Below are 144179 nucleotides of genomic sequence, written 5' to 3'. Positions count from 1 at the left end.
AAATCTCATACTTTTACATGTATATTAATTTGATCTGGCGGTTGCATGTTAGCCAAATTGTCATTCATCTATGTATTTTACCCATATACATCAGAAAATGCCAAAATAATAGAAATTCAAAGGTAGTACCTTTCTGACCTTTTTGAATTCCACATTGAACGTTGCACTAGTGACCTAAGTCAATCTACCTCTGACACTCCTGTAGCTCTTTCACCACAGAACATGCTTATTGATTCATATTGACATGTCATTTGTTTCTATGGAGATGACGTGACCATGGAGTCTTACTTTGGTGGTTGTGTAACACTTGTATAATGGCCTCTAACTGTATGTGTTTACAAAAATGAATGTATGTGGTTGTCATTTTATCCAATGTTATATTTTTTTGTTTTTATAGAAATGTAGTCATTGCAATGTTATACAATGTACAAAAAACACAATTCTGAATAAAAAAGGTTATGCTCTTAATTTGTGGAATAAGGGCTAAACCGATGGTCTTTAATCAGAAGCTTCCCTAATCCTGTGTTCTATATTTCTCTACTTTGGTTACGTGCTTGTCCGTTGAAAGAAGTATCAATGTAGCTCTTTAGAAATGTCTAGAAAGCTTGGACATAACAAATATCTTATGAAGCGGTGCATTGAGTTTACATAACACTGTGAATGTAGGTCACGGTTAGAAGGATAGATATGCTATTCTGCTCCCCCTGTCCCACTACCCCACATTCTGCAGCCCTGCCTTTTTTTTGGAGGAGATGACCTGACCCATACCAAACCGAATCACACCACAGCACCTCCATGACTGGGAGGGATGATGGACTCAGAGGAAGGGGGGGACAAGTAGTACCAACGTAATTTGCAGGCTGTCTGTCTGGTGGGAGTGAGGGAGAAGCCAATGAGGATATTTTTAATAGGGCTTACATAACGGGGGCAGAGTCAGACGTTATGTAAACTTTGAAATCGGGTTAGCATCTGCAGAGTATCCGTGTATCTTGTTCTCCTGCCTTTGAGAGATGGCATGTTTCAGCAGTAGGTCCCGGAATATCGCCAAATATCGCTTACTTAAAAATGTTTTTACATAAGGTGTCCTGCTCTGTTTATTCAGGACCGAAAAATGCAGAAACAAACATCAGAGTGTCAAAGTGGGGTCTCAAAGGCGTGAAGAAAGGTATTATCAATTAAACTACAGAGAGTCCCACTGGAAATAGATTTTTCAGCATCGGCCTCAAATCAGATCCTTCATCAGTGTGCCCTGGCCAGAGACTGGCCACATAATACTAGTCTTGTGTTACACGCCAAGTAAGGTTATAACTGAAAGGTTAAGGTCACGAGATGCAGGGGTTGCTATGGGAACATGGCATATACACCTAACCCCCGATTTTACAAAACATGTAACACACTGACAGAAGTAGGGCAAAGCAGTGCATTGTGGGAAAACTGGTTACCTAACTCACCCAGAAAAGACATCTAGGAGGTTAAGTTCCCTGTCTGTGTGCCGATGTGATGACAGAACACCTGCTCAGGGCTAGTTATCCCATTGTAAACAGTGTGGGAAACTGCGTGAGAGGGCTGTGTGTCAGAGGGCTTGAGTGTGCCCATGTGAGAAGTACATGACTGTGTGTGCCTCAAGCTCGTATGATACAGTGTGAGCTGTAAGGAGGACTCTGTGCATTGATGTTCCTACTCGCATGATCAATGGAAAGCCTCACATGACGGGTTTGGGAGTGGAACTGCGCAGTACAGTGGCTGATGCCCTGTTGCTGCCTGTGGATGGATGGAACAGGGGCTGGGCTCTGGCTGCAGTACTGCCTCCTATCGCCTCACTTCTTCAAACACTTCCATACTGTCAGACTAACTGTGCTGTGCTTGTGTAATGTGCAGACAGCCTGCCCTCATGTCTCATCCTCAAGCTGCTGGCGAGGCTGAGGCGTCATTGCGAATGAATGCATAATAATTGTAATATGTTTGAAGTGTTGTATAATGGTTAGACATCACATTGCAGCAGATATTGTAGGGTTTGTCTTTGTATTCTTCAATGGAAAAGAAAAGCACAGATCCTTTAGACCTGCAGCTTGCTCCTCTAAAAATCGTTACACAATCATTAGGCAGTGTCTCCACGGCTGTGTAAACTTGTTCAGTGTACACTGAGTGTGTACAGGCCGGGCCCCTGTGGTGGTCATTATACAGTCATTATACACCTACTGTGTAAGGACCACCACAGGGGCATGGCCTGTACACACTCAGTTTGTACAATTGATGTACAACACATTTGACACAACACTTGTGATACAACAGAGAGTTTGTCTGCAAAAAAAGGAGACGCAGACCAATGCTTTGTGGAAACTCTGTTTCACAAACATTTTGTATCACAGGATTGTGTCAAATGCATTTTACATCAGTCGTACAAGTTGGGCAGAGTGTGCATGGGGCAATAGTCTATCTTGTATTCCACTTGTCTACCCTAATTCAATAAAAATAAAGATGTACTCTTTTTAACACCAGGGGAGGGGGCCATTAAAACTGCAAAGACGATTAAACAGTAAGATTTGAAAAGGCTATCAACATGAGCTAAAGCACAGGAAATATCTCTGACACTGAAACATTCCTGAAACATGCAACTGAATGTGTGATCTGTGCTTCCAACAAAACAGCTCACATGAGAGCTTAACCCATGGCCTGAAATGGAAGGTTGTGGAACTAAAAAGAGATTTCACGAGTTAGTGCCTCGGCTAACTCCCCTCTCCGATCCACTATTGTCATCTGAAAGTACATGGTATTATATGCATGATGTAACAAATACCTCCTCTCCGGTCAGGTCACTCACAGTCAGTGGGATACAGTAGTGGACTCAATGGACATTGGGCATACTGTAGAACAACACTTTTTTAGTGATGTATAGCTCAATTAAATATATGTCAAAATGAAATAATACATATAATTTATGATGATTTTGGTGTGTAACCCTTTAACATTGTGACCATGGCATAGGGCTGGGCAATACATAGAATTCATTTCATTAATTCAAATTTATGCTTTTGCGGGATATTCCAAATTCATGTATCGCAATAATCTAGGTTTTGTTATTTTATTTTTTTATGAGCGTTTATGTCCGCTTGTTCTCATGTTCTATTTTTGGTTACGTCTCTTTCGCTCCTCTGTGCTGTGTCAACCCAGTCTCTCATTAACTCTTTTGGGATAGGGGGCAGCATTTTCACTTTTGGATGAATAGTGTGCCCAGAGTGAACTGCTTCCTGCTCTGTCCCAGATGCTAATATATGCATATTATTGTTAGTATTGGATAGAAAACACTCTGAAGTTTCTAAAACTGTTTGAATGATGTCTGTGAGTATAACAGAACTCATATGGCAGGCGAAAACCTGAGAAAAATCCAACCAGGAAGTGGGACATCTGAGGTTTGTAGTTTTTCAACGCCTGGCCTACCGAATACACAGTGGGATATGTATAAAGTTGCACTTCCTACAGCTTCCACTAGATGTCAACCGTCTTTAGAAACTTGAATGAGGATTCTACTATAAAGGAGGGGCTCATGAGACCTGTTTGAGTCAGTGGTCTGGCAGAGTGCCTCAGATATTGACACGCGCTCCCGACAGTTACCTCTTGTTCCAGTGCTTTTCTTCAGACATAGGAATTCTCCGGTTGGAACATTATTGATATTTAATGTGAAAAACATCCTAAATATTGATTCCATACATCGTTTGACTTGTTTATACGACCTGTAATGGAACTTTTCGAGTTTTTGTCTGGACGAAGTGCTTGCGCTTCATGAAGATGGATTACTGGGCTGAACACGCTAACAAGTGGCTATTTGGACATACATTTATGGAACTTTATGAAACAAATCAGTCAGTTATTGTCGAACTGGGATTCCTGGGAGTGCCTTCTGATGAAGATCATCAAAGGTAAGTGAATATTTATGGTGTTATTTCTAACTTCTGTTGACTCCAAAATGGCGGATATTTCTCTGGCTGGATTGGGCTCTGAGCGCCGTTCTCAGATTATGCTTCTTCCGTAAAAATAAATTGAAATCTGACACAGCGGTTGCATTTAGGAGAAGTCTATCTTTAATTCTGTGAATAACAATTGTATTTTTTATCAATGTTTATTATGAATATTTCTGCAAAATCACCGGATGTTTTGGAATCAAAACAGTACTGAACGTAACGCGCCAATGTAAACTGAGACTTTTGGATATAAATATACACATTATCGAGCAAAACATACATGTATTGTGTAACATGATGTCCTATGAGTGTCATCTGATGAAGATCATCAAAGGTTAGTGATTAATGTTATCTATATTTTTGTTTTTTGTGACTTATATTATTCAAAATGTATTCATTTTTGTTCATTATGGCATTATAGCTCAAATGGGGAGGCCACAATCAGCCTGGTGCTGGCAACACAACTGGAGAGGAAGTCGAGCAGTTGAATAGTTTTATATCCAGAGCTGCTATCACGACAAAGTACACATGATAACATCAGCCATGTTGAAGAAGGTTTGTGATTGCAACATAATTCCCTTACTAATGTGTAACTATTAATTGTTGCATATATTTCAGTTCCAGCACACTTCAATTAGTAAGATAAACCTAACTGCCCCTCTCCTGGACTGTCACTTTGCCGCGGTGGAAAGGCTTGAGTACTATAATGACCCTGAGAGCTAAGGCTGAGGGTGTATATACTCTGTGCAGGTGCAACCATGCCAGGCCAGGTCAAAGGGTAGGAGGCAGACAAAGCAATCCATAGTCCTCCATGTTGGGGGTTGGTCGGGGGTCTAATTATCCCACCCTAGAAAATAATGGACATTGACGAATGGAAACCAAAGAAATTACCCCAAAGAAGGACATTTTCTTGGACACATGTTATTTCTGAAGGGAGAAGCTGACAGTGAAGGACATTTACTAAAACATCAAGATGACTGTATACATTAAAGACACTTTTTTTGTGGGATTCACTTGACAAATTAGAACCTTCACATATGTTATTCCTTAAATTAAATGTATTTTTTTCAGAATGTCAAAAGACTGAAAGAGGAGACTAGCCTCTTTGAAGAAAAGCAGACAGGGCTGGACATCAACGACACTGTGCTTCAGGGGTGAGTTGCTGAGCTGCAGCCGTGGCCTGAAGGTGTGTTAGGTTATGAAAAATAGAGCAAAAACTAAAACGGACAACCAGAAAAAACTCAAACCAAGTTTATTCAACCCACAAACATTCCATTGCACCTGGCATGCCTTATCAGGAACTGAAACTAGCATATACCTTCTGACTAGGTGGAGTATGTCTTGTATGTCTAAGATAAACAATACGTCTCTGTTAGGCAGAAATACAGTATGTTCCTCTCACTGGTATTATCATGACCTGCCTAAGTCTAGGACCCTCATGGGTATGGTATGGGATATAACTGTACAGTCGGAGCCAAAAGTTTTGAGAATGACACAAATATTAATTTTCACAGTCTGCTGCCTCAGTTTGTATGATGGCAATTTGCATATACTCCAGAATGTTATGATGAGTGATCAGATGAATTACAATTAATTGCAAAGTCACTTTTTGCCATGCAAATAAACTGAATCCCCCAAAACATTTCCACTGCATTTCAACCCTGCCACAAAAGGACCCGCTGGCATCATGTCAGTGCTTCTCTCGTTAACACAGGTGTGAGTGTTGACGAGGACAAGGTTGGAGATCACTCTGTCATGTTGATTGAGTTCGAATAACAGACTGGAAGCTTCAAAAGGAGGGTGGTGCTTGGAATCGTTGTTGTTCCTCTGTCAACCATGGTTACCTGCAAGGAAACACATCCCGTCATCATTGCTTTGCACAAAAAGGGCTTCACAGGCAAGGATATTGCTGTCAGTAAGATTGCACCTAAATCAACTCAATTTATCGGATCATCAAGAACTTCAAGGAGAGCGGTTCAATTGTTGTGAAGAAGGCTTCAGGGCACCCAAGTAAGTCCAGCAAGCACCAGGACCGTCTCCTAAATTCAATTCAGTTGCGGGATCGGGGCACCACCAGTACAGAGCTTGCTCAAGCATCCTGAGACCATTCATGTGTGGGGTTACTTCTCAGCCAAGGGAGTGGGCTCACTCACAATTTTGCCTAAGAACACAGCCATGAATAAAGAATGGTACCAACACATCCTTCGAGAGCAACTTCTCCCAACCATCCAGGAACAGTTTGGTGACAAACAATGTCTTTTCCAGCATGATGGAGCACCTTGCCATGAGGCAAAAGTGATAACTAAGTGGCTTGGGGAACAAAACATCGATATTTTGGGTCCATGGCCAGGAAACTCCCCAGATCTTTTTTTTAATTTTTCCGTTAAACTACCCAGATCTTAATCCCATTGAGAACTTGTGGTCAATCCTCAAGAGGCAGGTGGACAAACAAAAAACCACAAATTCTGACTAACTCCAAGCAGTGATTATGCAAGAATGGGTTGCCATCAGTCAGGATGTGGCCCAGAAGTTAATTGACAGCATGCCAGGGCGGATTGCAGAGGTCTTATACATTGACTCTTTGCAACAACTTCATGTAATTGTCAATAAAAGCCATTGGCACTTATGAAATGCTTGTAATTATACTTCAGTATTCCATAGTAACCTTTGACAAAAATATCTAAAGACACTGAAGCAGCAAACTTTATGGAAATTAATATTTGTGCCATTCTCAAAACTTTTGACCACTACTGTAGTTAGGTGGTCTTTAGGGTGGGCCTCAATGGGACCCTTTCCAGCACTGTCTTCTCTCTTCACCTGTTGACCTTATCCCGAGTTGAGTTCCACATCCCTTTTTGTCCTAGTTCCATTGCACCTGGCATGCCTTATCAGGAACTGAAACTAGACTGCTACTCTTTGCCTCCTTCCTTAGAAATATAAATATTAAGTAATAACATGTTTGAAAATAATATTAACTTTCTCTGCACCATTGTCTCACTCAGCAACTTTCCATGCAGAAAGTTCCTATTCACTGTTCATTGACCCCTAACATGTACATTTCTTATACAGTACATGTCAAGTAATCAATACGTTCTAATATGATGAGGGGAATAAGTATATTTCAAGCCATAATCCAACAGGTAGAAAAGTGAATGTTTCTCTGTCTCTCAACTTCATAATTGCATTGATGTCAGTGGAGACATGTTTGTAACATGCCCTATGTCTGACAGCCACACTTCAATAAAGTCAGACAGGGCAGATGGGTGATCTCCAGAAGAAGATTGAAGGTCTTTACCTCAGTGTGAAACAGAGGAAACACTACTTCTACCGTTTGACAGGTAAGCCCCAACAACAATATGACCTCAAACGCATTATTAATCAAGCAGTAAAACTGATTTGCAAAAGAATATGCATTAGTCATACATATCCGACCACATTTATGATCAAATGTAGGCATGACCTACATTATTAATTGATCTCATGTAAATAATTTCATTAAACTGAGAAATTACGTGACCATAAACAGCAGAGTACCTTATGAGCCACAACTCAGCATGCCTTGTATAATGTTATAACTGCATGACAACACATGCCTTAGAAATGAGTTGATTTCTTTGTGCTCTCTTTGTTTGTGTCTCTATAGTAGCTCTATAACTTATAGTCATGTAATATATCTGAAACTACAGTCCATTTAATCACCCCTTTTTATTCAGACGGCAACAAGAGAAGGCATCAGAGAAATTTGGGTGATTCTGAGAAAAATTGTTGAGGACAAGGCAGCCTTGACAGCTGCCATAGTTCAACTTCACGAGCATCAGGCAGAGTTTAGGCTCCCCACAGTGGATGAGCTGCTCAATACTGACAACTTTGTGTAGCCATGGGAGGCCCTTGGCACCAGTAAGTATATGATTGCAGAAGGTATCTATTGTGATTTTTTACCTTCATTGTAGTCTGCGGTCATTGCTGTTGTTCTGTTATATACCTCTGTGAGTTTACATCTCACAAGCAACAGCCATCTTGCCATCAAAAAGGCAATCTTTGACAGACTGATGTTGGTGAACAGGAGGAAGAGTGAATCCTGGTGCAGGAGATGAAGAGGCACCGGGGAACCTACAAAGTTGAGATTTATACTGTTTTTTGGACTGAGCTTTTTGTCTTGCTTTACAAATATCTTCCACACTATTTTGTGTAGTGAAATTATAATAATTTACTGCTTATATGACTTTTATATGACTTTTAGGCAATGCAGTGGAGTTGTCAGAGAGAGGGAGGAATGGCCATCTCTGCCTCCAGAAGAGAAGATTGAGTGAACTATTTTTTTGATGACTCTCATGTAGATGAACATTCAGATGAAGATAGAAGTTCTATTGCTGAGAGCTCAGATGATGACTGCTATGCTTTTTGAAATCATACACCACCCCTGCCTCTTTCTCTCAGTCTCGCTCTCACCCTCAGGAGAGAGAGAAGGCTGCCATCACCTCCCTTGGGAGCAGCCTGGTCTTTCGACATTGACCCCTCACCTTCTAAACACATAAAGTACATTTTTATTTGTATGATGATGTACTAGTGGATAAGAAATGTCTAATTTCAGCGCATTTGTTGCCATTTCCTCTCCTCACCTCCACTCCTCCATTTCTTCCGGTCCTAGACAATGGTGACATCATCAGCAACTCAGAATGTTGGTTGAGGACCTCTTTACTGAGGAATGTGGTTGTTCTTCATAATTCATCATTTCTTGGAGTATTTTCTAGGCTGCCATGATTGTGATTTGTTGTGTAATTGTGAGTTGCAAAAGAGTCCTTGGTGTCAATGGGACTGCTAAAATAAATAAATAAAGTAAAGGTCTTAATAAATAAATAAATAAATGCACATCTACAGGATTGGTGGGTCTCCCGCGGGTCGGTTGAGCTAACGTAGGCTAATGTGATTAGCATGAGGTTGTAAGTAACAAGAACATTTCCCAGGACATAGACATATCTGATATTGGCAGAAAGCTTAAATTATTGCTAATCTGTCCAATTTAAAGTAGTTATTACAGTGAAAGAATACCATGCTATTGTTTGAGGAGAATGCACAGTTATGAACTTGAAAATGTATTAATAAACCAATTAGGCACATTTGGGGCGTCTTGATACAACATTTTGAACAGAAATGCAATGGTTCATTGGATCAGTCTAAAACTTTGCACTTACACTGCTGTCATCTAGTGGTCAACATCTAAATTGTGCCTGGGCTGGCATTAAACATTATGGCCTTTCTCTTGCATTTCAAAGATGATGGTACAAAAGAAATACAAAATGATGGTACAACATTTTTTATCTTTTACCAGATAAATTGTGTTATGTATTCCACATTAATTTAACATTTCCACAAACTTCAAAGTGTTTCCTTTCAAATGGAATATGCATATCCATGCTTCAGGTCCTGAGCTACAGGCAGTTAGATTTGGACATGTCATTTTAGGCGAAATTGAAAAAAAGGGGCGAATTCTTAAGTTATTTTAAACACTAACAGCTCTGTGTGTGTGTTTCAAACGATTACATACTGTAGTATGAATGGATTATTTTTTAAAAGTGCTGGTGCAGCATGAAGTAAGCAATTGCTGCCCCTTGCAACATTATAAGTACCACATCACCTTACTAAAAAGTTACTTGCCAAATCTAACAGTAGCCTATCATTCATTTTTATGTTTGACTTTAAATCAGTAAACGTGTATCAATGAACATTTGATACTGAGTGGAATCCCTTGTTGCCCAAACCCTATTTTTCAGCAGTGCATTGTACCCTACACCATTATTTCAAATGGCAGTACATTGGGTCTCTTTCCATGTGTACTGTTGAAGCTTACTGGCTGATGAAGTACAATAACGTAGTATGCCTATTTACAGCAGCATATGTTTGTCATTCACCCAATGTTTGTGGGTGTGATGGACACACAACATTATTGGGTTTTTAGAACAATACAGCCATAACAAGTTACGTAAAAATACTTAATACTTAATATTTACAGGTTGACTTATATCAATTACAAGCAATATAGACCGCACACATGGTTAATATTCAAATCAAATCCAATTTTATTGGTGACATACACATGGTTAGCAGATGTCAATGCAAGCGTAGCGAAATGCTTGTGCTTCTAGTTCCGACAGTGCAGTAATATCTAACAAGTATTCGAACAATTCCAAAACAACTACCTTATACGCACAAATGTAAAGGGATGAAATAAGAATCCGCACACATACAGTGGGGCAAAAAAGTATTTAGTCAGCCACCAAATCTGTAAGTTCTCCCACTTAAAAAGATGAGAGAGGCCTATAATTTTTTATCATAGGTACACTTCAACGATGACAGGCAAAATTAGAAAAGAAATCCAGAAAATCACATTGTAGGACTTTTAATGAATTTATTTGCAAATTATGGTGGAAAATAAGTATTTGGTCACCTACAAACAAGCAAGATTTCTGGCTCTCACAGACCTGTAACTTCTTCTTTTAGAGGCTTCTCTGTCCTCCACTCATTACCTGTATTAATGGCACCTGTTTGAACTTGTTATCTGTATAAAAGACACCTGTCCACAACCTTCAAACAGTCACACTACAAACTCCACTATGGCCAAGACCAAAGAGCTGTCAAAGGACACCAGAAGCAAAATTGTAGACCTGCACCAGGCTGGGAAGACTGAATCTGCAATAGGTAAGCAGCTTGGTTTGAAGAAATCAACTGTGGGAGCAATTATTAGGAAATGGAAGACATATAAAACCGCTGATAATCTCCCTCGATCTGGGGCTCCACGCAAGATCTCACCCCGTGGGGTCAAAATGATCACAAGAACGGTGAGCAAAAATCCCAGAACCACACGGGGGGACCTAGTGAATGACCTGCAGAGAGCTGGGACCAAAGTAACAAAGCCTACCATCAGTAACACACTACGCCGCCAGGGACTCAAATCCTGCAGTGCCAGACGTGTCCCCCTGCTTAAACCAGTACATGTCCAGGCCCGTCTGAAGTTTTCTAGAGAGCATTTGGATGATCCAGAAGAAGATTGGGAGAATGTCATATGGTCAGATGAAACCAAAATATAACTTTTTGGTAAAAACTCAACTCGTCGTGTTTGGAGGAAAAAGAATGCGAGTTGCATCCAAAGAACACCATACCTACTGTGAAGCATGGAGGTGGAAACATCATGCTTTGGGGCTGTTTTTCTGCAAAGGGACCAGGACGACTGATCCGTGTAAAGGAAAGAATGAATGGGGCCATGTATCGTGAGATTTTGAGTGAAAACCTCCTTCCATCAGCAAGGGCATTGAAGATGAAACGTGGCTGGGTCTTTCAGCACGTAGGCAGAAGCCTCTATAGAAAATGTGTGAGCAGAACTGAAAAAGTGTGTGCGAGCAAGGAGGCCTACAAACCTGACTCAATTACACCTGCTCTGTCAGGAGGAATGGGCCAACACCCACCCAACTTATTGTGGAAAGCTTGTGGAAGGCTACCCAAAAGGTTTGACCCAAGTTAAACAATTTAAAGGCGATGCTACCAAATACTAATTGAGTGTATGTAAACTTCTGACACACTGGACATGTGATGAAAGATATAAAAGCTGAAATAAATAATTCTCTCTACTATTATTCTGACATTTCACATTCTTAAAATAAAGTGGTGATCCTAACTGACCTAAAACAGGGAATTTGTACTTGGATAAAATGTCAGGAATTGTGAAAAAAGGAGTTTAAATGTATTTGGCTAAGGTGTATGTAAACTTCCGACTTCAACGCCCCCCAAAGACGCAATTTCTCCTATCTTTAATGATTTGTAAGTCAAGAACAGATTAAAATATCTGAACATTGTTTGACATGCAGGTTTACTAAGGCACCCTAATTAAATTATGAGGCTCACACATTTCAAGCTTAAATATGAAGGACTGAAAAACCCAGGGTCTCGAGCTTGATGACGAGTTTGGAGGGTACTATGGTGTTAAATGACGAGTTTGGAGGGTACTATGGTGTTAAATGCTGAGCTGTAGTCGATGAACAGCATTCTCACATAGGTATTCCTCTTCTCCAACTCAATCATCAAGTTTGCGGACGACACAACAGTGGTAGGCTTGATTACCAACAACGACGAGACGGCCTACAGGGAGGAGGTGAGGGCCCTCGGAGTGTGGTGTCAGGAAAAAAACCTCACACTCAACGTCAACAAAACTAAGGAGATGATTGTGGACTTCAGGAAACAGCAGAGGGAACACCCCCCTATCCACATCGATGGAACAGTAGTGGAGAGGGTAGCAAGTTTTAAGTTCCTCGGCATACACATCACAGACAAACTGAATTGGTCCACTCACACAGACAGCATTGCGAAGAAGGCGCAGCAGCGCCTCTTCAACCTCAGGAGGCTGAAGAAATTTGGCTTGTCACCAAAAGCACTCACAAACTTCTACAGATGCACAATCGAGAGCATCCTGGCGGGCTGTATCACCGCCTGGTACGGCAACTGCTCCGCCCTCAACCGTAAGGCTCTCCAGAGGGTAGCGAGGTCTGCACAACGCATCACCGGGGGCAAACTACCTGCCCTCCAGGACACCTACACCACCCGATGTTACAGGAAGGCCATAAAGATCATCAAGGACATCAACCACCCGAGCCACTGCCTGTTCACCCCGCTATCATCCAGAAGGCGAGGTCAGTACAGGTGCATCAAAGCTGGGACCGAGAGACTGAAAAACAGCTTATATCTCAAGGCCATCAGACTGTTAAACAGCCACCACTAACATTGAGTGGCTGCTGCCAACACACTGACACTGACTCAACTCCAGCCACTTTAATAATGGGAATTGATGGGAAATGATGTAAATATATCACTAGCCACTTTAAACAATGCTACCTTATATAATGTTACTTACCCTACATTATTCATCTCATATGCATACGTATATACTGTACTCTATATCATCGATTGTATCCTTATGTAATACATGTACCACTAGCCACTTTAACTATGCCACTTTGTTTACATACTCATCTCATATGTATATACTATACTCGATACCATCTACTGTATCTTGCCTATGCTGCTCTGTACCATCACTCATTCATATATCCTTATGTACATATTCTTTATCCCCTTACACTGTGTACAAGACAGTAGTTTTGGAATTGTTAGTTAGATTACTTGTTGGTTATTACTGCATTGTCGGAACTAGAAGCACAAGCATTTCGCTACACTCGCATTAACATCTGCTAACCATGTGTATGTGACAAATAAAATTCGATTTTATTTGAGAAGACCGCTTCGTTTCCCTCTTTTACGCCGTATTTATTTTGGGTCGCAGGCTGGGATCCAATCCGTTGTCCTGGGTGAAAGGCAGAACACAGGATCCACTTTGGGAAAGTCATATTCCTGGTCGTACTGATGGTGAGTTGACGTTGCTCTTATATTCAGTAGTTCTTCCCGACTGTATGTAATGAAACATAAGATTACCTGGGGTACCAATGTAAGAAATAACACATACATCACCCATGTCACACCCTGACCTAACCAAAATATATAAAGAAAACAAAGAATGCTCAGGTCAGGGCGTGACACAATGTCTTCATAATGTCTTCATAAAGCACAGACCATACAAAATAAATTGAAGAGGATTTATTATATGGAAATAGTGTGAGGGGAGGGGTAGATAGAGAATGAGAGAGCTCCTTCACATGTATAAGAACAGGATTGGGCATTAGGAGATGGTAGATAGGTGGACCTAGGTGCTCCTCCATTTTCTGCCACTGCAATGAAACCAAACAACAACACATTTTTTTATTTAACCTTTATTTAACCAGGTAGGCCAGTTCTCACACACAACTACAACCTGGCCAATATAAAGCAAAGCAGTGCAACAAACAGCACAGAGTTACACATGGGATAGAAAATTGTACAGTCAGTCAATAACACAATAGAAACATGTGTATAGCGTGTGCAAATTAAATAAGGAGGTAAGGCAATAAATTGGCCAATAGTGGCGAAGTAACTACAATTTAGCAATTAACACTGGAGTGATATATGTGCAGATGAGGATGTGCAAGTAGAAATACTGGTGTGCAGAAGAGCAGAAAAACAAAAACAAATATGGGGATGAGGTACAGTGCCTTGCGAAAGTATTCGGCCCCCTTGAACTTTGCGACCTTTTGCCACATTTCAGGCTTCAAACATAAAGATATAAAACTGTATTTTTTTGTGAAGAATCAACAACAAGTGGGACACAATCATGAAGGATGAGGGTACGACTAAAGGCTATAAGAACTGGTTATCTAGTGCGTTGGGAACAGAGAATAAAAGGAGAGGATTTCTAGGCGTGGTAGGATAGATTCAGGGCATAGTGTACAGAAAGGGGTAAGATACTAGTGGGGGTAAACATAGGCGTTGAGTGACGATGAGAGAGATTGCATCTCTGGAGGAGCCAGTTAAGCTGGGTGCGGTATCTGCACGTGTGGGGGGTGAGACCTTGATGAAAACCTTCTCCACAGCGCTCAGGACCTCAGACTGAGGCAAAGGTTCACCTTCCAACAGGACAATGTCCCTAAGCACACAGCCAAGACAACGCAGGAGTGGCTTTGGGACAAGTCTCTGAATGTCCTTGAGTGGCCCAGCCAGAGTCCGGACTTGAACCAGATCGAACATATCTGGAGAGACCTGAAAATAGGTGTGCAGCGACGCTCACCATCCAACATGACAGAGCTTGAGAGGATCTGCTTGTATAGTCAGTCATACCCAAGAAAACTCAATGCTGTAGTCGCTGCCAAAGGTACTTCAACAAAGTACTGAGTAAAGGGTCTGAATACTTAAGTAAATGTGATATTTCAGGGTTTAAAATATAAATAATTTGGTAACATTTCTAAAAAAAACATTTTTGCAGTTTTTGCTTTTGCCGTTGTTACGATAAAAAAAATGGAAACAGAATACATGTCACATATCAGTTTGCAAAAAATTGTGATGGATTTTATACTTGTGCTTTTCTAATAACTCATTTCTGTTTTCTATTGATGTGCTGTTCTAATAAACTATTTCTGTGTTCATGCAAGTGAGTGAATTTGGCAGTACACCCAGACCTTGTCTGAAAACAAAAGATGTCTCAGCTTAGAGAGAAGAAGCCTCATGAGATATTGGTCGGTCACATGAATGAAGCAAACGTTAATTACTTAGGAATGATGAATAAGCTAAATCATGCAAATATGACTTGTCTACAGTATACAAGGGAAATAACGGGACTGCCCCATTAGAGCTCCTGATTGACATGTGTACTATGTTGCATTGAGTTGGTTGGAATCTCTCCAGCACGCTGATAAACAATTATTAAATTAAGCTTGATTTCGAGTGACCATGTGTAAGCGTTTTCACAACAATTTGCCGTTAACAAACAGGATGATTGATTCTACCTGCGGAGCTTTCCAGTGGGGGTCTGCAAGGAAACCTGGTGGCGCATTTTATGAAGCATTAGGGAAATTCCCATCTGACCAAAAGACAACAAGACATGCACCGAACATACCCTTACTGTGAACTGCCCAGGAGGAAACACATCGTCCACAAACATTTGAGGGACAACAACTGATTTCAGTAAGTCAATTTAAATGAACCTGTATAAATACATATATATAAATTACAAATAATATGAAGGCGAGTAATGCATATAAAGGTACCCATAGAGATTGCTATTCACTAGTTTATGAGAAGACTAGAGCGAGTTCATAACGGTACCATGGAAAGCCCCGCTGACAGCTGTCTGTAGGCATTGATAAGAAATGTCTATGTGGTGTGCAGCCACTACAAATAACACAAGATATTTTTGAATACCTGGTGTTATTAAACATGTACAGGAGATACATATGGTGCATAGCAAGTAACAACAAGAGAATCGTTGAAGATGCACATGGGTAATAAGGGAAATTACGGAGTGGGTTTTAGAATTATACTAAGTGAATGTGGATGTGAAAGTTGTGTGATATGGCATATTAAACTGATTGACATTTGGCTGATTGAAATTTGGATTAACATTTTTTATTGAAATTATTACTATTAAGATTGGAAATGTATTAATAATATGGAAATTTAGATAACAAGACATAGATCGAAGTTCAGCTATAACGTACTGAGTGAATGAGAGCTGTCAGGGGACTAGTGTGAATATGGAGTGAATATGAGCTGATTTTCCAGTTCTGTGTGAGCTGAGTTTTCCAGTTCTGTATGAGCTGATCTATTACGTTATCTACATTATCTACAGGTAGAGTATAACATGTCACAGAAATCTCATTTGCGATAACATGTCTCAGAGCATGCCTCAATTAGTTAATGAGGATAACATGTTTATATTACATGCCTCGTTAGTAACGAGGATAACATATCTCTGAAGGAAACACAAACAATGTCTTGTGATTACATGAGGATAACATGTCACATCAGTGAAGTTTGATGTATAACGTTGTTATGTATGTGAGATGAAAGGAGAGAGAACTATTTCCGAATATGCTGTTAAATAGAACAACTAGTGTAAATATCTAAACCCCTGTATGAATAGAACACTGATGTAACACAAATGTATGATGGGTTACTAGAGATAAAGTAACATTATACTGAGTATAATGGGTTATTATGATGATCTGATGAATTAAGAATTGAACAATAATAATCATATACAACTTCCACACCAACACATAGATGCGTAAGTTGTGTAAAAAGTATTCTGAGAAATATTCAGAGTGGTTCCTTCATGGTTCATTTGAGGTATGGTAAGGTTAAAGAATTGTACAGGACTTGATTTACCCCTAACCAATAAAACTATACACGCTTATGATATGTTCTCCACCCTGGTAATACATTTTGAAATAAGCCCATACCCTGTTAAATAGAACCAATGATTTTCTGTATTCAACTACTCAACCGTTTAACGTTCTAGGTAGAGACTTATTATGGACAGAGCTTGCCATCTACAGGGGACTGAAAGACAGTGCAACCCAGTTACTACATATTAATCCCTCCAAAGCATTACATATGAATCTTAAAATATTAAACATGTAATAAATATTGAAGCAGAAAGTGAAAATCCAACAGAAATTGTAAATAAATATAGAATAACTTTTTAATTTGTATTTATTATGGATCCCCATTAGCTGCTGCCAAGACAGCATTCACTCTTCCTGGGGTCCAGCAAAATTAAAGCAGTTTATACAATTTGATAAACATTTACAATACATTCAGACTGTGTGCCCTCAGACCCCTACTCCACCACTACCACATATATACAGTACACAATCCATGTGTACATGTGTGTATAGTGCGTATGCGCCTATGTTTGTGTTGCTTCACACAGTCCCCGCTTTTCCATAAGGTATTTTTTAAATCTGTTTTTTTAAACTAATTTTACTGCTTGCATGAGTTCCTCGATGTGGAATAGAGTTCCATGTAGTCATGGCTCTATTTAGTACTCTGCGCCCTCCATAGTCTGTTCTGGACTTGGGGACTGTGAAGAGACCTCTTGTGAAGGTATACTAAGATGAAAACAATGCCTTCCAGTACGGAGAAAGTTATCATGTTTGTTTTGTTTTAAACCTTGCAATAGGGGTAAAGGCAGAACAGTGTTTGATAGTAATTGAGAATGTTGTTTTTCTGCTGGAAAGAGTACAAGGGTTTTAAATTGAAGGAAACAGATTATGGAGATTATTGAAAGTAACAAACTGAATGATAACTGGCTTTCAGATAGAAATCCTTTAATGCAATATTTTAGTCATTTGAATAAGTAAAACAGAGGGATGGAATATTGCGACTTAAGTTAGAGGCTGCTCACTCTTCAAGGCCTGGTCCTCTGCTCATGTGCTTAAGTCATCTGTTATTTGTGATTTAAATAAGCTTCCTGTGGAAAAATAGATAGCCGCCGGTACACACTGAACTCAAACAGGCTGTAAGAGACACAGTGGAAACATTTGGGACAGAGGTGAATAATTTAATATGACACGTTTTTTTACAATTTATTTCTCAATTCTATAGTTTTTTTTAGACATGTTTATCAATGATTCTGTCAATGATTGTGTTTATCATGTTTATCAATAATCAATGATTCTGTCCTGAGGCAGGTGCCTTCAGCCCTTTGAAAGGCTTCCTGAGGCAGGTGCACTAGGAGAGCAGTTAAAAGTACCCGGATCCAGCTGCTAAGGTACGTTCCAAATTAAGCAAGGCCTGGCAATTTTGTTTGTGTTTACCCTACATTTTTGTCACACACACGCCAGCACCCACACACAATCCACCTGTTAGGAATATTTGTTAGTGGTGTTAATACTAATTTATTGTGTGGGGTCTTTTTATTTGGTTTTAGAAAGGATGCTGAAAAGTTTCTATTGTCAGAGTTTTGGCTGCACACATGTAAATTCTCTTGAATTTGTTGTCCTTAAGCCATTTTGCTACAACTTTGGAAGCTTGGGGTCGTTGTCCATTTGGAAGACCCATTTGCGACCAAGCTTTAACTTCCTGACTGATGTCTTGAGATGTTTCTTCAATATATCCAGATAATTTTCCTCCTCATGATGCCATCTATTATGTGAAGTGCACCAGTCCCTCCTGCAGCAAAGCACCCCCACAACATGATGTTGCCACCACCGTGCGTCATGGTTGGGATGGTGTTCTTTGGCTTGCAAGGCTTTCCCTTTTTCCTCCAAACATAACGATGGTCATTATGGCCAAACAGTTCTATTTTTGTTTCATTAGACCAGAGGACATTTCTCCAGAAAGTACGAACTTGTCCCCATGTGTAGTTGCAAACCATAGTCTGGCTTTTCTTATGGCGGTTTTGAAGCAGTGGCTTCTTCCTTGCTGAGCGGGCTTTCAGGTTATGTCAACATAGGACTCGTTTTACTGTGGATAATATAGAGAGCGTCTCCTTCCTGAGCGGTATGACGGCTGCGTGGTCCCATGGTGTTTATATTTGCGTACTATTATTTATACAGATAAGCGTGGTACCTTCAGCCGTTTGGAAATTGCTCCCAATGATGAACCAGACTTGTGGTCGTCTACAATAGTTTTTTGAGATCTTGGCTAATTTCTTTTGATTTTCCCATGATGTCAAGCATAGAGGCACTGAGTTTGAAGGTAGGCATTGAAATACATCAACAGGTACACCTCCAATTGACTCAAATGATGTCAATTAGCCTACCAGAAGCTTATAAAGCCATGACATCATTTTCTGGAATTTTCCAAGCTGTTTTAAGGCACAGTCAATTTAGTGTATGTAAACTTCTGACCCACTGTAATTGTGATACATTGAATTATAAGTTAAATAATCTGTCTGTAAACAATTGTTGGAAAAATTTACTTGTGTCATGCACAAAGCAGATGTCCTAACCGACTTGCCAAACTAAAGTTTGTTAACAAGAAATTTGGGGAGTGGTTGAAAAACTAGTTTTAATGACTCCAACCTAAGCGTATGTTATCTACCGACTTCAACTGTATACATCTTTCATAATATTCCCTTAATGTTATTAGCCTACCCCCTCTTTCTCTCTCTATTGTTGCTTCATTCCTTCCTCACGTTCAACAGTTAAATTAAATAAGTTTTGTTGTCCTTATCTTCATCATTCTAATGACATCCTTGAATAATAATGGACTAGAATAAGTTGCAGAAGGCTTTCACTTTTCTTCACAAAGATTGAATGGTTATGGGTCTGAATAATTATCTGCTATAGCCTACCGTCATCACGTGTTCCCTCTTCTATCACGCTGTCCTTGAGTTCTTTTGGCTGCTATATTAACATTCAGTCAGTCTATTGGCATCATTAATTAGCAAAATATAAGGCTAATACTGAATTTAATTTATTAGCTGAAAGCGGTAGGCTAGGCCATAAACCAACCTTGAACAGGATGATCTATTTTGGATGCAATTTGAATGGAGTTGGAGACAATATTCGTGTGAAAGGCTGTTTTAAAACTGCAGATGCAATTAAAAAATATATATATCTTTATAATTAAAAACAAGGTGACCAGGAAAGCCAGATGGAGATGGATAAATTAGACGTTCATTCAGTCTTTATATGACTGTAGCACAGACTATGCTGCAGCAAATGCAGCCCTGCCTACAGTACCTGTCACAAGAAAAAAGTTATCATGATGAGATAGGTCTAAATGCATTGTGAACTGCGCTCCATACTGAGATGGGCTGTCTGTCCCCACCCTGACCATTGATGATCCATCATCCAGAGGCCATAGAGAAGTCAGATATAGACATCTCGTATAATTTAACAGTTCCCTTTCCACCATGCTGTTCATATAAATAATAAGCTCAGTAACTGGGTTCCCGCCATTCAACCCTAGTACAAAACGTTATGTTTGGGGCAAATTCATCAAATCACTGGGTACCACTCTTCATATTTTCAAGTATGGTGGTGGCTGCATCATGTTATGGGTATGCTTGTCATCGGCAAGGACTGGGGAGTTGTTTAGGATTTTTTTTTAAACAGAATAGAAATAAGCACAGAAAAAATCCTAGAGGAAAACATGGTTCAGTCTGCTTTCCAACAGACACTGGGAGACAAATTCACCTTTTAGCAGGACAATAACCTAAAACACATAGCCAAATAAACACTGGAGTTGCTTACCAAGACAACATTGAATGTTCCTGAGGGGCCTAGTTACAATTTTGACTTAAATTGACTTGAAAATCTAGAGCAAGACTTGGAAATGGCTGACTAGCAATGTTCAACAACCAACTTGAAAGAGCTTGAAGAATAAAAGAAAAAGAATAATGGCCAAATATTGTACAATCCAGGTGTAGGAGCCATTTTGGCGTGTTTATGAGTTGTGTATATGTTGTCTGTCAAGGGTTATTTTTTACTTGGGCACGATATGTTGGGTTCATGGGTCACTGGTCTTGTGTGCATATAGGTAGCACAGGTGACCAGGAAGGGTTTGCACAGGTGAGAGGAGAGGACATACAGTTCTTACCGTATCACATATATAGCTTATAGAATATGCATCTCTCTGCACCTTTTGTGTAGAAATGTGTGTTTTGGAGCTATTGATATACGCAATAAATCGGAACTTCACCCCAAAACCAAAAGAATAATGTTTGGAAAGCTGATTTTTGCGGAGGGGTAATGGATAGCTCTCTCCTGTTCCGGTGGCAGTTCATAAGGAATCGCCACTACAAAAGTAAGAACTAACTCTCGTTGGTAATTGGAGTAATGGATCATTGCATGCAGATGTAGGATTATTGGAATCATTCCTACTATGACAACGAACAAGGATTGTGGAAAACATTTCCCAGATAAATTTAGCCACTACATTTAGTCAAAATACTCTGTTGGAAAATACTTTGTTGGAATTGGAAAACTGGATTACCTGGAAAGACGCGTAACCAAGGAACAAAGGACTCGGCATTGAAAAGACGTGCTTGGGTATGTAAAGTAGCCTAACAAGCGCACAATCTTTTGGATTGATTAATGGGTGCATTTGAGTGTATTGCTATACTTATTTGCACAAAGGGATGAATGCATAGAATCCGATTTCCAATCTCCGCTGCCTAATTCATTGAAGTGTGACGATTAATGATATAGTGACACTGTTAATGGAGCACAGTTTATCGGAGCAATTATTGATCTATGTTCATGGTTGCATGTCGAAATATATATTATTGTGATAGCCTATTGAAGGTGTGGCGAAATCTGCACGGAGCCTTCACCGTGCACTGCCACTTTAAGAGAGCATGAGCAGTAAGGAAGGAGGAAATAAAGAGGGCTCATTCAGCTCTTTGGGGAGGGGCTCTTTGGTGGCGCGACAGTTTGATTGTGTGGGCTGTGCTGCAGAAGTTTTGTTTGTTTTCAGCGTGTGTAGTTTATAGAGTGTTTAACTCAATCATCGGTGTAATCGCTCTAGGTCGTGGTTGTTTTCGTTTGGGACCGCGCCCGTTATGGATCACATGGATTAGTAGCAACATTGTTGCGAAGCTTTAACATACAAACCAAAAATCCATCGGACAGTCAGACAGTACACCTGCATGCTGGAAGACCACAGCTAAGATCTCTCTTTTTCTCTCTCTTTCTCTTCCCTCTCGTTCCAGTGCTTTACCCTGCAACAGACTCTCTATTTTTCAAAGGCACTTTCCATAGAAATTCATTAGAGCTGGACTATTATTGCCATGCCAGAAGTATTTTGATGGACATTTTAGTTAAAAGGGAGGTGGCTTGCAAGTTGTGTATTGTTATGTGAACTGTATTGAGGTGTACTAATGACATGTGGCCGAGAAGACTGTGGACATTTTTAAGGCCTTTATTGTGTCGATGAACACCCCCCACATTCATACCCTCTGCACTCATCCACTAGAAAATAATACAGATTATTGCAAATCCTATGTTGATGACTGGGTTCGTTCTTGTATGAAGTTGCTGTTGAATTGCTCTGCCATTATTAGTATTAGTATTATTGTATGAGGTATTCTTGTTTGGGTTACCCCTGTGCTGTGATGTGGGTTTTATATGGTGTGTATGGTAGTGGTACTCTCTCTATTCTACTCTTTTCCTTTCGGCATGGTTAATACCTGCCTGGCGCCCGAACAAAATCATTCTTTACCCCTCTCTAATAAATACCGCTACAAAGGAATATGGCTGAAAATGATTTTACAACTGCAGATAGCTTTGTGAATGGGGGCGATATGGCGCTAGTGGAGGATATTTTATCAGAAAAGGCCTTCCCAAAAGTGCAAATCCAGAATGGGTAAACTGGGAAAGCTGACTTGCAAAATGAACATTATTACTGATCTAATATGACTAAAAATAAGAATATTGAAGTTGTAAAACATTTTTTTTTTAAACATGCTCCAGTTCAATGAAATGTTGAATGGATTTAAATAATTTATTGATTCCTATCGTCACATGATACCTGAGGATGAAAGAAAAAATTATATGTTAAATTGGTATGAACCCAAATGGCAGCATATTAAGGCTTTTCTTCTTTTGTGTCCAATGCAGCCCCAGCACCAGAGAAAGATGATGTTAAACCTAATGACAGAGTGTCCCAAACCTCCAGCCGCAGGTCTAACGGGATTTCACGCTCAGGTGTATCCTCCACATCCTCAGCCTGCATTCATTCGAGCAGAGGCTGAAAGAGCAGCATTAATTACAAAGGCTGCTGCTCTCAAGTTCAAACACCAGGATAAGGAGGAGGAATTAAACAAAAAAAAAATTTGAACTGAGGAAAAGAATGGAGACGCTAGAGCTGCAAACTGAAATAGCAGCTGCCTCAGAAAAACTCACGGTTTTGGCATCTACAGGGGAGGAAATAAAGGTGAACTCAACAACAATAGATGGCATGAATGACTATTTTGAGCAAATGGCATGGAGATACAGGATCTCAGACCTTGAATTCCACACAGGGCAGGGGGCACTTCAGTCAGACATCCACCAAGTGTGCGTCCTAAAGAAGGATCCCAATTCATTGAGCATATTGACATTCAATCAGCCCAGGCTCACAGTGTTTCAGCTCAATCACAACAGTCAGGACACAGTGTGATTCAGACAGCAGCTCACGGAGAGCATACTGCCGCACAAGACTCTAACCCAAGTCTGCAGGCCAATACAGGACAAGGCCCATCTGTGTTGACCAACTCACATAGAGGGCCACGGGGAGAACAGGCAAGACTTCCAAATTCACAGGACGGTGCTCAGGACATTTCACAGGAAAACCCTCTCATCACCATTCTTCAAAGACAGAATGAAGTTACTGCTATGTTAGTTTAACAGAAACATCATTCCTTTCTGCCACCCAGAGACATTACTGTTTTTGATGGTGACATTTTACAGTACAGGTCCTTCCTTCAGTCATTTGAACAAGGTATAGAGAATAGAGCCCAAACTAGCCAAGACAAACTGCACTTCCTCAAACAATACACCAGAGGGCAGGCTTGAGAGCTAGTTAAGAGCTGCCAAAATATGGCTCCATATAGGGGCTATCAGAAAGCCAAGAGCTTATTAAAGGAGAACTACAGTAATGAATACAATATTGCCAATGCATACATGGAGAAGGCCTTTAGCTGTCCTAGCATCAAATCCGAAGACCCCAAGGCATTACAGGCTTATGCGTTATACCTTAGAGGTTGTTGTAATGCAATGGAAGACATGGATGAGATGGATCTGGCCTCCAGCTTAAAGAACATAATCCTGAAACTACTCTCAAAAACTCAGGTAGAGGCAGAGGTCGGTTGCGTTTGAGTTACAGGAGCAGTGCCATGGCAGATGTGCTAGACTCCTTGATCTCAAGTGAGAATAGCCACACATTCGGTGTTCGGTGACATTCAAGATCCTACAGAATCCAGAAGCAAGACTCAAAGGCCACAGTCAAGGCTCCTTCACACGTCTATTTACAAATCCACAGTGGGTAGCTTTGCCATTAGCATGTCATCACCACAGCAAACACCCCAAACCCAATATATCAGAGGTCTGTTCTGTAATGGCAGTCACAAATTGGAGCTGTGTCCACAACTTAGGAAAATGAGTCACAAGAAGAAGATTGGTTTCCTAAATGAAAAGGGAATTTGTTTTGGTTGCTTGTCAAGTGGGCACATGTCAAGAGGTTGCAACAGACCTCTCAAATGCAGTGTATATAACCAAACTCACCCAAGTGTGCTTCATATTGATCAGAAGAACAGCAGAGCAGTCATCAGAAGCGCCAGTGAGCAGTGCATACTGGGTAACCAAGAATGTGTACTTGCTATTGTACCAGTAAAGGACAAGCACAGTAAAGGCAACAGGGTTATCCAGACATATGCCTTCCTAGATTAAGGAAGCACAGCCACATTCTGCACAGAGAGACTGATGACACAGCTTGGCATCACAGGAAGAGGAGCTAACAAGGTATTGAAGACCGTACATCAGGTAAAAGGAAAGTCGATATACACTCATGTTATCAGAGGATTGGACATTTCTGAATTGAAGAAAAACAACGTAATCAAATTACCTGAAGTCTAAACTCAGAACAACAGTGAGTACAGAAAACATCCCCACAGAGAAAGACCTGTCCAAGTGGCCTTACCTGAGTAATGTAAAGAGTTTTGAAAATAATGCAGAAGTAGTGATGTTGATAGGAACCAATGCTCCCAAGCTCATGGAACCATGGGAGGTGGTTAACACAATGGGAGGTAGTTAACAGCTGTGAAAATTGACCATATGCTGTGAGGACCCTACCGGGGTGGGTTGTCGATAGTCCCCTTAGAAGCCATAATAGTAATAGTAATAGTAATAATAGACAAGGGTCACTGTCCTACTGTTACAGCTAACAGAATCTCAGTTTCAAATCTGGAAGAGATGTTGATAAGTCAATACAACACAGATTTCAACAATAAGTCCTACAAGGAGAAAAAAGAATTGTCAGTGGAAGACAAAAGGTTTATGAAGATAATGAATGATTCTGTCAAGTTACAGGAGGGCCATTACAGCCTGAGGTTACCTTTCAGGAAGGATGATGTCACCTTACCCGACAACCGCCATGTGGCTGAACAGTGCCTCGCAAACTTGAAATGCAAGTTCAAGAGAAACAAACATTTTCATAAGGAATATAAAGGTTTCCTCTCTGATGTCATTGATAAGGGGTACGCTGAGAGTGCCAGAAGAGCAACTAGAGCGTACAGATGGTCACGTGTGGTATATTCCACACCATGGGGTAGATCACCCAAAGAAGGGGACAATCAGAGTCGTTTTTGACTGTGCTGCTACATACAAGAGCATATCACTGAACTCAGAGCTTCTTCAAGGCCCAGATCTGACTAACAGTCTTGTAGGTGGGCTCACACGATTCCGCCAGGAGCCTGTAGCAATGTCTGACATACAAGCAATGTTTCACCAGGTAAAGGTATCACACAGTGATGTTGACCTCCTGAGGTTCCTGTGGTGGCCTGGAGGTGACACTAACCTCTCACCTGTTGAGTATTGCAGGACTGTACATCTGTTTGGAGCTGCCTCATCACCGAGCTGTGCGAGCTACGCATGAAAGAAGACTGCAAAGGAATGTTGTCATCCGGAGGTGGTTGACACAATGATAAAGCATTTTGATGTTGGTGACTGCCTGAAATCACTGTCCACTGAAGAGGAGGCAGTACAACTTGCCAAGGATATCACGGCTACTTGTCATGAAGGAGGATCCCATCTCTCCAAGTGGGTGAGCAATAGTCGAACTGTACTAGCCTCCATCTCAGAAGTTGACAGAGCTAAAGAGGTGAAACAGTTGAATTTGGACAGAGACACACTTCCTGTTGAAAGAGCATTGGGAGTACAATGGTGTGTGGAGGGTGATACATTTACCTTGTTACCATAAATGTTACCATAAAAGACCAACCCCACACACGTAGAGGAATTCTATCAATGGTGAGTTCTATCTATGATCCGCTGGGCTTCCTTGCTCCCTTCACCCTGCCTGACAAACTGCTGTTACAGGAGCTATATAGAAGAAGCTGTGGCTGGGATAAGAATATCCCCACGTGTTTCTCTGAAAAGTGATTAGAGATCTTTAAAAAAAGAAGCAATTTTAAGATTGAAAGATGTATTAAGCCAACTAACTTGGATCCACTCTCAGATGCCAGTGAGCTGGGTTATGGAACAGTAAGCTATGTGAGACTGATGAATCAAAGGGGTGATGTTCATGTGTCTCTTGTCATGGGGAAGGCCAGAATTGCACCTTTGAAGCAGATAACCATCACTCGCATCACTCGCGGCTGCTGCAGTACTGAGTGTAAAGGTGGACAAGATGCTGCGTACAGAGCTACAGCTGAAGCTGGATGACTCTGTGTTCTGGACAGATAGTCCGTCAGTGCTCGAGTACATACCCAATGAGAATACAAGGTTTCAAACATTTGTGGCCAATAGGATCTCTGTTATCAGCGAGAATACATCCGTATCACAGTGGAGCTATGTGGATACTAGGCAACATCCTGCTGATGATGGCTCAAGAGGACTGAGTGGAAATAAGTTTCTGGAGTGCAAAAGGTGGATCCATGGCCCAATGTTTTTATGGAAACCAGAAGTGCAGTGGCCGCTGGAACACATTAATTCAGTTTCCCTCACATTTGATGACCCTGAGATTAAAAATACTGTTGTTGTGTGCAGTGCTACTGTCATTCAGACTGAAAATCCCACCAACAAGCTGTTATCTTATTTCTCAACTTGGATGAAGATGAAGACTGCAGTGGCTTGGTTCTTGAAAGTGAAAAAAGTGTTACAGTCACTTGTACAGGAAAGAAAATAAATCCAGTTAAATCTCAATCTCACCAGCAAACACACGCTCACAGAACCAGATGGTGAAAGAAGAGTTTCAAGCCTACAAGACAACATGCGGTGGTCAAGCTGTAAGTCTGGAAGAACTGTTGAATGAAGAGGAGGCGATCATTTGGTTCACCCAAAGATAAAAGATTTCCAGAGGAGATCTTGACTTTGACGTCATCTACAGTCAAGAAAGGAAGTAGCATTTATAAGTTGGATCCAGTGTTGATGGATGGAGTTCTTAGAGTCGGAGGACGGCTATGTGAGGTAGCTTCGCCTGAAGTCAAGCACCCTGTCATTCTCTCCAAAGACCTTCACATATCTACACTTATCCTCTGCCACCTACATCAACAAACAGGACATGGTGGAAGGAATCACATGCTCTCACTTCTTCGTCAAAGGTATTGGCTCACCAATGCAAACTCCGCAGCAAGGAAGATCACCTCAGTGTGTTGTGTGCAGAAGGCAAAGAGGCAAGACTGGTGAGTAGAAGATGGCAGATTTGACACTTGAAAGGATCATACCAGACATCCCATTATTTACCAATGTAGGTGTGACTTATTTTGGTCCTACAGAAATAAAAACAAGGAAGAGGAAATGTTAAAAGATATGGATTGATCTATACAATTATGTCCAGTAGAGCAGTACACATTGAAATTGCTTACTCTGGTGACATAGATGTGTGTATCAACACCATAAGAAGATTTATGTGTTGAAGAGGACAAGTACAACACGTAAGATCTGATAATGGGACTTACTTCGTTGGTTCTGAGAGAGAACCCAGAGAAGCTCTACTTGCTTTTAACCAAGGCAAGATCAAAGATGCTCTACTTCAGGAAGGAATACAGTGGAGTTTCAATCTCCCTGAGGAGTCCCACCATGGAGGAGTCTGGGAAAGGCTCGTTCAGATGATTCACCAGGTGCTCCATTCTGTCCTGTTTACAACAGACCCTAGATGAGGAGGGATTGCACACCGTGCTGTGTGAAGTGGAGGCTATTCTAAACAGCTGCCCAATCACCACGTTAACCTAGATCTAGAAGCTCTCACCCCAATCACATTTTACTGTTAAAGTCAAAGCCTGTCCTAACCCCTGGAATCTTAAAAAAAATACATTTAAAAAACCTGTACATCAGACGGCGTTGGAAGCAAGTCCAGTACATGGCCGACTTATTTAGGAAGAGATGGACACAGGAATACCTGTCACTCTTACAGAAAAGACAGACATAGAAAGGTTCAGCACTTTTGTGAAGCATCACAGCACAGTTGAAAGATAAATGGCAAATAGAAATCCAAAATGAATGGTATTAAGAGATAGATGGGAGAGGTTGAATGGAGCTGAAGGGTGGGACTAATAACAAGATAACCAATATAAAACATACGGGGGTCTGTAAAATGTATATAGGTTCAGAAATGTTGCGAAATAGCACAGTTACAAATAGCAATCAAACTGTATGGACATCAGAAATAGAGGAAGGACTAAAAACAAACAAAATATAACTATTGAAAAATAGATTGTCTATAAGATGTATGAACTGAAGGTAGAAGCCTAAGTGTTATTGTTTATTAGTTTACTCCAATTGGGGGAAGAGTGGTAGGGTTTGCGGAAAATAATAAAGGTATACTCTAAAAAAAAGTATGTATATCTATATAGGTATATGTATGGATATGGATATATACATATTTACCAAAAAAAGACATGGGGGATTGGAAATGATGCAGACTATTACATTGATGGAAGCAACAATCTTTCTGCAAAATTAAGCTGATCCACCCTTAAATAAAAAAATACATTAAAAAAGACATAAGTGGGGTAAAATGAAATGCAGCTTAGTGAAGGAGACCCCACGGCACCACGTAGTGCAAGGATACTTGGAAAGGTTCTTGAGACCAAGCCTGATTCCAATGAGTTAGTACATGTAGTATGCCTGAAGACAAGAACCAACATGCAAGAAAGACCAATTTCCAAGAAAAATACTCCAAGAAGGTGCAGTATAAGAAGGGTCCTTCAAGGTAAGCTTTCACACCAAGTCATATTGGGGCCGGCGTGGAGTTGCTAATTGGCAGCGATGCTCCACAGGCCGTCAACCCTGTTGATTACTAGTGTTGGAGATGGACCCCACACCGCTGTAACCCAATTGGTAAGGGTCTCTTGACAGTCCCATAGGAGAAGGTGGTGACAACCCAGGACAGATTGGCTGCCCTGCTGTTACTACCCACCCCATCTACAGTGCCTTGCGAAAGTATTCGGCCCCCTTGAACTTTGCGACCTTTTGCCACATTTCAGGCTTCAAACATAAAGATATAAAACTGTATTTTTTTGTGAAGAATCAACAACAAGTGGGACACAATCATGAAGTGGAACGACATTTATTGGATATTTCAAACTTTTTTAACAAATCAAAAACTGAAAAATTGGGCGTGCAAAATTATTCAGCCCCCTTAAGTTAATACTTTGTAGCGCCACCTTTTGCTGCGATTACAGCTGTAAGTCTCTTGGGGTATGTCTCTATCAGTTTTGCACATCGAGAGACTGAAATTTTTTCCCATTCCTCCTTGCAAAACAGCTCGAGCTCAGTGAGGTTGGATGGAGAGCATTTGTGAACAGCAGTTTTCAGTTCTTTCCACAGATTCTCGATTGGATTCAGGTCTGGACTTTGACTTGGCCATTCTAACACCTGGATATGTTTATTTTTGAACCATTCCATTGTAGATTTTGCTTTATGTTTTGGATCATTGTCTTGTTGGAAGACAAATCTCCGTCCCAGTCTCAGGTCTTTTGCAGACTCCATCAGGTTCTTCCAGAATGGTCCTGTATTTGGCTCCATCCATCAATTTTAACCATCTTCCCTGTCCCTGCTGAAGAAAAGCAGGCCCAAACCATGATGCTGCCACCACCATGTTTGACAGTGGGGATGGTGTGTTCAGCTGTGTTGCTTTTACGCCAAACATAACGTTTTGCATTGTTGCCAAAAAGTTCAATTTTGGTTTCATCTGACCAGAGCACCTTCTTCCACATGTTTGGTGTGTCTCCCAGGTGGCTTGTGGCAAACTTTAAACAACACTTTTTATGGATATCTTTAAGAAATGGCTTTCTTCTTGCCACTCTTCCATAAAGGCCAGATTTGTGCAATATACGACTGATTGTTGTCCTATGAACAGAGTCTCCCACCTCAGCTGTAGATATCTGCAGTTCATCCAGAGTGATCATGGGCCTCTTGGCTGCATCTCTGATCAGTCTTCTCCTTGTATGAGCTGAAAGTTTAGAGGGACGGCCAGGTCTTGGTAGATTTGCAGTGGTCTGATACTCCTTCCATTTCAATATTATCGCTTGCACAGTGCTCCTTGGGATGTTTAAAGATTAGGAAATATTTTGTATCCAAATCCGGCTTTAAACTTCTTCACAACAGTATCTCGGACCTGCCTGGTGTGTTCCTTGTTCTTCATGATGCTCTCTGCGCTTTTAACGGACCTCTGAGACTATCACAGTGCAGGTGCATTTATACGGAGACTTGATTACACACAGGTGGATTGTATTTATCATCATTAGTCATTTAGGTCAACATTGGATCATTCAGAGATCCTCACTGAACTTCTGGAGAGAGTTTGCTGCACTGAAAGTAAAGGGGCTGAATAATTTTGCACGGCCAATTTTTCAGTTTTTGATTTGTTAAAAAAGTTTGAAATATCCAATAAATGTCGTTCCACTTCATGATTGTGTCCCACTTGTTGTTGATTCTTCACAAAAAAATACAGTTTTATATCTTTATGTTTGAAGCCTGAAATGTGGCAAAAGGTCGCAAAGTTCAAGGGGGCCGAATACTTTTGCAAGGCACTGTACATATGAGACACGCAGGAATGACAAACTGGGTGCTACAGGATGCTGCCTTAGACGACCCGTCAATCTACAACTGAGCTTACCATATTATAGGCTGAGCTGTTGCTAAGTGCTAGCAACCTCTGGCCCTGAAAATCATCCCTCCATGAAGACACGTGCACACATACATTGTTGGCTCCTTTTTTTTTGCATTTGTATAATTGTTTCTTTCTAAGTCAGAGAATAATTTGGGGTCGGTGTGTAGGAGCCATTTTGGCCTGTTTATGAGTTGTGTATATGTTGTCTGTCACTGGTTATTTTTACTTGTTTTGTACAAGTTGGGGTCATGGGTCACTGGTCTCATGTGCAAAAAGGTAGCACAGGTGACCAGGAAGGGTTAGCACAGGTGAGAGGAGAGGGCATACAGTTCTTACCGTATCACATATATAGCTTATGGAATGCATCTCTCTGCACCTTTTGCATAGGAATGTGTGTTTTGGAGCTATTTATATATGCAATAAAAGGGAACTTCACTCCAAAAGAGTAATGACTGGAAAGCTGACTTTTGTGGACGGGTAATGGACCGCGCTCTCCTGTGGCAGTGGCAGTTCATAGGGAATCGCCACGACACACGGTGTGCAAAGCTCTTAGAGAGAGACTCACCCAGAAAGACTCACAGCTGTCATTGTTGTCAAAGGTGACTCTAACATGTATTCACTTAGGGGTGTGAATACTTTATAATTTTCAATACGTTTGTCAAAATAAAACAAAAACGTGTTTTCACTTTGTCGTTATGGGATATTGTGTGTACACGGGTGAGAAGAAAATCAATTGAATCTGTTTTGAATTCAGGCTGTAACGCAACATGTGGAAAAAGTCGAGGGGTATGAATACTTTCAAAAGGCACTGTATTTACTGTTAAGCAGGCGGACAGGCATCGAGGCATTCAGTTACTGTTCTATTGAAAGTTATAACGGGGAAAACGAGTGACCTAAGAGAGTTTGAGTGTGGTATGATCGTCGGTGCCAGGCGTGCTGGATCCAGTTTCTCAGAAACGGCAACCCTCCCTGGGTTTACTGAGAATGGTGTGACAAAGAAAAAACATCCAGTCAGCAGCAGTCCTGTGGGTGAAAACAGCTCGTTGATTAGAGAGGTCGAAGGAAAATGCCAAGAATCATGCAAGCTAACAGGCAGGCCACAAACAGACAAATAACGGTGCAGTACGGCATCTCGGGTAACACAACTCAAGGATGGGCTATTGCAGGAGACGACAATATTGTGTTCCACTCCTTTAAGCTAAAAACAAGAAGTGGCTCCAGCGGCACACAATCAACACTGGCCAATGAGAAGAGGAAAAACATTGCCTGGTCCTACGAATCCCAGTTCCTGTTGTGTCACGCTGATGCCCGAGTCAGGATTTGGCGTAAGCAGCATGAGATCATGGACCCATCTTGTCTGGTATCAATGGTACAAGCAGGTGGTAGTGGTGTGGGGAATCCTTTCCCGAAACATGTTAGGTCCCTTGATACCAATTGAGCCATGAACATTTCCGACACCTTGTGTGATCCATTCCCGGGAAGAATTCAGGCTGTTCTGGTGGCAAAAGGGTGTCCAGCCCAGTACTAGATGGGTGTACCTAACAAACTAGCCACTGTGTATAATCTCTAGGAACTCTACTTTTCAGGCGTAAAGTGAAATGTGTCCCTCATTGTGGGGTATTGTTTGTAGATTGATAAGGGAATAAACAATTAAAACCATTTTAGAATAAGGCTGTAACGTAACACAATGTGGAAAAAGGTCAAGGGGTCTGAATACTTTCCAAATGCACTGAATATACAACCACTATCCCCAACACACCCCACCACCCCTTCCCGCTACTTAGGTCCCAACAGAACTTACTCCAGGCAGTTGGCCTGGAAGGCAGGAACACCTTCTCAAACCCCCCTGTAGTTGTTCTACACTAAAATTTGGCCAGCCAAACACTTGACGCAAAAAAAAAAAAAAAAAAATCCACAGAATTTATGAACTAGGCCTTTATTACTCTGAGAAAAATACTCCTTGGTAAGGGTTTGACTGCTGCAGGAATCTTTGCATGGGGGTTTCCTGCCATCTCTCACTGGCTAGCCGCAGGGCTGTCCCTGGCCAAAAAGCAACAAGCTGTCGCTGCTAGGTTCCCCCCCCCCCCCAAAAAAAACTACTAGCTAACTATTAGCAACCTGCAGATAATTGGTTCAAAAGTTGTTTCAAGTATGCTAACATTACCATTATTCAGCTGGTTTTCAGAGAACCCCAGATTACCTACAGAGTAAGGTTAGCTAATGTTTAACAGTTGTCCCCACTAGGGAAATACACATTTAATTAACTGTTCAATTAAAGATTTAATTGTTTGAAAAGTGAGCAAATAAAAAAAAATTAACCCCTTGTTAAAATATTACATGTACTGTTCACATTCCACAAATGCTTATTTAGATTCCCATGATTTGATTCACTGGGATTGAACTGAATCCCATCTACTAAAATAAAAGTGAATCGTTCACATGAATCAGATACAAAATATTTTTGGGGGTAGAAATGTGAAGCGGGGCATCCGTTTAACAGAAAAATATATATATTATACTGCCTAAGTATGCCTATACCTTTCATATTAAATTGATGGCTATGACCATCTTTGATGCACTATTGGCAGTAGGTACAAAGAAGAGTAACAGTTTTTATGTTAATGTTCTTGAAGAGAGCTGAAAGAAAAAGAAAATGGACTCCCATTTGTTATTTACTACACATTTAATGTACACATGTTCAAAAGGCAATACAAAAATAAAACAATGCATGAAAGATATTTAATAAATACAAAGAACTCTCTCCAGCCATGCTTATTCATCCTCCAAATCAAAGCTCAAGGCTAGGTTCAAAGTTGACACACTGGACCCTCACTCATACAAGGAATACTGTCAATAGCAGTTAAGAAATTAAAACAAAATATCATTCAATAATTGGTTGGTTGTACATAGATATATCATGTCAACTGAATTCAATCTTAGGCCATAACTTTGACTAATTTGACCTAATTCCCAACTGACTTTCACCGCAGCACGTGACTGGAAGGTTTCAGCATCTGTCCAATAAGAAACCCGAAGGTATTAGAAGTCAAAAGATATACTCTGGTTGTGCAAGTGCATTCTGATCCATCAGTGGACGGATGATTCGGTTTGAGACGGCCCGTCTTTACTGAACTATCTGGGGCATCTCGCTCCAGGCTTTGGCCTTCTTTTTGGCCAGGGCCATCCATGGGGGCTCATCCTGGACTAGGGCTGTAGGTGCGGGGTGAGCTGGGGCTCTCTTCCCCTCCTTCTCAACCACGGCAGGCTTAGAAATCTCAAGAGAACACAACACTATGGACAACGAGCAGAGAACAACATCTTTAGTGACACAATCACTCTGCATTGTCCTAAAGACACTGTAGGTGTGATAAAAGTCCTACAACCAACAATCTTACGTCATAGAAGATTAGGCATTCTCAGATACAGAACATTTTCAACAGGAACATTTTATTCGCATGTTTCTTCCACATGGGGGCAGCAGTGTATCAATCACACTCAGTATTTTGAGAGAACAATGAAAACACTTTATAAGAAAGTGATGTGTGTGGTAGCAGAGTGGGATACTGAGGAGTCAAACCTTTTACAGGAGGTCCCGGAGGCTTGGCTTGGTCTTTGTTGACAGGACTCGTCAATGTAGGAATGGAACCTTTTCTGTTCGTCTCCCCCTGGAAATAGATGGAATTAACTGCTTATTCATTCCAACATGTATAACAAAGTAAATGGCACTTACACAACTTCAGTCTCATATAAACTCTAGATATTGCATCAAAAGGTAGACCCTGTCGTGATAGCAGAATAAAAGCTAACAAGAGCTAAGGACTGGATGGATGGGTTGATTGACAAGTCAACGGTTTCTCTCTGAAACAGTGGGCTTCTCGTTAAACAAAAGAACACAAAACAATGTGCACCATCCCTACCTTCTCGGCAGGGACCTTCTCAGTAGTTTCTTCCAATGAGTTCTCTTTGAAGATTCTTTGCTTTTGTCTGGCCACTGAGATCCAGCTTGGTGATTCAGATCCCCCGCTAGATCCAACACTAGGCACTCGACCCACAGAGAGATCTGAAACAGAAGAACACAGGAGAATGTTTTCAAATGGTGCGAAATATGGTATGATTGGCCTGGTAATTTCATTTGGCATAATCTTTTTGTTTAGAGTGGAAATGTAAGAGAGGTACGAACCAAAGACAAATGCCGAAAACCATTAGCATTCAAATACAGCCAATTTGTTGATAGAAATAGTCAGTGAAGAGGCACAACAAAACCTATTCCCCCTCAGGAGCCTAAAAAGATTTGGCATGGGTCCTCAGATCCTCAAAATCGAGAGCATCCTGACTGGTTGCATCACTGCCTGATATGGCAACTGCTCAGCCTCTGACCGAAAGGCACTACAAAGTGTAGTGCGTACAGCCCAGTACCACAATGGGGCCAAGCTTCCTGCCATCCAGGACCTCTATACCAAGCGGTGTCAGAGGGAGGCCTTAACAATTGTCAACGTCTCCAGCCACCCTAGTCAGACTGTTCTCTCGGCTACCGAACGGCAAGCGGTAACGGCGCGCCAAATCTAGGTTCAAGAGGCTTCTCAACATCTTCTACCCCCAAGCCATAAGACTCCTGAACACCTAATCAAATGGCTACCCAGACTATTTGCGCACCCCCCTCTCTTTTACACCACTGCTACTCTCCGTTATCATCTATGCATAGTCACTTTCATAACTCGACCTACATGTACATATTACCTCAACTGACCGGTACCCCCCCCCCCGTATATAGTCTTGCTATTGTTATTTTACTGCTGCTCTTTAATTACTTGCTACTTTTATTTCTTATCCATATTTTTTTTAACTGCATTGTTGGCCAGGGGCTCATAAGTAAGCATGTCAATGTAAGGACTACACCGGTTGTATTCGGCGCATGTGACTAATAACATATCATTTAGAGGAATCTCTCCTTGGTGTTTATAGGTCTCTTTTTAGATATCTCAATAAGTCTGCTCTCAACAGTACTCATGGACCCGTTTCAGTGTGAATTGTTAGTCCAGCAGGAGTCCAAATCCCTAAAACATACATAGACTAAATGTTTTGTCATTTGAAGATTAGTGAGCTCAACATTGTGAAATATATATAAACAAGAGGTGGCATTGTGAGTGAAGGATAGGCCATATATATCACACGTCTGTAAACACTGACTGGTGTGATGGTGACTGAGACGGTTTTAGTACCTGGTGTTCTCTTGGGCTTGACGATACCGTCCAGCTCGGAGGGCTTTCTGAGCAGGGCAGATTTGCTTTGTGGCTGTGGTTCAGTGAGCGAGGACCTCTGTGGTTCTATGGGAAGTGAGTGTGCTGGGGATGAGGGGGGAGTTTCACTCTCTGATCCTAAGCGCAACATACCCACAGAGGTCTTCCTCAGCCTAACACCAAACGGATTCTCAGGGGTCCCTTCCTCCTGGGCTGCAGGAACGGCAGGTGGAGTGTCTTTGGAGGAATGTGTGGGTGCCGTGGTGCTCTGTGTTCTGCTGGGACAAGCAGGGACTTCAGCCACCACAGGGCTAAGTGGCTCCACTCTACTTGGGGGATCTGTTTTTGCTGTAACCCCTGCTTCCACAGCCCCAGGCACAGTGACAGAGGGGGAGGTAGCAGGGGAGGGAGATGTAGAAGGGGAGGTTGGCTCGTTGGTGTCCAACCTTTGCCAGGTGGGGGAAATTGTGAACCTTGGTCTACTCTGTTCAGAGTCACAAGATGGCTTCCCATGATCCTCTGTGGCAGTTGGTCCACTACAGGGCTCCTGGGGGCTCTGCTCTGGGCCAGAAGCTGCACTGGGACTGGTTATACTGTACTGGTCAGTCGTTACACTGGGCTCTTCCTGGTCCTGTGTGGTATGTGTGGTGGACTCAGGCTGGTCTGGGGAATCTGGAGGAGGTGTACTGCTATTTGGCAGCTGGGAGACACAGACTGGTTCCCTAACTGTTTGGTCAGGCAGCTCAGTGGGGCACTCAGGGCTCTCACAAGCTCTCTCAGTGTCTGTGTCATTGTCTGGAACCTGCTGTGCATCATCCTCCACAGAGGTTGGCGTTATATCCTCTGGCTCCAATAAGGCTGTTTGCACTGGCACCTCTGAGATTGGCTCCGTTTTTTCCTCCTCCCTCCACACATCTTTCTTTCTTTCCTCTGCCTCGTCTTGGACAACCTCCTCTGCTTCCTCTATTACCGCTTTTTCCTCTAACCCTGCTGCCTCCTCCCCATCTTCTTGTTCCTCTTTTTCCATATAAACTGAAGGAATGTCCTGATCTTCTTTTGTTAAGTATTCAGGGTTGATTTCAACTTGATCCTCCGCTCCCTCCTTTGGTTTGAAATGTTCTACCACATACTCCTCCTCAGATGCATAAGGCTCACCCTCCTCCTCTTGGGACTCTGCTGGGCAGTCAGGTCCATCACTGGGGAGACAGGCTTCTTCCTGTTGGGTTGGATCTGAAGGAAGGGACGGAGGCGCAGGCTCATCAGCCAGCTCATCCATCCAGCTCTCAGGGTCTAAACCCTTCACATTCACCTCATCGAGGGGCACAGCCTCCAGCCCCAGGACAGACGCCAGGGGACACTTGAGGGAGCGCAGCACCTCCTGGAGTAGAGAGCCACCCTCCTCAGCCACCTCACACCCATTAGGGGCTAGGAGGAAGTCATCGTAGTCTCTAGTAGGGGGCTCCAGAGAGTCCAGGGAGCCAGGCAGGGGTGCAGTCTGGGTCAGAGCTTTAGCCTGGCCTGAGAGACAGTCCTCAGAATCAGACTCATTCTGTATGGAAGGGGATGAGGAAGAGACATCCTGAGACAATTCTGGTTGGTCCCCCTGCTCATCCACCTCCTTATCTGGGGCTGATCGCTCGGCCTGCTGGGATACCACGGCCCCATCGGTCTGCTCCTTCTCGGCAGCAACAGCCTGCTCACATTTCACATCTGGAACACACAACTACGTCTGAGCAGAGCCACTATAAGCAAGTCACTACAGCATTATTATGACAACCATACTTACTCAATACCATGAAACATAATCTTGCCGATATTGCATCAATATTTTGTGTAATGCTACTGTAATAAGGATAATTTATATTACCTTCCTCCTGGTCCTCCTCCACAGATTCTGGAATCACAACACTCCGTCTTTCCTCTTGGAATGACTCTCCCTCAGCCCTGCCATCAACCCTCTGAGCAACAGAAATATGGCAGAGATGAGTCATAATGTAATCTTAATTTATCTTTAAATGAACTGTACTATTATCTGTCAAGCTTCAGTCATATCGGACACATGTTTTACAAAGATCTGGTAGACTCATGAGCCATGCAAGTTGACGGCAGGCTGGCGCGTTGTGGTTGGGCTAGATGGGCTGGACACTTGGCTCATGGGATGGATTTTTATGGGGTTCTGCTCTGGTGATCAAAGGGGACTTGTGCTGGGTATGGAATAGAAGGGGATGGGTATGTACGGTTGATGTCGGAAGTTTACATACACTTTAGGTTGGAGTCATTAAAACACATTTTTCAACCTCTCCACAAATCTCTTGTTAACAAACTATAGTTTTGGCAAGTAGGTTAGGGAATCTACTTTGTGCATGCCAAGGCCGCAGGAAAAAAAAAGTAGACTTCCACAAGTCTGGTTCATCCTTAGGAGCAATTTCCAAAACGCCTGAAGGTACCACGTTCATCTGTACAAACAATAGTACGCAAGTATAAACACCATGGGACCACGTCTTACCGCTCAGGAAGGAGACACATTGTGTAAAAGTATCTATGTCCACAGTAAAACAAGTCCTATATCGACAATCTGAAGGGCCACTCAGCAAGGAAGACACCACTGCTTCAAAACCACCATAATAAAAAGCCAGACTACGGTTTGCAAATGCACATGGGGACAAAGATCGTAGTTTTTGGAGAAATGTCCTCTGGTCTGATGAAACAAAAATAGAACCGTTTGGCCATAATGACCATCGTTATGTTTGGAGGAAAAGTCGGGAGGCTTGCAAGCCGAAGAACACCATCCTAACAATGAAGCACGGGGGTGGCAGCATCATGTTGTGGGGGTGCTTTGCTGCAGGAGGGCCTTGTGCACTTCACAAAAATAGATGGCATCATGAGGACAACATCTTAAGACATCAGTCAGGAAGTTAAAGCTTAGTCGAAAATGGGTCTTCCAAATGGACAATGGCCCCAAGCATACTTCCAAAGTTGTGGCAAAATGGCTTAAGGACAACAAAGTCAAGGTATTGGAGTGGCCATCACAAAGTCCTGACCTCAATCCTATAGAAAATGTGTGGGCAGAACTGAAAAAGTGTGTGAGAGCAAGGAGGCCTACAAACCTGACTCAGTTACACCAGCTCTGCCAGGAGGAAAGGGCCAAAATTCACCCAACTTATTGTGGGAAGCTTGTGGAAGGCTACCCAAAACATTTGACCCAAGTTTAAAGGCAATGTTACCAAATACTAATTGAATGTATGTAAACTTCTGAACCACTGGGAATGTGATGAAATAAATAAAAGCTCAAATAAATAATTCTCTAGTATTATTCTGACATTTCCCATTCTTTAAATAAAGTGGTGATCCTAACTGACCTAAAACAGATAATTTTTACTAAGATTAAATGTCAGGAATTGTGAAAAACGGAGTTTAAATGTATTTGGCTAAGTTGCATGTAAACTTCCGCCTTCAACTGTACATCTTACAGTGGTGGGTTTCCTCATCTTGGAGCAGGCCTTGTGTCGGACGGCCAGGCGGTGGCGAGCGGCGGTGTTGTCCAGGCAGCCCATTGGACTGGCAGGCTGGCTGAAGTCTACAGGCAGGGGGATCAGGGGACTGACCGATCTTGAGCCCGCCTCACAGGACATCTACACATGAGGGGAGAGAGAGAGGCCATTTTAACACAGTAAATAATATAATGATTACAACCTCAATGTCTTCAGACATCTGTCCACATGTCACATTACTCTCTGCTGAAGCCAGGTACCAGCTAAACAGATTCAAGAATGCTGAATCAAATATAGTTTATCTCCTGACACAGATTAACCATATCCTAAGATATGGGGGTGAGTTTTCTAATCAAGACAAAAGGAAAAGCTATAAGAAATGGAGAAGAGAGAGGACTGACTGTCTGTTCAGCTGGATAAACAATGTCAGGGACGCCATTATAAAGACCTCCTAGCAGCGTCGAGCGTCAGTAAAAATGTCCCAGGCAGACCAATGTCCTGGCATTTTTCTGCCTGGCTCCCACTGACATTAGCTGAACAAATACAGGCCTCCACTCTCAGTGCTCTGGAATGTAGGTAGGTTTCCTCTACTGTTTCTGACAGCAATTCCACCTCAAATGGTCCACCTCAGACTTAACAGCTTGCTTTCATACTATAAATGGATTCTTATGATAAATAGCTATTTGTCATATACAATACAGATTTTACACAAACATTTAAGCAAATAGGATTGCTGCTATTATGGGTATCAACATGTATTTGCCCTGTGTAACCAGAGACAGAGGTAGTTTCACTTATGACAACCTGTTTGTATTGTATCCAGCAGAGTGGACACACACACACACACACACACACACACACACACACACTGAATATATACAGTAAATTAATGTATTGCGTTTGTTCTATAGCCAGAGCTAGTCTTGGCAGGGCCTCCTGACTCTGAGTGGTGTAATATCCCCATTTGCAGAAGACAGCCTGACTGCCAGAGAACACCAATGGAATGCATTCAGACCACACGGCAGGACCCCACCTTCCTCTGAGTCAAACAATGCATCCTGCAGAAACAGACCAGCAGAATGAAATGCAGCTTTATTACTGTCAGGTCATCATCTTCAGCTGAAGATTTGTGGTGGGATTCTCAGTGCTGCTTGCAGCTGGGAGACAAAGCAAGTGTACTGCCATCCCTTCCCATTTCAAAAGAGGTCAAACCAAAAGCACGCTGCCATTTATGGTTCGAAAAACAATCTCTAGCTTGTTACAGCTCCGGGTCCAGCTGAAGGCATGACAAGCGAGGCAAAACACAAGCGCGTGACAACTATTTGTAATTCCGAGAATAAACAAGTGCATCTGTGTGTGTGTGCCTGCGTTATGTTTGTCATTCAGGACGAACAGTCAGAAACGACTGAAAAATCACACATGGTAAGATGGTACACCAGTTCCTATAGGACCCCCCCTCCCCCCCCCCCATATCTTCCTGTCATCCCACAAGGCAGCAGTTGGAATGCTGAGTGGAGTGATTTACTCTCTGCAGGTTTTCCATTTTATTCTGACCCTTTTTTAAACTCCTGGCTAAGTGGAAAAGATAGCTCAAGAGAAAGAAAAAAAAAAACAGTATACTATAATATATACAAAAACAATAGAAGCTACTATTGAACGTGCTATCAGAGGGCTGTGTAAGCCTTTTTAAGTCAATCAAATGCCAATTGTGGTTTTCCTTTTTTAGGACATTCCTTTCACAACTTCAGACGATTATTTGGAGTCCCTTGGCAGATTCCTTTCAATCAAATTCAATTGAGAAAAGCTTAAAAGATTCAATCAGCATTCATAGAAACTAGCCAAGTGTCTATTCATTCCAATGGTCCCATTATGTCGAGTGTGAGCGTGCCAGCTGCGATAATAACACCAACATACGTGCTGAGGCAGATACACTTCACACAGCATTATTCCACTGACTGTCTTGTTTACGTTAACTCATGAATAAGTTACAGTAATTACAATTGATCATGAGACTTTTGCCAAATCATTCAGACATAGAGGCAGAAAAGAGAAGTATCCTAAATTCTGATGTGTATAACAAACCACTGTGTACATGTATGGTGTAAATATGGCCAACAACGCATGTAGCTGCTCTGAGCCTCAGTCGCACATGGTATACATATCATTGACGTATGAAGCTCAACAATGCCTCCATCCTGACTCACTCCTATTGCTTAACACTGCATCTGACACAGAAGCTTTCATTTCTTGAAGAGTACAAGCTTCATCGGAAGACACACAGCTTTATACATCATCAAGGCAGATGTACTCCAAGACGTCAACACGTGTAATACATCTGGGGAACATTTAACCTTAAAATCAAATGACAATACAACCCAGTCATCTTGATCCATTTCTTCCACATCATACGATAGAGCCTCCTCTCTGCCTCTTTGGGCTAATGGCGCATTCTGATTGGTCATGATGGTCAAATGACAAGGAGGATCATTCAACGTGTCCACTGAATAGGAAGCACATGACTATATTAACAAAATAGCATGGAAAGCGGGATATTACCTGGTCTTCATCGCTGTCTGTTCCCTCCAGACTCAGGGAGCTGTTCCTCTGTACCAGTTTGGGAGGAGAGAGACAGGATGAGTGACAGCGCAGTTATAAAAGGGCAATAGACAGCAATAGATCTGTAGACATAAGCACGAGTCATCCTCACAGTAGCTTTCATGAAACATGAATGTGTGGTATGTGCAGGTATTGGATGTGACAGGTATCATGTGACTGCAGTCACATAGTACATGCCACACAATTATAATAGGTACTGAAGACCAGAACTAGCTACGTAGCTAATCTGGTCCAATGATTGCAAACATGAAGTTGACCCCATGAACACGATGCCAGTCCTCACTGCATAATGATGCATACCCTGTGGGACACCCCAGCCAGGACGGCGTGCAGGGTGGAGTACTCTGGTGGGCTGCAGGGAAGGCCGTCATCCTCAGACAGAGTCCCTGCGTCATCCCCCTTCACACACAGAGATGGAGGAGAGCCTAGCCGGATGGCCTGTTTCAGCTGGAGCTGCAGGACAACATACTTAGCAACCTTGATTTTGCAATGTATTAATGTAAAACTTCTACAAATATGACTTGTGTGCAGCAAGAGTACTAAAGATTGGTTTTTCGCTTTTATATCACATGTTCTGAGAGCATGCTACCCTACCTAGTGGTTACGAACTCGTCAAAGTAGAATGATAAGTGAGAGTTAAGCAACAATCGGTCCATTCTAGCTGAAAAACAGACTTTGTGTGGTGAAAGAAAGCAGTATCACAGATAGTGTCCATTCAGTGTGTGTGTGTGTGTGTGTGTGTATCTGAATGAGCTCAGCTGCTCTCAAGGAGTCTCAAGTCTGTCTCCTTCCAACAAAAGGTATTATAATCCCTATCCTTCTCCAAATGGACTTATTATAGACTGAACACCACCAGCCAAACATCTGTTATCTCCTCCATTTTAGCATGTTGTTGTGCCTAGTCAACGCTGTTGTGCATCAGACCGCTGTATGTATTAGCCTGCGCGTACACGCCGGCCCGTTGTGGCAGTCTGCCCAGAACACTCCAGGTAGTAAGACCTAAGGATGAGCCTTAGCTAGCTAGCGCCCAGTCTACCCGGCTTATGACCAGGCTGGCTAATTTTATACCCAGGTTCTACGGACAGAGTGCCAAAGCTAATACCGATTTAAGAGAGCTGAATATCAGATACTAACACAAGCCACGGAGACACATTGTTTTCACTTGTTGTGGGTGTACGATATTGGACTATAGGTACAAAATCCAGAATTACAGCCAGTCCAAGTATGGAACACAGGCTTAACTACCCACCTGTAGAGACTTGACTTTTCCATGGATGTTGTCCTGAAAGGCTCCCAGATCCTCGTTTACCTCTGACAGGGGCAAATCGGAGACAAAGACACTGTCATGTGACAGAGCCTTATTTCCCATGTAGATTTTTGACCTTGCAAAAAAAAGGAAATAGAACAATTGAGTGTGAGATTTCATGTTAAAATGACAACTCAGATAATTTGGGGCCTCATTTACAAACACTACCACAAAATGTGCAGCACCTGTTCACACAAAAGTTGGCATATATTAAAGAAATGTACTTGATGTGAGAACATGCTTAAACTCCCCACACTCCTTAGACCATATATGCACACAATTTCTGACGGTTGAAGCACTGCCTTGCCAGCAGGCAAGAAGTATTTTGTGCAAATGGGGGAAATGACATGCTTATTCATAAAATCCAAAAGACATGATGCAGTTATTGAGAAGAGCAAAAAAAGCTATTTGATCTTTGCAATAAAAATTTTTTTTTCCTGATTATCTTTTTCCATGATCAATGCAGAATAAGTTCCTCACATTTCTGACTGAAATGGTTTCATACTCCCGAAGTAGCTAATACAACAAATGAAGATCCAATTTAAATGAGAGATGGGATGAATTGTAACTACTTCACAGTAGTAAATAGATAAGCTATTTCGGATATGTTGGCTACAATAGAACGTAAAATAAAAAAATAAAAGTTGCCTACAGTAGAACAGACAGTTCACCATACAATTTCAAATGCCTCGAGTAGGCCTAGACAATGTTTCAGAATTTGCGGGCAGTGCCGCAAGTTAGGTTGGGGGAAACAGTCAATGCAAAACATTGTTAAATAAAATGTTCAGCAAACAAATTTGCCATCCATTTTTTTCCCCCTTCAGAAATAGTCACAGACCTTTGCTGAATACTACAGCGATAGTATTCTGGCAACACACCTTAACTGCTATGGCCTATTTCCAAAAGTTTCAACTTTTCAATAAGGCCGTAATTGTCACCATAAAAAAAGATCACATGAGCGTTTTCCAGGTGGCACTATAATGCTTGTTCACAATGCACAATGTTTACGACAGGTCTGATTTATAACAGGAAACACATGGATGTATGGCGTGATCAATATTTTTTGACTTACGCAGTCTTTTCAGAAATGGCACACAGACATTTAGTGTGAAACTTAGAGGTTATAAATGAGGCCCCAGGGCTCTCCCCTACGTAGCAGTCAGGCAGTGGCTGGGTCATCCATCCAATCATGTAGGAATAAATCTAATAACATTTGTAGAAAAACCTAAAGGAGCAGTAATGACAAGTCACTAGCTCTGGTAATGTCCCAAATGGAACCCTACTACCTATATGGTGCACTACTTTTGAAACGGAACACCATGGATCCTGATCAAAAGTAGTGCACTGAATGGGGAGCCATTTAGGACTCGATCCATGTCTCTGGGGAAGTTGTCTGCAGCAGGTAGCCTATGAGGCTGCATGTTTAATGAAGTAAAATTCGCTAAACTCTAAAATTAGCGGACAAGACTTGATTTATTATTCAGGTGACTAAGTGGTAGGCAGAACGTTAATTCCCAGAGGTCCACTCTATTAGAACAAATATGTGCCTTTAATGTTGTAAACATACAGAGGAGAAATTCAGTGACACATGTTTTTTGTTAAGGATGAAATTGCTTGTATTTTCTCATTTAACTGTAAGATGTAAATATTGTGTTTATTGTTCCTGAAGGCTGTTGCCATAGTGATGATCAAAAGATACATGTGAGAAAAATATAAATCTTACCCAGAGCCCTCGTCTTTCTCAGACCGGATGAGGAATGCTGGTTCAGGGGCATTGACATTGTCACTGGACTGGCTAGACTTCAACCCATTGTCCCCGGCAGGAGTTGCAGCCTCTTTTCTCTTCTTCTTAGCAAAAAAGTTCTTGAAGGTCTGGAACTTGGACTTCTTCTTGCCTACAATGAAGATAGATATCATGGTTAAACATCTCCAGTTTACAATGGGAGCTATTCCCTAACCATTTGTCTTTTCACTAGCAAACAAATAAGACTACCTAATGAAAGCTTCTAAACGAACATCTACTCCCACATGTGAGCGCAAGTAAAGTGAGAGTAATTTACTGTGTTGGTCAAAAACCCATGTACCTTTGCATTACCAAGTGAGAGGGGTAGTAAAACACTTCAACAGTCCCATTTAAAATGTAGCACCCGTTTAAAATCTCAACACCTCTAACTAAAAACTGTCCCTAACCCCAAATCTTGAGAATAATACAAGGCAGAGATCTTAACTGTTTGTTGAGGTGCAAAATCATAATACAGCACACTATTTTAGATACAATATGACATTACGCCAAAATAGCAGAAGAAGGTGAAACGGTGCAGCAGAAAGGCCAATTATCAAAGAGAAGGTCAAGTTAGTTGGATCCATACAAATGTTGCCAATATTTGAGAGGGGATGACTACAACATGAACAATCCTAGGATGGAGACCTTTAGCAGCTAGGAATACAATTGTCTGATTAAAGAGTGAAGGTTGGTAGTAGTGACTATATTTATATATAAAGCCACACAATCCTGTGGCTCACATGCTCTGGAAAACACTTGAGATCCAATTACAGACAAGGCCTTGAGCTGGCATTATCACACACTTTGAATTGGGCCATTCAGTATGGCTGAAGTCAACAAATCAAGGGAAACTCAAGTCCAGTAGGAGAGAGACTACTACAGATTTATGAATGTATATACTGTAGTAGCTGAACATGTAAGCGGAGACCAAGATATTTTGTGCAGAGTTTGATTTTTGAACAGGCCAAATTTGGGCTTAGATGGGAAGATGGTACACAAACAGTCAGACACAAGAAACTCTCCCACTAAATATTCTCATTGATCTAGTGAGCACTGCCGTACCTAACAACTAATTACTCTCCTTCAGTTGATGTTAATTCTATTACAAACTGTAACCCTTTGGAAGAGGCATGGCCAAGACCCTTCTAATTCCACGGACATATTACACACGGGGCTTCTATCTTGACTGCAGCTTAACCCCCTCCCCCTGACTATCAGGGTACGCCACATTATCCCCTGGCACGCCGCCTGGCCGGCACACCTCCAGCCATTGACAAATTATTTACTTTAATGGACTTCGCCCTCCGCTTTAGAAGTTCAATCCAATAGAGGAGATTGTCAGTGTGACCTATTCCTGAAGGGAAGGGCTAAGCCACATCCCGGCTAGCCCTCCAGAGACGGGGCCGAGCCTGACCTTGCAGTCCCTGACCTCCTCGTTCCAAGAGCACATCACAGTAGGGTTGAAGGGTTGGCGGATGGATATTTTTACAAATGTTCTTTAGGGGTGGTGAGATGTATTAGATTTTACTTAATTTCCTGCCAATAAAACTGTAATAATATCGCTTTCTTAAGCTTGGCCTGATCCTCCCTGAAGGCCAATGCTTTCTGAGAGAGCTAACAGCACACAGGTCTAGAAGAAACACGAATACCTTTGCATGGATCATGTGGAGGGATTCTCACAATGATAATTGTATCACTTCAACTTACAATGATCCCCAAGGGTTCTCAGACATGGATATATGCCTCTGAGGATATATGTAAACTGTGTGGACAAGGAGTCATTTTGCCATTCCCTCCCTACAGACTAGATACTGTAAATCTGATCAGATAGGGAACTCTGTCTGTGGTAGTGCTATTTACCAATGACAAGATAATTAGCCAGTTAGTGTGGGTTTACCTGTGCACTCTGTGGGGTCTGCAGGATCCTGGTTGGTCATCACATCTGATGGTCCAGAGGCCATGATGCTGCAGTCACTGCTGTGAGGGAGAGACAGGCATTTACTATATTACAGAGGGAAGCCTTCCAGGGATTTGGGATACTAATAAATAAGACCATTGTCTATATGGACTGACTACAATAACAGATTCAAATCAGGCACTGCATTTTATTCATCCCCATTTACTGTAACTCAGCTGTGTGAATCTCCTGCGATGGTAACAACCATTTTCATAACCCTGCTCTCTATTTGAGAAGAGATCAGGGAGGGGCTACCAGTCTCTCACTACCACAACGCCCTACACGCCACCGCCCTGCCGTGGCACAGGAAGAGGCTGAGATAAGCAGCCTGTGCCTGGCTGGGGCAGATTACTGGAGGGGCCTGTCTGGAGGCTGGAGATCGCTCTAGTCTGGAGCACCCAGCAGGATAGCCTCAGACGCACCACAAGGAAGTCAGAGGGTCAGTGACAGCCAGTCCCAGCCCCTGGCCCCACAGAATGACTAAACAGGATGTTGAGGCAATTTGGAATTCGACCACGCGTGCAAAACTAGTTACTCTATTAATAAAAGATGATTCAAATGCAATTACCTCCTCGGCATGTATGATTTCCTGCCAATTTTATTAAGGGCATGATGAGGGGTTAGAGCTTATGAGAATGGCTATGCTTTGTGCAAGTCAATATCCCTGGTTCGGGGGCAGTCTTAATAAAGGTCTTCAAATGCAATTACTTAGGAGTAACTTGTTAATTTCCACATTAACTTAAGTCTGGATGCGATGATTATAAAAACAAGGAATATCAACAGAGAGTGAACGAAAGGGAGAGAAGTTACAATACTAACACTTTCAATCACACTCAGCCGCATAGTACAAATACCCGAGGAGGTCTGAGAATAAATGGGTGGTTGACGTGCCACTGCTTTTTTTCATTTCAATGTGTCAAAAACATAACTTACTTTCATTTGTGAAAACTCAATTTTAAATGGTTGTGAAGACACTGCATTGTTTGGATCATCTAGACTCATACCATTAATAACATTTTTACAATGTTCTTCAACTAAATGTGACACGTTTTTGTGTGTGATAAAATTCTAATATAAATGTAAAGAAAAATAAGCAAAACCCTTCTCTCCAATATGTAGCATGTTAACACAGATGTCTATTCGTGAGAATATTTCCCAAGTCCATCCATACTCAATTTTCTCTGAACAAATATAGTTGGTTTTATAAAAACGTTTATTTATTTATGTCCACCGGTGTGGCGCAATATTGTGATATTAAAACAAGTTATTATCTGGAAGCCATTGCGGTTGAAGGATCCTTGCCCAAACAGGAAGTGCAGAAGACATGACTGGAGCACATGGCATGATCTGAGGGTGAGTTTTTGATTATGAATGTATCAATATATAGGACTTTTTTTGATCCTCCCACATTAGTGTCCGTTTTATTTTCATTTGGTGCAACACCTTTTACATGAAAATGCTTGAAATCATTCATCTGTATGACATGATGTGAACATATTTTAGTGGGTACAGTAGTGGAATGCTAGCTAAACTCCAAGGCCCCAGATTGCCCAAACTGCATGAAACATCCTTTGGTGTGATGTTATGTCCACTGGTGTGACATAAAAATGACACGGTCAAAAAATATGAACCCAGTATGGAACAATTTCAAAGATTTTACTGAGTTACATAAGGAAATCAGACAATTGAAATAAATTAATTAGGCCCTAATCTATGGATTTCACATGACTGGGAATACAGATATGCATCTGTTGGTCACAGATACCTTAAAAAAAAAGGTAGGGGAATGGATCAGAAAACCAGTCAGTATCTGGCATGACCACCATTTGCCTCACACAGTTAAAAGAAAAAAAATCTCACTAAACCTCAACATATTCTTGTAATAAATAATGTGGAAATTGAGATGACTAAACTGCCTGGAGTAACCCTAGATTGTAAACTGTCATGGTCAAAACATGTTGATACAACAGTATTATTATTTTTAAACATAATTAAAAAAGGTTAACTAGTCAAGTCGGTTTAGAACAAATTCGTATTTACAATGGCCTACCCCGGCCAAACACAGACAACACTGGGCCAATTGTGTGCCACCCAATCATGGCCGGATGTGATACAGCCTGGACCTCTTGCACTGAGATGCAGTGCCTTAGACCGCTGTGCCACTCGGGAGCCCAGTAGCTAAGATGGGGAGCAGTACATCCATAATAAAACACCATCAACACCTTGACTACTGTCGCACCTTAACTACTGTTCAGTGTGTGGTCAGGTGCCACAAAAAAAGGACTTAGGAAAATTGCAATTGGCTCAGAACAGGGCAGCACAGCCGGCCCTTTGATGTAAACAGAGAGCTATTATTAATAATATGCATGTCAATCCATCCTGGCTCAAAGTGGAGGAGAGTTGAACTTCATCACTACTTGTATTTATGAGAGGTATTGACATGAATGCACCAAGCTGTCTGCTTGAACTACTGGCACACAGATTGAACACCCATGCATACCCTACAAGACATGTCACAAGAGGTCTCTTCACAGTCCAAGTCCAGAACAGACTATGGGAGGCACACAGTACTACATAGAGCCATAACTACATGGAACTCTATTTCACACCAGGCAACTGATGCAAGCAGTAAACTTAGATTTAAAAAAACAGTGAAGCACTGAAGCAACAAACATAGGCACATCCACACATCTACAGTACTACATCTGTGTGTGTTTGCTAGTGGTGGAGTAGGGGCCTAAAGGGCACAGTGTGTTGTGACATCTGAATTTATTGTAAATGTAAAAAAATAAAGTTGTATAAACTGCCTTAATTTTGCTGGACCCGAAGAAAAGTAATGGGGATCCATAATAAAATACATCTCCTTCTCAGAGTTGAGCAGGCTGCCGATTGTGACCAATGGAATGTTCTCCCACTTCTCTTCAATGGCGGTGTGAAGTTGCTGGATATTGGCGGGAACTGGAACACGCTGCTGTACCCGTAGAGCCAGAGCATCCCAAACATGCTCAACGGGTGACATGTCTGGTGAGTATGCAGCCCATGGAAGAACTGGGACATTTTCAGTTTCCAAGAATTGTGTACAGATCCTTGCGTGAATTATCATGCTGAAATGTGAGGTGATGGCAGGAGATGAAATGGCACAACAATGGGCCTCAGGATTGTCACGGTATCTCTGTGCATTCAAATTGCCATCGTTAGGTTCCCCAGTTTGTGTTGTGGGGTTGTATGTATATGTGTTTCAGGAAATGGCTTCCTGGATTCCAAAGCAGCTGATTGGTCAGCCCATCACCAATTGGAGCTCTGACCCCACCCTCTTGTCAGGGGATACAGCTGTCCTCAATTACCAACTCCTTCTGCAGCTTGAAAAGGCAGTGTTTATTAGGGGTGCCAGGTGGTGCTAAGAAAAGTAACCAGTGGGTAAGCAGGTAAGGTAGGAGAGGGGGAACTTTCTTTGCTTCTGTCCAGCGCCTTTTCCTTCACAAGGTGGAAGAATAAATTCCCTGTAAATGGTACATATTCTCTGCCTCGGTCATCCTTACCCGCACACCTTTTTTCACTCCACAGAGAGTTGTAGCAGGGAGTTGCATTCCCTCCAAGAGGCGTACGTAACAGCCATCAATAAAATGCATGTTTGTTGTCTGTAGCCTATGCCTACATAACCCTGCCACCATGGCTGTGAGGCCAGTGGGAGGTACTGCCAAATTCTCTAAAACTACGCTGAAGGTGACTTATGGAAGAGAAATTACCATTCCTTTCTCTGGCAACAGCTCTGGTGGACATTCCTGCAGTCAGCTTGCCAATTGCACACTCAACTTGAGACATCTGTTGCAAAAAAAATAGCATATTTTAGGGCGGCCTTTCGCCCCCAGCACAAGGTGCACCTGTGTAATTGCCATGCTGTTTAAATCAGCTTTTTAATATGCCACACCTGTCAGGTGGGCAGATTATCTTGGCAAAGGAGAAACACTCACTAACGGGGATGCAAACAAATTTGTGCATAAAATTGGAGAGAAGCTTTGTACATATGGAGAGTTTCTGGGATCATTAATTTCAGTTCATGCAACATGGGCCCAACATTCTACATGTTGCGTTAATATTTTTGTTCAGTACAAATCAAGATCCTGGGTACATTGTTAGATAACAGGCAAAAAGAAAACAAGTCTGTCTGCTTAAGACGAGATGTGGAGTACAGAAAAAACATGAAGATACAGGGAGAGAAATTATGAGAAAAGAGGATGTCCAGAGACGCAAAAGTAAACAGAAAATATGAAAAAAAGCTTGATATTAACATAGTCCTAATCAGCGGTGAAAGTCAGGAACGGTCCGGTAGGAACGCGATCATTCCCGCATGTCAGTCAGATGAAAAATGACCGAACAAACTCGTGTGTGGTTCAATGATAAAACAAATTGCCATTGCAGAGATGAGTGGCCGAGGCCGAGAAACGCGCACGGACAGCAGTATATGCATCAATTCAGGTTACAAGACTTGGGTAGGCCTAATGAATGATGACAAAACAACAAATGTCATTCATAACACTTTTTGGTGTTTTGTAAGTAATGTCTTTTTGCATTTATCAAATGGCACTGTATGGATGCCGTAATTATTTTAGAATGGAGTAGCCTAACAGTTGGAATAGTAACTGAAGTCTGGACACTTACATGTAGGCTATTATGCTATTAACCGCTGCAGAATTAAGTGTTCCTCACAGTACAATTATAGACCAAATGTTAGTCTCGTAAACAGGTGTGGATAAATATTATTTCTTTCAGCATCTTGAGAGATTGCGAATGTGCGCATAAGGACCTTTTGTGTAGAATAAACATGTAATTTCATTCAGCGACAAAAGCTGACCATTTAATTTTCAACCACAAAAAAAAAATACACACACACACACACACACACACACACACACACACACACACACACAAACTGAAATACTATCAGAAACATGTTGGATCTATTTCCACAGCTTTTAATTTCCTTTAAACTGGTCAAACTCATTTGGAAATCTCCCTGGTCACCAAATGTCCTTGCTCTGTGAAAGAAGCAGAAATAAAGACAACTTTATCGATGTCCATTAGATTGTTGATGATGCATTGATCAATCTATCGATTTCTGACATTCTGGTGAGCAAGGCTTTATTTAGTATTCTAGACAAGCATCAAGTAATGACAGAAGAGAACATATAATTATAGCCATGTTGATTAATAGCCTACTATATGACAATAATGATCAGAAAAATATCTAGTGCATTCAGAAAGTAGTCAGACGCCTTCACTTTTTCCACATTGTTACAGCCATATTCTAAAATGGATTAAACTGTTTTTCCCCCGTCAAATCTACACACAATACCCTATAATGACAATGGGCTAATTAGGGTTATCACATTTACATAAGTATTCAGATCCTTTACTCAGTACTTTGTTGAAGTGCCATTGGCAGCGATTACAGCCTCGAGTCTTCTTGGGTATTACACTACAAGCTTGGCACACCTGTATTTGGAGAGTTTCTCCCATTCTTCTCAGCAGATACTCTCAAACTGTCAGGTGGAATGGGGAGCATCGCTGCACAGCCATTTTCAGGTCACTCCAGAGATATTAGATCAGGTTCAAGTCCAGGCTCTGGCTAGGCCACGCAAGAACATTCAGATTTGTTCCGAAGCTCCCCCTGCAATGTCTTGACTGTGTGCGTAAGGTTATTGTCCTGTTGCAAGGTGAACCTTCAACCCAGTCTGAGGTCCTAACCTGCTCCAGAACGCTTTGCGTCAGGGATCTCCCTGTACTCCGCTCCATTCATCTCTCGATCCTGACTAGTCTCACAGTCCCTGCCGCTGAAAAACATTCCCACAGCATGACGCTACCCCCACCATAGGGATGGTATTGGCCAGGTGATGAGCGGTGCCTGGTTTCCTCCAGATGTGACGCTTGGCTTTCAGGCCAAAGAGTTCAATGTTGGTTTCATCAGACCAGAGACTCTTGTTTCTGATGGTCTACGAGTACTTTAGGTACCTTTTGGCAATCCACAATCCTGTCTCAGAGCTCTATGGACAATTCCTTCAACCTCATGACTTGGTTTTTGATCTGACATGCACTGTCAACCGTGGGACCTTAGACTGGTGTGTGCGCACGCGCGCCTTTCCAAATCATGTCCAATCAATTGAATTTACCACAGGTTAACTCCAATGACGTTGTAGAAACAGCAAGGATAATCAATGGAAACAGGATGCACTGGAGCGCAATTTCGTGGTCTCATAACTAAGGGTCTGAATACTTATTTACATAAGGTTTGTGTTTTATATTTTTAAAACATTTGAAAACAAATCTAAACCAGTTATCCCTTATGGGATAGTGTGTGTAGATTGAGGGATTTTTTTTATTGAATCCATTTTAGAATAAGGCTGTAACGTAATAAAATGTAATACTTTCCGAATGCACTGTAAATTGGGCTTAAAACCATTTTATTTCTGCAACGGCCGACTTGGCGCCGTCCCTGAGTAATGTGCACAGGTAGCCTACAGTACAGCCTTTTGAAGTAATTGTTTGACGATCAGGTAACATGACTGGTTGTGTTAATGCAACTTTATGCCAGTACATTTTAAAAGTTAAGAAATCTTACTATTAGGCCCATAGACAGCCTATTACATCATTAGGGATTATTTGTGTAATTCTATGATTATGCCCATAAAATAAAAAAAATTGTGCGCACACATAGGAGGTCCCCATAATGGGAATAAATTAAATCTTTTCACCCCTGATCCTAATTGAGTATTTGGCCTACTTTTGAGAATGTAATTTTATTTTTTCTTATAGATATCTAAAAGCAGAAATCCAGGGGGGAAATTGAAAGATTTAGAATGATGCCTTTGCAACCATCACAAAGAGAAAAGCTTTGGGAGAAATGGAGAAAGGTATAGAGAAAAGAGAAGTTTAGAACTATTTAACTCACTTCAGTAAAATGTTATTTTAAGATAAATTCAAGAATAACATTTTAAAAAGCATTAGCATGATTTACATGTTCACTTAAGCATTGTTAACAGGTGATTGTTTGAACACCAGAAAATTGTTTCACTTCATACCCATTTTTATTTAACTAGGCAAGTCAGTTAAGAACACATTCTTGTTTACCATAACGGCCTACCCCGGCTGACGCTGTGCACCGCCCTATGGGGCTCTCAATCATGGCTGGATGTGATGCAGCATGGATTCGAACCAGGCACTGCAGTGATGCCTCTTAGCATAGATGCAGTGCCTTAGACCGCTGGCCACTCGGGAGCCCAAGTGAGTGTTAACATTTTACAGCACAAAGTTGCTTAATGTTCTTGTTTTTTTTGTGTGTGTTTTATTTGAAGTATTTAATGTTCTGCAACAGTTTGTATTTCACAAAATATTTTTTTTTTTAAACAAAAATCTGAATGTCCTTTGGTGTGACATTAGAAATGGTATAATTATATATTTTCCCTGCATGCATCTGGTTTCCATTGATCATCCTTGAGCGGTTTCTACAACTTGGTTGGAGTCCACCTGTGATTGGACATGATTTGGAAAGGCAATGCATGTCAGAGCAAAAACCAAGCCATGAGGTTGAAGGAATAGTGGTCTCCATCATTCTTAAATAGAAGAAATTTGGAACCACCAAGACTCTTCCTAGGGCTGGCCAAACTGAGCAAATCGGGGGAGAGGGGCCTTGGTCAGGGAGGTGACCAAGAACCTGATGGTCACTCAGGAAAAACTATGCCGCTTTGTCAGTGAAGATGGGAGAACCTTCCAGAAGGACATCCATCTCTGCAGCACTCCACCAATCAGGCCTTTATGGTAGAGCGGCCAGACGGAAGCCACTCCTCAGTAAGAAGGCACATGACAGCCCGCATGGAGTTCGCCAAAAGGCACCTAAAGACTCAGAGCATGAGAAAGATTCTCTGGTCTGATGAAAACAAGATTGAACTGGCCTGAATGCAAAGCGTCACATCTGGAGGAAACCTGGCACCATCACTTTGGTGAAGCATGGTGGTGGCAGCATCATGCTGTGGGGATGTTTTTCAGTGGCAGGGACTGGGAGACTAGTCAGGATCGAGGCAAAGATGAACGGAGCAAAGTACAAAGACATCCTTGATGATAACCTGCCCCAGAGCACTCAGGACCTCAGACTAGGGGCGAAGGTTCATTCTTCCAACAGCACAAAGCCAGTACAACGCAGGAGTGGCTTCGGGACAAGTTTCCAAATGTCCTTGAGTGGCCCAGCCAGAATATCTCTGGAGAGACCTGAAAATAGCTGTGCAGCAACACTCCTCATCCAACCTGACAGAGCTTGCGGGGATCTGCAGAGAAGAATGGGAGAAACTCACCAAATACAGGTGTGCCAAGCTTGTAAGTGTTATACCCAAGACTTGAGGCTGTAATCGCTGGCAAAGGTGCTTCAAACTACTGAGTAAAAGGTTTCAATACTTATGTAAATGTGATATTTTTAATAGTTGCAAAAATGTCTAAACCTGTTTTTGCTTCTTCATTCTCTGGTATTGTGTACAGTAGATTGATGAGGGAAAAAAACAATTGAATCCATTTTAGAATAAGGCTGTAACAACAAAAAACGTGGAAAAAGTCAAGTGGTCTGAATACTTTCCAAATGCACTGTACATGTCAGTACATACACACAAGAAGTAGGTCACATTGATGCGCTACATGAGATGGGAGTTCCAGTCAATCATGGCTCTGTATAATACTGTAGGTTTCTTTGGATTCGTTCTGAACCCGGGACTGCGAAAAGACCCTTGGTGGCATGTCTGGTGGGGTAAGTGTGTCAGTGCTGTGTGTAAATTGACTACGCAAACAATTTGGAATTTCCAAAATGTCTTATAATAAACAAGTGATGCTAAGAGTTGTGGAACGACTGACATGCATATTATTGATATTAGCCCTCTGATTACAATAAAGAATAAAACGTGCCACTCGGTTCTAGGCCAGCTGCAGCGTAACTAGGTTCATCTTTACAGCACTTGACCATATGACTGGATAAAAATTAAGATACAAACTAGAGCCTGCAGGACTTGCTTTGTGGAGTCAAAAAAGCATAACATCTCTATCACGGACAGACCTCTCCCCATCTTTACAACCATTGAATCAATACGTTTTGACCATGACAGTTTACAATCTAAGGTAACGTTAAGTAATTTAGTCTCCTCAACTTGCTCAACGGTCACACCTTTTATTACCAGATTCAGCTGGGGTCTGGAACTTAGGGAATGATTTGTACCAAATACAATGCTCTTAGTTTTAGTGATGTTCAGGACCAGTTTATAACTGGCCACCCATTCTAAAACTGACTGCAGCGTTTTGTTTAGGGTTGCAGTGAATTCACTAGCTGTGGTTGATGACTCGTATAGTGTTGAATAATCAGCTGTTAGAACCAGTAAAGGCCACTTTACCATTCTTGGGAAGTGGAATGACTTTGGCTTCCCCCCCAGGCCGGAGGACAAACACTATAGGAGTGGCTATAAAGTCAGCTACCATCCTTAGTAGCTTTCCATCTAAGTTGTCAATGCCAGGAGGTTTCTCATTATTGATCGATAACAATAATTTGTCCACCTATCCCATACAAAATGCTACCTTTAAATTGCATTTCTTTCATTATTTGTTTTATGCACAAATATGTACTCCAAGGTTTACCCCATCATTCTTCCTATCATTGATCTTGGCTACAGTTTATTCTTCTTTGTCGAGTTTACTCACAATTTCTCAATTTGACCAACAAATATATTTAAGTCACAACAAAATATTTTGTATGATCTCTTATACGCTATTTTAGGCCCAGCTTTTGGAAACCTGGCTTTCCTGGATAATAATGTTGAATTTAAACAATTATCAGAATCTACACATATTGCATATTTGAGAAAGCACTATAAGGAGTATATTGACACAAAGATGTCTGTATCATGTACGTTGGTTCATAGATCATAGGGCCTTACGGGAGACATGTATAGGTCTAAAAAGGGCCTAAAATGACTTCATTCGTCATGATTGGTGATAGAAATGTAAAAAGCATGTCAAACATCCTTCCTCCCAATGAAGTTTATATGTAAGAATTGCCTAAACAATCGGAGATACCAAAAATATTTTGCGCTCCCGCGGGTGTGGAATCGGCCAGTTGAAAAATTCCACAGCGTTCGTCAGGCGACAAAAGCAGCACAGTCGTTGACTTTAACACATGAGAGCAGAGAGAGGCAGAGAGAAATCTGATCTAATGAGCCTGACTTCTGGACAACAGCCATCTTTACCAGTACTCTCCCATCTGATACTGCCTATTCATTTCCTCTGTCATACTCTGAGGAAATGTTCCAATCGCTGCTTCACAGATGAATAAAGCTTCAAAAGATAGGTAATAATGCCTCTAGGTGGACAATGTGACTGACAAAAACCACCAACACAAAGAGACGTACATTTACAACACAAACACCACCCACAGTTGATTTAGACTACATGATAAATTAGATTGGTCTAGTCTATACAGGTCCACACAGTCCAAAGGGAATCATAATAGTTGTACTTATGAACAACTGCATTCTGGGCGGAATATGCCACCTGGGGTTGTCACAGTTAGCCTATGGACCATAACCTCCCAGGGTTTGACCACGTGACCAACCCGTCACAAACTACTCAATGGGGCAGCATGGTTCAGAGGTAGCAGGTTTCAACTGGGCTAACGGACTGACCTTGGACTGCCTCCAATACCGGCCAGCAGCGATGACGTCCGCAGTTTCATGTTTTAACTTTTCAGGGGGAGTTGAAAGGGAGAGAGAGAGAGAGATGGTGGAAAGGAGCAGCATTAAATGATAAAAACAAGACTGTTAGGTAAACAAGCCATTACTTAGAAGATGAAAAAGCATTTGAACACAGGCAGTTATGGGGAATTTAAACAGAGGAGTCTGCCAATTCCATATAGGGACACAGCCAGGTTTGAGTATTGTTTTTGTACTGGAGCTTGCCTATTTCAAAGTCAGATGTGAGGAGTCACCTATGTTACGCAATCAAGGATTAGAGGATAGCAACTAGCAAGGTTTATGAGACAGACAACACATTGATTACAACTTTCACACACACTCTTCAGCAGAGTCAGTAGAGAGCCATCTGGTTTTCACATCCAGACTCTAAATCCACATTTGCTGTGCTGAACATATTGTGCGATTGAAGCCTTATAGTGTCCTTTGAAATATATTTTTTAAAAAGGTAAAAGATCTTAGCAAAGAGTAATTTCTCAAGCAAGAGTTTTGCTATGACTGTCTGGGAGTGGTCTGAGTGGAGAAGGCAAAACTGAAAATTAGCTGTTATTGGTTTAGGACTTATTGGTCTATTAACTCATTTACCGGCGATGTCACCAGGCTGGCCAAAACAGGCAGACATTTCAGGAAGTCTATTCAAACACACACACACACACACACACACACACGGAGGGGCTTTCCCACTGTGCACACACTGGTTGAATGAACATTGTTTCCACGTAATTTCAATTAAATTTGTCACTCTCAATAAGAAAGATATAGCCTAGGCCTACCGTTGACGTGGTGTTGCATGACTGAATAATTTGACTATGTTAGGCGGAGTGGTCTTTGGTAACCGGACAAGAGAATCTCTTTGGAAATGGGGTTGATACAAGATGAATGGAGTACTCACTGCAGGTAGGCCTTTGTGAAATGTAAATAATGCAAAAGCATGACGGCAAAACCTCACGAGTAGACCTTTTATAGATTACTTTTCCATTACTGTGGAATTGCCCCGGCGTCTCAGATTTTTCACTTAAAATGTATGTACACTGAATATTTGACAAAAACACATTTACTGGAAGAACTGTGCCGATGTAAAGTTTGGTGACAGAATTTCGGTAAAATCTCAGCTCAGCTCCAAGTTAAGATTCAAAGATGTCAGCTTTGACATGCCACAGTGAGTTTGAAAAAAAAATCTATTTTGGTTATTGAACTACAGGAAGTGGATTTACACATGGTAACATACTACACAAATTTATAATTATGGATATGAATGTCATTCTCTTCATGGTGATGCATCCCAAAATGAGGTACACTAAGGTAGAAATATGCAATATTCTTTGCATATTCAGGTATTATTCCACAAATGGGCTATTATTTTAATGCACGCCATCAGACTTGGATGGTCTAGAGCAAATCTACACAATGATTGTTCCTATTTGTCAAAACTTGAACAGAGTTCTGAAATAAAACAGATTTTTTGCAAAAATCCTGGTGATTTTAGTCTTTGACCAAAAACAAGTCCCATTTTTATTATGCAAAAAACTTTGGGTGGGACAAAACAATCACTCGGGGCTGGTTTGGACCTGTAATAGAGTTATCCATCTGTGGAACCAGTGCCAACCATCAACTGGGTTAAAGAATTGATTACATTATCTTAATTAGGGATGGGCTACAACACATTTCCACATTTATGTTGAACACAAGAATCCCCTGAAACTGCAAGGCCTTCATGCCTTTTTTTTTCTTTTTTTTTTTAAAGGTAAAAATAAAATACTCCATGTGAATATAGTTACTGAATGGTAGTGCCAAGCAATGACACTGGGCGTTTTGTTTGGTAGTTTATACTTTACTTTCAACTGGTGAGAAAGTTCTCTGGCAGTCTAAATTATACACAGACAGTGGAGTACTGAGGACAGATATAGATTGTGTGCAAGTAAAGTTAGTGGTGTGTGTACTAGGCCAGTAGCTCAACATAAAATGTTCATACTGAATGCAATGCGGGCAAACGGATCCCAATCATTTTCCTAGCGTCCATTTTCAGCCCTGGGCAGGAAACCATCTATTCCACAAAACTGAACTGTGTTTGTATCATGTCAAGAGGGCCACAACAACCAAACAGGATATCCAATAAAACATAGTAAGAGAAGTACAGTAACCAGGACATTCCAAACAAGGCTACTGCAGGGCAAAGCTGCCTGGAAGGAAGAACTACTATAGTATTTCCAATGGATGGAATTTTAGGATATCATGAAGGGAAGTGTTGTCTATTTTATTGAGGTTGAACCCAACTTTATTTGCTATGTTGAGTGAACACTTTTCAAAAATGGGTGGAGCCCCCATACGAGGCTGTATTTCTAAAGTGGTTGGTCAGCTCATCACAGCACAGTTCTTCTTTACCAAAGTAATTTCAGCTGTTGAGTAAAACCTCACATACCTTAATGTTTGTCTAGAACCAGAGGCACAAAACCATGGAATTCTCTTTACTTCCGGTACTAAACTAAAAGGAGTGACCAAGTCGGACTACGAAATGGGTATCATGAATTTACAAGTTGCATCAAGGGTGCATTCACACAATAAGACGCCTGCCAACAAAAGGGTTAGCCTACACATCTGCCTCAAATTACAAGGCGTACGGCAAGAAAGACATTGTGTGTGCACAAGCATTAATCTAGTTTGTTAATCCAACAGGGAGAAGAAGAAAAAACATTAGGTGATAGCACAGTTCAAAAACAGCCCTTCTTACTGACTTGGGAGTATTAGCATTAAACCAGATCCATCTGGAAATGGTAAGAAGGCATCAACTGTCCAGAGAAGACTGCGTAAAAGAGCACCATGTGAAAGGGTGCAGGTGTCCCAAACATCTTAGCCGAGTTGTTTACTTTAGGATGGTATGTTGTGTACTCTACTGTGCTTGGTATCCATACTGTATATGGTCTCCATTTCTAAGTCAGTTTGTGTACAAGGTGTCACCTGAAAGCCAGTACTTAGCCAGACTGCTGCTAAGGGGAACTTAGTTGGGACAGCTGACACCATGAAATGGGTGTTTGGGATGTGGGGTTGGAAGGATGTGAATAAACCGCGGCAGTCAGTTACTCACTCTGGGGGAGAATAACTGATCCCTTTCAGGCAGAGTTACTGTTAAGTGAATCAGTTCACAAGGTTAACAAAAGGGCTGTCTGGCTCTCATTTTTTTTTCAATGAACTAAGCAAGTGGTCAATAAAGCTTTTATTGTCTTAAATGTCATGAGACCGAAGGATAAAGGGGTTCCACTAGATTCTACAGCCACAAAGTCAAAACTGGCTATATCATGAAAACAAAAATTAGCTTTGGTCTGAATTTAAAGTTAAGCATACGGTTAGCAGTGTGGTTAAGTTTAGGGTTAAAAATAAAATTTTAAGAAGACACATTTTACAAATAGGCAGGGTTTAAGACTTTGTGGATGTAGAAGCAAGTGACGACTAGGATAAAGGGAGAGATCGTTCTCTGACACTGCAAACAAACAGCCCATATACAGATTATTCACAATTCAGTCCACGCTACAGTTTCAAATGAACCATTTATTCATATGCTAGGACTTGCAAAACCAATGCAGGTCTACTGTGTCCTAATATTAGGATTAGTAAAATAATTATAGCCCTTATCTAAAGACACACATGTACAACCAATGATTATGTTCCATTCAGACAAATGCTCTGGCGATCGATATGTTTGATATCCTGCCAGGGTCTGATATATCTAACCAGAAAAGCAGAGCACACTTACTTCTTCCCCCGCAAACAGCCGTAAAATCCAGCCATGGTTTCTAGATGGGAATGCTCAAGCAAAATAAATGGCAGCGGATTCGCTCTTTAGTACATCCTTTAGCAGCTTGTCTGAGTGCTGGCACGTGGAAGTCCCTGTGCATGCTCCAACTGCAATGTTGAAGGCCACCAGTCCACTACACAAACACCCGCCTTCTTAATGCACATGAATTAAGACAGAACAGCAGAAAGGGCAGCTGGTGGCAAGACAAAGATAAAGACACAGTGCTATCTTTGAGTGGAGGCTGCCTGCCCTCCCAGTGACTAGCCTACAGTGGGAGGACACGAGTGTGAACTCACAGCCCACCCCACGCTGCTCTTCCCACCCCCATCCACCTCCCACTCCCTCCCCGTTACATAGCTTAATCCCGAGCGGCAGCCTGCAGCTATTGTCTCAATCAGGCAGCTTACTTCCAGCCGATCTGACCCGTGTCTCTGATAATTAGCTAGGGGCGTCGTGGGGATTGTCCTGGCTGGGAACTCACTCATCCCCCATCAGAAAAACAAAAATACCCCAACAAACAGTGCCACATTGCCATTGAGCCAGAGTCAACAGGTGTCTAAATCTCAACCTCTAGGTTCAACCTTTGTCAGTCATGTTGGGATGTCAAGTCATATGACTAAGGATGACTAAGTAGAAAATCAATATGGGCTATTAATGAACAGGTTTGATAATAGGCCTAATTCTCAGATAAGTATGTTATTACAGAATGCCAACATGCAAAACAATACACATGTGAATTGAACAACTACACACAAAGTCAGGGGAGCCTGAAAGTTAACTAAATAAACATCCCTATGTGAGAACCGGGAAAGGATTTGGTAAAGCTCGATCAGCATTCAACCATACAAAATGGCCAGATTTGCTGGGAACAAACCAAGTGGCCCATTTTCCTGGGAATAAAGAATGTGTTCATGTAAACAATCAACTCAAACTCTTAATTAACTCCAGACCTTGGAGGCTCCTTTTCAAAATGAAACATTTCCCTCGACCTAAAAGTGTAAACACATTAAAAGACTGTGGCCACAGACAGTGATCACAGCACTTCTACCCAAATAACTTTTACTCCACTAAATGGCATTTCAAAGGAATAGGAGGGGGGTGGGGGAGGGGGGTATGATTATCAGTCTGTTAAAGACACTTTCCGGAGATTTGAAAACTACCTCATTTTTTAAACCTCCCGTTTTGGACTCGACGTGTAAATCAAATCAAAATCTCATACATGCATAAATGATCTACAGTCCTCTCCCAGTGGACAAATGCACCGAATCCTTACATTCTATCCTGCCATCATTTAGTGTATGAGACCTACACGTGTTATGAACACGCTCTCTGAGGCAAGTGGGATGAGTGGCTGCATGCGCTTACCATTACAAGAGCAAAAAATACATTGAATGCGTCGATCAAATCCATGCATCAGATGTTACAAAACATCTGAAATGAGAAGTTAGATATTAAAACCTCGGTAGTAGCTGCATTTCTCTTTCAATTCATTTCTCTACAAACTAGAAAACGTTGTACATCATAGCCACACAAATACACTAGAAGATACATGTCTGATCATAAACACTGTGCCGACAACCCTTAGCTCCTAAATGGTGCCGCTGGTGAATTTTGGAATATACAGTACTTCACAATAGTTTTTTTTTTACCAGGCGTGGGTCCATCTATTTATCCCGATCGCCATTCACAACAACACACATATTAAAGCAAACTTTTACCCACTTTTTAGACAAGAACATATCGGCCTACCTTTCTGTTGTGTCAACCATCCAGCCATCCAAATAAAATAATTTAACGTGTCCACCTTTTGTACTTATACACGTTCACACATATATTCCATGATGTGGGGTAATAATCAAACACTGCAGTTGATTGTCTGCGATCATCATTCATCACGTAAGCAAATGCTATATATAACCAATTAATGACTTTCAAGGAGTAGGACATTTGACGCTAATATATATAGGTAACTGCCAAAATAAAGGAAACACTTGTGTAAATGAGAGCAGGTGCTTCCACACGGGTGTTGTTCCTGAGTTAATTAAGCAATTAACATCCCATCGTGCTTAGGGTCATGTATAAAATTTCCAGTTTCCCAGTTGCCCATTATGTTGGCTACCATGGCTAGAAGAAGAGATCGCTGTCATTTTGAAAGAGGGGTCTGAAAGGAGCTCGAGTGTGTTTTTTTTTTTTTTTCTCTATTTATTTTTTTTCTTCTTGTGAGGATCGGAACATTTGACCAACTGTGGCAATTTTTAGTCCCCACAATGTCAAACGCTATTTGTAGGTGGTTTGAAACTGTTCTGGAGGCCCAACAGCCTATTATGACGCTTTATGTTGGTGTTTCCTTTATTTTGGCAGCTACCTGTAAGTAGGCCTATAACTTTTCCATTGTATAAAATTACATTATCACAATCGCTTGCTTGCAAAACTAGCCACAACCGAACAATTAGGAAAATGTTGATTGTCAAGTGGAATGATGTACAATGAGGTTGCAAAGTTAGTGGGAGGCGGGATCAGATCGTCACAGCATTGTCAAATGGGGTTGCGGGGTGAGCAAAGAGACAGTGCGCTGCAGGGGGCTCGAGAGCAATTTCGCCACGACGTTGTATACAATTTATAGGGTCTCTTTTTGTTTCTTGGGCGCTACTTTCGGGAGTACTTGCTAAAAAGTATACAAAACTTCCAGAAAACCAAAAAAAAAAAAAAAGGTCCAATGATTTCAATATCAAACTATTTCTGGTTAACAATTAAGTACATTACTGTGATTGTTTTTAAATTAAAATGGTCAAAAATAAAACAAAAACAGCTTCTTAGCAAACAGCGAATTTTGCTAGCACTGTCAGGGAGTGGTCTGAAGAATCATGTTTTTGAGTGCATTGGGCCTTTTTAAGATGTCTACTGTACACCAATTGCAATCACAAGCAGCTTTCATCTTAGTATTCAAACAGCCAGACAGACTACATCAGTGTAGAATCTCACATGATAAATCTACATTCATACAAACTATGTGGACTCATTTGAAAAACACATCTATCATATATCCCTCTGGTTTTTAAAGAAAGGAGGAATGTTGGTCAGTTTTCCTCCTTGAATTTTTTGGGGGTATTTCCTGAAACATTTTTTTTCACTGGCCCTACAGAATCTCTTGCTTGCTTGGCTCATAACTGAGAAAGTATAGAACCCCCTGATAAGGAGAGTATGTACATTGGAGTTAATTTATGAGAACTTGCAAAACAAATGTAAGGAGTGCTCAGTGCTTGAAAACACACCGATTGTCATAAACTTTGTGGTTCACCAAAATACTGTAGGGTAAAAGAACATTCTGTTTTCAACTCTAGATAGTTACTTATATAAACCTGAATTCTGACGAGTTAAATCTGTGCCCATGATTGAGCAAGAGGCCCCTTTTCCCCTGTTCTTTCGAATCCCTCAACAGTTTGCTCTGACTCAAGTTTCTTTAGTCAACTCCTGCAGAGCTCTGTTTCTTTTCTTTACAAAGCGCTTGGAATTCCTGCTCACATCTGGAACACATCTTCTGCGAGCAGCGAGCTCTCTGGCCCAAACTCTAATTAAGGCCATGTATGCAGAACTGTAAATAACCCAAAAATTATACCCCAGAGCTGAGCTAGGGAGCACCCCTAGCTGGGTGTGAGGGTGAGGCTGAATGTGTCACAGATAGACAGGGATGTGTGTACAGCAAAAACAACACAGTCCTCCTCTCTGCCTGCCTTTGGTTATCTTCTCATGGTGCTGGAAACCTTTCAGGGCTGACCCTTGAAATGACCCACTCTGTTCTCACACTCTCCACATGAAAAGGGATCCTGCTGGGTTTTACTGCTTGATAAAAATGCTAAAGGGCCCTCTAGTCTGCCATTTACCTACAGTTGGGACCATTTTCATAAGGCATTTCTTACACTACAAATCATTTGTGGCAGAGTATGTGTGGGTGGTGAGGGCATGCGAGAAGAAATGTATCTCAAGGATTTAATTGCATGGCGATAATCAAGTAATTGTGACTTTAATTTAAGTGTTTTGCTCTTCGCCGTATCCTCATTTTGCAGTTGGCCCATTTTAAAACATGTAATTAGTGCTATGACTCAATCTGGTTTATCCTACTGGTCAGCTGTGTGTGGTTTACAAGGCTAAGGACAACTGTGACCACTATACTAACCACTGTTAGACTTTGTGACATTATGCTTGGATATAATGCTATGCATTATTGTAAAAAAACAAAAAAACACTCATGGTCAAGAACAATTCAGATTAAATTTGTTGCATTCAATTTGTACAATAATCTGCTATAATAATCCAAAGGGCACAGGGAGACTAAATTTGAGCACGTTTATCCTTTGATGTCACTATATAATTCCATCATTATAAAGAGATATACAATGGTATATTTCTTCAAAATTTGCAGATATTTGTAATAACAAAACTGGACAGATGACTTTTTAAAAGCGCTAGGATGGAATTTCAATGTATTTGCCATAAGAGTGCCACCCAGTTCTGCTGACATGCGTATAGGTACAGTATTTAGGTATTCTATAGGTATAGATATTTTCTTTATAAAGAAAAATTCCAGGTTGGAGCTCATGCATTTGGTGCCTGGAACATCTGCAGACAGATTTGACAATTTCCTTTGTTTTTACTCCACACATTGGCTCAAGTCAACCCCTTTCTAGGCTGCACCAAACCAGGGAAATAAAGTATATCGATTTATGTGCATCAAATAAGGAATTATGTAAAGTTATTGATGCACATAGCATACCAGATAGCTGCTGGGAATAAGCAACTGATGTGGACAAAATATTGACTATCTTAACCACAGCCTATTAAAAAAGTGTAAAAACAATCACTATTATCCTTCTGTGTTGTCAAAGAGAAGACAATTATAGCCTGCAGGCCATTGAACATCGGACTAAATGTTTAAGAAAGCAATAGCTAATTGTCTTTAAACACTAAATATAAGTAAAATATATTTTTAACCAAAATCAATTCAAGAAGAGGATGAGTCACATTATGCTAAAGATAACACATCGGATTATGTGGGAGTTCCTTCAAGTGAGAGGTATAATTCAACAACGTCGTATCCGTAATAAAGAAGAGCAGTTTATGGTAACATCTTCCAAGAAAAGTTGGAGGCCACCAACATTTTTTTTGCTAACACAAAAAGCAACATAGAAAAAGCTACTGGTGCGAACCATTTGGAATCTTATCAAACAATATGTCTATGTAAATTCGTCATGAAAGAAAGTGATACTTACAAACTGAGTTAGGCGCTATATTTTAAAGTATGCAGACATCCATCAATGAAGTCAAAAATACTTCGGTGATTAGATCTCGCACATTGAAGTTTCGTGTCTTTCTTCAACTAGCCTTCAGAAGCACTAGAGTACCGCGCATGCTTTCTCTGCGAGGAAGTAACACAATTGTGTTCACCAGTTGACTCACTGAGACGTTGCTCTCAAAGATCTATAGATAAAGATCAACTTTAAATCCAAGCTAACATTGATGGTGTATTTGTAACAACTCCATTTAGGTATGCTTTGCTTTATATGCTCAGTGTATGGTGTAGGATACTTTGATCCCTCTGAAAAATGAACTACCTGATTGGATACAATATTGCTGTCCTTGACCAAAACCCCTAAAATAATGAAACTAATTTTACAACTACAGTAGTCGGATCAATGATACACCATTGGCTTTCTGTTATAGCTCAATTCCATTGTAATTTCTGTAACAACATGTATCTTTCAAAACGATTTTCTGGTCAAATACCTTCATTTTATGTCCATAGATTAAAGTCAAATCTTTTTGGGGGTAAATTTGAGAATTGAGGGGGAAATCTGTGGGCAGCAATGCTCTCTAGTGGTAGCTTTATTTTAACGTATTAGAACAGGTATTCATTCACAAACTGGCGGACTCAATGCCGTCTGGGGTACGCCAGATGACAATGTGAAAAATAGAAGAAAAAACAAATCTTCATTTTCAAACAGGCCATTTATATTTTCTAACGTTGCTATACATTTGAGAGAGGTTTTGTTCTCGCCTGAGTAGCCTCGTTTCAATGCCAAAAATAAAATAAAACCATCTAGTGTTCATCGTAATAATAACATAGTATAAATACTGGTACTTAGCCTAGTCAAATAATGAACATCCAATCACATTAACCGTTACTCTCTCATGGGAATTCCACTAATGGTCAGTATGTAGCCAAACGTAGCTGCTGCTTATTCCGTTTGCTCGAAAATTGATAAATGGTAAAAAAAAAAGAAGAAAGTAAGACCAGCGTCCATAGACACATACCAGCTCTACTGCTACTACCAGCAGTACTACACCTACACCTGTCGACGACACAAGTTGTTCTGCTTCCTCAAGCACATCAGATGCTAGCATCAGTAATTCTACATTTGTTGTTAGCCCAGCTAGTATGGTGAATCTGAAGCAGGCGAAGAGCTACTGCCCCCTTACCCGGGAAAGCACTGAACAGCAAACAGGGACGCTGGACTATCGAAGAGGCACAAATATGATGAGAACTACATTGGGAGTAGTGCCTTTCCTCAGCCATAGTGTGTTATATGTGCAAAAGTACTATCTCACAACTCGATTAAACCTTCACAATTGCGCAGACATTTAGAAACAAAACATGCCAATTTGAAAAACAGGCCACAATAGTTTTTAAAGCGAGAATTAAGATGACTTTTGAGTAGTAAGACATGTATAAAAGCAACATATACAATTAATTAGAAGGGTCTAGAAGCGTCTTATATGGTGAGCTACCGAGTGACTAGAACAGGCAAGCCCCATACTATTGTGGATGACTTAATTCTTCCTGCTGCCGCGGATATGGCTGGGACAATGCTGGGGGAAAAGGCCAAAAAACGATTGAGACAATGCCTTCATCAAACAACACTTTCACGATGCATCGGTGACATGGTTTTGTAACAATTACTGCTTCACATACAAGCAAGTGAATTCTATGCGTTACAGCTGGATGAGTCAACAGGTGTGATGGGCCTGGCACAGCTCCTGGTATATGTCCATTACGTTTATGGGGGGTCAATTAAGGAAGACATCCTCTTCTGCAAACCACTGGAAACCAGGACAACAGGAGAGGATATTTTTTAAGTACTGGACAGCTTTGTGAGATCAAATGGACTTTGGTGGTCAAGATGTGTTGGTATCTGTACTGATGGTGCAAATGTAATGACAGGAAGAAATAGTGGAGTGGTAAAGCGTGTGCAAGCAGTTGCTTCCGAAGCCACTTGGGTACACTGCATCATGCACTGAGAGGCTCTTGCTACCAAGGGAATGCCTAACAGCTTGAAAGACATTTTGGACATTATGTAACGCTTTTACAACATACAGAAGTGTGCTGGTTATCAAGGGGCAAAGTATTGACATGTTTTTTTTTTAAATTGAGAGACAAGCTTACTTGTCTGACCGCTTGCATGATGACGAGTTTCTCACACGACTGGCCTATCTGGGTGATGTTTGTTTTTTTGCCTGAGTGATCTGAATCTAGGATTACAGGTTCTCTCTGCAATTATATTCAATGTGCGGGACAAAATTGAGGTCTGCATTAACAAGGACAAAACACAGGTCTTTCCATCATTGTATGATTTTTTTTTGTGTGCAAAGGAACTCAAGCTTACGGAATGTGTCAAATGTGATATAGCGTAGCACCTGAGTGAGTTGGGTGCGCAATTAAGCCGGTACTTTCCCGAAACGGTTGACACAAACAACTGGATTTGTTATCCCTTTCATTCCCTGCCGCCAGTCCACTTACCGATATCTGAACAAGAGAGCCTCATCGAAATTGCAACAAGCGGTTCTGTGAAAATTGAATTTAATCAAAAGCCACTGCCAGATTATCAGATTATCCTGCCTTGGCAAATCGCGCTGTTAAGACACTGATGACCTTTGCAACCACGTACCTATGTAAGAGTGGATTCTCGGCCCTCGCTAGCATGAAAACGAAATACAGGCAGACTGTGTGTGGAAAATGATTTAAGACTGAGACTCTCCAATACAACCCAACATTGCAGAGTTATGTGCATCCTTTCAAGCACACCCTTCTCATTAACCTGTGGTTAGTTATTTACCATTTTCGATGAATAATTAAGGGTTTTAATGTAAGATGGTTAAATAAAGTGCAAAATTATTGATTATTATTATTATATTATTATTTGTGGCCTGGTCCTATAAGAGCTCTTTGTCACTTCCCACGATCCGGGTTGTGCTAAAAACTCACACTCTCATTCTTATGTTTAATAAATGTATCAAATAAGTGTGTGTGTGTGGCAGGCTTACAATGATGGCAAAAAAACAACATTTGAGAGTGCGCTGACCCTGGTGTTAGAGGGGGTACACAGCTGGAGGTTGAATGTTTGAAGGGGTACTGGACTATAAAAAGTTTGGGAACCACTGCATTAGAGGATGTTTGCTTAAAATATAAACAGTAATGTTGACCAGTGACCACACAATGACATTTCATTTCATGTATTTAGAAAATACAATGTATTTCACTGCTTTGATTTATTCAGAAAATAGAAGACATTTTACTGATTTGATTTATTCAGAGAAGTAATTTATTGCTTTGATTTATTCCAAAACACATACTGAATATTTTCACCATAGGTAGAATCAAAGACTGGAGTAATATAATGAAGAGAGTCTTCAATAACCCTGTCTTTTGAACCATTGAGATCTGGCAACAACATCATTGGAATAGTCACCCCCAGTGGTGCCCACGTCCATTCGCTCATAGGTGCGGACATTTTTGTCCCCAGCATTGTAGGCTGAAATTCCCCCTGAAAATATGTACAATATGTTTTTGCCATGGTATCCATGCATTTGCATACATAACAAACATGTAACTCCTCGCCTTCTATCAAACTACAGAGTAAAAAGGTGGATGAGCAATACGGCACCTTTCAGCTGGTGCTCCTTGGGCCAAGCAGGGAATTTAGCCTGGATCCTTCGGATAAACTCTTTGAGAATCTCACTGCCTTGACTGATATGCTCCTCACTGTCCCATGTCCCCACTATCTTGTGGTAGCGCTTGTCAACCTATGAAAATAAAATATTTTGAAATAAATCACACCACTTCTATTGCATTATAAAAATAGCCTATAGTACAATCTAAAAGAGGAAGGGGAAGAAGCTATTAAACTTCTCAGATTTCAACAGAAATCCCCTTGGTAAGTTCTGCTTCCTCTTTCTCACACACAATCAACGATACATGTAAACAAATCTTGTACCAACTGCCAACCAACCTGCATGAGCCCAAAGCCATTTCCATGATCTCCCCAGCCATCGTCCAGCACTGCCCCAGCCCGGGACTCTCTGGAGATGATGCCAGCGATGATAGCTGGGTCCAGGCCATGCTTCTGCCCCACCCTGGTGATGAGCTTCTTGTACTTGTTCATCCTCACCAGGTCATGCTCAGCCAGTTTATGAGAGGCATCCACCCCTTTAGAGGATTAGGATTGATAGTAAAATAAATATAAAATATTAACTTTGCATGTCATTACTTTCCTATAAAATTATATAGAGTCGATGGATGTATTATTATTGATTATTGGAAGGTTCTGAATACCTGTCACTCACATACCTTGGACAGTTAGCTTGTCTTGTCTAGCGGTTATCTCTGAGGCCCCACTGGTGTCAACCTTTGTAATGTCTCCAAAACAAGAGGCTAAAGTCAAGAATGTAATGAATCCACCAATTCCAACTCCTATCCGAATTAGACAAATTCAGATACCATAAATTACTTTAGCTGGTGCCCTTCTAAAATAATCTATGTGAAATAAATATAGTTTTATGATTACAAATGATCATACAGTTGAACAGAGCTCACCCATGTTGATGTCTTTCGCTTGGTGATTTCCTGTAAATGAAAGTTCCTCAGACTGATCTATTGCACGTGATAGTTGTGGTTGAGCAATGTGGGGACGGACTGACGTGGAGAGTGCAGAAGAAATATCAGCTCCCTCAGAAAAAGCACGAGATTGAATTTCTCAACTTTCTAAAGTTTTCCCTTTTTCCCTTTACTGTAGCAATTGTGATCGAATCAATGCAGTATTATAGACATCGGAATACAGTATGATTATATTGCGCACGACTCAGCCCATACTCTACACAGACCAGTGCAACATAACTATAACCAATCAGAACTGCAATAGACTTATATGGATCTGTGCCATTTACTTTGAACTGGCCTGTGTTTAGAGATGAGGTTGTGAGTAGATGCGCTTGTTTTGAGATCATAGCAAGAGCGGCATGTAGCCATGTGTGCACATGTTGTTCATATCCTTTGCTGGTTAGTGAGTTATTAGCCCAGTTATAGATCATTTGTAGTCAGCAAAAGAGGAGTGATTGCTTCATACAAGAGTACAAAATATCTACATTTGTAGACATCTTAGAAAAGCAAGTCAGGTAAAGAGCTTTTTTTTAAAGGGGCAGTGTTGTGTTTGGACACAGGTTTGAATTAACTAAGTAGCCAACAGGCAGAGGATACCATAATTTGTCTGATTCTCCTAATAATGGTATGGGAATAATAATGCATTTATTTTGTAAAGTGTTTTCTTGCATCAAACAACACAACTTTTCAGTCACCTCCTTGTCTGAAGGACAAGTGGATAAACAGGTTCATGTCAAGGCCTGCAAGGTTTTTCAAACATGTCATGGAATGTAGGCCTATATTGAACACCACACATTGGCTGCTGTAGGCTGAATGATAGAGCAGCTATTTCCATGTTAGAATGTTATGGAATGCATTTTCTACATTATTTTTTTATGGTAGGCCACACTGGCACTGTAGGACTACATTATGATCAAATAGCTACAGTAGTCTACTTGGCCACAGTTAAAACTCTATTTTAACTGTGTACAGAATTTTCACAACGTTCAAGTTTGCACTCAGCAGACCTGACATTTGCTCAGTGCTGAAGAAAATTAGAGGGAACATTGGTTGTGAGGTTGCTGCCGGGAAATGGATGGAGGGGAGCCAACTGCATTTTACATAAATAGGAGAAGCAAACACAATGGATGAGTTGTAGATGTGTGTGGCACTGAGTTCTTAGTGCATTCGGAAGTATTCAGACCCCTTCACTTTTTCTACATTTTCTTACGTTACAGCCTTATTCTAAAAAAGGATTCAATATTTTTTCCCCTCATCAATCTACACACAATAAACCATAATGACAAAGCAACAACTATTTTTTAGCTGCTCAGCTATTTTCAGGTCTCTCTAAAGATGTTCGATCTGGTTCAAGTCCAGGCTCTCACTGGACCACTCAAAGATATTCAGAGGCTTGTCCTGAAGCCACTCCTGCATTGTCTTGGCTGTGTGCTTACGGTCGTGGTCCTGTTGGGAGGTGAACCTTCGCCCCAGTCTGAGGCCCTGAGCGCTCTGGAGCAGGTTTTTTTCAAGGTTCTCTCTGTACTTTGCTCCATTCATCTTTCCCTTTATCCTGACTAGTCTCCCAGTCTCTGTTGCTGAAATACATCCCCACAACATGATGCTGCCATGACCACGCTTCACCGTAGGAATGGTTTTGGCCAGGTGATGAGCGGTGCCCGGTTTCCACCTGACGTGACGCTTGGCATTCAGGCCAAAGGGTTCAATCTTGGTTTCATCAGACCATAGAATCTTGTTTCTCATGGTCTGACAGTCCTTTAGGTGTCTTTTGGCAATCTCCAAGCGGGTTGTCATGTGCCTTTTACTGAGGAGTGGCTTCCATCTGTCCACCATAAAGGCCTGATTGGTAGAGTGCTGCAGAAATTGTTGTCCTTCTGGAATTTTCTCCTATCTCCACAGAGGAACTCTGGAGCTCTGTCAGAGTGACCATTGGGTTCTTGGTCACCTCCCTGACCTCCCTCCTTTCTCCCCTGATTGCTCAGTTTGACAAGGCGGCCAGCTCTAGGAAGAGGCTTAGTGGTTTACAACTTCTCCACTGTGTTCTCGGGGACTTTTAATGCTGCATACATTTGTTGGTACCCTTCCCCAGATCTGTGCCTTGACACTGTCTCAAAGCTCTATGGACAATTCCTTCAACCTCATGACAGATAGACCATTTAATTTTATGATATATTTTATGATATGCAACAATCAGGTTACTTCCACCAGGCTAATCATAACCACCATTTGTAATGTAATCAGTGTTCTCTCTCTCTCTGTGTGTGTGTGTGTGTGTGTGTGTGTGTGTGTGTGTGTGTGTGTGCGTGCGTGCGTGCGTGCGTCCATCCGTGCGTGTGCGTCCGTCCGTGTGTCCCACCGTCCGCCCGCCCGCCTGTCCGTCCGACCAGTATCTTTAATGAGCGGCCAGGAGCTTATCTACGCTGCTATACCCATCAATGTGACTATGTCAAAGGACTCAGGTTAAGTCTGACCTGTTCAAACTTCAACATAGTATATGTTTGTGTGTTAGATATCACCTATCCCTAACTGCCATGCTTGCAAATATGCAGAGTGGATCTCAGTAATGTATTGGATTGGATTTGCCCCAAACATACCCCTTTTTATTCAGGACAAAAAGGCCAAAGGCCATTTTTTTTGCAAACAGGCTTCCTTCTTTTCACTGTCAATTAGGTTTGTATTGTGGAGTAACTACAATGTTGTTGATCCATCCTCAGTTTTCTCATATCACAGCCATTAAACTCTGTTTGAAAGTCACCATTTCCCTCATGGTAAAAGTTTGTTCCTTCTTCTCTGGCAACTGAGTTAGGAAGGACACCTGTATCTTTGTAGTGACTGGCTGTATTGATACACCATCCAAAGTGTAATTAATAACTTCACCATGCTCAAAGGGATATTCAATATTTGGGGCGGCAGGTAGGCTAGTGGTTAGAGTGTTGGGCCAGTAACCAAAAGGTTGCTGGATCAAATCCCCAAGGTAAGAATCTGTTATTCTTCTCCTGAACTTATTATGTGACTTATTAAGCACATTTTTACTCCTGAACTTATTTAGGCTTGCCATAACAAAGGGTTTGAATACTTATTGTCTCAAGACATTTCAACTTTTCATTTTTAATTATTTGTAAAAAAAAATAAAACATAATTCCACTCTGACATTATGGGGTTTGTTTGAATTTTTAAAATGTTTTATTTCACGTTTATTTAACTAGGCCAGTCAGTTAAGAACAAATAATTATTTACAATGACGGCCTACTCCGGCCAAACCCAAGATGCTGGGCCAATTGTGCGTCACCCTATGGAACTCCCAATCACAGCTGGATGTGATACAGCGTTTATTGTGTGTATAACAGTGACAAAAAAGCTACATTTAATACATTTTTAATCCAGGCTTTAGCACAACAAAATGTAGGAAAAGTCAAGGGTTGTGAATACTTTCTGAAGGCATTGTAGAGCCATGTCATCGTGGAATGCTCTGCCATCAGAGGTTACCCAGGCAAAAAGCGAGTTTAGCTTTTAAAAAAACATATAAAAAACATATTGCATCACAGTACCTCTCATCTTTCTAAATATTTAATTGAACTGTACTGTGTATAAGAATATGAATACAGTACCTTCTGAAAGTATTCACACCCTTTGACCTTTTCCACATTTTGTTGTATTATAGTAAAACTATTTTGCAAATGCGTAACATATAATACGAATTGTAATTCGTAACATATGCGAATTGTAATTCGTAACATATCATACAAAATGGGCAACGGACAACCACAGATTAATACATATCATACTAAATGGAATTTCTTGGGTTTACATACAGAATAATACAAAATGCTCTGAGAGCAGGTTGTTTTACATGGAAATTACCTTACCTTGATCTTTGGCGGTGGTAGCTAATATATTTGTTTGCTCATCTGTCACTGACAAACATTTAGCATGCAATAATGTAGCCTAAATCAAGTGTTATTTTGCTCTTGATTCGCTTAGTAGCCTTATTTAAATATAAGCTATCCACCATTGAGTTGTGAGAGCGCATTCTGTTTTATCCCCTAATGTAACTTAGCCTACTTCAATATAATCAATCATTCATTCATGTCATTATGAGTCATTCATGCCTTTAAGTACAATCAAGTATTTTATTCTGAAATGAAATAACAAATGGAATCTTGAATAATTAAACAATAAATAAAGAACTATATTTTCTTCCAAACAACTATTTGAATAATCACTCAAAACTGCCGTGTTTTGAATGCATGTTTTGATTAGGAAAATATTTGGATCAGTTAGTTTACAAGATCCAGCAAGGCACATTAGCAGGGCAGTCATAGGTTGTATTTTGGTAGGATGTATCGGTGTCAACAGATGCTATTGGAATGTGAGCTTCTCCTGATGCTGAGATGTGCTGACTGCTTGGATCATTATTCTCCTGAGAGCACTCCACTCCAGCCTATTCATATTGCAATTTAAAATATTTCAGGCAAACGAACAAGAAATCGAAGGAAATGGATATATATTTGGGAATGCGGCCGAAAGGTTTTTGGATCTCCTGGGCCCAGTTTCAAATGTTAGCTATCCATATTTTGGCTTTTGGATAGGATTACATGTCTAGAAATATAATATAATTTAATCCTATCCGATGGCCGAAATCTGGATAGATAATTTTGGAATACTTTCTAAAGATGTTCTTCCCTCTAAATCAAATCAAATCAAATGTATTTACAGTGCCTTGCGAAAGTATTCGGCCCCCTTGAACTTTGCAACCTTTTGCCACATTTCAGGCTTCAAACATAAAGATATAAAACTGTATTTTTTTGTGAAGAATCAACAACAAGTGGGACACAATCATGAAGTGGAACGACATTTATTGGATATTACAAACTTTTTTAACAAATCAAAAACTGAAAAATTGGGCGTGCAAAATTATTCAGCCCCTTTACTTTCAGTGCAGCAAACTCTCTCCAGAAGTTCAGTGAGGATCTCTGAATGATTCAATGTTGACCTAAATGACTAATGATGATAAATACAATCCACCTGTGTGTAATCAAGTCTCCGTATAAATGCACCTGCACTGTGATAGTCTCAGAGGTCCGTTAAAAGCGCAGAGAGCATCATGAAGAACAAGGAACACACCAGGCAGGTCCGAGATACTGTTGTGAAGAAGTTTAAAGCCGGATTTGGATACAAAAAGATTTTCCAAACTTTAAACATCCCAAGGAGCACTGTGCAAGCGATAATATTGAAATGGAAGGAGTATCAGACCACTGCAAATCTACCAAGACCTGGCCGTCCCTCTAAACTTTCAGCTCATACAAGGAGAAGACTGATCAGAGATGCAGCCAAGAGGCCCATGATAACTCTGGATGAACTGCAGACATCTACAGCTGAGGTGGGAGACTCTGTCCATAGGACAACAATGAGTCGTATATTGCACAAATCTGGCCATTATGGAAGAGTGGCAAGAAGAAAGCCATTTCTTAAAGATATCCATAAAAAGTGTCGTTTAAAGTTTGCCACAAGCCACCTGGGAGACACACCAAACATGTGGAAGAAGGTGCTCTGGTCAGATGAAACCAAAATTTAACTTTTGGCAAAAATGCAAAACGTTATGTTTGGCGTAAAAGCAACACAGCTGAACACACCATCCCCACTGTCAAACATGGTGGTGGCAGCATCATGGTTTGGGCCTGCTTTTCTTCAGCAGGGACAGGGAAGATGGTTAAAATTGATGGGAAGATGGATGGAGCCAAATACAGGACCATTCTGGAAGAAAACCTGATGGAGTCTGCAAAAGACCTGAGACTGGGACGGAGATTTGTCTTCCAACAAGACAATGATCCAAAACATAAAGCAAAATCTACAATGGAATGGTTCAAAAATAAACATATCCAGGTGTTAGAATGGCCAAGTCAAAGTCCAGACCTGAATCCAATCGAGAATCTGTGGAAAGAACTGAAAACTGCTGTTCACAAATGCTCTCCATCCAACCTCACTGAGCTCGAGCTGTTTTGCAAGGAGGAATGGGAAAAAATTTCAGTCTCTCGATATGCAAAACTGATAGAGACATACCCCAAGCGACTTACAGCTGTAATCGCAGCAAAAGGTGGCGCTACAAAGTATTAACTTAAGGGGGCTGAATAATTTTGCACGCCCAATTTTTCAGTTTTTGATTTGTTAAAAAAGTTTGAAATATCCAATAAATGTCATTCCACTTCATGATTGTGTCCCACTTGTTGTTGATTCTTCACAAAAAAATACAGTTTTATATTTTTATGTTTGAAGCATGAAATGTGGCAAAAGGTCGCAAAGTTCAAGGGGGCCGAATACTTTCGCAAGGCACTGTATATAGCCCTTCGTACATCAGCTGATATCTCAAAGTGCTGTGCAGAAACCCAGCCGAAAACCCCAAACAGCAAGCAATGCAGGTGTAGAAGCACGGTGGCTAGGAAAAACTCCCTAGAATGGCCAAAACCTAGGAAGAAACCTAGAGAGGAACCAGGCTATGTGGGGTGGCCAGTCCTCTTCTGGCTGTGCCGGGTGGAGATTATAACAGAACATGGCCAAGATGTTAAAATGTTCATAAATGACCAGCATGGTCCAATAATAATAAGGCAGAACAGTTGAAACTGGAGCAGCAGCACGGCCAGGTGGAATGGGGACAGCAAGGAGTCATCATGTCAGGTAGCCCTGAGGCATGGTCCTAGGGCTCAGGTCCTCCGAGAGAGAGAAAGAAAGAAAGAGAGAATTAGAGAGAGCACACTTACATTCACACAGGACACCGAATAGGACAGGAGAAGTACTCCAGATATAACAAACTGACCCTAGCCCCCCGACACATAAACTACTGCAGCATAAATACTGGAGGCTGAGACAGGAGGGGTCAGGAGACACTGTGGCCCCATCCGAGGACACCCCCGGACAGGGCCAAACAGGAAGGATATAACCCCACCCACTTTGCCAAAGCACAGCCCCCACACCACTAGAGGGATATCTTCAACCACCAACTTACCACAGAACCTAAGTAGACATTTTAATCTGACTAAAGGTGTACATTGATATTGGTTTGTATTTTTTTCCCTATTTCTCCCCGTTTTTTTCTGTGTTAAAGTTCAGTTTTCACCCCACACAGTAGGTGGCAGCATGCACCTTTAACATGTGTTTATGAACTTCCATAATACCATAGAGGAAGAAGATAATATTTATTTTTTTCATTTTGCAAAACTGCTGAGATTTGTAGGACTGACTGACTGACTGACTGGGAGTTCATGGTTGATCAAGGCTGGGATGTGGGTGTGAGGATGGCAGAAATTAGGTAGAAAGGGAGACGTGGTCAATTTTCAAGAAGGGTGTTAGAGAAGTACGATGATGGTCTACAGAAGGTGTCGTATGCTGAGGCAGTGAAGAAAGTAGAGCATGATGGATCAAGGGTGAGGATCCATGTGAGTAGTAGATCTGTGCTAGTACAGAGGGATAGGCCAACAAATGATACACACTTCAGTAAGGTTGGCTTCTTAGCATTAATAGCAATGGTTATCAACTGTACTGCAGAAATGAAATGTAAAATCACAGAAAATACATGTTGTGGTGCCAGCTGCAGAGAAGTACTTGGGTATATGAGATTTCACTTCAGAAGAGTTACATGGTATGTTGAGTGGTAGTGTCCCGTCCTCCCAGGCCTCTGCCTGGAGTAGGATCGGATAGGGTCAAAGGGGTGGTGGGTTTTTTAATGAGTGTAGGTTTAGTTGGCAGGGTAATTTTATTTTTTCCCCTTTTTGTATCAGTGTAATGGATTTACACTCCAGTCCAGTTGGTGGCAGTAATGCACCTTTTTGGTTTTCAACTGCCATTTAAAAATCATGAACAGTTTTTTTTTTCAAGCAGACACGCTGCTATGTTTAGACAGAGAGACACCTTGAATACTTGTCGCGTGTTTTTATGCAGTCTATTTCCATGAAATAACATTCTAGACCATGCACAAGCTACATTAGCTTATGTTGTCTTTGTCTGTCCAGAAATGTATTTGCGTCCTGAGTTGTTGTATCATGTTCTTCTGTCAAGTTGGTGCAAGAAGTAAGTAATTTCACAAGTTTTCCTAACCCAACATTAACCCTAGTAGATACATTTAAAAAAAAATACTTATAGTATACAAACGTATTGCCTAATTCTTGCTCAGTAACACACTGTTGCAATGTTGTTGTGTTGTAGCTATAATGTAGCTATGTTGCTCAATGTCTGGTGTGTGTTCAGCGGCTTACTACGTTTCTACTTCGGTGAGGTTTAACGGCGGTTAGCATCCAATATGTTGCATTACCGCACCTAACTGAAATTTAGTGGTAGTGTCCCGTCCTCCCAGGCCTCTGCCTGGGGTAGGATCGGATTGGGTCAAAGGGGTGGTGGGTTTTTTAACGAGTGTAGGTTTAGTTGGCAGGGTATTTTTTTTTTAATCCATTACACTTTTCGATAGAAAGGGGGAAACGGGATTTTTTAATTTATTTTTTAATTATCCTTCCAACTAACCCTACACTCATTAAAATCAATCACCAACGAACTGAGAGGACGGGACACTACCACTCAACACACCCTGTAACTCTTCTGAAGTCAAATTTTGTACCCCCAAGTACTACTTTGCAGCTGCCACCACAACATCTATGTCCTGTGACTTGATAACCATTGCTATGACGCTAAGAAGCCTGGTCATAACCATGGCCATCAATGCAAGGCACAGGCTCCAAGCTCCTCACAACACCTTCTACCCCTTCCATTTCACCCACAGGAACTCGAACTGGCGTCAGGCTCACTGTGTTTGAACTTGGCACCAATCTTCCTTGACATAACCTCTCCCTTGTTATTGCTAGCTTCACCAGATACAAACCCATCCTCTGCCTGCCTCAGTCTTTTCAACCTCTTCTCTCTTTCCCTGCAGTCCTCCTCCCTTAACCAATTACCCAACTCCTTCTGTAAATATTCAACTTTTCCAAGTCTAAATCTCTTTTTAGCCTCCTTGAGAGACACGTTGAGCCCTGTACTCCATCCACTTCCGCTTGCTACATTTGTAGATGATTATGGTGGGGCAACATTGTAACACTCATTTGTTTTCCTTTAGACTGACAAAATGTTAATTTCATCATAGCTGATGATATGAGATCAACATTAGGATACTACGGGGATTCTGTTGTGAAACAGGACATTGATAATCTTGCCTCTAAACGCAATGTATTTCTCAACGCGGCAGGGGCGGCAGGGTAGCCTAGTGGTTAGAGCGTTGGATTAGTAACGGAAGGTAGCAAGTTCAAACACCCGAGCCGACAAGGTACAAATCTGTCGTTCTGCCCCTGAACAGGCAGTTAACCCACTGTTCCTAGGCCGTCATTGAAAATAAGAATTTGTTCTTAACTGACTTGCCTGGTTAAATAAAGGTAAAATAAAATTTAAAAAATATATATATATGCCCAGGTAGGCCTACAGCAGATGCGTGATTTTAATTATGTAGCCCAAGCCAACTTAAGTTAGCAATCCATTGTAATTGTATAATCGAATCTATTTTCTTCTTCACCTTTTTTCTTTCTTTCTGTCATTCAATTTGTAGCAAGCAGTGTGTGCACCAAGTCGGACCTCCTTACTAACAAGTCGTAGACCTGACACAACCGAGTTATATGACTTTATCTCCCACTGGAGAGTCCATGCAGGGATCTACACAACTCTCCCTCAGTGCTTCAAGTCAAAGGGCTACACCACTATGCCAGTGGGGAAGGTCTTTCATCCAGGTAAATATCCTAGCCATTTTTCTAGACCTACTTAATGTTTTTAGTGGTTGGTGAATTTTATCAGTCTACTTTGAAAAATGTGTTAAACAATTCTCTGGTTTTCTGCACTTTGTTTAATATCCACTGTTTTCAGTTTTTTTCAAATATCTCCCTGCTTATTTGGTGCAGGATCTCATGTGAGAGCTTTCAAATTGCTAGAGGCTGTTTCAGTTGCCTTGTTAATACTTGTCCTCCTGAGTCATTGTGTTGTGCTACTCTCACTGTTTTATGTGCTTGTGTTGAAGGCATAGCTGCCAATCACTCAGATGATTACCCATACAGCTGGTCTGTACCTCCTTATCATCCTCCCTCTTTCAAATATGATAATAGGAAGGTCAGTGTTTGCCTTGACTGCTGCCGTGTCTCCCTAGTCTACAGATGCTCTGGTCATGTATGACTTAAATTAATGTTTGTATATTTAATGGGTACTATTCAGTATAGTGAATGGATTTAATTCGGTATACAAACATTCATTTAAAGCTGGAATCCTTAATGGTGAAACTGCCACGCCCGTTTGCGATATTACAACAAAGAAGTTATTGCAAACAGTAGTTAATTGTGTAGATACTCCTCCAAGAAAACCAGGGTTTCCATTAGCTGGTACTAGCTGGGTTTTGGACAGTATTTTTAAAATATTTTTTTATGTATTGTTGAAAAGCTGATAAATAAAATTGCTGCCAGTCAATTGTTCACCGGGAGAGGAAAAAGCCCATTGCGAAATGCTTTTAAGCCTATTAATTGATGTAAATACCAGTGGATGTAAATACATTTGACTGGTCATGCGTATCGGTCTATAGGTTAATTTGCATAATTTGGTGGAACTAAATTGGCGCATGTGTACAGTATATTAGTTTATGTCTCTTATCACGAGTACAGCATACACATACAGAGCCTTTGAGTGGAATATCTGTCAGACAGAGCAAGAGCTGCTGCTACAGCATCTCAAACAGCAAATGCATAGACAACAGGAGGCAGGCTTCATCAGCGCATCACACGCACCACTTTGCAATGAGCTGGAGGCAGTATGCATTTTGAAAACATATACTTAATTGTTTGAAACCTGAACATTTTACTGCATATTATGAGGCATATCTTACCTAGCTTTAAAGAAGCCTAGGCAAAATCAGACCATATCAGTGGAGGCAATTATTTTATATCAACTTTATTTCATTGTCCAGTATCCAAAGGCACAATCCGTGTCATATTAGCAACCCATGCTAGTTGTTGCATCATCTCTGTCACATGAAACCGCTGGCATGTGCGGTGTGCTTTTAACAACACTTTGCCCTGATAATTGCATTATGGTACTAACATTCACGTGAAGCCTACTGCCTTGTGTTTATCAACATTTTTTAATAAATGTTCTGATCTGTTGCGTAAGACTCTTTTCTTTTTAACTTGTTTTTGTTTATGTAGCCTAGGCCTGGTTGTATGAATTTGGGATCTATCATCCCACAGCTGTCCCAGAGTCTGTTTGGAATAGGCTTTCTTTCTCGACAAGCGCACCAATAGTATAGGTAAACTTTTCTACTATGGGGGCTAGTGATTTTGCTGTTCGTTATTCTTGTTAGCTGAGGAAAAGTAAATGTGGACAGTTCTAACATCTTCAAAGTGCACATCAGAATTTGTTAACAAGGACCACAAATTGTTGCATCTTCCATTTGCATGTTCTGTTAATATGAATTACCAAAATCTAAATGTGATTTCTGTCATTCTTAGCACTGTGGGTAGAGTCCCTAATCAGGTTACTCACCCAATGCCCTTGGGTCCGGTAAATTTTTCAAATGTCTGCTGAATTAATATTCTGCTGGTCAAATGTCCTGTGCCACATTTTCCAAATGGAAACCCTAGTGGATACCGTAAAACAGCGAAGCACTTTTTTTTCCCTCAGACATCATTGCACAGCAATAGAACAGCAGAATATGGACTGCATTTTTTATTTATTTTATTTACCACATTGCGCAAGGCTTCTTAACACTTTTTCAACAAAAACAACATTGGTAGGGTGGACAGTGGCGCTGTTTCTTCCTACTGCGGATTCCATCTTTAAGATATAATGGCTAAAGATGCTTCTGCCTGCCTGTTTTGAGCCATCTCTCTGTGTAATACTCAAACTGCTTATCGCAATATGTTTTTTTTTTGTGCATTTTCACATTCATACATGTAAAATGTTGTTTAGCTAAAGAAAATGTTGTTTTATTTAGGTTTGCAAGGGCATTGATGGCCAACTGCATGTCAACCTGCTGTGCTCGGTGAATGTGTCAGAACCCCCTCTGGGGACACTACCAGACATGGAGAGCACAGAGGCTGTCAGACTGCTCAAGTCCACAAGGGATTCTGACAAGCACTTATTTCTGCCTGTTGGATTCCACAAACCTCACATTCCCTTCAGAATCCCACAGGTACCGCACCTGCAGCTGCCCTTATTTTCAGACATTGACTTTTTAACTGTGCAATCAGATGGCATTAATGAGTAAGTATGATTCACCCAATAGAATGATCAGGCTCTCCAACCCTGTCCCTGCAGAGCTACCGTCCTGTAGGTTTTTGCTCCAACACTATTCAAGCGCACCTGATTCTAATAAATGGCTGATGATAAGCTGAATCAGGTTAGTTACATCTGGGGTTGGGGTGAACCTACAGGAGGGTATCTCTCCAGAAACAGGGTTGGAGAGCCCTAATGTAGATGGTATGATTTGTTAACTGATGAAAGGCTTTGCCAATTGCCTAACACACTTTGTGTATTAGGATTTCTTGAAGCTCTACCCCCTGGATAAGATGACCCTGGCTTCAGACCCTGATGTTCCTAAAGGCCTCCCCAGCATGACCTACAATCCCTGGACTGACATTAGGAAGATGTTCAAGCTCTGAATGTCAGCTTCCCATATGAACCAATACCAAAGGAATTCCAGGTTGATTATACATGTACACTCTTGGAAAAAAAGTGCTATCTAGAACCTAAAAGGGTTCTTCGGCTGTCCCCAAAGGAGAACCCTTTGAAGAACCGTTTTTGGTTTCATACCACATACTATTAATATTTGTGTTAGTGATTCAGCATCAGAAGTTATGTCAAGACACTCTCATTATAGAATATATATTGTTTATTATAAATCCAGAGTTAAAAATCTGTGTTTCGGTCAGAGACCTTCATCAGACAATGTTTGTGACTCAGCTCTAGATTCGACAACACTATTATGTCTCTGTGATGTACCTGGACTCCCAAGTGGGCATGTTGCCAAATACTCTGGATGATCTGGGCCTGGCTAAAGACAATGATGTGGTCTTTACTTCAGACCATGGTTAAGTAATTTGGCCATATAGCCCAGTCCTAAACTGGGCTGGGTTCAGTATGAAAAAATGGTGTGCAGTGTTCAGTTAAATAGAAACGTTGCTGTTCTGAATGACAAGTTGAAAAACGGGGAGGAGTTGAGTTGTGGGTTGGTATGACGATTCAAAATACACTGCTGCCCTTTAAATACGTCACTCATTGCTCCAAGCCACACCCCACCACACACACCAAACGGAGCAAACGTACCTCAAAATTTGGTAAAGAACGTGGGGAAACATGTCAATCAGTACAAACCCTCACGCAATGTACCAAACGTTTAATCAAACTGAACGAACCCCTAGTGTCTGTAATGGTTTGTTAATGTTAATGACTTGAGGTACTCTTTAGCCACTAGATGGGGGTGTGAGAACATCAAAATTCTGCCTTCACCTTCCTGAGTTGACAAAGATTTACTTCACCAGCTTGGATTCATTCATAGCATATATCAGTCCCTCCAGGATTCTGTGATCAAGTTTTTTTTGTTGAAAAATCAACAATTCCCTCCATATTATGCGAGGGCTTGCAAACTTGAACAATCACTGCACTTCTGCATTAAAAAAAGTTAAATCATCGCATAAAACTGACCCATCACCACAGTTTATAAAGAAGGCATGCAATTTCAACCAATCACCTCTAATTTACCACATAATATGGTTCAATCAAGCCACACGTCAACAAATGTTTTCCCTCGTCAGCGCATTTCTACAACAAATTGGACAAAATCATTGCATATTACCGTGCAAAATGTCAGAATTTTTGCCTACAAATATCACAAAAAAATCCCTTCCTGAAATCCTGGAGGGACTGATATGTTGTCTTGACCATGAACTGTAGGTTGATTTACAGGAGCATCGTATGTAAAAATGAGTTATTGTTACAGGCATGGACTAAAAAAACATATGTTGCATACCATGGCCAATAATACATTTTTTGTTGTCCGATTGCTTAATTACATTGGCATTTTTGTCAAATATGATTCCTTTCTCTTAAAGGATGGTCACTTGGGTAGCATGGGGAATGGGCCAAATACAGCAACTTTGACGTGGCCACTCGCCTTCCTCCAATGTTCTACATACCAGGTGTGACTGCAGTCCGCCAGGGGATGAGATCTTCCCCTACATAGATGTGTTTGGTCCAGCACAGCATCACTTTACACAAGGTATTCACTCATATAGTTAGTAACTAGTTTTAATTCCATGTGTGTACTTCTCTTCTACTTTATTATATAATTAGCACTGATATTGCAAGGCGTGACAGAGGAAAGCAGTATGCTGGAAACCTATCCAGTCTTTTTTTTTTCCTATCAGACATTGGTACAGTGAAGGAAAGGAAGCCATTGAGTAATTTGAGACTTTCATATTCCTCTGACTCCTTCCTGTGACAATCATTCTCCCACAGGATAGATGGTGCAAGAGAAGTTTGTTCTCTACTATGTGACATTGTTATTCCCAGTTCTGTTGATGGATTGTGACTATCACTCTCACTGGAGGAATGTGAATGAGCTGTTAGATGTCTTCCCCACAGTGTCTTACCTGGCTGGGCTGAAGCCCCCACACCCCTGTCCTGACAACTCCTTCGACGTGGAGCTCTGTACCCTAGGGAGACAACCTGGCCTACTCCTTCAAGCACCTAGACTACAGCAAGGACTGCAGCCAGTATCCCAAGGCCTGCAGACACCCCCCAGGAGAACTCTGACCTGCCTAACCTGAAGGAATTCCAGGTGATGGGCTACTCTGCCCTCCTGGGACTACCGCTTCACCCTGTGGGTGGGTTTCGACCCTGCTAGCTTCCAGACTGACCTGGTGGTCCACGCTGTGGAACTGTACCTCATGGAGAGAGACCCAGGCCAGGACCACAACCTGTACTCTGCAAGCTGGGCCAGGACCATCATCAGCTGAACACCCTTACCTCAAACACCACCTCTACGTCACTGCAGAGATTAAATCTAAAGGGATGTCATGATAATGCCTTGTTTCGATAATTAACTATTTAGAAAGGAAGATCTGAATTGTTGCTATATTCAGAATGGACTCAACATTTAATGAATATATTGAATGTCCCACAGTTACAATAAGGGCACTTAATGTTGTTTGTAGTTAACCGTTAAGATATTAGTTGCTGCTATTATGGTTAACCTGTAGTATCTACAGTACATGGGTTTTTAGGCACACACATTGTCTTAGCGTGTGCCTAAGATAAAAAGTGAAAAGGGGTCTGTGGGAGTTAGTGTGCTAAGTTTGATTGAATCACAGATGAGACCAGTAGGGTTAGTTTTGCAAGCATAAAGATTTTCTACAGTTACGTAACCCCGAATTTCTGATAATGAGTGAGATGTATCACATGTGGGATTCGCTAGGATCAACTATTCTCTCGAAAGCATCTGTTGGAGACCGATAGACAAGTAGAGTGGCAAATAAGGTGAGCCCTTCATCTCATTTTTAAAATTGTATTTAGCCTTTATTTAACTAGGCAAGTCAGTTAAGAACAACAATACATCATACAAAGCAGCCACAACTGTCAGTAAGCGTGTCCATGAATGAGTCTTTGAATGTAGAGATTGAGATAAAACTGTCCAGTTTGAGTGTTTTGTTGCAGCTTGTTCCAGTCACTAGCTGCAGCAAACTGAAAAGAGGAGCGACCCAGGGATGTGCGTGCTTTGGGGACCTTTAACAGAATGTGACTGGCAGAATGGGTGTTGTATGTGGAGGATGAAGGCTGCAGTAGATCTCAGATAGGGGGGAGTGAGGCCTAAGAGGATTTTATAAATAAGCATCAACCAGTGGGTCTTGCGACGGGTATACAGAGCTGACCAGTTTACAGTGGAGTATAGAGTGCTGCGATGTCCTATAAGGACCCTTGGTGGCAAATCTGATGGCCGAATGGTAAAGAAAATCTAGCCGCTTGAGAGCACCCTTACCTGCCGATCTATAAATTACGTCTCCGTAATCTAGCATGGGTAGGATGGTCATCTGAATCACAGTTTGTTTGGCAGCTGGGGTGAAAGAGGAGCGATTACGAATGAGGAAGCCTAGTCTAGATTTAACTTTAGCCTGCAGCTTTGATATGTGCTGAGAGAAGGACAGTGCACCGCCTAGCCATACTCCCAAGTACTTGTATGAGGTTACTACCTCAAGCTCTAAACCCTCAGAGGTAGTAATCACACCAGTGGAGAGAGGGGCATTTTTCTTACCAAACCACATTACTTTTGTTTTGGAGGTGTTCAGAACAAGGTTAAGGGTAGAGAAAGATTGTTGGACACCAAGAAAGCTTTGTTGTAGAGCATTTAACAAAAAATCTGGAGGGGCCAGCTGAGTATAAGACTATCATCTGTATATAAATGGATGCGAGAGCTTCCTACTGCCTCAGCTATGTTGTTGATGTAAGTTGAGAAGAGTGTGGGGCCTAGGATCGAGCCTTGGGGTACTCTCTTGGTGACAGGCAGTGGCTGAGACAGCAGATTTTCTGACTTCATACACTGCGTTCTTTGAGAGCGGTAGTTAGCAAACCAGCCCAAAGACCCCTCAGAGACCAGTACTTCTTAGCTGGTCCACAAGAATGGAATGGTCTACCGTATCAAAAGCTTTGGCCAAGTCAATATTAATAGCAGCACAACATTGCTTAGAATCAAGTGCAATGGTGACATCATTGAGGAGCTTTAAGGTTGCAGTGACACATTCATAACCTGAGCGGAAACCAGATTGCATACCCAAAGAGAATACTATAGACATTAAGAAAGCCAGTCATTTGATTATTGACAAGTTTTTACAACACTTTTGATAAACAAGGCAAAATAAAAATAGGCCTTTAACAGTTAGGATCAGCTTGATCTCCCCCTTTTAAATAAAGGATAAGGAGCCACTCTGGTTATCAAGCATGCTTCTCTTCCTCACAGGGAAATACGGTGATACATCTGTATCACGTGAGAAATGGCCGACTCCTGAGCTCTCATTCCATCCAAGTAGATGCGCAACACACATACAGGACAATGATGGGGACACCCTTCTAGGGAAGGCGACAGGCAAAAAGCCATAGGCTCCAAGGTGTGACAAAGAGAAAATGTCAACCCGTGCCAATGGATGGGGTTAGGTACATTAACCTGAAAGACTGCGGGCTCAAACAGTGGCTGGTAAAGAGCAGTCCACACACTCGCTTTAGGTACACCAAGGACAGTAGTAAAGCGAAAGACTGAGGAATATTACATCTCTATGCTTCTCAGCGGCTAGTAGCTGCTGTGAAAGAATCTTCAGCACAATAGACACGTCCCAGGACGAGCTATAGACTTAGAGGCTGGGCGTAAGTTTGGATAAACTGTGTTCCTGTCGGGGCCCTCGCAGGCTGAGAAAGCGGCTAGAGGACCTTAACAATGACGAAACCTCTCCGTCCAAAAAAGTCTTGCATTTTTACAGTATAGGATGATGGAAAACCGAGTGTAGGAAGGAACGATCTGTTTAGTCATATCATTCTTCCAAGAAAATGCATCAACTGTAAAACAGAGAGCGTGCCTAAGGGGGCTGGCACTCTTTTCCAGGAGACACAGGTCTGCTATAGCATCCAGGTGAGGGTATATAATTGCTTTGTTTGCTAGGGTACAAATCCTGCATGATGATAGCAGCCTGGACTGGTCTTGAGCAGCGTGTACCGGCTGACCGAAAGTCACTGGCCATCGAAGGGCTCGAAGATGACGGGGAGGTCCTGTGCTCCATGTAGACTGAAAACGGAGGATAGGCAACATACATTTGTTCTTAACTGACTTGCCTAGTTAAATAAAGGCTAAATAAAAAAAAATCAAGGGTGTGTCAGCTCTCCAGGTCACTGTTTTGGGAATGGGCTCTCTCAGGGCCCTCACAGGGTTGTAGCTTCTACCAGGCTCCAGCAAGTCAGTCCGGATAGATGTGGGCTCTCTGGGTACAGAGCAGCCGGTGGCATGATGTAAGATGTCAGGCAAGGTAGCCAAAGGAAAAGCAGCGCATTGTTCCTAATACAGTATTCCTAATCCTGGGCAGTAGGATATTACTGCTATGTCTTGGCCCTGCTCTATTGAGGAGAGTTGTTTAAAAGCGAAGATTTATCCTCAGCCGCTCGTAAGATGGGGATGCAGTGGTCTGGTTGCGTGAATCAATCGCAGTAGAAGCAGGATGAGGAAAAGCTGAAGCTTTGTGGACTCGGGAGTACAAGTTTGTTATTAAGGCACATGAAAGTTCACGTGTTCCAGAAGGCATTTCTGACACGCATTTTGATTTAAAAAATGAATGTTTACATTCAAATGCTTCTCCTGACAAGTAGTGATGTGCGTCAAATGCTTAGTTTCCTGAAACTAGTCTCATTTAATTAGCTTTCTCTATGGGATTTTCCATGTATTTGTTGGCATTGCTATCCTTCAGATTAGAGTATCAGTGGGGTTTGAAAACACCACCCCTTGTGTTCAGTGCCAGTATTGCAGAATATCCCGGTATGGCACAAGGTCGGCATGACGATATGGATGCCACCCAAGCCTAATAGGTGATGCTAGCGAATCCCACATGTGGTACATCAAAACAAGTATTTGAAAGGGAACCAACTGCAATGAGGAAATGCATTCTGTAGCCTGTTCTTTCAGCTAGGGAAAAGAGATGGATTACAGAGTATGCTGCATCACATTCGGCCGTGATTGGGAATCCCATAGGGCGGCACACAATTGGCCCAGTGGCGTCCGGGTTTGGCCGGGGTAGGCCGTCATTGTAAATAAGAATTTGCTTTTAACTGACTTGCCTAGTTAAAGATTAAATAAAAAATATATTTAAAAATGGAAGCACTTGGATTTGTTGATCATTAGGGCCAACATATTAACGGAAGGTCTTGGTGAACATGCAGCGCTGTACTGTAAAACTCTTCAGTTTCATGCTTTGCACGAAGATATGTTATGTTTATTGAAACACTATGTATAGATACTTTTTTGAAGAAATCTGTTATACAACAAAATCTGTTATAAATATGTATACAATTCAAATAAGCCTCGCTCGCTCAATTTTTTGGGAATATATTCTTGTCAATGTGCAGCAGAAGCGGATACTGAGGTGGATCCTTAGGGAGCACCAATGTATTCAGCTCCAGCAGACAGGCTTCATTGCCAGCTGGGCTGGAAAATTCCACTGCCTTGTTTTTTGCCTTTTGAAAGCAAGGTCAGGCCAGTTGGAGATGGATCCATGGGCTGATTGAAGCTGATATTTTAATTGCTCACGCCAAAGCAGAATTGCGTTTTGTGCTCGCAAACTTTGGATCTGTGATTTGAACTCTATTTCAGCTCCTGTTTGTAAGTTCTGTAAACTTTTTCACCATGAGGCCAAACATAGTTTAATGGCTGTGATAGAACTGAGGAGGATGGATCAACAACAATTTAGTTACTCGACAATACTAAACTAAAATGACAAAGTAAAGAGAAGGAAGCCTGTACAGAATTACAAATATTCCAAAACATGCATCCTGTTTTCAATAAGGCACTAAAGTAAAGCTGCAAGAAATGTGGCAAGAAATACACTTTATGCCCTGAATACAAAGCATTATGTTAGTGTCAAATCCAACACGTCACTGAGTAATGGAATATCTACATAGGTGTACAGAGGCCCATTATCAGCAACCATCACTCCTGTGTTCCAATGGCACGTTGTGTTAGCTAATCCAGGTTTATTATTTTGAAAGGCCAATTGATCATTAGAAAACCCTTTTGCAATTGTTAGCACAGCTGAAAACTGTTGTTTTGATTTAAAGAAGCAATAAAAACTGGTCTTTAGACTAGTTGAGTATCTGGAGTATCAGTATTTGTGGGTTTGATTACAGGCTCAAAATGGCCAGAAACAAAGAACTTTCTTCTGAAACTGTTCAGTTTATTCTTGTTCTGAGAAATGAAGGCTATTCCATACGAGAAATTGCCAAGAAACTGAAGATCTCGTACAACGCTGTGTACTACCCCCATCACAGAACAGCACAAACTGGCTCTAACCAGAATAGAAAGAGTGGGATGCCCCGATGCACAGCTGAGCAAGAAGACAAGTACATTCGAGTGTCTAGTTTGAGAAACCGACGCTTCACAAGTCCTCAACTGGCAGCTTCATTAAATAGTACCAGAAAAACACCAGTCTCAACATCAACAGTGAAGAGGCGACCCTGGGATGCTGGCCTTCTAGACAGAGTTGCAAAGGAAAATCCATATCTCAGACTGGCCAAATAAGATTAAGATGGGCAAAACTACACAGACACTGGACAGAGGAACTCTGCCTAGGTCAGCATCCTGTAATCGAACCCACAAATACTGATACTCCAGATACTCAACTAGTCTAAAGACCAGCTTTATTGCTTCTTTAATCAAAACAAAAGATTTCAGCTGTGCTAACATAATTGCAAAATGGTTTTCTAATGATCAATTAGCCTTTTCAAAATGATAAACTTGGATTAGCTAACACACAACGTGCCATTGGAACACAGGAGTGATGGTTGCTGATAATGAGCCTCTGTATGCCTATGTAGCGATTTCATACAAAATCTGCCGTTTCCAGCTACAATAGTCATTTACAACATTAACAATGTCTACACTGTATTTCTGATTTAATTTGATGTATTTTAATGGACCAAAAAGGTCATTTTCTTTCAAAAACACTGACATTTCTAAGTGACCCCAAACTTTTGAACAGTAGTGTATACATTTTCACTTTGTCATTATAGGGTATTTTGTGTACATGTGTGAGAGAAAACATCTATTTAATCCATTTTGAATTCCGAGTGTAAGAAACAAAATGTGGAATAAGTCAAGGTGTATAAATACTTTCTGAAGGCATTGTATGTTTCCTAAAACCATTTTGTTCCTTTTAGAATAGATAAAACCTTGAATGTAGTGTATGCACCATTTAAATAGGTTAATTTCACTTGAATCCGTCACATACTGACACACAACCTTGAGTTGCTCCACAGTCAATGCAGGGGGACAGAGCTTCATTCACAGACGCAGGAATGCAATTACCCTTAAGTAGACAAACATGAATTGAAATACAATGTGTGACCTAACGCTGATAGATGATGGGTATTAACCATGTAAAACTTAATATGATTACCAACAGGTGATCAATGTAGAAGTGGTCAGGGATCACTGCTTAAGATAATAAATATTGATCTGATACAACAACCATTATGGATGAGCTACCAGTGTGTGGTGAGAAGAATAGCCATTCTCACATCACATCCAGGGTTGGTTTTGAGAATCGCATGTAGATTGGTTGGTTGCGTTTAGGCTTGAACAAATCCGTATAAAATGAGTGACACTTTATTGTCTTGATTCAGGTGCACCTTATTAAAGAAACACGTGTAGTCTTATGGTAATGGACATGTATTCACATGCTCGACAATGATGATCAATAATTGAAGGATTTAGAGGCAACTGCTGAAAGACAGAAGTCTTTGATTTGGAAATTCAACTCCCAAGTTGCAGCAGCAGGCTAACGTGCTGGAGAATATGTAGAGAGTAAAGATGTGTTTACATCAGCCCTAACGTCGGACCCATAAAAGACAGCTGGACTTTGTTATGAACTTGTCTGCGGCCTATTACACTGGCCTTCAAAGAGACTTGGAGATTACCAGCACACTCGCTTATCATGAAGTGGAAGTTGTTTTGAATGCTGTCAGTCTGTCTCTACGGTCTGGTCTGGAGATTGGTTATGGCTCACAACAACTATTCAAAACAACTGATTTACTCCAGTAATTCAATATGAATTCAGATTTTAAAAATGCCAATTATGTTCTGGTGAAATATGGTCTGATAAACATTTTTATACCTAACCATTGATTTAGTTGACATTCTTCCCACTTGGCACAAACTGGTTAAATCAACATCGTTTCAACGTAATTTGTCAAAGTATTGTGACGTTGAATCTATGTTTGGAACAGATTTGGATTTGCAAAAAGTAATTAACCGGTACTGTTTTCATATCATTTCAACCAGCATTGCAAACATTTAAATTATATTTTATATTTGAGATTCTTCAAAGTAGCTACCCTTTGCCTTGATGACAGCTTTACACACTCTTGGTATTCTCTCAACCAGCTTCACCTGGAATGCTTTTCCAACAATCTTGAAGGAGTTCACAAACATGCTGAGCACTTGTTAGCTGCTTTTCGTTCACTCTGTGGTCCAACTCATCCCAAACCATCTCAATTTGGTTGAGGTTGGGTGATTGTGGAAGCCAGGTCATCTGGTGCAGCACTCCATCACTATCCTTCTTGGTCCAATAGCCCTTACACAGCCTTGAGGTGTGTTGGGTCATTTTCCTGTTGAAAAACAAATTATAGTCCCACTAAGCCCAAACCAGATGGGATGGTGTATCGCTGCAGAATGTTGTGGTAGCCATGCTGGTTAAGTGTGCCTTAAATTGTAAATAAATCACTGACAGTGTCACCAGCAAAGCACCATCACACACCCTCTTCCATGCTTCACTGTGGGAACTACACATGCGGAGATCTTCCGTTCACCTACTGTGCGTCTCACAAAAACACAGCAGTTGGAACCAAAAATATACATTTGGACAGACAGATTTCCACCGGTCTAATGTCCATTGCTTGTGTTTCTTGACCCAAGCAAGACTTTTCTTCTTATTGGTTTCCTTTAGTAGTGGTTTCTTTGCAGCAGTTCGACCATGAATGCCTGATTCACACATCTCACCATCAACTGTTCAGAAGAGACTGTGTCTTACTTGAACTCTGTGAAGCATTTATTAGGGCTGCAGTTTCTGAGGCTGGTAACTCTAATAAACTTATCCTCTGCAGCAGAGGTAACTTTGGGTATTCTTTCCCTGTGGTGGTCGTCATGAGAGCCACTCATCGTTGATGGTTTTGTGTGTGCACTGGAAGAAACTTTCAAAAAGTTCTGCTTTGACTGACCTTCATGTCTTAAAGCTATGATGGACTGTCGTTTCTCTTTGCTTGTTTGAGCTGTTCTTACCATAGTATGGACTTTGTCTTTTTCCAAATAGGGCTTTCTTCTGTATACCACCCCTACCTTGTCACAACGCAACTGATTGGCTCAAATGCATTAACCTCTTGGATCTCTAGGGGCGCTATTTCATTTTTGGATAAAAAACGTTCCCGTTTTAAGTGCAATATTTTGTCACGAAAAGATGCTCGACTGTGCATATTATTGACCGTTTTGGAAAGAAAACACTCTGAAGTTTCAGAATCTGCAAAGATATTGTCTGTAAGTGCCCCAGAACTCATTCTACAGGCGAAACAAAGATGATACGTCAACCAGGAAATGAGCAGAATCTCTGAAGCTCTGTTTTCCATTGTCTCCTTATATGACTGTGATTGCGCAAGGAATGAGCCTACACTTTCTGTCGTTTCCCCAAGGTGTTTGCAGCATTGTGATGTATTTGTAGGCATATCATTGGAAGATTGACCATAAGAGACTACATTTTCCAAGTGTCCGCCTGGTGTCCCTGCGTCGAAATTGGAGCGCAAAGCCAGGAACAATTATTTTTCCATTTGAGAGCAAGGAGAAACCAGGCTTCCACGAAGGATATATCATCAAAGAGATATGTGGAAAAACACCTTGAGGATTGATTCTAAACCACGTTTGCCATGTTTCAGTCGATATTATGGAGTTAATTTGGAAAAAAGTGTGATGTACAAAACGGAGCTATTTCTAATACACAAAGAATCTTTTTGGAAAAACTGAGCATCTGCTATCTAACTGAGAGTCTCCTCATTGAAAACATCAGAAGTTCTTCAAAGGTAAGTTATTTTATTTGAAGGCTTTACTTGTTTTTGTGATAGTTGCCTGCTAAATGCTAACGCTAATGCTAACACTAAATGCTATGCTAGCTAGCTACTGTTACACAAATGATTGTTTTCCTATGGTTGAAAAGCATATTTTGAAAATCTGAGATGACAGTGTTGTTAACAAAAGGCTAAGCTTGAGAGATAGCATATTTATTTCATTTCATTTGCGATTTTCATGAATAGTTAACGTTGCGTTATGGTAATGAGCTTAGGTCTATAAATAGAATCCCGGATCCGGGTTTGGTCGTCGCAACAGGTTAAGAAGGAAAGAAATTCCACTAATTAACTTTTAACAAGGCACATCTGTTAATTGAAATTCATTCCAGGTGACTACCTCATGAAGCCGGTTGAGAGAATGCCAAGAGTGTGCAAAGCTGTCATCAAGTCAAAAGGTGGCTACTTTGAAGAATCTCAAATATAAAATATATTTTGATTTAATACTTTTTTGGTTACTACATTAATCCATATGTGTTATTTCATAGTTGTGATCGCTTCACTATTATTCTACAATGTAGAAAATAGTACAAATCAAGAAAAACCCTAGAATGAGTAGGTGTGTCCAAACTTTGGACTGGTACTGTATATGATGAAATTGCTTTAAATTCGATGTAGAATGGTGAAACATCTCACGTAGACTCTACATGGAAATTGCAACACAATTCATGTTACGTGGTGTTGTAAATGTGTTGAACATACAACATCAGATCCATGTCACATTTCCAACATTTTCTATATGTTCTCACTGTTTAATCAACGTCTGTTTTTCACCCTATATTACATTTTGGATGGTTGAAATTGTTGAATTTCATTTTTGATCTGACATTTTATTTGATATTTTTTCATTGTTGATAGTAAAATGGTATGTTTAATCGGCCCAGAAGCGGGGGGGGGGGTTGGGGAATGATTGAATCGGGCTGGAATCGGCTGTCGGACTCAGCCCGGAATCTAAATAAATGACTGCCCAGAATCGGCCCATGTACATCGGGCCGTTTCTGTCTACCGGAATTCAGCCGACTTTGTTGGCATCTTACCAGAATCCCCCCAGAAGCGACCCGATGCAAATTTCTTAAATGTTTGCAAAATTGCCCAATTTAGTAATGTTAAATATTAATATATTACATTTAATGCATACAAATTATACCCACCCCCCAAAAAACATTGTCGGAGGACACACCGTACACCTGGTGACCGTGGCAGCACACATGCCACAGGAGTCACTACATCCCAGCCGGCCAAACCCTCCCCTAACTTGGACGACGCTGTGCCAAGGGTCTCAAACCAGCATCTGTAGCAACACAGTTTGAAACTGTGGGAGGCTCCATCCACAAAGTTTTTAATGCTTATCAATTGCCTTGCACAAAGTATAAAAATACTAAAAAATAACTTAAACAGACTCTAAAGAATGTAATTTAAGTGTTAATTGTATTTTTTGATCACAGAAACAATGAGAAAATATTGGAAAATAAATAATGAAATTATTAATATTTATATAAAGCAGCCCGTGTAATCATCTGCCAGAGAGTAGTCCCAATGTAATACATTTGGGCCAGATAACTCAAACCGGAATCGGTCTAGCATAATCCCCGCATCCTAGCTATACAGTGCCTTGCGAAAGTATTCGGCCCCCTTGAACTTTGCGACCTTTTGCCACATTTCAGGCTTCAAACATAAAGATATAAAACTGTATTTTTTTGTGAAGAATCAACAACAAGTGGGACACAATCATGAAGTGGAACGACATTTATTGGATATTTCAAACTTTTTTAACAAATCAAAAACAAAAATTGGGCGTGCAAAATGATTCAGCCCCTTTACTTTCAGTGCAGCAAACTCTCTCCAGAAGTTCAGTGAGGATCTCTGAATGATCCAATGTTGACCTAAATGACTAATGATGATAAATACAATCCACCTGTGTGTAATCAAGTCTCCGTATAAATGCACCTGCACTGTGATAGTCTCAGAGGTCCGTTAAAAGCGCAGAGAGCATCATGAAGAACAAGGAACACACCAGGCAGGTCCGAGATACTGTTGTGAAGAAGTTTAAAGCCGGATTTGGATACAAAATATTTCCCAATCTTTAAACATCCCAAGGAGCACTGTGCAAGCGATAATATTGAAATGGAAGGAGTATCAGACCACTGCAAATCTACCAAGACCTGGCCGTCCCTCTAAACTTTCAGCTCATACAAGGAGAAGACTGATCAGAGATGCAGCCAAGAGGCCCATGATCACTCTGGATGAACTGCAGATATCTACAGCTGAGGTGGGAGACTCTGTTCATAGGACAACAATCAGTCGTATATTGCACAAATCTGGCCTTTATGGAAGAGTGGCAAGAAGAAAGCCATTTCTTAAAGATATCCATAAAAAGTGTTGTTTAAAGTTTGCCACAAGCCACCTGGGAGACACACCAAACATGTGGAAGAAGGTGCTCTGGTCAGATGAAACCAAAATTGAACTTTTTGGCAACAATGCAAAACGTTATGTTTGGCGTAAAAGCAACACAGCTGAACACACCATCCCCACTGTCAAACATGGTGGTGGCAGCATCATGGTTTGGGCCTGCTTTTCTTCAGCAGGGACAGGGAAGATGGTTAAAATTGATGGGAAGATGGATGGAGCCAAATACAGGACCATTCTGGAAGAAAACCTGATGGAGTCTGCAAAAGACCTGAGACTGGGACGGAGATTTGTCTTCCAACAAGACAATGATCCAAAACATAAAGCAAAATCTACAATGGAATGGTTCAAAAATAAACATATCCAGGTGTTAGAATGGCCAAGTCAAAGTCCAGACCTGAATCCAATCGAGAATCTGTGGAAAGAACTGAAAACTGCTGTTCACAAATGCTCTCCATCCAACCTCACTGACCTCGAGCTGTTTTGCAAGGAGGAATGGGAAAAAATGTCAGTCTCTCGATTTGCAAAACTGATAGAGACATACCCCAAGCGACTTACAGCTGTAATCGCAGCAAAAGGTGGCGCTACAAAGTATTAACTTAAGGGGGCTGAATAATTTTGCACGCCCAATTTTTCAGTTTTTGATTTGTTAAAAAAGTTTGAAATATCCAATAAATGTCGTTCCACTTCATGATTGTGTCCCACTTGTTGTTGATTCTTCACAAAAAAATACAGTTTTATATCTTTATGTTTGAAGCCTGAAATGTGGCAAAAGGTCGCAAAGTTCAAGGGGGCCGAATACTTTCGCAAGGCACTGTAAGTAATACTGCCTAAGGTGGCCCAGACTCGGACCACATGATGTCGACTGAGTATGACTCTCAGCCGAGTGCCCCGACTCTCAGCCGGAATCGGCCCAGATCCACTGTGCTAGCGATGAGATTGAGATCTTCTCAAACTGCAACAAAGGGTGGTATATGTGTGAAGCTGGCATGTTGGGCTCATGCAAACAACCTCATCAGGGGTGCAGTAAGTAGTTTATAGGTAATTCTCAAAGAGGTGCTCAATGTTCCAAAAGATGCACATACACTTATGCATACACTCATAGAATACAATACTATTATGAAATGTGAGGGTAACTGAATATTTTGGTGTTGAGCATCATATAGTGAAGACTGGTTGAGCATCCAGATTTCATTAAGTTTCAATAGATTTGAAAATCAACGTTGATAGTGTTCCTCTCTTCAAATCATCTAGCTGCCAACTTTTGCCTATTTTAAGCAGCCTAAATGATTTCCATCCATTTGTTTTTGCCTTGTTCACTGAAGAAGCTAGTGCCTGTGGATGATTATCTGAGTAATGTCCTATTGGAGTTGAAGGTGCTCCTCGTTCACGGTATCAATCTGACAAATAGTCATTACCATTTCACAGTCAAAGCTTTTCTTTGTGATGCACCAGTGTGAGCCATGCTAAAATGCATCAAATCCCATAGTGGATATTTTTCAAGAGAAAGATGTCAGATTAAAGGCTCTTGGAAAAGAAGGGTGGTGTTGCACTCTGAAGGGACACATCCAGAGAGAAATGATGGTGAATTCAATAACTTGGGCTACATGGCTAGCCATCAGGTAGCTACAGTACATCTCCATTGAAAGACGCTGGAGTTTCTTGTATTTCAGTCTTTCCATTGGATTATATGCATATGGTGTGCTTGAGTCTCATGAGGAGAATGTTAACTTTTTTTAACCTATATTTAACTAGGCAAGTCAGTTAAGAACAAATTCTTATTTACAATGACAGCCTAGGAACAGTGGGTTAAATGCCTTGTTCAGGGGCAGAATGACCAGCAACCTTTCAGTTACTGGCCCAACGCGCTAACCACTAGGCTACATATACCACCATTTTCATGCAGACTGTCTTCCTCTCAGAAAAAACATTTGTCAGAGGCTCTGATCTCCTTTCGAAGCTTATTGGAAAAATAATTTGCCCGACAACCTCGGTCACTAGCAGAACTTGACCGATGGAATGCCACTGAGTACAGTCAGTTTTTGTTCTACATGGGTCCCACAGTATTGAAGGATGTTGTTTCCAAAAAGTTCTATCACCACTTTATGTCCATTAGTGTAGCCATGTCAAGGTTGCTAAATTCAGATGATGACAGGAGGAGGTATTACCTTGATGATGCCAAACAGCTGCTGGTGCACTTTGTTGAGATGAGCAAGAGTATCTATGGTGATACATTTACGGTGTACAATGTACATGGTGTCGCTCACTTGGCAGATGATATTGCATTTCACAACAAATCAATGACCTTAATTGCCATCAAAAGCCCACATAATCCATTGGTACAAGTGACAAGGCGTTTGTCTGAATCAGACCAAGTGAAACACACTGCCAAGAACATTCAACCATACGTCAAGAATAACATGCAGGATTGTTGCTTCCTCCTCCAGGACAACCATGCATTTGTCAAAGAAATTATAGAAGATGGAAACATGTCTGTGATGTTATTCACCATACTCAAACCCTATCACAGGCAATACATAGTGATCCTTATTTTGCACAGTTTTGCCAAGTAAGATCAGATCTATTGGAATAGATTGGTTTGCAATTATGGCTTATATTATATTGTCTAATAATGTATATTTTCCCAGGTTCTAATGTCAGAGGATGTGGGCCAGAGCAGTGTGGATGGAAAAATAAGTAGAAGGTGTTGATCTAGAGCACTGAATCACAGACCAAATAAATATGACAAATATAACAAATATATAGAAAGAATAGGCTCCTAACCAATTGCACTATTTTGTGTGTTATTTCACATTGTTTGTAACTTATTTTGTACATAATGCTGATACCATCTCTTATGTCAGAACAGCGATTACTCACCTCGAACTGAACGAAGATATTTTCTTTAATGAGTCTGACGTGAAGGATATAATGTTGCTCCCAGACAATGCCCAAATACAGTCATTCGCATGAAGAAAATAAGGAAATACTGGAGGCAGAGATCAGTGTGCCTTGGGAGAAATTGTCGGCGAGTGGGTAACCCGCCTCTACCATCCATTCTATTAGTCAAAGTGCAATCACAGGAGAATAAACTGGATGAGCTCCGTTAGAGACTATCCTACCAACAGGACATTAAAAACTGTATTATCTTATGTTTTACTGAGTCATGGCTGAACGACGACACGGATAACATACAGTTGGCTGGGTTTTCCGTACATCGGCAGGACAGAACAGCTATGTCCGGTAAGACGAGGGGTGGCGGTGTGTGTCTATTTGTCAATAACAGCTGGTGCGCGATGTGTAGACCACACTATCTACCAAGAGTTTTCATCTATATTTTTCGAAGCCGCTTATTTACCACCACAAACCGACGCTGGCACTAAGACCACACTCAACGAGCTGTATACGGCCATAAGAAAACATGAAAATGCTCGTCCAGAAGCAGTGCTCCTGCTGGCCGGGGACTTTAATGCGGGCAAACTTAAATCCGTTTAACCTCATTTCAACCAGTATGTCACGTGAAACCAGAAGGGGAAAAAACTCTAGACCACCTTTATTCCACACACAGAGACTCATACAAAGCTCTCCCTCAGCATCCATTTGGAAAATCTGACCACAATTCTATCCTCCTGATTCCTGTTTATAAGCCCAAACTAAAGCAGGAGGTACTAGTGACTCACTCAATACAGAAGTGGTCAGATGCCGCAGATGCTACGCTACAGGACTGTTTAGCTAGCACAGACTGGAATATGTTCTGGGAATCATCCAATGGCATTGAGGAGTATACCACCTCAGTCACCGGTTTCATCAATAAGTGCATTGATGACGTCGTCCCCACAGTGACATACATATCCCATCCAGATGCCATGGATTACAGGCAAATCCGCACCGAGCAAAAGGCTAGAGCTGCCGCTTTCAAGGAGTGGGACACTAATCCGGATGCTTATAAGAAATCCCACTATGCCCTCAGACGAACCATCAAACAAGCAAAATGTCAATACAGGACTAAGATAGATATATATATATATATATAAAATATAAAATATCTCCATAAGTGTTATTTCATAGTGTTGATGTCTTCACTTTTATTCTACAATGTAGAAAATAGTCAAAATAATTTAAAAAACATTGAATAAGTAGGTGTGTCCAAACTTTTGACTGGTACTGTATATATATAAAAATATTACAAAAATAAAATATGGGAGAAATTTCAGCTTCTGAGGATAAAACTGACATCAGGTAAATAGCAGATACATAGAAAATGCAATAAGTAGTAACTGCTCGTTGTTTAAAATGACTTAAATTGTTTGAACCCTCAACCCACCATTCCGAATCAAAACATCAATGTGAAGACCAAAGCCAGTGAAGTGGAGGAGATCTTCAAGAAAAAACAAAATAAAACTACACTCATAGATTGTATAACTGGTATGTTTAAACTAGTTCTGTCAAAGTTAACGAGTTAATCATTCGTTAACGCGTGACATGTTTATTGGCTATTTATTTTTGTTTTGAAATGTTTCCATTTCTTCACTGCACAACACGGAAGTCAACTACAGTCAATGCTTTTTTTTTGTGTTTTTTTTGTTTAAATGTTATTGGGGTTTTTTGTCAATCATTTTTTATTTATTATGAACACAACGAAATGAGCCTTTACATTTCTGAAGACCGGAGCTACGTTTGTTCTGCTGCGGACATGTCTTGGATTCGTGTGCATGTCGCGAGACGCTATTTTTTGGTTTTATAACAAGTGACTAGCTACCTAGCAAACTGATAACTTGACCACTGACTATGCATAGATTTGGATGGCACAGGAACAACTAAAAAGGAATAGGCTACTTAACTTCTTGGATATAGGGGGCGCTATTTTAATTTTTGGATGAAAAAGTTCCCGTTTTAAACAAGATATTTTGTCACGAAAAGATGCTCGACTATGCATATAATTGACACCTTTGGAAAGAAAACACTCTGACGTTTCCAAAACTGCAAAGATATTGTCTGTGAGTGCCACAGAACTGATGTTACAGAAAAAAACCAGATAAAAATCCAATCAGGAAGTGCTGCATTTTTTTAAACCGCCTCATGGCAATGACTCCTTATATGGCTGTGAAGGAGCTAGGAGTCAGCTTACGTTTTCCACGTTTTCCCCAAGGTGTCTGCAGCATTGTGACGTATTTGTAGGCATATCATTGGAAGATTGACCATAAGAGACTACATCTAGGTGGTCGCTTGGTGTCCTCCGTCGCAATTATTGCGTAATCTCCAGCTGCAGTATTTTTCTGTTTGCTTCTGATGAGAAGGCAACTGCCACCACTGATAGATTATCGAATAGATATGTGAAAAACACCTAGAGGCTTGATTCTAAACAACGTTTGCCATGTTTCTGTCGATATTATGGAGCTAATTTGGAAAAAAGTTTGGCGTTGTAAGTGACTGCATTTTCCTGTGTTTTTCTTAGCCAAACGTGATGAACAAAACGGAGCTATTTCGTCTACACAAATAATATTTTGGGAAAAAAATGAACATTTGCTATCTAACTAAGAGTCTCGTCATTGAAAACATCCAAAGTTCTTCAAAGGTAATGATTTTATTTGAATGCTTTTCTTGTTTTTGTGAAAATGTTGCCTGCTGAATGCTAGGCTTAATGCTATGCTAGGCTATCAATACTCTTACACAAATGCTTGTGTAGCTTTGGTTGAAAAGCATATTTTTTAAATTTTTTACATTTATTTTTATTTTGAGATGACAGTGTTGTTAACAAAAGGCTAAGCTTGTGTTTGAATATATTTATTTAATTTCATTTGCGATTTTCATGAATAGGAAACGTTGCGTTATGGTAATGAGCTTGAGGCTATGATTACACTCCCGGATACGGGATTGCTCGACGCTAGAGGTTAAAGAGCTGCTTCAAAGGCAGGCTGCAAATGCAAGAGTGGGGTGTGTATGTATGTATGTGAGAGAGAGAACGGGGAGTAAGTGACCGAGTTTGTTTTGAATGGGCTTGTTTTGCATTGTTTTGTGTGGAAATTTCACTTAAAACCTGTTATGGCTAGGCGTCCCACTAGCGGCACACCTCAACAACATCCGGGGAAATTGCAGAGCTCGAAATTCAAATTACAGAAATATAAATATTTAACATTCATGAAAATTGTTTGTCCTCTTGGTTTTGCCTGCCATATCAGTTTTGTTATACTCACATTTTCATCCGGATGTCAAAATACTGCCCCCTAGCCCAAAGAGGTGTTAATGACCAATGGAATGGCTGATAATATGTGAACGCCACCCACCTGGGGCCCCGGGCCCTGCAAAACGAACTCACCGAGAGAGAGAGAGAGAGAAAGAGGCCCAGCCAGATCCCGGACTTGAACCCGATCGAACATCTATAGAGAGACCTGAAAATAGCTGTTCTGCTACGCTCCCCATCCAGCATGACAGAGCTTGAGGGATCTGCAGAGAAGAATGGGTGAAACTTCCCAGATACAGGTGTGCCAAGCTTGTAGCATCATATCCCAAAAGACTTGAGGCTGTAATCGATGGCAAATGCGCTTCAACAAAGTACTGAGTAATGGGTCTGAAAACGTATGTAAATGTGACTTTTCAGTTTTTAATATTTTTATAGATTGCAAACATTTCTAAAAACCTGTTTTTGCTTTGTCATTATTGGGTTTTGTGTGTAGATTGATGAAGAAAAACTTTCTTAAAAAAAAAATCTATTTTAGAACAAGACTGTAACGTAACAAAATGTGGAAAAAGTCAAGGAGTCTGAATACTTTCCGAATCCACTGTAGACCCTAAGACAGGAAGATACATTTTGCACCATGAGTAGAATTGTTTTCTACATATCAGCGTGCTTTTCAAGTGTGCAACATTATAACGGTCCTGGTTGATACAGTTAATTTTCCTATTCTTAGTTCTTATCCTTATTTAATGTATAGAAGCCTACATCACAAAATGGCAACTAGTTCTAAACATCTGATCAACACACTTCATGGATTGTTTTGGTCAAATCAAATCACAATGTGTTCTTAACCTCACTCCAAAATTTAAATGTAGTTGATTATTATTTGAGTATAGTTTTCCAACTCGATAGCACCAACATTAAAAACAACTGTTGGCTGTCTTTGTGATTGGGTGAATAAAGGTTGAAATCTCATTGATCAACGTCTCAACCAAATACTACTCAAATGTCCACGTTGAAATGATGTGATGTGCCCAGTGGATTATTTGCCCTTGCATGCAATAATATGGCAATTGGACGGTACGTTCCTCAAACTCAAGCCTGCATGATACCTAAGGTATGTTTGTTAAATGCACCATGTCTCGCGGGCAAATGGAGGTCAGTGGCTGGTCCTTGTAGCTTGGCAGACGTGAGTAGATGATCGACAGCGTTTAGCTCCAGAGGGTGTTGTGTTGTAGGGCATGGCTGGCACGCAGCACTGCTCCAGTGAATGGTGTGGCAGATATTACAGCCCAGGATCTGATGGCCTCCATCTGGCCCAGTGAGGCAGAGATGCCAGCCAGGCCAGCAGAGAGACTGTGCCCCCCTTTCCCCTCCCTGTTTCCCCATCACTGCCAGTCAGCCAGTGGAGCCGAGGTGGAGAGGGTTAGTGTAGTATAGCTGTCCCGCTACAGCCAGAGCAGAGGTCTATCTCAGTAATTAACATGTTGACACACAGCTATGTTTATCAGAACAGTCTGCAATGGAGGAGACAAGTGGTCACTACTATGTTCTCAACATACAGTAGGCTACAGCAGGGCCATGCACAGACCTTTCTGGGGCAGGTGTCAAAAAAAAAATAAGGCCTGAAGCCTCTGTAGTGAAAACGGTTACATTTTTGAGCATAGGCCTATTTCTTTTTGCAACAACACACTCACTCATCATCAGAAATTGAAAGCAAGCTAATTACAGTGCCTCCTGAAGACATGATTGACTACAAGAAAAGAGGGTGGGTTACCAGCTGATCGTTGATTGACGTAAATCTGCTAGTTAGCTAGCTCGATTTATTTTACTGATTGTAATTTACCTCTGTCTTTATCCCTTTATCCCTCTCTCCACCAGACGGAATATTGATGGTGATGTAGGCTAAATCAAGTATTATCAAGTGGTAATCATGCTGCTGTAAAAGTACTGTGGATTTAAACTATAGTGAACAAAAATAATAAACGCAACATGTAAATTGTTGGTCCCATGTTTCATAAACTAAACTAAAAATTACCAGAAATGTTCTGTACTCATAAAAAGCTTATTTCTCCAATTTTGTGCACAAATGTATTTACATCCTTGTTAGTGAGCATTTCTCCTCTGCCAAGATAATCCATCCACCTGACTGGTGTGGCATATAAAGAAACTGATTAAACAGCATGATCATTACACAGGTGCACCTTGTGATGGAGACATTAACACACTACTCAAAAATGTGCAGTTTTGTCACACAAGACAATGCCACAGATGTCTCAAGTTTTGAGGGAGCATGCAATTGGCATGCTGGCTGTCGGAATGTCCACCAGAGCTGTTGCCAAAGAATTTAATGATAATTTCTCTACCAAAAGCCACCTCCAACGTTGTTTTAGAGAATTTGGCAGTACGTCCAACTGGCCTCACAACTGAAGACAACGTGTAACCACGCCAGCTCAGGAACTCCACATCCAGCTTCTTCACCTGCGGGATTGTCCGAGACCAGCCACCCGGACATCTGATGAATCTGCACAACCGAAGACTTTCTGCACAAACTGTCAGGAACATCTAAGTGAAGCTCATATGGATAAGTGCGTCTGCTAAATGACTAAATAAGCATGCTTGTCGTCCTCACCAAGGTCTTGACCTGACTGCAGTTCGGCGTAGTAACCGACTTCAGTGGGCAAATGCTCACCTTCGATGGCCACTGGCATACTGGAGAAGTGTGCTCTTCATGGATTAATCCCAGTTTCAACTGTACCGGGCAGATGACAGGCGTTGTGTGGGCAAGTGGTTTGCTGATGTCAACGTTGTGAACAGAGTGCCCCTTGGTGGCGGGGGGGTTATGGAATGGGCACGCATAAGATATGAACACAATTGCATTTTATCGATGTAAATTTTTATGCACAGATACCATGACGAGATCCTGAGGCCTATTGTCATTCATCTGCCTCCATCAGCTCAAGTTTCAGAATGATAATGCATGCTCCATGTTGCAAGGATATGTTGCAAGGATCTGTACACAATTCTTAGAAGCTGAAAATGTCCCAGTTCTTCCATGGCCTGCATACTCACCAGACCTGTCACCCATTGAGCAGGTTTTGAATACTATGGATCTACGTGTACAACAGCGTGTTCCAGTTCTCACCAATATCCAGCAACTTTGCAGAGCCATTGAAGAGGAGTGGGACAACATTTCACAGGCCACAATCAACAGCCTGATCAACTCTATGCGAAGGAGATGTGTTGCGATGCATGAGGCAAATGATGGTCAGACCAGATACCGACTGGTTTTCTGATTCACGCCCCTACCTTTTTTTAAGGTATCTGTCACCAACATCTGTATTCCCAGTCATGTGAAATCCATAGATGAATGCCTAATGAATTTGTTTAAATTGACTGATTTTCCTTATATGAACTATAAATCTTTATTGTTGCATGTTTTGCGTTTATATTTTTGTTCAGTGTAGGTAGCTAGCTACACACACACTCCACTGCTGACCACACCTCTCAAGCCATGCATGTTTGTTTACCAGTCTGCACACAATCTCTGTACAGGACAGTCTGTGAAAAAGGTGCTACTGGGCGCGCGCGCAAGGTGTGTAGGCTACAGGGCAACAGGCACAACCAACAGATGGGGTGACAAACTTGACACAACTTTCAGGCAGTGGGTTCCGAACAACAATGACATTAAATGTACACAAAAAAATATATACCATCACCCAAAGGCCACTTTGGAGACTGCAAGGGCGAAGGGGATGTGCTCATCAGTCTGCACAAGTAGAACCCTATCTGTGAAAGTGCATGGCCTACAGTAGCATTAAGGGATATATACTGTATATAGATAGTGAAGGCTTCTGAAACCCCTTACACATCTCAATGAATACAATCATTTTGTTTGTAAGATTATCCACATTTTGATATATGAGACGACTGTACACACTGTAAATGCCAAGAAAGCTCCACTAACTCCATTGTACTGGTCAGTCTTTTACTTGGGCATATATATTATGTGTTCCTCTGTTTACCCCGACTCAAAGATGCATAATTAATCATTTCTGACCTCCTTTTCTAGTGGCAGCTGCCATATGCTTACTTTCAGTCATAATCATCTCCATGGAGATGCATTAAAAAGTCAAACAGAACCAGAGTTGGCTATCCATGTGAAAACATTCCATATCAGACAATGACTGTTACTGCTAAAGCCCACGATCATTTTTAGACAGATGTAGAATTCCTGTCTGAAATTGTAAGGCAAATGCTTAAAACAATATTGATTAATTATATATATGTGTTTTATGCCTAAAGATTTAACACATTTCTAAACCTGTCTACCTACTTAAGTTAAATCCATTCATTGCATAGTTTCTACTAGGGTACAATATGAGAGCATACCTCTGGACCTTGGGGACACAGGGAGGAGAAGGACTGGAGGGGTAAGGTCATTACCACATGGTTCAGCCCGTGGCTCTAATTCCACCCTCCTACGTGACAAAAACACACTCTCCTCTCCTCCCTCTATCCTAAGCATGGTGATGTGGGGGGTTTGTGCCCTTCAGACTGCCATCTGCTGTGATGGGCTGTCATCGCCAATGGTATAGGGCCATCTGCTTACGCTTTACCAAGTCAGGGAAGGAGGTACTGGTGGTGGCGCAGGCAGGGCGCTAAAACAGGAATCATAATGACCTCTGGGAGTTGGAGTTAGAATGAGGACACTACCTCTTTGCTCCCCTCTGAAAAAACACTGCGGCTAATGATAATAATAATAAGAGGCTGTTGAATTAGAGGGAAATGCATCCCAGGGGCATTGTTAGATTCCTTAATGCACTCAAGCACATTAAGTGTAATGAAATAGCCATATATCACACTGCTGCTTTAAAGGACAACTAGCCGCTTCTGTCTTAAACATGCAATTAAAGGATATTTTGTGGTGGTGGAACTGTGAAAATTACAGCACAGTATTACAGCAAGTAGCCATGATGTAATTGGAGGAAATGCATCATCTATTTTTGCAGCAGCAGAAGCAGCTCGAGCACTTATCATCAAGGGAAGAGTATCCAATATATTATTGAAAGAAAGTATGGCTACAAAATAGTATTTATACAATACACAGTTATTGTGAAGGAAAATAACACCCTAATGGGAGTAGTGAAATGTTAATATCAATTTGCCGCCTGTGGTAAATGTCATCCCCTATAGCTAAACTTAGGAGACTGATTTGTTCTCTTTAATTTGCCCAAACTCATTTGCATTATTCAGCCAAACATAAATATGTATTTTCTAATTCAAGAAGAACCTTTTCCATTACATGGTTTTGTGTCTTAACCAATGAATTAGGGTACAGATAAGTGTTTTGTGACACAGATAGATAATGCTCCTATCTGTACAGTCTATAATTACATTATGATAGATAAGAGAATGTTTCATTCTTCCCTGCCAGGTAGATGAGATAAACACTTCCATCACTCATAACTGTGTTATCTTCAATAAACAGTGATTGAAAGTGAATAAAGGTTGATTGTGGCGCATTAGTGACGGTGAGAGAAGTGTCTATACCGTGACAGTAACAAGCAACACAGGGGCACCACTATGAGAATGACATACGGGACCTGGAGTGACTGGGGCACGACCAACACATTCATGGTGTTCATTTTGACTAATTATCTGTTCCTCTGAGTGGATGCTATTTGATCTGCTGTGATTTCTATCTCATATATAAATGCCATTGGTGCAACAGGATCTTGTGTTAATACATTTAGTCCTGTTTTCCCCTTTTTCAGAACATCCCACTGGGCACACACTGGTTGAATCAACGTCGTTTCCACGTCATTTCAATTGAATTGACGTCTGTGCCCAGTGGGATATTATCTTGCTTGACCCTGAAGTATGCCAGAGTTCATCCTCTAAACAGGCTTGCCCAAAGGGGACAACATTTGACATTTTCTCTGCTTCTGTGCTGGAGGTCTCCCTGTTTCATCTTGCAATAATCCAGAAAGATTTGTTTATTTACTTTTCCTACGACTGCTCTCCTTTTTGTTCAACTGGGAATTCCTATTACACACGTCTTCTTCAACTGGGATACATTACACGGAGACATCACTCTGAGGATGACATGGAGACCTGGAGAGACTGGGACACGACTAGCTCATTGATGGTCTTAACTTGGATTAATTATCTGTTCCCTTTTAATCTTTCAGGAGTCCCTTAATAACATGTAATCCTGCTTGATCAGTCCACCATTTAAAAGCTGAGGGGATGTTTCTAAAGGAAGGAAAAATCAGGAAACATTTGTTTTTATTCCTTAAGAAGTTAAAGGATACAATGTATCAATTGGAAATACCCTTCTAGTATTTCATGATCAGTGGAATGGTTCATTACAAAATGTACTATAGTTAGAAAATACGAAATAAATGATCAGGCAGACAATTTATAAATCAGACATTTGATGCACTTTTCAACTTGGATCTCTATAAACGACAGCATATACAATGGGTTTAGTACGGATCTGAATAGACTAACGACCAATCTGCTCAAACATAACAATTTTAAATAGGGAAAGGCAAGTCTGTGACCATGTTGATGGAATTAATTTGGTTTGTAAATGCATTTGAGGATAATGTCGTTGAGCTACCAACCAGCGTCCAATTCCCTTCACTCCCATGCCTGCCCATTTGAATTATGTTCTGTCCCCACGCTAGCACAGCAGGATATGGCAAACACGACGTCTGTGGCATAAGTGAACCATAGTCCAGATTAGCAGGCTAGGAATGGTGTGACTGTGAGAGGCCACCCTTTCTAATGGCACTTCAAACTGTTCCTGAATAGGGTCACTCCTCTGGCAGAGAGAGAGAGCAGAGAGAAGCCAGTGTGATTGGCAAGTCCCTGAATCTGATTATGTCCTTCACTCATTATGAACCTCTTTCCCAGCGCCAAGTGTGATCATTACAACTGAAAGCAATAAAAATGCAAATGACCCAAAAAAATGATCACTTTTAAGTCATTGGACTATCTTTGGATATAGTGGCTAAGAGACTGGAGGGTCCAAGCTTTTCCCTTGGGCCCAGGCCTCATATAAAAACAATGCAATAACTATTAGGAGCGTATTTTGCACATCACTCGAGGACTACATATTGCCTCCGAAGTAGATTGCATACTGTACCTACCCCAACTCCCTTTTCCCCCTTTCAAACAAATTGAAATTGAAATCCAATTCAGAATTGATTAGGCCTACCTATCTTTCAAAGGTGCCTCTTTGACGAGTGATGAGAGGAGCTCTCCTCTTGATAAATATTAAATTCCCACATCAAAGTGGGAAATCACACAAATTAGGCCTACTTGTCGCTCGATTTGTGTAACTTGGAATCTTTTAGAACTGTGAGATAATTTGGTTTATCATGTTTAACTTTTTATCTAGTTCTCATCAAAGCGTGTCAAGTGCTGGTGGTAAAGGGGACTAAGCAGGGTTATGACACATAGGCAGTCATTAACAATCGCGCTTAGGGGATTAAAGCCATTCTGGGTTGGGTACAAACTACTTAGATTTTGTTGATGTCTGACTTTGGACAGTGTGAGGGCTTAAACAAACCTGAGAGTCAAAACATCTCCTTCATAGTCTTTCCACGCTCCACACTAATATTTAACTTGATTCTTGTTTCAAGTTTTCATACCAAGTGCGTATCATCCAATCTGTATGATTCATGTTATTGTGAGAAGGGTGAGTGCTTTGATGTTTTGGGGTGGGGTCCAGAGCTGTTTTGGCTCACTGAGACATTCTGTGATTGGAATCAAATGTTGAAATGTGATCCCTGGACTGGTTCACTGGAAAATAGCTTTTCTTCAGTGATCAAACTAAAACTCTGTGGTCTGGACTGGATTTACTATGGCGACTTGATGTATTTTGCTCACACAATAATACCAACAATGTGTTACCTCTAAATGAGAGAGAGAGAGAGATCACCCAACATGGAGGTCTCTCTCTCTGGACCTGTTCCAACCTGCAGTATGGACAAAGGGGGACATCGCTACTTGGACACCACAGATCCAGTTCCAAAGTGCAACACGGGTTTAATTGTTATTATACAATAATGCTAGTGTGTTGTTAACTAAGTGTGACTGGTAAGGTGAATAGGGGTGCCATTAGAACTTGTCAGGGGTTAAGCAGTACTGGGGGTTCCGCCAGAGGAATGCTGTCGGACGCACTCTCGCATGTCTCCCTAATAAAGCTGAACCCTTATTAATTGATGAACTGTCACAACAGCTGTGAGGAGGCTTTAATTGGGTGCAGGGATGCCATGCTGTAATGACCACTTCTGGGACCTGCTGGCAAAAAGTATTTGTTATTGGCAGGTGGTCGTTCAACATTTGCTACTTTTATTTCCTGTAAATAATTAGTTCATCTGATTAAAAGTGTGGGATAAATAACCAAACTTGTAAATTATACTTTAGGGTAGCCTATGAGCAAAAAGGCACCATGTCTGGGGATTTCTCTGCTACCTTCATTTTTTAATTATACTATCATTATCATAAGATGTAGCGAGAGAAGCTTACGTTAAATCTGGTGCAAACCGATGCAATGCATATTAATAGACAATCCATATATTATCTATAGTTGTGGAAGATGCTTTGAGCAACATATTGACATTGAGCTAAACATCAACATATTATCACCATATTATAAATAACTGCTTCCTTCTTCCCCTTTTCTTCAGAGTTTGACTCTTTTTGTTTGACTGTTCAAGAACATTGTTCTTGATGTTTTGGAGGAGGTAGCTAATCTAGTTTCTGTGCATAAGTGTTGAGAGTGCAGTTTTATTAGGGCCTGTTAAATGAGCCCCATTATGAGTGGCCCTAGGGCCCAGCCTGGGAGTCTAATCAGTCTGCAGCACCCGGCCCCTGGCCCCTGGCCCCCGCCCACGGCCACAATGCGGTCTCCCTTCTCTTCCCTGGTGTAATTAACCAAGTGGCACATCATGGAGCAGAGGAGAGTAGGAGAGCAGAGGAGAAAGCTGCTGTTCCAAAGCCCAGTAATGAGCCTCTGCTGCTCCCACAACACACATGAAACATTTACTGGCAGAGCAAAAACTTTCAGCTCCCTCTCCTCTCACACAAGAAGACGGCTGCGTTTTATATCTTGTGCTTGTGTATTCAGGGAAACATTATTTTAACAGGGATATTTCATCGCAGTTTGTATGAGCGTGTATGGTATGTGTGTATGGTCCGTTGTCGTTGCTTTCAACTCAGTTAGTGTTTATGGATACACCGTGTAGAGTCAACTCACTTTATGTCAGATGAGACACGTTTTCTTGAATAGCAACACTTGAGTGGTAACATCCTGTACTCACCTCTCACCTCAACAACAGATAAGGCTAATTCTAATATGATGGTCAAAAACGATGTAGGGACAGCCTACAAAGCAGGTTACCTGGTTTTGTCGCTGGTAACAAAATACCGCTACTAGTACATTTTTAACAATGCTATATACGTTGTGCATAGAGTTACCAACACAACTAAAACCTAGCTTAGGAGTGCAGTAGCAGGTCCGCCTGTATTGTGTAGGGGAGTAGAGAATATTGATTCTGTCTTGCTAAACTAGAGAACAGAATAGGAAAGTGGTTTCCGTGGCAACAACCCCGAAAGCATATCTGTTTTTCCGAGAGTTGCGAAACCCTCCTTCTGTTTCATTGTCTAAAGATGAGTGAGTAATGCAGCAGTTAATAGGGTGGGAAAAAGGAGATATTTGCAGTTTCCTATTCCTCAGTAGAGAATTTGGCCTAATTACATGCACAGCCTCAATCAAAGTGTCTTAATTATGAATTTATTACAGGTTGTCTGCCAGAATAATGTTTCACAGACTCTGGGCTCCATTCAAACAAACCCGCATTACAGTATTTGAATCAACGTTGTTTCCTCCTCGTTTCAACCTCGAAATCTATGTGATGATGTTAAATCCACGAGGAAAACTGACTGGTTTTTGCAGAAAGTCATCAACATAAGGGTATTTAAAAAAAAAAAATTCACCCATCTTTGAACCTAAATCCAATGACATGGTACATGCTGTTTCTTTAAAGATCAATTCACGTTAGTTGACAACTCAACCAAATACAACTCAAAACTAGACGTTGAACAGACGTCTTTGCCCAGTGGGTAGTCTCTCTAGACATCCGCGTTGCCAACCACAATTTTCAAATGTTGCCTAGGGGTCTGGTTTTCGAGACTACTCAAATACTGTAGATTCACCTAACGGGTAGATGTTGATAGTTTTAACTATAAGATACAGTACGCGTGTGCACAAGCAGTAGTTTGTAAACAAATATACTTCATAAACATTGCTAAGTCAGCTTTGATTGAATCCTGAAAGCCCTCTAACAACCATTAATACTGTCCATCAAGATATCAAAATAATTTGATGGCCATTGTTATCTACATATTACAATTCATTTGACCGGGTAGGTCATTTACAAAAATGACCCAGTGGACGTTTGATAAAGCACATTTCTATAACTGCAAAGTGTTTAGAGCTTCACTATTCCATTGTCATCGCTCAAAGCCCCTCTCTGCCAGTGTGTAGGCCTATCCCTCCAATGAGATGAGGAATGATAAAGAGCAGGATGATGTTAATGTAGGTCATCCTGTAGCGAGGAGCCGCTAGGAGCAGGGATACTGGCTAATGACATTACGGCAGGATAGGAGGTGGTTATGATCAATACCAGCACTTCATCATCAGGCCTCTCTGCCTGCACACACACACACACACACACACACACACACACACACACACACACACACACACACACACACACACACACACACACACACACACACACACACACACACACACACACACACACACACACACACACACACACACCGGGAGAAGGTCAGTGCACTGCAGGTGCTGTAGCAGTGACAAACGTTGCTCTATTCAATCTGTATCACAACAATTCAGCACTAAAGCCCGCTAGAAATTTAAAGGTAATGTTCCCGCGTTGGCTGAGATGGCATTCATGGTAAACGCTGCATAAGTCGGCTCAATCGGAAAGGCTTCAGCGATACGGATTGAATAGAGCCCTTAGTCAAAAGGACTCCATCTGAACAACTTAAGCTCTCACCACGACTGGACTAGCAGATAGCAACGGATTGGATAAACAGCCAAGTAGGACAGACGCTGTTACTAAAATAAAACAAAATCATGGTCATCGTTAAAAGACAAGGGGAGTGGACAGTGACAGCAAAGAGGAAAGAAAAGAAGAGGGGATGGGAAAAGCAATGAAAGGAGAGACAAGGGAGAGGAGGGAAGTGGGGGTCTGAAATGTTTGCATGCAACTAATCGTGAATGGCATGGCAATTTTGTCAAGGGAGGGATTGGCACTGATGATGTCGGCTTCTCTCCCAAGATTGATTAGGCACATCAAGGGAGCCACTGCCTCACCAGAGCCGAGACAGAGAGTAATATGGATTTGTCTCGAAGCTCATATTTCTTCATTTGTTTCCATTACGCCACGTCTACATGGAGCCCTACAAACAACAGTGGCCAGATATCATCCCAGCTGCGACCAAGATTGGCCTAGCTGATTAATTGTTTTTGGGAGGTTTCCTCTCTCCGAGGGTTTTGAATTGCCCGTTTGTCCTGTGTCCCATCGGAGGGCGGTCCAGAACAGCGATGGATTATGGGCCACAGCTCAGATACTCCATACTCCAACAAGACAGCAAGGACATCAATAAAAAAAAATGTAAAAACATATTTCATCCAAATCTGAGCATTGTCAATTTTCACATTTAAAGCTTGTCATTGTTTTGACTCAGAGTTCATGTACTGATTGGCAAAAACAATACAATAATATTGATTTTAACACAATAACATTTTATTTTAAAAGAACATCGACCTATTTAGCACAGAAAGCATACATATTGACCTCCAGAGCTGTGTTATTACATTGATAAAAAATCTAAACGGAACATGCAACAATTTCATTTTTCTTTTGTGAGTTACAGTTATAAGGAAATCGGTCAATTTAAACAAATTCATTAGGCCCTAATCTATGGATTTCACATGAATGGGCAGGGGTGCACTCATGGACCCACTATGGAGCCAGTACCATCCAGTCAGAATGAGTTCTTCCCTAACAAAGGGTTTTATTAGACATAAATACTTCTCCGTTTCATCAGTTGTCCGGGTGGATGGTATGGTGAAAAAAATGACAAACTCTGTTATGCAGATGCACCTTAAACCTGTAATTTCCACTGTATGTTTCTCTCATGTAATAATAAGCCAGTATTTTCCTCTCTTGTTTCTGAGTAACTTAGTCACGCGGCCAAAGACAAAGGGCCATCTGAGAGTGACCAGTTTTTGGTCCATCTTGTTCTTATCGTATCTTTCAAGGGCACAGCAGTGTGGAGATATGAAGAGAACAGAGGCTAGCTTGAGCAGCAGCGACAATTCTATCAGCAGAAAGGAGTAACAAATTGGCATTATCACTTGTGCGTACGCTATGTTCCCATCATGATCTCACACACCTGCTAAACTGCCACATAGACAAAGGTTGTAAAAGCTGAGACCCAACACTTGTTCGTTGGGCTCTTAACTCTGCACCTTTGAGTGATTCTTAACCACTCCAGAATTGCAATTCTTATAATAAATGCTTGTTGTTTGAAGAATCTACAGTCTCTCTTCCTTTCTGGTTAGAATTTCCATGACACTGGTCTCAGATAATCTCGCAGGTGAAGAAGCTAGATGTGGAGGTCCTGGCTGGCTTGATTACACGTGGTCTGCTGTTGTAAGGCCGGATGCACGTACTGCAAAATTTTCTAAAACGACATTGGAAGTGGCTTTTGGTAGAGAAATTATCATTAAATTCTCTGGCAACAGCTCTGGTGGACATTCCTGTTGTCAGCAAGCCAATTGCATGGTCCCTCAAAACCCGAGACAAGTGCGGCATTGTTTTGTGTGAAAAAACGGAACATTTTAAAGTGGCCTTTTATTGTCCCCAGCACAAGGTGCACCTGTGTAATGATCATACTGTTTAATCAGCTTTTTGATATGCCACACCTATCAGGGGGATGGATTATGGTCACTAGGAGAAATGGTCACTAATAAAGATGCAAACAAATTCATGCACAGCATTTTAGAGAAATACGCTTTTTGTGCGTATGGAAAATTTCTGGGATCTTTTATTTGGGACAAACACTTTACATGTTGCGTTTATATTTTTGTTCAGTATATATAGTGCAATAACATTGAAACTCCCATTTGATTTCATATAGATGCAGCGAAACCAGAGATGCAATCTGTTATTCTGATTCTCCACAGTTAGATGTAAAAGCCCATTTAGAAGCGAACAAAACGCACACTGCTGAACAGTCAAAGGTTCCCTCCCTGTGCCTTGAAAATGGCATATCAGTAATACATTGCAAAATGCATAGTGCATAATGTTCCCTGCATTCAACATACTGTTTCAAAGGAAATGACTTCCTCAGGCATTGCAATTGGTAATGTCTCTTTGATCAAAGAATATAAGACATTAGGTAGACAACACTTTCCATGTGAAGTGAAACTTCTCGCTCTCAGCCCATCCTAGACTCCACTTTGCAGAAACTCAATGAATTACATTTTCCATGTGTGGTTTCACAGAGAAGGCCCTTGTACATAACCTTAGTTGTATTTACAACCAACTAACACCTTACTGTATGTTTTGGGTTCATTACCTTATGTTTTAAGAAAAGTTGCATGATCAATGTGTTTTTTTAAACACATGAGATCCAATCCAGTGGTTTTTGTTGTTGCCATGGTAGCCTGGGAAAGCAAGAGTGTGGTCCTGGGGGATGTTAGATGTGTGAGTTTGTTGGTGAGAACAAAGGAGGGAAGCGTTGTAGGGTAATTACTTTGTGTTTTCATACCAGGAGGCTCAGAGGTGAAAAACTCTCAGCTGGATTATCTTTCAGCTCTCCCTTTTGGAATGAGTTTCATAGTCAGTGACCCCCAATTCAGATTTCTCTCCTGCAGACACAAGACCTTGGGCTTGGGAATTAAAAGGAAGGTGCTTCTTTGGTGCGAGCAACAGATTCACACATAGCCACATTTGTTAATGTTTTTTTTTTAATATCCGGTGATAAACATTGAATTTGTCTGGAAGCAACACAGTTGTTTTCTCTATTTGTGTTTGTGGTACAAAGCAAAAATGCCTTCCAAAATAAGTATATCTTTTTTTCTCACTGTGAATGCCTAAACTTGTCTCTGCTGGAGAAATGTTCAAGTCAAACAAAGATCAAACCATCAACGTTAGTGTTTTTTTATGTTCACAGTCAAACTTAAACATGTTCATTCTGGAAATCAAAGACTTGTCTCAGAGTTAATTTGCCACAACGTCACTGTTGATGCAATGTCAGTTCATTCCCAGTGAATAGGCTGTTGCAATGTAGCCACATTTTCTCAGAATCATTTTCACCCTTTTCCTTTGGGGCTTGTCACCATGAATGAGGCTACCCTATCTCCAGTACAATCCCATGAACTTAAAATAAATATACTGAACAAAAATATAAATGCAACATGCAACAGTTTCAACGATTTTACTAAGTTACAGTTCATATGAGGAAATCAGTCAATTGAAATAAATGACTTAGGCCCTAATCTATGGATTTCAAATGACTGGGAAGGGCAGCAGCCATGATGGGCCTGGGAGGGCATAGGCCTCACAACTTGGGAGCCAAGCCCAGCCAATCATAATACATTTCCCCCCCAAAAAGGGCTTTATTACAGACAGAAATACTCCTCAGGTCAATCAGCTGTCCGGGTGGCTGTTCTCAGATGATTCTGCAGATGAAGAAGCCGGATGTGGAGGTCCCGGGCTGGCGTGGTTACATGTGGTCTGTGGTTGTGAGGCTGGTTGGACGTACCGCCAAATTCTCTAAAATGACGTTTGATGCAGCTTATGGTAGAGAAATGGACATTAAATTATCTGGCAACTGCTCTGGTAGATATTCCTGCATGCCAATTGCACGCTCCCTCAAAACTTGAGATATCTGTGGCATTCTGTTGTGTGACAAAACTACACGAGTGAACTTTTATTGTCCCCAGCACAAGGTGCACCCATGTAATGATCATGCAGTTTAATCAGCCTCTTGATATGCCAGGTGGATGGATTATCATGGCAAAAGTGAACTGCTCATTAACAGGGATGTAAGAAAATGTGTGCATGACATTTTAGATAAATAAGCTTTTTGTGCATATGGAACATTTCTGGGATCTTTTATTTCAGCTCATGAAACGTGGGACCAACACTTTACATGTTGTATTTATATATTTGTTAAGTATAAATAAATTATATTTTGAAAGAACAGCTGTCAAATAATTTGCATACAGGGAGGGATCAGGGAATCTGGTCATAATGTGGACACAGTCAACAGATATGAGACACATTTGAACCTTTTCACATGTGAGTTCCAAATATCTCTAAAGGTCGCCCCAGCGTGATATTTTTTGAGGGTGATGTCAGAATGCACTCACTGTTCCAAAACGTGATTGTTACGCAACAAGACAGATAACCTGCGCTGCGCTTAAACCAAGGCACGCTGCTTGCTAATTATGTATAGGTTTTGCTTCAACTTGAACATTTCAAGTTATTTTCTAACAAGTTTGATTTTCTAACAGCTTGAATTGAGGTGTGTTCCGTCTCCTTGTTAATTCACATATGAACTAGCCCATTTCACTGTTCGGACAATTTATGTTTGAGGCTTTACTGAGCCGGAAAACTCCTCTCTTTCACAAGAGCCCAAGCCCTTCCCCAGTGATTCTCCAGATCAACTATGAAGACATTGAGCATCTCTAGTCAGAACAGGCCTTGCAAAAACTTTTCCCCCCAGGCACATTTTCTGGCTGGCAACCGCATTGCCTTCATTCTTGTTTTCCTTACAAATAATAACTTTGGACGTGTGCATTCATATCAAAGTAAGTGCCTTATTTCCTGTATATTGTGCTGTCGTTTCTATTGTAGCATACCGTATGTATAGTGCCTTTAGAAAGTATTCAGACCTCCTGACTTTTACCATATTTTGTTACGTTACATCCATATTCTAAAATTTATTAAATTGTTTTTTTCCCCTCATCAAACGAAACACAATACCCCATAATTACAAAGCAAATACAGGTTTTTAGAAATTTTAGCAAATTAAAAAAAAATGTAAAACTGAAAAATCCTATTTACATAAGTATTCAGACCCTATACTCAGTACCTTGTTGAAGCACCTTTGGCAGCAATTACAGCCTTCTTGGGTATGACGCAACAAGCTTGGCACACCTGTACTGGGAAGTTTCTCCCATTATTTTCTGCAGATCCTCTCAAGCTCTCTCAGGTTGGATGGAGAGCGTTGCTACACAGCTATTTTCAGGTCTCTCCAGAGATGTTCGATTGGGTTCAAGTCCGGGCTCTGGCTGGGCCATTCAAGGATATTCAGAGACTTGTCCTGAAGCCACTCATGCGTTGTCTTGGCTGTGTGCTTAGGGTTATTGTCCTGTTGGAAGGTGAACCTTCGCCCCAGTCTGAGGTCCTGAGTGCTCAGGAGCAGGTTTTCTTCAAGGATCTCTCTGTACTTTGCTCCGTTCATCTTTGCCTTTAATCCTGACTAGTCTCCCAGTCGCTGCCACTGAAAAACATCCCCACAGCACGATGCTGCCACCACCAAATTTCACCGTAGGGATGGTGCCAGGTTTCCCCCAGACGTGACACTTGGGATTCCGGCCAAATAATTAACTCTTGGTTTCATCATACCAAAGAATCTTGTTTCTCATGGTCTGAGAGTCTTTACAGGCCTTTTGGCAAACACCAAGCGGGCTGTCATGTGCCTTTTACTGAGGAATGGCTTCCGTCTGGCCGCTCTGCCATACATTTCTGATGGGTGGAGTGCTGCAGAGATGGTTGTCCTTCTGGAAGGTTCTCCCAACTCCACAGAGGAACTCTAGAGCCCTGTCAGTGTGACCATTGGGTTCCTGGTCACCTCCCTGACCAAGGCCGTCTCCCCCGATTACTCAGTTTGGCCGGGCGGCCAGCTCTAGGAAGAGTCTTGGTGGTTCCAAATTTAAGAATGATGGAGTCCACTGTGTTCTTGGGGACCTTCAAGGCTGCAGAAATGTTTTGGTAACCTTCCCCAGATCTGTGTCTTGACACATCCTGTTTCGGAGCTCTACAGACAATTCCTTTGACCTCGTGACTTGGTTTTTGCTCTGACATGCACTGTCAACTGTGGTACCTTATATAGACAGGTGTGTGCATTTCCAAATCAATTGAATTTACCACAGGTGGTCTCCAATCAAGTTGTAGAAACATCACTCAATGGAATCAGGATGCCTGTGAGCTCAATTTAGAGTCTCATAGCAAAGGGTCTGAATACTTACGTAAATAAGGTATTTCAATTTAATACATTTGCAAAAAATTCTAAAAACCCCGTTTTCACTTTGTCGTTATGGGATGTTGTGTGTAGATTGCTGAGTATTTTTTTATATACCCATTTTACAGTAAGGCTGTAACGTAACAAAATGTGGAAAACGTCAAGGGGTCCAAAGACACTGTATGTCTGGAGCATAATGTATTTACTGTTTTATTCACATGTTTTCAATTACTGGTGACGAATCATGCATTTCGATTCTTACATAGATTGTAATGGACACATATTATGTGAGTAAAATACTTTTTTGAACATTTTACTGATTATGATGAGCTAATGCTAAGCTATTTGATAGTTATGTGTGGTGCCATGTTTGTTGACATCATACAATGCATTCTGGTTGTCACGTAAGCATCTGTCAGACCAAAGATGTTTAAAAATTAGATAAATGGATAGTTCACTCGATTGACTTATGACTTATGCCAATTATGAGCAAGGGAGTCCAGACCCATAGGGTCCTAGACTGAGAACCAGCTGGGGCAATGAGTGTTCTCCTGAAATACAAACAGGTCCACCTGTGCTCTCGCGACAACTGGGAACTCTGACAAATACGACTCAGTAAGACTGAGCTCAGGACATTTATAGTTGCTATGTTCCTCCGTCCCCACTCAGGGAAGCGGAGGCAACACCCAGCACATTGGCAGGGGCAACAATGACTTGATAGTACCTTGATAGAAAAAGGTCGAGGCGCAAATGTAATTGAGGGGAACTCCTAAGAGCAGTGCCCACAATGTAGCTACTCCTCTAGTGAGAATGTGCTACTACAGCAGATGGCAGAGGCCGACTGGCCAGCCGCTATGCTGTAGTATTAGTGTCCACAAACCAATGTAAGAGTCTTTGTATTGATAGGGTCTGGCCCAGAACTCTGTCACCATAGCAAATGAATTGCCAATCAGAATGTTGTAATGTCTGTGTCTGTGTAATGTAAGTGTCCAAGGCCCTGAATCCGGCAGAGCCGGCAGAGCACACGCGGCCGCGGGAGGAACATATGTGGACAAATGTAAGAGCCGGTTCACATGACCTTCTGCAAGATTGAGGGGTTAAGACGAAGGGTGACACTCCTCTTATCTGGACCCATTCTTCTCACTGATAAGGAATGAAGTTCACTCACCCTCCTAGTGAAGGTAAAAGCCAACAGGAATGCCACCCTCATGGATAGGTTCTTCAAAGTCAGGACAGGTGCCCCCCCCAGCCTGAAGAGAAGGTCGGGCCTCAGGGTCAGCTGCCATGGGGTCCCTGAGATGAGAGACAGAAAGCTGACAGTGGTGGTCTTGGCCAGCATGGAGCTATCAAGAGCAGCCGGTGGACAATCAAGATGACCCTGTCTAGCGTAGCTGTGGTCAGGGGAAATGGTGGGAAAGCGTAAAGCGGCATTGCCGGCCAATTATGAGCAAGGGAGTCCAGACCCATAAGGTCCTAGACTGAGAACCAGCTGGGGCAATGAGTGTTCTCCTGAAATACAAACAGGTCCACCTGTGCTCTCCTGAACCTGTCCCAAAGCTTTAGCACCACCTGAAGGTGCAGACTCTAGTCCCCCCCATGACGTGCCCTCATGACGCGCCCTCATGAGAGTCGAGTCTATGGACATCCCGAGGTATATCGCCTTCCGTGAGGGAGTCAGGTGACTCTTCTCCTCGTTTAAGGTGGCCCAGAACTCGAACTTGGTTCAAGAGGGTCCTTGTGTCCTTTGTGGCTTGTTCCCTGGATGGGACAGACTATCCAAATGTCCAGGTAAGGCAGTTACTCCTCCAGTAGAATGTGCAACCACAGCAAAGCGCAAAGGCCCGTGGGCCAGCCGAAATGCTGCCGTTACAGTGTCCACTATGCAATGTGAGAGTCCGGTCGGATAGGCCATGGCCCAAAACTCTCTAAGCATACTTAACGGAAACTGATAATGCCTGTGTCTGTGAAAAGTGTCCGGGCACAACACACTGGTGGAAGCCCTTAGTTCACCCTTAACAGCGAGAGGGGCGTGTGTGGGCAACTGTAATGGCCAGTTAACGTGGCTATCAGACAGAACCCCTGGCCAGCATGAAGGGTTTGGATGTAGGTTGACACTCCATCTGAAATCCTTAGGAAACATTCAGTCAACCAGGGCATCAACACTAGAAGACCCTGAGACATCTGAGACACCAGAAATATAGCAGTGGCCAGCATCGGAACTGGAGTTCGTAGCCTTCCAACACTGTATTCAATGCCCATGGGGACTCCACTTGCCTCTCTCAGTTTGGCCTTTGGTCCTGTGAGAAGCTGCCAATGCCAGCGGCAAGCACATCAGAGTGACTGCAGAGTGCCACCCTTCTTAGACCAGTCCGTTGCCTGTGGGCAGGGATACCGCACATTTCTCAAGGGTGAAAAGCCATACTGGAAATGGTAGTTCATTTCTGTGGGAAAAAGAGATGGGTACTGTCAGAACTAGAAGCACAAGCATTTTGCTACACCCGCAATAAAATTTGCTAAACAGGTGTATGTGAAAACAACACCAGTGTAATCTCACTATGGTTGTGCTAACACAAACTCAGCCCAATACTGGAAAATGAAGCCAACAGTGTATTACTACTGTGTCTATAGTACACACTGCTCAATACTGTACGGTAGTATAGAATGGGACCTACAGTATCAGCCTTAGTCTCATACACTATCTGAAGGAGAGGATGTGAATGGCTATATCTTCTCCTTGTGGAAAAAATTAAACAAACAGTGTAATATACTATGTCTATAGTAAACACTGCGCAATACTGTATAATAGTAAAGATCATTACAGACCTACAGTATCAGCCTTGGTCTCATACACTATCTGAATGAAGGAGGAGACATGAATGGCTGTAGCTTTTCCTTGTGGAAAGATTATTACGCCAACAATGTAATATACTATGTCTATAGTAAACACTGTGCAATACTGTATAATAGTAAAGATTACTACGAACCAACAGTCTCAGCCTTTGTCTTATACACTTTCTGAATGATGGAGAGGAGACATGAATGGCTGTAACTTTTCCTTGAGGAAAAATAATTAGGCCAACAGTGTAAACTGCCTGACCGTGAAGAGGCAGGGCATTCCACCTCACACATGTTTATAGCTTATTTCTTGCTTTATACGTGTGGGTTGGCTGTAACTCAAGCCACATTTATAGCTTCTCTATTGCTATATACAGTTGAAGTCAGACGTTTACATACACTTAGGTTGGAGTCATTAAAACTTGTTTTTCAACCACTCCCCAAATTTCTTGTTAACAAACTAGTTTTGCAAGTCAGTTACGACATCTACTTTGTGCATAACACAAGTAATTTTTCCAACAATTGTTTACAGACAGACAATTTCACTTATAATTCACTGTATCACAATTCCAGTGGGTCAGAAGTTTACATACACTAAGTTGACTGTGCCTTTAAACAACTTGAAAAATTCCAGAAAATTATGTCATGGCTTTAGAAGCTTCTGATAGGCTAGTTGACATCATTTGAGTCAATTGGAGGTGTACCTGTGGATGTATTACAAAGCCTACCTTCAAACTCAGTGCCTATTTGCTTGACATCATCCCGCCACAAACCCCCCTAAAATGGTTTCTTCTCTGTTTAGCTTTCGCGCCAAGGATAGGCTAGGCAGTAGGCTTGAATTTGGTGTGATGATCTGTTGGGTGATAAAATGTGGTTTATTTTGTGGTTTGTCAAAAACGGTAAACGACTTGTTAAGTCATGTGCTATGGTTATTGTATACCCTGTAACAAGTACATCGCAGATTTGTAATATGATGAAAATTGGCAGAACTAAGTTCATATTTTTCAGGCAATGTGCGCAGCCATCTTTGACTTTGATTATTGCATCTTATATTGAATGGCATTCTGGGATTAGGGAGTTTGTGTTTGTCAAACATGGCTACCATCATAAAGAATTTAGCTTCTGTTAGCTTAGCTGACACGCACCTCTTTTCCAAACAATATGACTTTTTTTCCTTGTGCTCACCAGAGACGTGGTACATTGAAAACAAGTCTAGCTGTTAGGTCGCTAACTTGTTTGGATGACGAAGTTCACGTTTATCTTTCACAATAAAAGGGGAAAGTGAGGAATAAAGTTGTGAAGATCTTTATTTCCCATTAGTAAAAAATACTTTTTCGATTATTTTCATACAACAGTGCATTTGTTGCATCATACGTTGTTACTGTTCCAATCACATATTTGCGATGGTACGCTGCAGGGACCAACTCCAACAATGATCACAAATATTTGATGGTACGCATCAAAGGGTTAGTATCATGTGTAGACATATTTTTGAAAATGTGAGCACAATCAAAAAGTGGACAAGATCAGGAAAAAGGTATTATACAAGGTATAAACTATGCTAAAGTCTCAAAGCCAGGTGACATTCTCTATTACAGTGTGATAGTTCCTTTGTTCAATTAGCAGATCAGCATAAAAGTCAAGGCATTCAATGGGGGATTATGTCCATACATCTCTGAAATACATTTGAAGGCATTACATGCATTTTAGCATGTGGGGAGGCTGGGAGGGTGAACCTTGCACCCTGACACTCAGCACAGCACAAAACTGTTAAACCAGACAGCCCAGTGAAAGCAGCAGTGGTGGAAAAAGTACCCAATTGTCATACTTGAGGAAAAGTAAAGATACCTTCATAGAAAATTACTCAAGTAAAAGTGAAAGTCACCCAGTAATATTCTATTTGAGTAAAAGTCTAAAACTATTTGGTTTTAAATATACTTCGGTTTCAAAGGTAAATGTAATTGCTAAAATATACTTAAGCATCAAAAGTAAAAGTATAAATCATTTAAAATTACTTAAATTAAGCAAACCAGAATTTTTTTATTTGTATTTACAGATAGCCAGGGGCACACTCAAACATTCAGACATTATTTACAAACTAAGCATTTGTGTTTAGTGAGTCCGCCAGATCAGAGGCAGTAGAGATGACCAGGGATGTTCTCTTGATAAGTGTTTTTTTCCTGTTCTGCTAAGCATTCAACATTTGAGGAAGCACTTTTCAAAACAGAGACATCCCCCCTAATTTCTAAAATCCTCCTATTGAAGAGATACATAGATGATGTCTTTGTGCTCTGGGAAGTAAGTTGGCAGGAACTAAATGAATTCCAAACTCTACTAAACGAGAGTTCTGAATACCTCAGATTCACCATGCAGACTGATGAGAGAAAAATAAACTACCTGGACTTATGGATAATCAAAGAGAATGATGCATTGCACACAGACTTATACACAAAGCCCACAGAAAGCAATACCATGCTATGTGCTGATAGTATGCATCCCCTTCCCCTCAAGAATGGTCTGCCATATAGCCAGTTATGCAGGGTTAAACGAATCTGTGGCCACCAGACATTTTGACAGCAATGCTAAGAAAATGACAGATACATTCGAAATGAGAGGCTACAAGGACAAAACTCTTGATGCTGCAATGATAAAATATCTCAATAACCAAGAGAGGAATTGCTAAAAACTCAACCAAAGAAGAAAAACAACGCAATCGTCTTTTGCACTAAGTACACCAAGTGTTTGGAGAAAATGAAATCAACCTGAAAAACCACGGGCATATTCTGCAATCAGACAAAAACAAATCACACACCTCTTCAAGGAACTCACACTGGTTGTCTATAAGCGTGGTCGCAATATTGGAGATCTGACATGCCCCCTGAGCCCACTCAGACACCCATTCCAAATGGGAACTACAAATGTGGCTCATGCGCAGTGCAATAGCATGATAAAAACATCATTCTTCAGACACCCACATACAGGTAAAAAAGATCCCTGTTATGGGTACCATCTCAGGCAAGACCAAGGGAGTAATCTATCTCATTACCTGTTCATGTGGAAAAGCCTACATAGGACAAACGAAAAGACAATTAAAACAGCGCGTAGCTTTACACCGCAGCTCAATCAGGTGTAAGAACATTGACTGTCCAGTAGCAGCTCACATTGTTGAAGCTAACCATCCAATCTCCTCCCTCAAAAAAACAGGCATTGAACATGTTGCTCTACCAAGGAGAGGAGGTAACATCGAGATCCTACTACTACAAAGAGAGGGTTATCATATCTAAAAACATTGACTCCTCCTGAATATTGACTTTTATCTCAGGCCCTTCATATGAACAATTCTTTATTTTATGAACAGTCTTATAAATTGATATATTCTTTCCACAGCTTATTAGCGTACAACTAATATGTTCCCCCTGTTGATGATGCTTATTATGCATTAAGGTTGATCCAAAAGATTACATGTAACAAATATGAAATTGAATACAAAACAATTAAATATGTGAATTTGAATGAAACAATAATGTATGTTGATGCTAATATTATGTACAATATTCAATTGTTTTTATATGATAACAATAGCCTAATATATTTAATATGCCATAAACTATTGTTTCACTAATTCTAATGAACTTAATCATTATGACACACCCCTCACTATTATCATTGGTTGCACTAACTGCACTGTTTGTCTACATAACCCGGTTCAAGTATTCATGACATTACCCTGAAGAAGACACAGTGATGCCGATACGTTGATAAATACCCAATAAATTACTGGGAGTTTATATATGGATTGTGCGACTCTCTTTATTTTGATAGTTTATTCGACATTAGTCAGCACCTCCACACAAACACATTTTCTGGGTGTGCGCCAGCTCAAGTTTTTTATTCAAGCATTCAAAATGTAACAAGTACTTTTGGTTGTCAGGGAAAATGTGTTGAGTAAAAAGTACATTATTTTCTTTAAGAATGTAGTGAAGTAAAAGTAAAAGTTGTTAAAAAATATAATAGTAAAGTACAGATACCACAAAAAAACCTACTTAAGTAGTACTTTAAAGTATTTTTACTTGAGTACTTTAAACCATTGGAAAGCAATGATAGATCAGCCGATGTCAACTTGAAAGGCAGCCTGTTAAACAGCTATTGAACTCTGAGGGCTGGCTGACTGTTTGGACTGAATAACGTCTACAGCAGGCCCTGGCTACTGTGTGTTCATATGCCATTGAGCTTTTCTTAGAGGTTGGTTTTTGTAATCTTTGAGGGCCACTGGGTTCATTGGATACATTTCAAATAGTTCCAGGGTATAAAACTAATCTAAAAAGACGTGGTGTTGTTGTTATTTGGCTTATACTGGACATTCCTCTCGGCTGCTCTTACAACACATCTTGTTCATCATCTGTTAATAGGGAGGTATTTCACAGACATGGCTTTGTATGTTTTGTATTCTACAGTACATTCATGTTTCCCTTCCAAATCTTTTGGGTTAAAAGAGATGCTATTTTACAAGATTGAATGGCCAGCAAAAGGAAAGTCAGCGAGTCAGTGTGAGCTCATTGTCGAGCCTCCATAACATTTCCAGATTACAACAGTACAGCTCACTACAGACTTCATTGTCCAATTGCTTTACGGCACTTTAGAGTGTGTTAGGGTTTTTACAGGAGTCTTGTGTTACCACAGAGGGTCAGTGTGGTTGTCTTTGTGTGTCTGACTCCTGTCCGGTGGGGAAATGGAGTAGGTCTTTGTGCCTCTCTACCTTCCTGTGACCTTGGTCAGGGATTACAACCGGCTGAAGCTATGACAGTCAGCAGCCCTTTCTCCACCCACCTTCATTCCTGTCATGTCTCACAAATGGATTATGAGCAAAGTTCACACATGTAGCGGCTCTCTGAAATGACCACAATCCTGCCCCAGAGCATCTGCACGGGATGAGAGGGAGAGTCATGGCCCTTATCTTATCACCATCTATAAACTGTAATAGTGTCAGAGTGTGAAGGGAATAGACGGTATTGCAGTGAATATGGTTTTAAACATTAAATCAGCCATGAATCCCTTTGTGACAGGGGAAATGGAAGCTTGTTGTGTGCAACAGGGAGTGGCAATTGAATGCAATTTTAGTTGTTTAAACATTTCTAGCCTGTCTATCTATAGGAAATAGGGTTGTGTGTTATGGTCGACCAGCTCAGTCTCTCACCACAAAACAACAGAAAAAAAAAAGAAAAAAAAGGTTTCAGACTATAATTTAACTACTAGATGTTCAATGTTTAGTTTAGTTTAATTTGACTACTAGATGTTCAATGAATAGTATCACCATATTAAAATAAGAGTTCAGTTCACGTAACAGGGTTGACCTTAAAATGAGGGACAGATGTAAATGAATCACTAATCACGTGAAAAAAATGATAATCTTCAGAAATATCTTTGAAGCAACAAAATAACTAGGGCTTTACAATAATGGTGAGAACTTTAAACTTTGAGTATTTTTCAGTAGTTGGTGGGTTACAAATCTTCCAAGAAGCCACAAAGGTTGCACGGAGGGACATGTTAAAATGGTGAATCTTGGCACTTTAGTGTTTATTCATATTAAAAATCAGATTTATTGAATTCTCTGTGTGGTCTATATTAAAGGGCAATTCATTTAATATAATAGGCTTTTAAAATTCAATATTGACACATCAAAGGGACGCAAAAAGCACTAATTTCATGGACTGACACAGAACATGTTAAGTTATGCCCATTGGACATTGGTTGCAATGCTCTTGTCAAGTTTGTTTGTTTAATTGTCATAAGCACATGACAGATATTGAGTTAATACACTGAGAAATTGAAATGCCTGTTAGTGCTTTTGGTTTTTAGCATGTGTCAAGTACAATAAAAATGCATTTAGACAAAAAATATATTGTGGCTGCAGCATCCTATTAGAAGACATGGAGGCATGGCTTGTTTGGGCGTGGCTTTGATTAGTGCTTTTTGGCCTCCCGTGATGGATTGTCACGCCAGTTTATTTGTTATGTTGTGTTATTTAATTAAATGTTGAGTGTGTACACTGTCTGCAGTCTTGATGATAGTCTATCCTCTTGCTAGATCTGTCCCTCTCACAGAAGCTGGAACTATTCATAACCATACCAGAAGAGGTATGGAAGAAGGACCTAAGATTTAGACCTACACCCCAGGCCACAGGGGAGTACTATCACCGACCTACAGGTCATGGACTTCCAAGTGTGTCTGCTCACTCTTCAGGTTGTACCTCTTCCCCTCAGCAAATCCAGCACCAATCCAGTTTTCAGCATTAGACCACCAGGCAAGGCTCGGAGGAAGGACCAAACATCAGACCTTAACCAGGAGCAGGCAGGCCACAGTGGAGTGCCATCACTGACTGTTGCTTCTTGGGCTTCCCAACCCGACACCTGCACCATCCTCAGTTCCCGGTTCCCGTTTCCAGTCCCAGCACCAATCCATGATTTACTACTGCCTTGTTACAATATTATTTTGATTTTTTTATTTTATTTGCCGTACATTTTCATGTACACATATTTGTCTTACAAATATATGCATGTTGGAATATACAGTAAGTATACCAGACATTAGGAACACCTTCCTAATATAGAGTTGCCCTTGCACCTCTTCCTTTTGCCCTCAGAACAGCTTCAATTTGCCTGGGCATGGACTCTACAAGGTGTCGAAAGCATTTCACAGGGATGCTGGGCCATGTTAACTCCAATGCTTCCAATTGTTGTCAAGTTGGCTGCATGTCCTTTGTGTGGTGGACCATTCTTGATACACACGGGAAACTGTTGAGCGTGAAAAACCCAGCAGCGTTGGAGTTCTTGACATATACCGGTGCGCCAGGCACCTACTACCATACCCCATTCAAAGGAACTTAAATATTTTGTCTTGCCCATTCAACATCAGAATACACAATCCATTGCTAAATTGTCTCAATGCTTAAAAATACTTATTTAATCTGTGTCCTTCCCTTCATCTACACTGATTGAAGTAGATTTGACAAGTGACATCAATAAAGGGATCATAGCTTTCACTGCGATTCACCTCGTCATGGAAAGGGAAGGTGTTCTTTTTTCTCTCTCTTTTTTTTAATACACTATATTTGTAATGTTGTACAATTGAACAATCAGCAAAATATGACACATCATTTCCTTTTCCTCTGTCCAGTGTCTGTGTTATTTTGCCCATATTTTATTTTTATTGGCCAGTCTGAGATATGGCTTTTTCTTTGCAACTCTGCCTAGAAGGCCAGCATCCCGGAGTCGCCTCTTCACTGTTGACATTGAGACTGGTGTTTTGAAGGTACTATGTAATGAAGCTGCCAGTTGAGGACTTGTGAGGCATCTGTTTCTCAAACTAGACACTCTAATGTACTTGTTCTCTTGCTCAGTTGTGCACCGGGGCCTACCACTCCTCTTTCTATTCTGGTTAGGGCCAGTTTGCACTGTTCTGTGAAGGGAGTAGTACAGTGTTTTGTATGAGATCTTCAGTTTCTTGGCAATTTCTTGCGTGGAATAGCCTTCATTTCTCAGAACAAGAATAGACTAATGAGTTTCAGAAGAAAGGTCTTTGTTTCTGGCCATTTTGAGCCTGTAATCGAACTCACAAATGCTGATGCTCCAGATACTCAAATAGCCAGTTTTATTTATTCTTTAATCAAAACAACAGTTTTCAGCTGTGCTAACGTAAATGAAAAAGGGTTATCTAATGATCAATTAGCCTTTCAAAATGATAAACTTGGATAAGCTAACACAACGTGCCATTGGAACACAGGAGTGATGGCTATGTAGATATTCCATAAACCATTAACCATGTCTACGCTGTATTTCGGAACAATTTGATGTTATTTTAATGGACAAAAAAATGTGAAATTTCCTTGTTTTTTAAAGAAAAGCTAAGTGGCCCTAAATTTTTGAACACTTAGATTGACACTTTGATTGCACACAGGTGGACTTTATTTAACTAATTATGTGACTTCTGAAGGTAATTGGTTGCTCCAGATCTTATTTAGGGGCTTCATAGGAAAGGGGTGAATACATATGCAGGCACCACTTTTCTGTTTTTATTTATTTTTTAAAACAAGTAAGTTTTTCCATTTCACTTCACCAATTTGGACTATTTTGTGTATGTCCATTACATGATATCCAAATAAAAATCAACTTAAATTACAGGTTGTAATGCAACAAAATAGGAAAAACGCCAAGGGGGATGAATACTTTTGCAAGGAACTGTACATGTAAGAAATCAAGCCTCTCGAGCCACAATTTATCAGTTACAGGTTTACCCATGGGCAGAATCCTACCTCCCTGCTGAGTGGCAATATAGTGCCTAACCTGTAGGTACTTGAAGAAATTAGTTTGAGGTAATTGAAAATGACATGCCAGTTGTTGAAAGGAAAGTAGTTCACTTTCTCTATACAGATGACCAAATGTTTTAATTCCTTTGTTGAATCAAGAAAATGTAATATAATACCATCACTCAGGGCTTTGCATAAGATGGGGATATAGAGAGGTGTTTTTTCATATAGATCTATGCCCTTCTGTTTGTTAACGGACTTCAATCCATATATTTAAAGTGTTTTTAATGAAAGGGTTATGAGACCTAGAAAAGCTTTAGGTGGGCTAATATAAGGTATAGATGCCAATGTAGTAGGGGTCAGACACTCTTTGTAATGGTTTTCTTCATCTGAACGAGAGGCGGACCAAAGCGCAGCGTGGTTATTTTGACTCATGTTTTAATAAATCACTTCACATGAACAAACTAACAAAAACAAGAAACGTGAAAACCCAAAACAGCCCTATCTGGTGCAAAACACAGAGACAGGAACACCCACAAACACACAGTGAAACCCAGGCTACCTAAGTATGATTCTCAATCAGAGACAACTAATGACACCTGCCTCTAATTGAGAACCATACTAGGCCGAAACATAGAAATACCCAAATCATAGAAAAACAAACATAGACTGCCCACCCCAACTCACGCCCTGACCATACTAAATAATGACAAAACAAAAGGAAATAAAGGTCAGAACGTGACACTCTTCCTGTCTCCAAGAGGGTGAACTGTTGTATTTTGCCATACCCACACAGCCTTTAAATGAGATGTCCAGTAATGCAACTGGAAATCAGGTAAAGTCCTCCTTCTGAGTATGGTTTGCATAAAGTTGTGAATTTCACTCTGGGGGGGTTCCCTTTCCACAGAAATTAAGAGACCTTCCTATTAAGTTGTTTGAAAAAAACTTTGGGAATAGGAAAGAGCAAGGGTTGAAAAAGGTACAATAATTTTGGTAAAATATTCATCTTTACACATTTGACCCGCCCAATAAGAGTAATTGGTAAATCCTGCAATCTATACAGTTCTTCCCCAACCTTTTTGAGAAGGAGTATAATTCAGTTGATAGGTCTTAATAATTTCAGGAATTTGCAATCCAAGATGTCATTTTCTGAGGTCTCCAAGACAAAGGTTGGGTTCTGCATAGCTGCCCTTTTAAAAGGCATAATTATACTCTTTGATATGTTTATTTTATATCCTGAAAAGGTCCCTTATTCTTTCAGGGTGTCAACTAATTTTCAGAGTGAAATTTCTGGTTTAGTGAGGTAAAGCAAAACGTCATCGGCATATAGCGAGACCAGATGTTCACGCCCACCTATACGAACACCATGGATGAATGAATGAGATCTAAAAGCTTCTGCCAGTGGATCTATAGCCAAAGATAAAAGGAGAGGACTAGCGGGACAACCCTGTCTTGTGCCACGTGATAGGGCGAACTGTGAGGAAACATTTTCATTAGTCAGGATCTGAGCTACCGGACATTTGTACAGTAATCTAATCAGACCTACACACTGAGATCCAATATTCATCCTCTGTAAAACTTCAAACAGGCACTGGAATTCTATGTGGTCAAAAGCCTTTTCCGCATCTAATGATGCCACCACTACAGGTTGTTGGTCATTCTCTACATAATGCATAATATGGAATAATCTTCTGATATTATCAGGAGTTCAAAAACTCATGCATTGTGGCAGGGGAATCCCCTTCAGACTTGTACAAGACTTGTGCCTAGCCAGCTAGTCAGGCTTCCACGCCCTAGCTGGCTCGAGAGGTTTCCTTGCCCCAGTTGGCTCGGATGGTGCCCATCCCACGTTGGTCGGCAGTTCTTGTCCGCCCAGCCGGTCCAGGAGTTTTTTTGTTTGTTTTTTGTTTTGGTGATGTCGGGTTGATTCCGCCGCCGATGGAACCGGGGGTGCCTAAGCCAGCCCGTCAAGGTTTCACACCCTGGCTGGCTCGAGAGGTTTCCTTGCCTCGGTTGGCTCGGCGGCTTCCCATCCCACGTCATACTCCACCGGAGGGATCGCCAGGTGTCTTGCCTCAGCCGGATCATTGGGCTTCCATGCCTCAGCCGGCTCGCCAGGCTCTCACGCTCCTGCCGGTACGGTGGGGTTTCACGCCCCCAGAGGGGGGGGGGGGGGGTACTGTCACGTCTGCTCCCGCTCTTCCCTCCTCTGGCGCTTGAGGGCGCCAGGCTGCCCTGCATCACGCACTCCTGCCATCAATAACACATACCTGCCTTCCCTCGTCACGCGGATCAGTGATATTGGACTCACTCATCACCTGTTATTACCTCCCCTATATTTGTCAGTTCCCCAGCTCTGTTCCCCGCTTCTGCATTAATAGTTTTTTGTTTGTATTACTAGTATGCTGACGCTGTTCCTGTCTCGTTCCATGTCCTTTCTTTATTAAATGTTTGACTCCCTGTACCTGCTTCGTCTCTCCAGCGTCATCCTATGTGACACAGATGTGTTATTGGTGCTAAGAAATATGTTGATATGAGTGTTCAGAAATGTTACAAAAGTGGGATTAATTAGTATGTGCCAAAACTTCTTGAGGATGGTTGTGTTTTACTGACTGGTAATGAAGCCAGCAGGGCAGAATGATATGATATACTGTACATCTTGGTGAATACTTACACCCAGTAGTTAAACTTCCCTTGCCTGCAGTAATAAGAAATATTACTGCAGTAATACTGGAGTAAAATGAATATTCTTTAACCTTTTGGTTGTGAAATCTCCATACGTCTACCAGTCCAAAATCTTTAATTTCTGCTTTTAACATTTTAGCTGCCCATGTGAGGTTGATACTATTAGAGGAAGATCTATCACTGGAAGGGTCTAGTACGAAGTTAAAATCCCCTGCCATTATTATCTCTGATGATGGGCACGTTACCTTCAAAAAGATGTCTTGGTAAAATGTAGGCTCATCATGGTTAGGCCCATATACATTCACTACGGTGTTGGGCTCAGTGTTATTGAAACCTTATTTATACTTATTTCAAACCTACCCCCTTTCTCTTTAATCTGAGATTGTAGCTGAAAGGGGCAATGCTTATTAGTGAGTATGGCCACCCCTCTTGCCTGAGAGGTGAAAGATGAACTTGAACCACCCACTCTCTCTTCAGTTTATCATGCTCAGAGTCAGTCAGGTGTGTCTCCTGAAGAAGGGCTATATTAACCTTATGCTGCTTTAAATAATTCAGAATGCGTGTTTTGCTTGACTGGGCATTTAGTACCCCTAATGTTAAGTGTCATAGATGTATATTTATTAGGTGCCGACATCTTTAAAGAAACAATTGCGTTGAGTGTATACAACTTGTACAAAATGAAATTATGAAAGTATAAAATAGTAAACATCTCAGGAGCTAATACCCTGACCCTACCACAAACCCACCCAACCCCCTCCCCAACTGAGGGGGTTAAATAACCCATACCCTTCGACGCTAGTCTTTAATAAACTAGATGTACCTGCTATGCATAGCATCGCCCAAAAATATTGTTAGTCGAGTAACAAAATACAATTTGAATCAAAATTATTGGCACCAATAATAACCAGACTATTTAGCTCCACCTCAGCATGTCTCAACAACAACAACAAAAAAATGATAATGCGTTCATCGTCACCAACAGAGCCTACCCGCACACCCAAATGTCAACAAATCGGCATTCCCTAAGGCTCTCTGAAACCTGTGCCGCTCAGTGACAAAAGTGATGACCACAAACACACCCAAGCAGCACAGGAAAAAAGACATCAAGCTATGATGAATAAATGAAAACATTTACCAGACAATAACCATCATCCCTCAGATATAAAATAGGGACAAGTAGTTAAAACGTCTTTGGGGTAGGGGGCAGTATTTTCACGTCTGGATGAAAAGCGTGCCCAGAGTAAACTGCCTGCTACTCAGGCCCAGAGGCTAGGATATTAGTAGATTTACTATATTTGTAGATTTGGATGTAAAACACTCTGAAGTTTCTAAAACTGTTTTAATGATGTCTGAGTATAACATAACTCATATGGCAGGTGAAAACCTGAGACAAATCCAACCAGGAAGTGGGAAATCTGAAGTTTGTAGTTTTTCAAGTGATTGCCTATCCAATATACAGTGTAAATGGGGTCAGATTGCACTTCCTAAAGCTTCCACTAGATGTCAACAGTCTTTAGAACGTTGCTTCAGGCTTCTATTGTGAAAGGGGAGCGAATAAGAGCTGCTTCAACCAGGGGTCTGGCTGAAAGCCTTGAGTTGTTGATCGCGCAGCCGTGAGCGCGAATTCCGTTCCCTTTCATTTCTAATGACAAAGGAATTGTCCAGTTGGAATATTATTGAACATTTATGATAAAAACATCCTAAAGATTGATGCTATACATCGTTTGACATGTTTCTACAAATTGTAATGTAACTTTTTTTGACTTTGTCAATGTGTTTTTCACATATCTATTCGATGATAAATCATTCGTGGCAGTTGGGTTTCTCCTCGGAAGCAAACGGAAAAATACTGCAGCTGGAGATTACGCAATAATTGCGACGGAGGTAGATGTAGTGTAAAATGTTCAATCTTCCAATGATATGCCTACAAATACGTCACAATGCTGTCGACACTATGGGGAAACGACAGAAAGTCTAAGCTCATTCGTGGCCCATTCACAGCCATATAAGGAGTCATTGGAACACAGCACCTTCAAAATCTGGGGCACTTCCTGTTTGAAATTTCATCTTGGTTTCGCCTGTAGCATCAGTTCTGTGGCACTCACAGACAATATCTTTGCAGTTTTGGAAACGTCAGAATGTTTTCTTTCCAAAGCTGTCAATTACATGCATAGTCGAGCATCTTTTCGTGACAAAATATCGCGCTTAAAACGGGAACGTTTTTTTATCCAATAATGAAATACCGCCCCCAGAGTTCCAAGAAGTTAATTTTAACGCTATTTCTGACTTTTGCTACACCCTTCCTTGGTTGGAAAATGGCTGTATGGTTTTCTGTGGCTTGGTGCTGACCTAACAAAATAGCATGGTGTGCTTTTGCCGTAAATCCTTTTTGAAATCTGACACAGCGGTTGCATTAAGGAGAAGTTTGTCTTTAATTGTATGTATAACACTTGTATCTTAGATCAATGTTTATGATGAGTATTTCTGTAATTTGATGTGGCTCTCTGCACTTTCACCGGATGTTTGTCTGAGACAATGCATTTCTGAACATAATGTGCCAATTTCAAATGAGGTTTTTGGACATAAAGATGAACTTTATCGAACAAAACACACATTTATTGTCTAACATGCAGTCCTGGGAGTGCCATCCGGTGAAGATCATCTAAGGTTAGGGATTCATTTTAACGCTATTTCTGTCTTTTGTGACACCTCTCCTTCTTTGGGAAATGGCTGTATGATTTTCTGTGGCTAGGCGCTGACCTAACATAATCGCATGGTGTGCTTTTGCCGTAAAGCCTTTTTGAAATCAGACACAGTGGCTGGATTAATAAGAAGTGTATCTTTAAAATGGTGTATAATACTTGTATGTTTGAGGAATTTTAATTATAAGATTTCTGTTGTTTGAATTTGGCGCCCTGCACTTTTACTGGATGTTGGTCAGGTGGGACGGTAGCGTACCCTAGAGAGGTTTTAACTTTTGGACGAAAAGCATGCCAAAATTAAACTGATTTGGCAGGCGAAAACCTGCGAAAAATCCATCCAGGAAGTAGGATTTGTTTTGTTTGTAGTTTTCTATTCAATGCCATTACAGTATCCATTGACTTAAGACTCAAATTTCAGTTCCGATGCCTTCCACTAGATGTCAACAGTCTTTAGAAATTGTTTCAGGGTTGTATTCTGAAAAATGAGGGAGTAAGAGCAGTCTGAATGAGTGGACCCTGCAGTGTCACAGAGCTTTTTCATGCGTACGACCGAGAGAGTGCCTTTCTTATTTACCTTTTATATTGACGACGTTATTGTCCGGTTGAAATATTATAGATCATTTAGGCTAAAAACAACCTAAGTATTGAATATAAACATCGTTTGACCTGTTTCTATTAACTTTACGGATACAATTTTGATTTTTTTGTCTGCCTGTTGTGACTATGTTTGAGCCTGTGGATTACTGTAGAAAACGTGCGAACAAAACGGAGGTTTTTGGATATAAAGAGACTTTATCGAACAAAACAAATATTTATTTAGTAGTCTTCTGAGTGCAACCATATGAAGATCATCAAAGGTAAGTGATTCATTTTATCTATATTTCTGACTTGTGTAACTCTTCTACTTGGCTAGTTACTGTTTGTAATGATTTGTCTGCTGGGCGATGTTCTCAAATAATCGTAAGGTATGCTTTCACCCTAAAGCCTTTTTGAAATCTGACACCGTGGTTGGATTCACAAGAAGTTAGTCTTTAAACCTATGTAAAATACTTTTATATTTTCTGAATTTTTATTTTTATTTTCTGTATTTGAATTTGGCTCTCTGCAATTTCACTGGATGTTGGCCAGGTGGGACGCTAGCGTCCCACATACCCTAGTGAGTTAAACAATCACCATCCTCTTGAGTTCACCCTCCCCCCCAAAATATTCTATATACACATGTCTGCACATACACAACTGTAAAGCTTTCAGCTAACTGGCAATTAGACCGAGGTAAAGATAGTTTCAGGTTGGAGTATATTCGAGCTTTCAAACCACTTGAGCCACAGACTCCAAGTAAGTGTCATGACGTTGGAAAAATTGTGCACAACATTGCACAGGTCTTATTTTCGCGATTTGGACATTAATTTGTTTTGCAAAGCTAATAAACATGTGGTAATGTGAGCAGCATTTTATATTCCTATATGAATTAGTTAGGGAGCGTAAACAAAGTACAAACTTTTCTTACATTTGAATTTCATTATCTCCTTGGTCATGTGACACTCAGTGGGCCTACGCATTGCACAACATTTAGTTTGTCCATTTTCATCTCACACAATTTTAAACATTCTAATTTCAATAGCTATTTGGTCGTGTGACCTACTGGACTCAAAAAAGATTCAGAATATTCAATCAGTGGGCCTACACATTGCACACCCTTTAGTTTGTCCATTTTCATCTCACATGTTTTTGCATTTTTTTTTTTAACAAGGCCTACACTCCCTGCCCGCCTGCCTCGTGACCCACCCGCTTTTATCTGCTCACAGACTAAATCCCCAACCCAAACTCCACAGCCTGAGTGCTGCACCCAGCCCCTGAGTCCGGCCGCCACTGCTCGGACTCTGAGTGCCCCACACCTTGGGGGAGGCGTCTTCGTGCACCTGGTGACCTTTTGACTTCCACAGCGAGGCCCAACCTGACTCACAGTCCCACCAGAGGACGGGCCCAGGCAGATGGGCTACCACCACCTAGCCACCTACCTATCCAGTCAAATGTCTTATGCCTTCTACCCACCTGCCTGGGCTCTCTCACACTCTGTGTCTGGCTTCTGGCCCCTGGCCATTCTCCATGCACCTGGTAACCCGTATGTAAAGAAGGAGGATGGTGGAGGAAGACGAATTCCCTCCACCGACAAACTCTTTGATCGAGGACTGACTTTCAATAGATTGCAGCTAGTGAGTTGCTCTGCTACGTACGAAACCCTGACCCAGAATCAGGTCCATCTACGAGTGATTTAGCACCAAGTTCCCAACAAACATGTGGTGCACAACAGGAGAGGGGTAGCAACTCATCCGGCCGCACCCCAACCTCGAACGTCTCTACTCACCTGCCAAAAGTGGCAGGCTATTCCGGGCCAACCGAAGATCAGCGGCGCTACGGTATTCCGGCGCCGACAGAGATGGCCGCCTCGCTTCGCGTTCCTAGGAAACTATGCAGTTTTTTGTTTTTTTACGTGTTATTTCTTACATTAGTACCCCAGGTCATCTTAGGTTTCATTACATACAGTCGAGAAGAACTACTGAATATAAGATCAGCATCAACTCACCATCAGTACGACCAAGAATATGTTTTTCGCGACGCGGATCCTGTGTTCTGCCTTACAAACAGGACAACGGAGTGGATCCTATGCAGCGACCCAAAAAAACGACTCCGAAAGAGAGGGAAACGAGGCGGTCTACTGGTCAGACTCCGGAGACGGGCACAGCGCGCACCACTCCCTAGCATTCTTCTTGCCAATGTCCAGTCTCTTGACAACAAGGTTGATGAAATCCGAGCAAGGGTAGCATTCCAGAGGGACATCAGAGACTGTAACGTTCTTTGCTTCACGGAAACGTGGCTTACTGGAGAGACGCAATCCGAAGCGGTGCAGCCAACAGGTTTCTCCACGCATCGCGCAGACAGGAAAAAACATCTTTCTGGTAAAAAGAGGGGCGGGGGCGTATGCCTTATGACTAACGTGACATGGTGCGATGAAAGAAACATACAGGAACTCAAATCCTTCTGTTCACCTGATTTAGAATTCCTCACAATCAAATGTAGACCGCATTATCTACCAAGAGAATTCTCTTCGATTATAATCACAGCCGTATATATCCCCCCCCAAGCAGACACATCGATGGCTCTGAACGAACTTTATTTAACTCTCTGCAAACTGGAAACAATTTATCCGGAGGCTGCATTCATTGTAGCTGGGGATTTTAACAAGGCTAATCTGAAAACAAGACTCCCCAAATTTTATCAGCATATCGATTGCGCAACCAGGGGAGGAAAGACCTTGGACCATTGTTACTCTAACTTCCGCGACGCATATAAGGCCCTGCCCCGCCCCCCTTTTGGAAAAGCTGACCACGACTCCATTTTGTTGATCCCTGCCTACAGACAGAAACTAAAACAAGAGGCTCCCACGCTGAGGTCTGTCCAACGCTGGTCCGACCAAGCTGACTCCACACTCCAAGACTGCTTCCATCACGTGGACTGGGAGATGTTTCGTATTGCGTCAGATAACAACATTGACGAATACGCTGATTCGGTGTGCGAGTTCATTAGAACGTGCGTTGAAGATGTCGTTCCCATAGCAACGATTAAAACATTCCCTAACCAGAAACCGTGGATTGATGGCAGCATTCGTGTGAAACTGAAAGCGCGAACCACTGCTTTTAATCAGGGCAAGGTGTCTGGTAACATGACCGAATACAAACAGTGCAGCTATTCCCTCCGCAAGGCTATCAAACAAGCTAAGCGCCAGTACAGAGACAAAGTAGAATCTCAATTCAACGGCTCAGACACAAGAGGCATGTGGCAGGGTCTACAGTCAATCACGGACTACAGGAAGAAACCCAGCCCAGTCACGGACCAGGATGTCTTGCTCCCAGGCAGACTAAATAACTTTTTTGCCCGCTTTGAGGACAATACAGTGCCACTGACACGGCCTGCAACGAAAACATGCGGTCTCTCCTTCACTGCAGCCGAGGTGAGTAAGACATTTAAACGTGTTAACCCTCGCAAGGCTGCAGGCCCAGATGGCATCCCCAGCCGCGCCCTCAGAGCATGCGCAGACCAGCTGGCCGGTGTGTTTACGGACATATTCAATCAATCCCTATACCAGTCTGCTGTTCCCACATGCTTCAAGAGGGCCACCATTGTTCCTGTTCCCAAGAAAGCTAAGGTAACTGAGCTAAATGACTACCGCCCCGTAGCACTCACATCCGTCATCATGAAGTGCTTTGAGAGACTAGTCAAGGACCATATCACCTCCACCCTACCTGACACCCTAGACCCACTCCAATTTGCTTACCGCCCAAATAGGTCCACAGACGATGCAATCTCAACCACACTGCACACTGCCCTAACCCATCTGGACAAGAGGAATACCTATGTGAGAATGCTGTTCATCGACTACAGCTCGGCATTCAACACCATAGTACCCTCCAAGCTCGTCATCAAGCTCGAGACCCTGGGTCTCGACCCCGCCCTGTGCAACTGGGTACTGGACTTCCTGACGGGCCGCCCCCAGGTGGTGAGGGTAGGCAACAACATCTCCTCCCCGCTGATCCTCAACACTGGGGCCCCACAAGGTTGCGTTCTGAGCCCTCTCCTGTACTCCCTGTTCACCCACGACTGCGTGGCCACGCACGCCTCCAACTCAATCATCAAGTTTGCGGACGACACAACAGTGGTAGGCTTGATTACCAACAACGATGAGACGGCCTACAGGGAGGAGGTGAGGGCCCTCGGAGTGTGGTGTCAGGAAAACAACCTCACACTCAACGTCAACAAAACTAAGGAGATGATTGTGGACTTCAGGAAACAGCAGAGGGAACACCCCCCTATCCACATCGATGGAACAGTAGTGGAGAGGGTAGCAAGTTTTAAGTTCCTCGGCATACACATCACAGACAAACTGAATTGGTCCACTCACACAGACAGCATCGTGAAGAAGGCGCAGCAGCGCCTCTTCAACCTCAGGAGGCTGAAGAAATTCGGCTTGTCACCAAAAGCACTCACAAACTTCTACAGATGCACAATCGAGAGCATCCTGGCGGGCTGTATCACCGCCTGGTATGGCAACTGCACCGCCCTCAACCGTAAGGCTCTCCAGAGGGTAGTGAGGTCTGCACAACGCATCACCGGGGGCAAACTACCTGCCCTCCAGGACACCTACACCACCCGATGTCACAGGAAGGCCATAAAGATCATCAAGGACATCAACCACCCGAGCCACTGCCTGTTCACCCCGCTATCATCCAGAAGGCGAGGTCAGTACAGGTGCATCAAAGCTGGGACCGAGAGACTGAAAAACAGCTTCTATCTCAAGGCCATCAGACTGTTAAACAGCCACCACTAACACTGAGTGGCTGCTGCCAACACACTGACACTGACTCAACTCCAGCCACTTTAATAATGGGAATTGATGGGAAATGATGTAAATATATCACTAGCCACTTTAAACAATGCTACCTTATATAAATGTTACTTACCCTACATTATTCATCTCATACGCATACGTATATACTGTACTCTATATCATCGACGGTATCCTTATGTAATACATGTATCACTAGCCACTTTATACTATACTATGCCACTTTGTTTACATACTCATCTCATTTGTACATACTGTACCCGATACCATCTACTGTATCTTGCCTATGCTGCTCTGTACCATCACTCATTCATATATCCTTATGTACATATTCTTTATCCCCTTACACTGTGTACAAGACAGTAGTTTGGAATTGT

General features: G+C 41.3%; 3 protein-coding genes and 1 pseudogene across 10 annotated transcripts in view; 2 read left to right on the top strand and 2 right to left on the bottom strand.

The window, feature by feature from the left end:
* The window catches only part of LOC139366119 (LON peptidase N-terminal domain and RING finger protein 3-like), a 12816-nt gene extending 12314 nt beyond the window's left edge, over positions 1-502 (top strand). The window contains exon 10 of the mRNA XM_071103236.1: positions 1-502. This exon is cut by the window's left edge and continues 1962 nt beyond it. The gene's annotated coding sequence lies outside the window, so the exon portion shown is untranslated.
* Positions 503-33797: 33295 nt separating this feature from the next.
* Positions 33798-67653, bottom strand: LOC139366118 (CRACD-like protein). 6 transcript variants are annotated; one of them, XM_071103230.1, is made up of 13 exons: positions 62041-62349; positions 58227-58283; positions 47464-47543; positions 45507-45678; positions 43727-43859; positions 42778-42930; positions 42418-42465; positions 39841-40002; positions 38238-38328; positions 36353-38080; positions 35051-35193; positions 34711-34798; positions 33798-34424 (listed from the first exon to the last, which is right to left on the bottom strand). In XM_071103230.1, exons 2-13 carry the CDS (start codon positions 58274-58276, stop codon positions 34258-34260), a joined length of 3015 nt encoding a protein of 1004 aa, XP_070959331.1. In that variant the 5' UTR covers positions 58277-58283; positions 62041-62349; the 3' UTR covers positions 33798-34257. The 6 variants fall into 6 exon arrangements, with proteins under 6 accessions (XP_070959331.1, XP_070959334.1, XP_070959333.1 ...); XM_071103233.1 differs by having other exon boundaries at positions 36524-38080; positions 62041-62219; XM_071103232.1 differs by lacking the exons at positions 58227-58283; positions 62041-62349 and adding an exon at positions 67350-67653.
* Positions 67654-70653: 3000 nt separating this feature from the next.
* On the bottom strand, positions 70654-72011 carry LOC139365904 (lysozyme g-like). 3 transcript variants are annotated; one of them, XM_071102964.1, is made up of 5 exons: positions 71948-72011; positions 71702-71785; positions 71364-71560; positions 71019-71157; positions 70654-70898 (listed from the first exon to the last, which is right to left on the bottom strand). In XM_071102964.1, the coding sequence occupies exons 1-5, from the start codon at positions 71949-71951 to the stop codon at positions 70765-70767; spliced, it is 558 nt and encodes a 185-aa protein (XP_070959065.1). In that variant the 5' UTR covers positions 71952-72011; the 3' UTR covers positions 70654-70764. The 3 variants fall into 3 exon arrangements, with proteins under 3 accessions (XP_070959065.1, XP_070959066.1, XP_070959064.1); XM_071102965.1 differs by having other exon boundaries at positions 71702-71770; positions 71948-72006; XM_071102963.1 differs by having other exon boundaries at positions 71702-71824; positions 71948-71980.
* Positions 72012-80703: 8692 nt separating this feature from the next.
* LOC139365783 (iduronate 2-sulfatase-like) lies at positions 80704-87502 on the top strand (annotated as a pseudogene).
* The last annotated feature ends 56677 nt before the right edge of the window (positions 87503-144179 follow it).

The sequence above is a fragment of the Oncorhynchus clarkii genome, chromosome 14 (assembly GCF_045791955.1).
Source record: "Oncorhynchus clarkii lewisi isolate Uvic-CL-2024 chromosome 14, UVic_Ocla_1.0, whole genome shotgun sequence".
In the NCBI taxonomy this organism is placed as follows: domain Eukaryota; kingdom Metazoa; phylum Chordata; class Actinopteri; order Salmoniformes; family Salmonidae; genus Oncorhynchus; species Oncorhynchus clarkii.
This window is presented reverse-complemented; position numbering and strand designations above follow the sequence as displayed.

What these genes read in the sequence shown, in the direction of transcription:
- LOC139365904 (XM_071102963.1), bottom strand. An exon ending in AGACAAGCTAACTGTCCAAG is followed by an intron (nt 71,561 to 71,701) that starts GTATGTGAGTGA and finishes AATCCTCTAAAG; the next exon opens with GGGTGGATGCCTCTCATAAA. An exon ending in ATGGCTTTGGGCTCATGCAG is followed by an intron (nt 71,158 to 71,363) that starts GTTGGTTGGCAG and finishes TTATTTTCATAG; the next exon opens with GTTGACAAGCGCTACCACAA.
- LOC139366118 (XM_071103230.1), bottom strand. Translation starts at nt 58,276, where the DNA reads ATGAAACTGCGGACGTCATCGCTGCTGGCCGGTATTGGAGGCAGTCCA. An exon ending in AGACCCCACAGAGTGCACAG is followed by an intron (nt 45,679 to 47,463) that starts GTAAACCCACAC and finishes TCTTCATTGTAG; the next exon opens with GCAAGAAGAAGTCCAAGTTC. An exon ending in CAAGCCCAAGAGAACACCAG is followed by an intron (nt 35,194 to 36,352) that starts GTACTAAAACCG and finishes CTTCTGTTTCAG; the next exon opens with ATCTCTCTGTGGGTCGAGTG.